Raw genomic sequence first — 144179 nt, 5'->3', positions numbered from 1 at the left:
GGTTTTGGAGAAATTTGGCTAGTTTGAGAAATTCATCAAAATGGTTTGACAGTTCCATGACAGCATGCTTGCAAATGTCCTGGGTAATGGTGAGTCTTCTGACCCATTTGCTGTCACTAATGGAGTCAAACAGTGTTGTGTGCTGGCACCAACTCTTTTCAGCATGTTTTTCTTCTTCATGCTCTTGGATGCCTCCCATGCTGGTGCTCCTGGCATCAAAATTGCATGGACGGGAAGCTGCTCAATCTGAGCTGACTGCAGGCAAAGACCAAGGTCTTCAAAGACATACTTTGTGATTTATTGTTTGCTAAAGATTGTACACAAGCTGCTAGTTCAGAGCTGGAGACGCAATGCAATATGGACTTGTTCTTCAATGCATGTAACAACTTTGGCCTTATGATCATAGGAACATAGAAACATAAAAGCAGGATTAGGCCATTCAACCCATCAAGCCTTCTCTGCCATTCAATCAGATCATGGCTGATCATCTACCTCAACATTACTTTCCTGTATTATCCCCTTATCCCTTGGTGTCATTAGTATCCAGAAATCTATCGATTTCTGTCTTGAACATGCTCGATGACTGGGTTTCCACAGCGCTCTGGGGTAGAGAATTCCAAAGATTCACCACCTTATGAGTGAATAAATCTCTCCTAACTTGTTCTGTGACTTTGTCCCCTGGTTCTAGACTCACTAACCAGGGGAAACATCTGATTCACATTTACCCTGTCACGTCCTGTAATAATTTTGTAAGTTTCAATGAGGTCACCTCTCATTCTTTGAAAGTCTAAAGAATACAGGCCCGGCTTCCTCAATGTCTCCTCATAAGACAATCCCACCATCCCAGGGATTAGTCTGGTAAACCTCTGTTGCACTCCCTCAATGGTAAGTATATCCTTCCTTAGCTAAGGAGATCAAAACTGTACACAATACTCCAGGTGAGGTCTCACCAAGGCTCTATACAATTGCAACAAGACATCTTTACTCATGTACTAGTGCTGAAGGTCAACACACCATTTGCCTTCCTAATTGCTTGCTACACCTGCATTCTAATGTTTAGTGACTCATGAACAAGGACACCCAAGTCCCTTTGGACATTAACATTTCCCAACACCCTATGATTTAAGAAATACTCTGCCTTTCTGTTTTTTCTACTGAAGTGGATAACTTCACACTTATTCAAATTGTATTCCATCAGCCATGTTCTTGCCCATTCACTTAGTCTGTCCAAATACCCCTGAAGCCTCGTCACATCCTCTTCACAACTTACATTCCTATCTGGTTTTGTGTCATTAGCAAATTTGAAAAAATTACTTTGGTCCCCACATCTAAATCATTGATATAGATTGTGAATGGTTGTGGTCCCAGCACTGATCCTTGCGATATCCCACTATCAACAGCCTGCCATCCTAAGAATGACCTATTTATTCCTACTCTCTCTTTTCTGTCTGTTAATCAATTCTCAATCCATAGCAGTATATTATCCCCAATCCCATGTGATCTAATTTTGTTTACTAACCTCCTGTGTGGGACATTTTCAAAAGCCTTCTGAAAATCTGAATACACCACATCCACTGGTTCTCCTTTATCTATGCTACAAGTGACAACCTCAAGAAACTCCAATATGTTTGTTAAACATTATTTCCCTTTCATAAATCCATGTTGGCTCTGCCTAATCATATCATTATTTTCCAAGTATCTAGTTATCACATCTTTTATAATCGATTCTAACATTCTTCCTACTGCTGACATAACTAACAGGTCTGCAGTTCTCCATTTTCTCTCTCCCTCTCTTCTTAAATAGTGGGGTTACATTTGTTATGTTCCTGTCTGCAGGAACCTTTCCAAAATCCATAGAATTTTGGAAGATAACCAACAATGCATCCATTATCTCTATAGCCACCTCTTTCAATATTCTAGGATGTACCTCTTCAGGTCCAGGGGATGCAATGCAATTAATTGTTTGAATGTTATCTCTTTATTAATACTAATTTATTTCAGTTCCTCATTTTCACAGACCCCTTGGTTCTCTAGTATTTCTAGGAGATTTCTGTATCTTCCACCGTGAAGACAGACACAAAGCAATTGTTTAGTTTCTATGACATTTCCCCATGCTCCATTATGTATTCTCCTGTCTCTACTTGTAATGGACCCACATTTGTCATTTCCTTTTCACATACTTAAAGAAGCTTTTACAGCTTTTATATTTCTTGCTAGCTTGCATTCATATTCTCTTTCCCTTTCTTTTTCAGTTTCTTGGTCCTCCTATGCTGGGTTCTAAATTGCTCCCAATCCTCAGGCATACCACTTTTTCTGGCAACCTTATAAGCCATTTACTTCAATCTAATGCAACCTTTAACTTATTTAATTAGCCACAGTTGATTCACCTTTCCTGTTGGGTTTTGTGTCTTAGAGGAATGTATATTTGTTGTAGACCATGTCATACTTCTTTAAATGCTAACCAATGTCTGTCTACTGTCAATTTTTTGTAGTGTATTTTCCCAATCCATCATAGCCAACTTTCCCCACATACCTTCATAATTTCCTTTGTTTAGATTTAAGATCCTAGTTTTATGATGACTATATCACTTTCAAATCATATCACTTCATCAGCAAGAGGCAAACTGAACCAGGAAAGCACCATCTTTAGCCCAAGGTTTCAGTCCATGACCAAAGCCTGCCGACAGTGAATAAGTTTATCTCAGCACCACAATCTCACGAGCTGTCTACATTGATGATAAGATGCATGCAATTATTGCCAAAGCAAGTGTAGCCTTTGGCAGATTTGAACATCAGTCTGGGAATGAACAGGAGGGGAAGTCTGCCCACCAAACTGAAAGTCTAGAGAATAATAGTCCTGCCCACTCTGCTCTACACATGTGACACTTGGACTGTGTACCAGCATCTTGCCAAGAAACTTAACCAATTTCACTTGAGCTGCCTTTGGAAGATTAGATGGGGAGACAATTTACCAGACATTGAGGTGCTCACCTGAGCTGGCATGCCAAACATCCACACCATACTGACACAGTCATAACTGTGTTGGGGTGGTCGTGTAGCCAGAATTCCTGACGCTTGCCAAAGTGAATCTTCTATGGAGAGCTTGAGTCTCGATTGCAGAGTCATGCGGACTCGAAACGTTAACTCTGTTTCTCTCTACACAGATGCTGCTAGACCTGTTGAGTTTTTCTAGCATTTTCTGTTTTTGTTTCAGATTTCCAGCATCCGCAGTATTTTGTTTTTATACAAGCAGAAGAAATCCGGATCCAGAATCTTGTCCAAAACTCAATCGCCTGCGATATTCTGTCCTATTTGCAGCAGAACCTTCTGGGCCTTAGTAGTCATCTACATACCCAGTGGAACCCTATCAAACACCCCAGATGATGAACATGGTCATCTTCACCTCAAAAGATGAACAAGAACACGTGTGAATAGGACTCAGTGTAAGTTAGCACACTAGACTGCAGAATTTTGGATGCGAATTTGAAGCCAGCCAAGAGAGTATTGTTGGAATAGTCCAGTTGTGAAAGGGCATGAATGAGAATTACAGCAGCAGATGAGCTGAGGTTGGGGAAGGGCCAAGTGATTTTATGGAGGTGGAAGTAGGGACTTGATACTTGAGAGGACGTGGGTTGGAAAGCTCAGCTCAGGGCCAAACAGGATGCCGAGGCTGTGAATGATCTAGTTCAGCCTCGGACAGTGGTTGGGTCTGCTAGGTACACGAGGTTTACAGCTTTCCTCAAAATGCCGCTATTGGAAATGATAAGAAAATGGAGTGGTCGCCCAGTATAACATTAGTGAATGAAGAGTCATCAGGCTGAAGTGTTAACTCGATCTCTCCCCACAGATGTTTCCTGACCTGCTGAGTGTTTCCAGCATTTTTTTTCTTTTAGATTTCCAGTAAATTGTTTTTGTTACAGATTCCCAACTCATTTCCTCTTACTATAGCTGCAACAAACTAGGTAGACACCTTTGCGCCAGCGTGAATAAATCGCCCATTTGCGAGTCATAATTGACATTAATTTAACAGCTTTGGGATTGATAATTTATGACATCTCATCTACATTATTGAAGCTTCACTTAAGACTGCAAAAAGTGCCCTTGTAAACATCAGCTGACTGGAGATTGCAGCGTGGCCAGTCACTTTGCATCAGATAAGCCTGATATGATCCGCACTCCACCCTCCTTGTTAGTCACACTTTATTTGCGTATATTTTACGTAGCAGAGCTGGTGTTTCCTCATAGGTTATTCTTATTGCGGGGCTCTAGAGACATGGCCGGGAAACAGTGAAATCTAACTGGGAATTGAGTGGCGAAGCGAGGCAGCCTTTGACTAGACAAACTATTCAGGTTCCCAGCATTGATGTCGTTCCCTGGAGCTGAGACATTGATGAATCGGACTCCGTGTTCATTGGACTTTGTGGCTTGGCTGGAGTCCCGCATCCTGTTATTTCTGGTCTGAACTGGTTGCTTCTTCCGTGTGTTTCCAGCTGGCTGAAACTCAGCCCAGTTAACGTGCTACACTGCACAGTCCAATGCAGAGGCGGCTGAGCATCAGCTGCTATAAAAGCCAGCTGCACTATAACCGATTCAGTTTGTCCGCTGCTGGTGTAAAGGGAACTTTCTGCTCAAAGACGGCGCTGCAGTCACTGCTCCAGTGACTCCTCTTCTGTGCGTGTCCCCCGACAAGTGTAAGCAGAAAACATTCTCATGTCAATCCTGAGCTTTGTTTGCTGACATCTCTTTGTTGGAGCTGCCAGCAGTAGTTTTACGTTATGTTTTAGTGGTTGTTTTTAAACGGTTTTATGTTTTGATTGATGTTTTCAGGATCAGACCACTCGAGTCGCTGGGTGAATCCTTCAGGCCCAGCTCTCATCCTTCTGTCGCCATGGCATCTGTTCCTTCAGCTGGCTGTTTGCTTGCAGCACGGAATCAGTATTATAGAAGTAAGTGTTTAGAACAGAAAGCACCTCAACTGGCACTCACTTTGCGAATGGGCATATGGAATTATCAAATCTGGCCATTGATTTAATTAAAATCATTTTTTTTCTGTAATTAATTTGCTTCTCATTGCCAGGTACTGTGCACCAAGTAGAGCTGAATGTTCGTTTTTCTTTTGGTATGAGAACTGTAACCAGGTTAGGTTTTAGATTTCTGAAAAAAAAAAAGGTGTCACCGAAAAGGAGTAAATACTTTTCTTTTTATACGACGTTTTCCTGATCGTTGAACGAGATTACTGTACTTACATTTTTAAAATGTATAAAACAGTGAACTTTCCACTGTATTTTATTATCCCGTTCAATTTTTTGAGAAAATCTAAATTGTAAATCGAACAAGTCATTTTTCCACTTCTGTGGAATTAATTACTTTGGATGCTGTTAGTGAAGCTCTTCTCAGCTTCCTATGATGATCTAGACAGATTGCAACAAACTTGAAATAAAAAAGAGACTTGCGTGTGAAGGAGGCACAAACAGCCAATTTATGCACAGCAAGCTCCCACAAACATCAATGTGATAATCAGATGATCTGTTTTTTGTGATGTTGATTGAGGGATAAATATTGGACAGGACACAGGTAACTCCCTTGCTCTTCAAAATAGTACCATGGGATCATTTATATCCACCCGAGCAGGCAGATGGAGCTTTAATTTAACATCTCTTCAGAAAGGCAGCTCATATTGTTTTGCTACAATTTTTCTTATTCTGTACCAGTAAAAGAGACTGCAGGCACAACATCTGCCAAGAGCTGTTTTGGGTTTGGCAAAAGATGGCAACTCTTACCAGACCAGAATATCAAAATGGTGTCCTTCAGTTCTGGGAGCTGAACATGACTCTCAGCTTCCAAAACTGGAGGTATGATGCCAGTGTAATAAATAAGTACATATTTTCAGCTTTTATTTTTCTGATAATCAAATTAAAGTATTAAATGTGGTTCCCATGTTTATCTTTATGCACCACAAAGTGGTGGTCCTTGAAACCTGGGAGTTAATTATCCAGATTGATGGTGTTGATTTGATGTATTCCAGTGCTCTTCCTGCCACTGCATTTGCTCGCCCTGTTACCTGTTAATTGATAGCTCTGGGGAGGCAGTGGCACAGTGGTATTGTCACTGTACTGGTAATCCAGAGACCCAGGGTAACACTCTGGAGACCCACCACGGCAGATGAATTTAATAAATATCTGGAATTAAAAGTCTAAAGGTGACCATGAGCAGGATTTTTAGATCAGCGTGCCCTGGAGCAGCCTGGTAACGTGGCCCCTGGCCGCGATTTGGCCAGCCAACATGAAGCATGCGCTGAAATGCTCAGCACGAGCGGGAGGAGGGTGGGTGCAGGCGAGCGCTGAATGAAAGCCCCCTGAAGGCAGAGAGCTGCCTCAGGGAGCTGAAGACTTTAAAACCAATAAATAAAGCTTTTCAAATCAGGAAAAAAATGTCCACGCATCACAATCAGTCACCTGAACATATACATGATATAAATTCTGTCTATATCTTATTTTTTTAATTTAATAATGGAAACCTCATCCTGCCCTTGGATGAGGTTTCATGAAAAATGCAAAATCCGCCTGGCCGGTTCACCCGTCCACCAAACGTGAGGTTGGACGGACCATGGAAAATTGGAGACAGTTACAATTTTAATTGCATTAGTTGGCCTCTTAATTTTTGGCGAGCCCGCTTCCAACTTTTGCGTACACTTGCCGACCGAAATATCGGGTGAATGCGGGATGACATTGAAACACACACCTGATGTCATTTGGCATCCGATCAGCTCGGGCGTGCGCCCACAGGCTGACCTAAGAATCCTGCCCCATGAAACCATTGTCGATTGTCATAAAAACCCATTTGGTTCACTAATGCCCTTTAGGGAAGGAAATCTGCTGTCCTCACCTGGTCTGGCCTACATGTAACTTCCAGATCTGCAGCAATATGGTTGACTCTTAAAATGCCCCTGAAATGGCCTAGCAAGCCATTCAGTTGTATCAAACCACTACAAAGTCTCCCCTAGCCCAGCTGTTCCAGTACAATACAAGACCCGCATCTACCCGGCTATGTGGAAAATTGCCCAGGCATGTCTTCTACACAAAAAACAGGACAAATCCAACCCAGCCAATTACCGGCCCATCAGTCTAGTCTCGATCATCAGTACAGTGATTGAAGGCATCATCAACAGTGCTATCAAGTGGCACTTACTTAGCAATAACCTGATCACTAATGCATAGTTTGGGCTCTGCCAGGGTGACTCAGCTTCTGACGTCATGACAGCCTTGGTTCAAACAGGACAAAAAAGCTGAACTCCAGAAGTGAGGTGAGAGTGACTGCCCTTGACATCAAGGCCACATTCGACCAAGTGTGGCATCAAGGGGTCCTAGCAAAACTGGAGTCAATGGGAATTGGGGGGAAAACTCTTCGCTGGTTGGAGTCATACCTAGCACAAAGGAAGATGGCTGTGGTTGTTGGAGGTCAATCATCTCAGTGTCAGGACATCACTGCAGGGGTTCCCCAGGGTAGTGTCCTAGCCCCAACCATCTTCAGCTGCTTCACTAATGACCTTCAATCATAAGGTTAGAAGTGGGGATGTTTGCTAAAGTTCAGCACCATTCACGACTCCTCAGATACTGAAACAGTCCATGTCCACAACCAGCAAGACTTCGACAATGAACTCTCATCAACAATCATGAACTCTCTCCTCCATCCCCACCCCCTTTCCGATCCCCCTTTTTTCCCAAAAGTTTATATATATTTTTCTTTTCCCACCTATTTCCATTATTTTTAAATGTATTTCCATGCATTGTTTTAACTCTACCTTTTAGCCTATTTCGATCCCTTCCCCCCACCCCACCCCCACTCGGGCTATCTACCTTGCTCGTCCTTTCTACCCTTTAATGTCACCTATTAGCACATTTCTTAGCTAATATCACCACTGTCAACACCTCTTTGTTCTTTTGTTTAATGACATCTTTTGGCAATCTCGACCTATCACTGGCCCTCTATCCAGCTCTACCTGTCCCACCCCCCCTTAAACCAGCTTATATTTCACCTCTCTTCTATTTTTCCTTAGTTCTGTTGAAGAGTCATACGGACTCAAAACATTAACTGTATTCCTCTCTGCAGATGCTGTCAGACCTGCTGAGTTTTTCCAGGTATTTTTATTTTTGTTTTTGTTTAAGACTTCGACAATATCCAGGCTTGGGCTGACAAGTGGCAATTAACATTCATGCAACACAAGTGCCAGGCAATGACCATCTCCAACAAGAGAGGATCCAACCATCGCCCCTTGAGAGTCAATGGCATTACAATTGCTGAATCCCTTATTATCAACATCCTGGGGGTTACTGTTGACAAGAAACTGAACTAGACTAGCCATATAAATACTGTGGCTACCAGAGCAGGTCAGGGGCTAGGAATCCTGTGGTGAGTAACTCATCTCCCGACTCTCCAAAGCCTGTCCACCATGTACAAGGCACAAAGTAGGAGTTTGATAGAATACTCCCCACTTGTCTGGATGAGTGCCGCCCCGACATCAAGAAGATCGACACCATCCAGGACAAAGCAGCACACTTGATTGGCACCACATCCACAAACATTCACTCCCTCCACCACCGATGCACTGTAGCAGCAGTGTGTACCATCTACAAGATGAACTGCAGGAATTCACCAAGGCTCCTTAGACAGCACCTTCCAAACCCACAACCACTACTATCTAGAAGGACAAGGGCAGCAGATAGATGGGAGCACCACCGCCTGGAAGTTCCCCTCCAAGTCACTCACCATCCTGACTTGGAAATATATCACTGTTCCTTCACTGTCACTGGGTCAACATTCTAGAACTCCCTCCCTAACAGCACAGTGGGTGTACCTCACAACAGGGCCTGTAGCAGTTCAAGAAGGCAGCTCACCACCACCTTCTCAAGGGCAATTAGGGATGGATAATAAAGGCTGGCCTAGCCAGTGATGCCCACATCCCATAAATGAATAATTAAGAAAAGTTATATAATGCTGTTCTTAAGTGGAGACAATGAGAATTTTTTTCTCTCAGGGGTCGTTAGACTGTGGCATTCTCTTCCCCTGAGAGCAGTGGAGGCTGGGTAATTGCACATAGATAGATTTTTGATTTGCAAGGGAGTCAAGGGTTATGAGAGGCAGGAAAGTAGAGTTGAGGCCACAGTCAGATCAGCCTTGATCTTATTGAATGGTAAAGCAGGCTCAAGTGTCCGAATGGCCTATTTCTACTCATTCTTGCGTCCATTGACCTAGTGGCCAGTGAATATTGGGATATATTGGCCCTCTGAAGAAGTAGTTTCAGAACATGGTAGAAACTGGGATAGCCCAAAGATGGCCAATAACATTCCTTCACCTAATATTTTAATCGTTGGTAGCATTGAAGTATATTTTGACATATGGGAGAAATTGGGAATGGGGGTTGTTTTGAGTAGGAGAAATCTGACAAATTTGGGTATAATGGATATAAGATTCTGTGAGTAAATATTGTTTCTAAAGTTGAAGTTTTATCTTGTAATATTCTTGTTTCTTTTCAGCCCGTCATAATCCCACGTCAGGTGTGGCCTCCAATGGTTCCTGCTGTTTGGAAAATGCCATGGAGCATGAAAAACCTCATCAAGGTAATAAAAAAAAGCCCTTTTAAAACGGAATTGTAAGCATTTCCTTCTGCTGTTTCCCAACTTATCATTGTTTTCCTTTCTATGCTCAGGATTTCTTCTTACGCTGGAGAAATGTTTGTGGTTAAAGAACTTTCTGAACTGTGAGACTGCTCATCACCCTGTTAACACTGAGCTATCTGCAGGAAGGTAAGGAGTCCTCCATAGATTATGAAGAAACTCTTGAGGGTATTTTTGATTTTGGGTGATGGTGTAAAAGGTTACAGATATACAATCACTCCTGATTTATTTATATGAGCTGATTGATATTGCCTAAAGTCATGCAGGTACAGATTTATCTCTTCAAAAGGTTTTTTTCAATACCTTTTCAAGAGAGCTAAGCCATCTGAGAATCTAAATAAATACAATATAACTAGATATAAACAAGGGGTATGAATTTTAATAGTGCAGGAACAGTTATAAGAACATTCACCCCCCTCTTAAATTCTTGCACCCTGAATATTTTCTCCCTGTTATTTTAGAATTATTCTGTCACCGATTTAGTGATCATTCATAAGGGGTTGAGATTGTATTATTGACCACAACAAAATGAACAAATTTTTGAAGTGAATTAACTGTTTCTTTTTTTTTTGACAGTGGTCATCGTTGAATAGAGATGTTTCTTGGACATTTGGTTTCATTGAATTAAATCTTAATCTACAATATTTGGTACTATGTTGCTATTGGCTCAGGGAATTGGCTGCAGTTTACAGGGAGCAATCTTGAACTGCAATGAAATAACCTACGCCCATCTCGAGAAGCAAATGATGTTTCCATCAACAGTGTTGCTATTTAATAATTCTTCAACTGACCAAGGTGATTTACTAAGGAGCACATCAATAATCTCAAAAAATGTGTTTAGATTTGGAGAAGGGGAAGACTAATTTCAAAAACTGAAGGTGGTGTTTTGGATTAAATGAAATATGTTTTCAAAAATTGGCTCAATTCAGGATAATTCCTGTGTAGTGTAGAAACAAATGTTGATATGATTCAGGTATTGGGTGATGCCTCCACATAGAAGTGTACTGGTAGTGTCTTTCACATTATTTGGATTTGATATTTATTCTTCTTTTATTTTCTGTATAGGAACTGTATACTGTTCCTATATTAAGCATTAACTTTGTTCTTGAGTTGCCTAGTAATTGGCATGCTGCTGAGTGAAGATGACCATGGCCCATCATGTTTTAGAAAACTCATATTTGTTTTACCATGCAGTGGAACCATAAAGCAGAGTGGAATTTGTTTGAAATAATGTAAATTAATAATTATTGCAATATTTTTATGCCACAAGTCAGAGGGAGATACAATTCTGTTAATTTTAGTGAAAAAGTTGGCATGAATGCAGTGAGAAATTTTGTTTTGTACATGTTTTTTTTCAATGTGAATAATTTCAACCCTAAGATGTTTACTTTCTTGGATATTGGTAGACTAGATTTCAAAATTCAGAATGTAAAAGTCTGAGCAAAGTTGTTCCTCTTTTTGTACATGCTTGAAGTTTAAATCTATGCACATCAATTATCCATTGGGGGTAACTTCCAACTTTAGTGGGGACAGAAAGCTAACGGTATTGGAATGGAGAATGGGGTGTATCATGGAGGGCTGATCTCGTACTGTTCGTGTTACACCCCCACTGAAATTGAATGTTACCCCATTGTCATTCTCAGAATGCAAGAACGACAGTCTGTGTTGGGGATATATCTATGGGGGGGGTAAAAAACTACAGCTTCAGGGCTCCCAGTGAGGAGCATCACTCCAATTAATGGAAGGAAAACCTGTAGAAGTCAGTGTTGCTGAATTCTTGATACATACCCCAGTGCAGCAACCTCTTCTTCAGGAGCATTAAATCATGAAATTTACCTGCTTATGTGATACTGTACTGAAATAATTGTGGAGCTATTTTTAATACTTTTTAATAATAAATTAGAATTTTTTTTTACCAACTTCTGTGACTCAAACATCTTATTGTTACCTAAATGGGACCAATGATAGATTTAGTTGAAGAGTCATAATTGATACAGGTGCAGTGGACTTATTGGTCTCCTTTCCTGTAATTTCAGTGATTCTATTTCAAAATCCTGGCATAGAATGCTACAACACAAACAGCCATTCAGCCCATCAAGTGGTATTTTCCTTAAGTCACTCCTCGTAACTTTCCAATATTCTTTTTCCACTAACTTTCCAATTTTCACTTAAAGACAATGGACTCTGCTTCAGTTTGTGTGTTCATATGTATAGCTTTGGTTCAGTAATTTTAGAATCATAGCCGTTTCTCCCTGTTTACTCTGTTACCTCTTTCAAATCTCCTCTCAACCTCCAAAGAAAACAGTCCCAACTTCTCTAATCTATCTATGTAACTGAAGTTTCTCATTCCTGGAACCATTCTCGTGAATCTTTTCTGCACTCTCTCTAATGCCTTCACATCTTTCCTAAAGTGTGATGCTCAGAACTTACGCAATATTCCAGTTATGACCAAACCAGTGTTTTATACAGGTTTAATATAACTTCCTTGCTTTTGTACTCTATGACGGTATTGATAAAGCTCAAGATCTTGGCATATTTTATTAACTGATCTCTCAACCTGTCCTGCCACCTTCAATGATTTATGCACATTTACACCCATGTCCCTCTGCTCCTGTACCCTCTTTAGAATTATACTCTGCATTATTTTGTCTCAAAAGAAAATGAATCACTTCACACTTCTCTGCATTAGATTTCATCTGCTACTTGCCTGTCCGTTCCACCAACCTCTTTTTAAGTTAACACTTTCCTGTTATGGCACTGAGGATGGTAAGTGCTGAGCTGCTCAAATCCCAGAGGGAAACTTGAAACAGCTGCCACAACTGTTTTGCAATATGTATTTTATTTTCAAGATGTGTGCCTTGAACTTGGTAGTAATAAGTCCACTGAATCTTAGAGGTTATTTTACAAAACTAAATTAAACATTTATTAATAGAAGAAAATATTTTAAGCGCATATATAAGCCTACAAATTACTACTATAATAACTCCTAAATCCCCTGATTAATCTGATACCTCCATTAAGGCAACAGTAAAACAAATAGAATTAAACAGACACAAGCAAAGCACACAATACTCTGGACAGTGATATTCAAAATGAGTTTTCTTAGCTTTGGTTCCTGTAGACAGAAACTTGATGCATAGAGACTGTGTAAGGGGAAAGCATTCTAAGATCTAACACATAACGTCATCTCCTTTATACATGTTTCTCCCTTTTTAATGTAAATTCCATTGTTCCAATATGTCTTTGCAACTTTTCTCATAATACAAATCTTTCATAGTACTCATGTTATTAGTAACCTTTGGGAAAAATAAACACGCTATTTGGCTCAGCTAGTGGAGGGTCTGGGTGAGCGCTGTGATGGGACTTCAGGGAGGGTGCCTCTAGATTCCTCTCCAGAGGCTTCACGGCTTGATTGGAGGCCCTGGGTCATGGACTCTGTCGGCTGTTTCGCAGATGTGCCTGTGAAAACAAGGGGAGATAATTAGTGCACGGCCGTGGCCTGTGAAACAGGACACATCACTCACGGCATGGTTGTCTGATGGATGTTGCACTGCTGACCTCATCATCATAACAGGACTGGTCCAGATTGTCACTGGCCAGCTAGGTGGCTCTGTGAGGACCTTGATTACAGGCATTCCTCCACCGGTCTGTGACCCCTCTTGTGTGCCAGCTTGCCCTGCATGGATAGAGATGGAGAGAGTGTAAGCAGGATGTGGGCCATGATAAGTATGCCTGGCCTGTGTGGGTGGTGAGTGGTCCCATGGACGGGATGAGGACAATGAGGGTTTTTGTGAGAGAGTGAATAGTAATGAACTGGTAGTGAGTGAAGGCCCTGTGGATATGTGATGGGTTTGTGAGTGTGTGAGCTGAGAATGATGAGAAGAATGACTTAGCCTGGTGGAACGGAGAAGGTTATTCATCCTTTTGTGGCACTGGGTGGCTGTCCTCTTTTGAAGGACGTTGGCACTGATCACTACTGCCACTGCCTCCCAAACCTCTTTGGTCACACCACTGCCCACCCCGCGGCCAGAGTGGGGGTAGAGGACACCAGTGGGCCTCAACGGCATCCAAAAGGCATTTCATTGACGCGTCGCTAAACCTGGGGGCTGCAGTTTTCTTGCCTTTCATGGACATCTTCCCTGCACTGAGATGTTTGTGTGCGGCTGGCAACCAACGTGATGAAGCGGTGTGTATCCTGGGAATGCATAAATATGTGGATAGGGCAGTTTGGGATGAAATGGCATGAAAACCTGCCATCATGGCTGGCAGGTAAAATGTCGTTTTACCCGCTTGCTACCGCACTTAGTGCAAATCTTGGACGATTCTGCCCATAGTTCAAAGAGATAGCTTTTAAGGAGCATCTTAAAGAAAGATGTTTGGTAAGGAACTTCCAAAACTTACGGCCAAGGCAGCTCCACAAATTGTGAAGTTATTCAAGATCAGGAATATGTGAGAGACCTGAATTGGAGGAGCACAGATTTATCAGATTTGTAGGGCTCGAAGAGGTTGCAGAGAGAGGGAGGGAAAATTGACATAATAAATGAGAGTACAATAGTTTATTCAAAAGAGTTTAAGGAAGATGTTAGGTCGATGGCAAGTGTACCACCATTAAAAGAATAATGTTGGTCAGCAGGCCAGGTCCCAATTGTAATAAGCTGCAGTGCTTTCATCAGACAGTTCTGGTCACTGAGTTATAAGCAAGTCCTTGAAGTGCTGGTAGCAGTGCAGGGGAAAGCCCTAAGGCTTATGGTTGGATAGGATTTTAGGTTGAACCAGGTGCATATGTCATTAAAATAACCTGAGTGACTTACTGACGAAAAGCTGCCCAGATCCTATTATTTCTAGTTTTAATGGATATTCCTGTACAGGCAGTTTAGCCGCCTGGCCAAAGCCCAATTCAAATGTGCCATCTTAGATTACACAAGATTATAAAACATAGTGAGCCACGTGGCTCCTCGAGCCTGCTCCACCGTTCAATAAGATCATGGCTGAACTCCTACATCAACTCCATTTTTCTGCCCTATCCACAAATCCTTTGAGGATGATACACAACTTGGAAGCGTTGTGAACTGTGAGGAGGACAGTGTAGCACTTCAAAAGGACATAGACAAGTTGGTGGAGTGGGCAGTCAGGTGGCAGGTGAGGGTCAATGCAGAGAAATGTAAAGTGATTCATTTTGGTTGGAATAACATGAAGAGACAATATAAAATAAAGGGCACAACTCTAAAGAGGGTGCTGCAGCAGGTGGACCTTGGTGTATATGTATGTAAATCATTGAAGGTGGCAGGACAGGCTGAAAGAGCAGTTAATAAAGCATACAGTATCTTAGGCTTTATCAATAGAGGCACAGAGTACAAGAGCTAAGAAGTTATGTTGAACTTGTATAAGACCCTAGTTCAGCCTCAGCTAAAATATTACTTCCAGTTCTGGGGTTCACACTTTGGGAACGATGGGAAGGCGTTGGAGAAAGTTCAGAAAAGATTCACGAGAATGGTTCCAGGAATGAAGAAGTTCAGTTATGAAGATAGAATGGAGAAGTTGGATGTGTTTTCTTTGAAGAAGAGAAGGTTGAGAGGAGACTTGATAGAGATATTCAAAATCTTGAGGGTTCTGGACAGAGTAGATAGGGGGAAACTGTTCCCACTCATGAAAGGATCGAGAGTGAGAAGCGATTCAAAATAATTGGCAAAAGAAGCAAAAGCGATATGAGAAAAACCTTTTTTACGTGGCGAGTGATGTGGGGGTGACCCTCCTGTCGGACAAAATGTGCACAATCAAGGACCTCACTGGCTAAAAGGGTCACCCCTGTAGGAAAATAACACAACCTTTAAACCAACACCCCTTTCCCCCTGGCCAAGGCATGCCTGACTAATCTCGACAAGGTCACCTACTAGCAATGTTCCGTATTGTTCCATCTCCCAGGTCTCCTGCAGTACCGGCAGTGGCCACCACTCTTGGTGGTGCTGCTAGTATTGGAGAGCTGCCAACCTTCAATTGGCTGGCAGCTCTTGATGGCAGGACATCATTCTGCAGGACCCAGGAACCCCAATGGCAACCAGCAGACTGTCTGATTGGGATTAAATCCCACTGAGGCTCCTGGGAATCACCATGATGTGATTGCCACCAGCTCGTCACCTGGTAGACAGTGCCACCGTCCTGGCTATTGAATCCAGCCGAACATTTCCAGCTGATGATCTTTCATCAGAACTTACTCTGGCACTCCAACCCCCTTGCAATAAAAGCTAAAATGCCATTTGCCTTCTTAATTGCTTGGTGCACCTGTATGTCAATGCTTTGTGATTTGTGCACAAGGACACACAAATCCTTCTGAATACCAATGTTCACTAGTATCTCACCTTTTAAAAATATTTTGCTTGTCCATTTTTCCTACCAGTGACAATTTCACAATTCCCCAAGACTCTGGAATCAAAATTGAACCCAAGGCCTTTTGACTCCGAGGTAAAAGTTTGAAGTGGGGCTTTCGAGTCGTACAGCAATTATGGGGTTAAAATGATTCTCGAACTTATTAGGTGGAAAATCAACAAAGCAACTTAATTGCAGACATGTGAGTCACACAGTTTGTTTCAGTAAACAATATCACAAATACATCCCCTGAGGACATCCTGCTGGATGATTGGTGCTTAGCACCCACTTTAATCCAGCAAATCTGTCCTGGACAGACCTGCTCAGAGCTGATGTTATGTCCACAACTGAAAACAATGGATCGCACCAAGATGAGTTGTCCCTGGCTCCAAAGTTGATCTTTATGTAAAAGATTTCTCTCCTTCCATGATAGGGGTGAATGGATGTTGTCTGAGGCCATTTGGTTGTGACAATGGCCTCCTCCATTTCTTAATTAGATTGCATAATGGTGGTTATCCTGTGTCATTGTTCTGATGTCCTAAATTCCAGTCCTTCTTAATGGTATCAGTTCTGTTGTAGGCAACACTGTGATTGTAACTCAATTAGAATAGTATATAAACTGCTTGAAACTCTGTATTGTTGGAGAAGTCTCCTGGTTTACCAGTAGAGATTGTCTCCTCACTGGTGTGTAAAAAATAAAGGCTGCTTGACGTTTGAATGGAAGATATTGTGTTGAGTGTTGGTTTAAAATACTCCACAACAAATCAGCGACGAGGGTGGGATCCCACTAAGGATGGAGAAAACGGATGAGTGACGGCCAAGTCACCGCATGGGCACCTTTTAAATTACTACGCATAGTTAGGGCAAAGCCAAAACCGCCCATGATCTGGTGCCCTGGGACCAAAAGAATTTAAAGGGTCTGAGTCAAACCTCAATCAGTCGATAAGGGTTTGGGTAAAACGTGTATAGTAAGATACTCGGTATTAGTTGCAAGTAACACGCTCACTTCCAGAGGAAGTAAAGAAGAGATGTACCACTGACAACAAATAATCCAAACCAACAATGGCCACGGAAATGAAGTTAGAACTCGAGTGGGGTCCAGAGGGATCGTTAACTAGAAATCTAGGAGAAAAGAATCAGGAACTCATGACAAAAATGAGGAAGAAGGGGTGGAATCCAGATGACCCGACTGGGAAACAGCAGGCATGGTGGAAAAAAGAAAAGAAACAAAAGGAAGAAAAGGCCTTGTTAATAGCCAGGGCATACTGGGATCTGAACAAAAGGTGCGGAAACACATCTGCCGTAGCTAATGTTTACCCAGTATTACCAACAGCCCCACAATACTGGACGAAAGGTCCAGTTGATTGGGATATAAACAGTGTAATTATGAAAAAGACAAAGAAGGAAAGTATCTGCCTCCGTCATATGATGGTGCCGTTGGACTGGCACCAATTAAAGTAGAAGTTGTGCCCGGACCCCCAGATGCCCAAGGCCAACTGTGACTGGTCCGATTAAAAACAACATACCCCGAGTGACAAAATCAAGTTATTGGAAATGTTGCCAAAGCTGACCCCCAGCCAGAGCTCTTTTGGGACAAATTGAGAGAAATGCGAATAACCCACCAATTACATAACATTACATAGCTGGTCTAGGATGAGCTAAAATGCTTGACAAAATGGCAGGAACTAGGCGATGACTTTAGGGATGGCACCTGGTGTGCGCTGTCACACAGACCGCCCAAAAGTCTCAGACAGCATTTGATAATTTTAAAACAGCAGTGACTACCGCACTGGAAATGGTGCTAGTGAATTGGAGTCTGATGATGAGAGTAACACAAAATAAAGGGGAATCAGCACACAACTATGGGGAGTGAAAGTGGACATCCTATATAGTACATTCAGGTGTAAGAGACCACGCAAGGAATGATGCAGCATTCTTAAAAATGTTTAAAGACGGACTGAGCAAAGCACATCAGGATGTAATAAGGACGGGACTAGTCACGATGCAGGATTACAATTCCTTAGTTAGTTGGGCTACGGACATAGACAATAAACAGAAGGTTAAACTAGCCTCAGCAGAGTCAGTGGCAGCTGCAGCAAAAACAGGAGGAAAAGGTGAGGTTTGCTATAATTGCAATCGTCCAGGATATAGGCGCAATGAGTGCCATATGCCAAAAAAGGACAATAGGAGAAAGTGTAGGAACTATAACAAGCCCGGCCATGAGGCCAAGGGCTGTTGGTTGGCTGGGGGAGGCAAAGCAGAACAGGGCCCCAAACAACAATCGGCCCCTCCAACTGGACAAACATCCAGTATGGAGGACATGAACAAAAATCAACTGATCGATATAATCAAAGCCGTGGGTCAGGAACAATAGGTGGCAGTGTCCCCTGGAGAGGACCAAGACTCCCAAATATATTTAGCGGCGCTGTTAGGGGACCGGCAGTGTGAGGTGCTAATAGATACCGGGTGTTCTTGGTGTTCATAACAAATTTGAAACTTCCTCTCACCAAACATTCGATATTAATACAGGGAGTTAGGGGAAAATAGGTTAGGGCTTATAAAAGTGAGATACAATTATTAGAGATAGGGGGTATAATCCTCCCAGTACAATTGTGGATATGTGAGAACCCTGAAGGGACAATCTTCAGAATAGATGTACTGAGTGAACTAAACTTATTAATATATGTTAAAGACAAGAGAGTAATATGTAGGGACCTAGGGGAAAAGACCCAAAGTCCACACACCCAATACATGGCACAAATATCCAGCGCAAAATGCCTAAACTGGGATTGGAGCAAGGATGGTAAGTGGGGACCACTGTGAGAGGCGATAGAAGGGGCTTGGACAGAATCTAAACAAGACCGCGGACTGGTAAGAACGGTACCGATTAATATACTGGGGCTGGAACACCGAGCCCATAGACAGTACCCAATAAAACCAGAGGCAAAGGAAGCTGTGCAGAATATAGTGGCAGATCTAGTAGAGCAAGAGGTGTTGAGAGAAACCACATCGACCACTATATGGCCCAAATATGGCCCGTAAAGAAACCGGACGGATCATATTGACTGACAGTCGACTATACTGCCCTTAATAAAGTAACCCCATGAGAACACCCCATTGTGGCGAGTCCCTCCATGATATTTAACGGTTTAAAACCCGAACACAGAGAGTTCACAGTCTTGGACATTGCAAACAGGTTCTGGTCCATACTGTTGGATGGCGAGTCACAAGAAAAATTTGCATGCATGGTGGAAGAGAAACAATGCACTTGGACCAGAGTCCCACAGGGATTCCATAACAGGCCTAATATATTCCACCGTGTCATGAGTCAAGCCCCGGAAGGACTGGATTGGCGAAGTACCAAAGTGCATGACTACAATATGTAGATGATATACTGACAGCCTCAGAGGATGAAAAGGGACACATGGGCGCTCTAATATGCACTTTGCAGGCCCTAAAGGAGGCAGGATTTAAAGTAAATCCGAAAAAGGCAAAAGTGGGATGACCACAGGTTAAATACCTGGGACATGAAATTAGCCAGGGTTGTAAGATACTCCCCCAAGAAAGAAAAACCACCATCAAAAACACGCCAAGAGCGATAACCATCTGAGAAGTGAGGAAGGTGTTAGGACTATTTAATTACTGCAGAAACTTTATACCAGACTTCGCAGCAACTGCGGAGCCAATACAGCAATTAGTAAAGGGAGGAAGGCCAGCAACAGGAAAGGTAGAGTGGGGACCAGGATAGGTTTTAGGCCTACGCAGAGTTGAAGGCCGCCCTGACATCAGTCCCACCCTTAGATTGCCCCATATATCCCGACCATTCCACATGCACTACAAAGTGGATAGAAACTTCTACAATGCAGTAGTGTTACGGAGTATGGTGGAGACATGAGGCCAGTAGCTTATTATTCCACCCAACAGTCCCCAGTAGCCCAGGGTATGGCAAGATGCGTAGCTGCATTAGAACATGCAGCATGGGCAGTGTGAGTCTGCAAGCCAATAACCATGTCAGGACAGATAATGTTACACATGCGACATACACTGGTAGACCTGCTGAACACAGGGAAATTGAAATCTGTCTCGGACAGCAGAAGAGCTGCATGGTAAACAGTCCTAATACCTAAAGACAGACCAGCTCAGATAGTGAGGGATACTAGAATAAACCTTGCTGAAGACATATTAGCGGAATGGGAGACACACGAGTGCCAGGCCACAATAGACGAAGAAACACAAGGGACAGTCTCAGACGAACCTCTGGAAAACCCCGACCACACCCTTTATGTGGACAGATCTCGATGGTATATATACGGAGAGCCGCATACAGGTTGGGCAGTGGTAACAGGAGATGGTTAAGTGGTAGCCATAGGGGGGCTGGAGGGGAGTGCTTCAGCCCAGGTGGCCGAGCTGACTGACCTTACAGAAGCCTTGTAACTGGCAAAAAGAAAAAGGGTTAACATCTATATAGATAGTCAATATGCTTTCGGGGCGGTACATGATTACATGATAGCTTGGAGTAGGTGAGGATACATCACCTCAGGAGGAGGACATATAAGTCACACAATGTGGTGAGAGGGTTAGTGGAGGCAGCACAAGGGCCGGCAGAGGAGGCCGTGATTAAAATAAGAGCCCACTGAAAGGTGGAAACCGAGGAACAGAGAGGGAGTATGCTAGCGGATGAGGCAGCCAGACAAGAGTCTGAGAAAGAAACACCAGTCCCAGTTGCCGCTGCAGCAATGGGACCACGTGAAATGAATATTACAAAGATACAGGATGAAGCTAGTGTGGGGGAGCAAGAACAATGGGCTAAGAAAGGAGCAGTTGGAGGAGAAGATGGGGCATGGAGGAAAGATTCATCGGCAATAGCCCCAGATTGAATCCAAACAAACCTACTAGAAATCTATCATGGCCCTGACCACAGTAGACAACAGGCAATGTATGATAGGCTAACAAATGATTGGTGGTGGAACGGAATGGGGAGAGATGTGTCCAAACACAGTCAGAGATGCATAACATGCGGACGGTACAAACCCAGAAAGCCAATCAAAGTTAAAATGGCCCACCAGCCAAGACCTAAAGGAACTTGTCCCCACCTCCCCAACAACAACCATATCGTCGACCATGACTACTCCAACAATTATATCAACGACGAGGATGGCACTGTTACAGTGACCAGAATTGACTCCAGGCCCACTAAACAAACTGATATTATTTACGGATAATGAGCAACTGTATGACAATGTAAAACATGAAATTGTACCGGTATTGTTGAACCTAACAATGTTACAGTGGCCTAGGTATTGTGGCGAATTTGACAGTATTAAGAAATTGTATTAAAGACTAATAAAGGATATAATCAATAAGGCAGCCAATGCCACAGGTTCAACTGCTTTTAGAGGGCATGCTGCATTCTACCGCAGGGCAAGGAGAGGTTTAATCAATGATGTTTTGACTGGAGTAAATACAGGAACATCATTTGTGAATGCGTTAGACATACAAACTGTTCAGTCTAATGTGGAACGGCTAATGGGGGGGTATGACACGGGTTAATGGAGAGAGGAAATCAAACCGCTCAGACGGGAGTACGGTCAGGCACCTGGACAGTTACAGACTTGTTAAATGGGAAAGGAAAATAGAAAGCCATGCTAAGATTATTAACCGACTGAATGAATCTGGAACAGGCTGAGGCGGGACAAAAGAGAGACCTATGTCATGCTATGGCCAGTGAGTAGTAGGACAACTAAGACACAACCTGGCTCAGATCCAACAAGGCGATGTGCCCAATTGGATCAACAATTCCTATCTCCATGACCTCGCACAGCAACCGGATTTGGTGAATGCCTGCATTTTCAAAGATATGACCAGGGTCTACCCGGTGGTCCAAGGCTGCATAGCAAGTACTACCCTGATGGTGGGGGTGGTACTCATTATCCCTGTGGTCGAATCAGATGCTCAACTATACCCTCTGTACCAAGTGGAAAATATTGACCTGATCTGAGGGGAAACCTATTTTAGGTTACCCAATGGACATCTATGCCATTAAGAAGAATGGTGCAATTAGAGGTGTATCCCTGAGCGGGTGTCACCGGAAAGGCGGCTCAACCATATGCCCACACCCTGTGGGCCAGGGCACAAAGGATGAGTGTGGCTATAACAGGACAGAGGGATGTATGCTGGAAGCATCCCACATCGGTCATGACTATACCCGCTCAGGGTACAGAGGCCAAGGTGGGTACTGCATCACTTCCACTGAAGTTGAATATCAATACGCAGACTTTATGTGTAATATCACGATGCCAAATTTCTGCTTTAAACCTTGGGTTCCTGTTACCATTGGACATACTAGACTGGTGTATATAAAATCGAGGGAGCTGGTTACTATAAATGTTACAGATCAGATAGGCGGGAACCTGGAACAATATGAAGACCCTGTAGGGGCGCCTAGTCCCCACTTACCTGGACACTTACAAGAAATTAAGGAAAATTTAGGCACAGTAGTGCAACAGTACCATGTTTTGAAACAGGGCCTAACGATTTTGAAGAAAGGTATAGAAAAGAATCTAAGGGCCAGAACTTGGTGGGAGCGACCGTGGAAATGGGGAGTAAGTGTTGAAACCCACCCTTGGATCCGAATTATCTCCCATGTCTTGGTAGCGTTACAGTGGCTGTTGGCTGTAGGTTGGGGAATTGAAGCATGTGCAGCATGTAGCAAGAAACGGGCAAAGGACAAAGCAAAGGCATTGCTTAAGGAACAGCGAAACTTGTTTGAGAACCAGTATCCAGGAGTATTATAAGATATAGGGTCCATCCCGAATCCCCCAAACTGTGTGCCTGATCACAGCAACCAAGTGTTGTGGGGCAGAGGACCCAGGACACCATAGGGTTAGATTGGTTTACTTGGGCAGGATAGCCAAGCACCAAAACCGGGGCCTGAAATGTGGCATTTGAGCCGTACAGCAATTATGGGGTTAAAATGATTCTTGAACGCTAAGCTTATTAGGTGGAAAAGCAACAAAGCAACTTAATTGTAGACGTGTGAGTCACGCAGTTTGTTTCAGTAAACAATATCACAAACACATCCCCTGAGGACATCCTGCTGGATGATTGGTGCTTAGCACCCACTTTAATCCAGCAAATCTGTCCTGGACAGACCTGCTCAGAGCTGATGTTATGTCCACAACTGAAAACAATGGATCGCACCAAGATGAGTTGTCCCTGGCTCCAAAGTTGATCTTTATGTAAAAGATTTCTCTCCTTCTATGATAGGGGTGAATGGATGTTATCTGAGGCCATTTGGTTGTGACAATGGCCTCCTCCATTTCTTAATTAGATTGCATAATGGTGGTTATCCTGTATCATTGTTGTGATGTCCTAAATCCCAGTCCTTCTTAATGGTATCAGTTCTGTTGTAGGCGACACTGTGATTGTAACTCAATTAGAATAGTATATAACAAAAACAAAAATACCTGGAAAAACTCAGCCTACCTAGAATAGTATATAAACTGCTTGAAACTCTGTATTGTTGGAGAAGTCTCCTGGTTCACCAGTACAGATTCGCTCCCTACCGGCGTAAAAAAAATAAAAAACAAAAACAGAAATACCTGGAAAAACTCAGCAGGTCTGGCAGCATCGGCAGAGAAGAGCAAAGTTGACGTTTCGAGTCCTCATGACCCTTCAACAGAACTAAGTAGAAATAGGAAAGCGGTGAAATATAAGCTGGTTTAAGAGGGGGTGGGGGAAAGAAGGGGTGGGGTTGTTGGGACAAGCAAGCAGTGATAGGAGCAGATAACCAAAAGATGTCACAGACAAAAGGGCTAAGAGGTGTTGAAGGTGGTGATATTATCTAAAAGAATGTGCTAATTAAGAATGGAGAGCAGGACAAGCAAGGTAGCTCTAGTGGGGGTGGGGTGAAATAAACCATGGGTGGAATACATTTAAAAATAATGGAAATAGGTGGGAAAAGAAAAATCTATATAAATTATTGGAAAAAACAAAAGGGAGGGGGAAGAAATGGAAAGGGGGTGGGGATGGAGGAGGGGGGTTCAAGATCTAAAGTTGTTGAATTCAATAGTCAGTCCGGAAGGCTGTAAAGTGCCTAGTCGGAAGATGAGGTGCTGTTCCTCCAGTTTGCTTTGAGCTTCACGGGAACAATGCAGCAAGCCAAGGACAGACATGTGGGCAAGAGAGCAGGGTGGAGTGTTAAAATGGCAAGCGACAGGGAGGTTTGGGTCATGCTTGCGGACAGACCGCAGGTGTTCTGCAAAGCGGTCACCCAGTCTGCGTTTGGTCTCTCCAATGTAGAGGAAGCCGCATTGGGAGCAACGAATGCAGTAGACTAAGTTGGGGGAAATGCAAGTGAAAGGCTGCTTCACTTGAAAGGAGTGTTTGGCCCCTTGGACGGTGAGGAGAGAGGAAGTGAAGGGGCGAGTGTTGCATATTTTGCGTTTGCATGGGGAGGTGCCGTAGGTGGGGGTTGAGGAGTAGGGGGTGATGGAGGAGTGGACCATGGTGTCACGGAGGGAATGATCCCTATGGAATGCTGCCAGGTGGGGTGAAGGGAAGATGTGTTTGGTGGTGGCATCATGCTGGAGTTGGCGGAAATGTCGGAGGATGATCCTTTGAATGCGGAGGCTGGTGGGGTGATAAGTGAGGACAAGGGGGACCCTATCATGTTTCTGGGAGGAAGGAGAAGGCGTGAGGGTGGATGTGCGGGAGATGGGCCGGACACGGTTGAGGGCCCTGTCAACTACCGTGGGTAGAAAACCTCGGTTAAGGAAGAAGGAGGACATGTCAGAGGAACTGTTTTTGAAGGTAGCATCATCAGAACAGATGCGACGGAGGCGAAGGAACTGAGAGAATGGGATGGAGTCCTTACAGGAAGCGGGGTGTGAGGAGCTGTAGTCGAGGTAGTTGTGGGAGTCGGTAGGCTTGTAATGGATATTGGTGGACAGTCTATCACCAGAAATTGAGACAGAGAGGTCAAGGAAGGGAAGGGAAGTGTCAGAGATGGACCATGTGAAAATGATGGAGGGGTGGAGATTGGAAGCAAAATTAATAAATTTTTCCAGGTCCCGACGAGAGCATGAAGCAGCACCGAAGTAATCATCGATGTACCAGAAAAAGAGTTGTGGGAGGGGGCCGGAGTAGGACTGGAACAAGGAATGTTCCACATACCCCATTAAGAGACAGGCATAGCTGGGGCCCATGTGGGTACCCAAAGCCACACCTTTTATTTGGAGGAAGTGAGAGGAGTTAAAGGAGAAATTGTTCAGAGTGAGAACAAGTTCAGCCAGACGGAGGAGAGTAGTGGTGGATGGGGATTGTTCGGGCCTCTGTTCGAGGAAGAAGCTGAGAGCCCTCAGACCATCCCGGTGTGGGATGGAGGTGTAGAGGGATTGGATGTCTATGGTGAAGAGGAGGTGGTTGGGGCCAGGGAACTGGAAATTGTTGATGTGACGTATGGTGTCAGAGGAATCACTGATGTAGGTGGGAAGGGACTGGACAAGGGGAGAGAGAATGGAGTTAAGATAGCGAGAAATGAGTTCCATGGGGCAGGAACAGGCTGACAAAAAATAAAGGCTGCTTGACGTTTGAACGGAAGGCCTTGTGTTGAGTGTTGGTTTTTTATACTCCACAACAGGTTCTACCACTGAGCCAAAAATGGCACCTAAAAATCCTTCTTAAATAGGACGCTATGGTTGTCAGGGAAACCTTTTCCTGGCTTCATTTTGTTGCTGCATAATTCTGAAGATGAGCCAGATGCCTGAATAACTATCCAAGGAATAGGGAAAGGTGACCACCTTTTTGGAGAGAGCATCAGTGCTGTTCAGGGTTGTAAAGGTGGGTTGCTTTTTTTTCACCATGTTAAAGGTGTTATATAAATGTAAATTGTTGCTGTTTTCACCCTGATGAATTGTAAACAGCAAACACACTGCTCCTCAGAAATATCCTTTTGTCTGTGGTGTGGATTTTGCCTACTTTGAAGGTGAAGATGCCCTCTCTACAACTTCTTTAAAATTAAAAAATGGTTCTTGCAGCCAGGCTGCCACTGCAGTGGGGGTGGGAGTGCTGGGGAGCCCCTGTACAGGGCATCCCTGACTGTTTTCCAGGCAGGCAGGCAAGGAGGGCCTCTACAGGCCTGCCTGGACTGGTGGCCACTCCCAGGGTGCTGTCAGGTGCCTGGCTCCTGGCATTGGATCTATCCCCTGCTGGCACAGTGACAAACTCTTACAAAATATAATAAAGGACACCAATGATGGGAGGGGGACGGGGTGGTGAGGGGTGTGGGTGGTGGATGAGGGTGCTGGTGACCATGAGGGCAAGAGTGCATAACTAATGTGCCGGATTTGCCAACAACCACAGAGCATGTGCTCACAAAAAAAACACAGGCAAAGGCAATAGGACCCCCAGGCTTAGGGCAGTTGGTCACCCTGTCCACTTCTAATTGCCAATAAGAGAGGTCATAATGAACCTAACTGGCCACCCACCGCCTGGTGAGTAGCCCTGCAGGTCCCGATAATGACTCTTCCCGATGTCAGGAACGGCATCGGGAAACTGGCACACAGGCCATCGCGAGCATTTTTGGGTCTGCAAACAAAATTGTGCGGTGTAATTAGTCCTAACCCACACATCGTTTTGTTCTGAATTCTGTCCACAGTATTCAGTTGGTACATTTCAGAGCACCAGAGGTCAATGTATTTGCCGATCTGCAGTCATATAAAATCATATTCTGGACTGCAAGTATGTCACAGTTGTAAACATGTTCATACATATTATTTGCAAATTAATTTTCAGGAGGGAAACTGGCCTATTTGAAAGAGAAATAAAAACAGAAAATGCTGGAAAAGCTCAGCAGGTCTGACAGCATCTATGGAGGGAGAAACAGAGGGTGGAATTGTCCCAGATTTGCACTAAGTGTGATTGCGGGTGGGAAAAATGAAGTTTTACCCGCCGGCTGCAATGACGGCTTTTCACGCCGTATCGTCCCAAACCCACCACAATCCCAGATACATTCCCAGATACACACTGTTTTGATGGTGGGCGGGCTCTGATTCGCCTGCCACACCGTCACTCCACCGCTTCATCATGCTAGGCAACACATTTAAAGTACAGCGACGTTCAGTGCTTCCAGCCCAGGACTGCAGCAAACATGACATGTTCCCGAAAGGCAAGAAGACTGCAGCCCTCGAGTGCCCTTTGGACGCCATGGAGGCCAACTGTGATGTCCTCTATTCCTGCTCTGGCTACAGGAGGGGCAGCAACATTACCACTCCGGCTTGGTAGGCGATGGCAGTGGTGATCAGTGCCAATGCTGCACAGGAGAGGTTGGCCATCCAGTGCAGATAGAGGATGAATGATCTCATCTGTGCAGCCAGGGTATGGCAGCCATCTCATCACTCTAAACTCACACACTCAAGCCCATCACACATTCACTGGCATCTCACTCATTGCCAGTTCAAGGGATATCACTGCCCATTTTCACACACGCCCATTTTCACACACGCCCTCACAGGTCCATCTGGCCTCATCTCCTCTGGAGACTGCCTCCTCAGTCCCCACCATCTTGGGGCCACTTGCACAGATCTACATGTGCCCCCACACACACCCTGGGATACCCTCCTACCCCAGTACAGAGATATATTTCCAAGTCAGGATGGTGAGTGACTTGGAGGGGAACCTTCAGGTGGTGGTGTTCCCGTCTATCTGCTGCCCTTGTCCTTCTAGATGGTAGTGGTCGCGGGTTTGGAAGGTGCTGTCGAAGAAACCTTGGTGAATTCCTGCAGTGCATCTTGTAGATGGTACACACTGCTGCTATTGTGCGTCAGTGGTGGAGGGAGTGAATATTTATGGATGTGGTGCCAATCAAGCAGGCTGCTTTGTCCTGGACAATGTCAAGCTTCTTGAGCATTGTGGGAGCTGCACTCATCCAGGCAAGTGGAGGGTATTCCATCATAGTCCTGGCTTGTACCTTGTAGATGGTGGACAGGCTTTGGGGAGTCAGGAGCTGAGTTACTCATTGCAGGATTCCTAGCCTCTGACCTGTTCTTGTAGCCACAGTATTTATATGGCTAGTCCAGTTCAATGGTAACCCCCAGGATGTTGATAGGGGGCATTCAGTGATGGTAATGCCCTTGAACATCAAAGGGAGATGGTTGGATTCTCTCTTGTTGGAGATGGTCATTGCCTGGCGCTTGTGTAGCGCGAATGTTACTTGCCATTTGTCAGCCCAAGCCTGTGTATTGTCCAGGTCTTGCTGCATTTGGACATGGACTGCTTCAGTATCTGAGGAGTTGCGAATGGTGTTGAACATTGTGCAATCATCTGCGAACATCCCCACTTCTGACCTTATGATGGAAGGGAGGTCATTGATGAAGCAGCTGAAGATGGCTGGGCCGAGGACACTACCCTGAGGAACTCCTACAGTGATGTCTGTGAAGCCTGTCACTGATGACTGCGGGTACTGACTGAAGCAAGGTAGGCAAACAAACCTTGAAGTCCCAAGTGAAGCACAGCCCACCAAGTGCACTCCTTATATATGTTTTTGTGAAACAAGTCGGCGTGTTTTCCCGCCAACATGGGCGGATGATCCAGCAGGTGGGGATGAGTCCGGTGGGCTGGCTTTATAATGATATGCTGATGTATTACAATGAGGTTCCTGACATCCGATGGTGGGGAATGTGGCCCACCATCAACCGGCCGGTCGGATGATCGGCAACTGGTTTCATGACATTGTGCAACCGATTTTTGGCCTTCTCGCCATATTGTCCGCTCATGCCACCAAACGCTCCCGGCACCAGCGGGCACAGAAAATCCCGGCCAGAGTTAATGTTTGGAGTCCGTATGACTCTTCTTCTTCGTATGTGTTCTCTTTGAAAGAGCAGACACTCTACGACACTGCAGCAAATTTCCAGCTCCCCATGTGAATTGTGCATTCTAGTTGTACAATAAATTATATGAGCACCCACTTCAAGCATATTAATGCTTTTGACTCCAGAGTTTCCGCTGACAATCCACTGTCATTATGGAAAAGAGAAAATTCAAAGCCTTTCAGTCAAAGTAAAGTCTAACATTGAGAGCAAAAACAAAAATACCTGGAAAAACTCGGCAGGTCTGACAGCATCTGAGGAGAGGAATACAGTTAACGTTTTGAGCCCGTATGACTCTGTGTTCCTATCCGCAGATGCTGTCAGACCTGCTGAGTTTTTCAAGGTATTTGTTTTTGTTTTGGATTTCCAGCATCTGCAGTTTTTTGCTTTTATCTAACATTGAGAGGTTAGTAGATCTTAAATTATAAATACATTTGCTGGAAGAGTTTGTTGAAAGGATATATACATCCTAATAAATAATAATTTTGTGGCCATTTGTTAAACTGTCATATAATTAAACTGAAACTTGTTTACAGTTAAATCAGAATCTATAGTCTTTCTACAAGGTTTAGCACACTGAAAAAGAAAACATACACAAGTTTACTCTGCAGACTATTTTTAACTCTATCTGCAGTAGATGGGCACTCTTGGATGTGAACTTTGCTCAAAATATGATCAGTTAACAACAAGCTCTTGGCTTCAAAAGAGGATTCATTATCTGACCTCAGTTTAAACATAGCAAGATACACAAAACAGGAGTACATTAGGATGAGTAAATAGTCCAGAAATAGTGGCTTAGTTGATCTAGTGCAAACTTAGATAAGTCCACAAAGCCCAAACCTGAACTCATCTGAATCTTGTTGCTCTGTATTCAATGCCAGCTGGCAGTCAACTTCTTGCTTAATTTGATAGCAGTAACAACATTTTACATTTTGATTTGCACCTAGCACCGAGAAGCTGGCAACAATTGGAATGTAAAGAAACAGTAGTCCAAAGGCTGCAGTACCAAGGACCCAGGACAACACATGGGGACAAAAAGGCCACTTACCTTTGTAGGCCTTTGCTGCTTGCTCACACGGCGAGGGAAGCTTTTCAGTGGCGAAACCCACCATCAGTGAGTGGATAATGAAGCAGGTATGGACAGGCTATAAAAGAGTTTCCTGGACAAACAGGGGGGCTTTTCACCATGGCCATTGCTTTCCTTCTAACTCTTGTCATTAACATAAGACTCACTGGGAGTACAAAGGTGTCATGGGTGCATTTAAAATTTAAATTTCACTTGTAAATATTTCACGTTACATTGGTTTCCCTTTATTCATATGTGCATCATTGTTATTTGTTGAGACAGCTTAATTAGAGAGCTAAATGTGCTGGCACACCACATGGTTGTCATGCAATGATGGTTACAGGGAAGTTAGGGACATTTTCTTTATTGTGGAAGAAACAATGCTGTGTTTTTGTGTTTTCTCTTTACTGAATGATCATGTTAGTGTCCAATGTTGTAATCACCGCTCTGTGGGATGTGACTGAGCTTGCAGGCTCAGCTGGCCCTCCTTTCTATACATTGTAAAGGACATTGTTTGAGATGACTTTCAGCAGGGATAATTGAAATGTTGTAGGTGAAATCACAGCCCTGTAAGAACTCTGCCATCCAAACCCCTGAGATGGACCTACATTGGGATAGTACCCTTTAGGCCCCTCCAATTTTTCTTACCTTGACTGACTGACCCACCACCCCCACAGCCAGAATGCAAGGCCCTCCCCTCATCTACTCCTCCATGTCCCCATTTCCACCCTCTACCCTTCCTTGGATTCCTCTCCTTTCTCCATGCCCCCGACCCCACTCCACATTTCCCTCAACCCTGACTCGCCCATGCCGGCTCCGAGTCTCCATGCAAACTGCCATTCTCCAGCTCCCTTGCCTTGTGTCGTGGAGTTCAACAAGGAAAACCACTGACCTCAGGCACAATGGCAGAGCCAACTGCATACTACTTTTAAATGAATGTGATGCGTGTGCTGTGAGATTTTTGAGCGTCATCTTGAAGATAATTACAAAAAGTTTTAATATAATGAGTATTCATCGTGTGCAAATGTATTACAAATGGGAACCCGCCATGGGATGGTATGAGGCCCATCTGCCACAAACATGCTGCTGACTTAATCTCTAAATTTGAACCTACTGAAGGGAGACTTATAGGCCATTTTTAGAATTATGAAAGATTTTAATCAAGTTAATAGATAAAATCTATATCTTGCATTTGGGAAGTCATTGACAAGGGGGTCATGAATTTAATATATTATTATGAGAGTAATGAGAGATGGTAGGATAAATTTCTTTATGCATACAGTTCTTCAATGCCTTGTGAAAAGGAATAGGTAGGGCAAAGACCATTGCATCTTTTGAAGGAAAAATGGATTAATATTTGGAGTAGAGAAAGATGCAGGGATTTAGAGAGAAAGTAGGACAGAGGGATTTATTTTGGGTTATTCTCGCAAGGAGTAATCACTGGCATAAACAGCTAAATGGTCTCCTGTTCTTGAAACCTCTATGCTTCTAAGTGTTACGCTTACAAACTAAGACTGTGCACAACTACAGAGAAAAGACAGGGAGGGAACTGGCCACATTTGAGAAGTTAACACAAGAAGAGTAAATTTTTTTTTTTTTACACAAGAAGAGTAAATGCCTCTGGACCTTCTAAATAGCAATGATAGAGGATTCTGTTGGAGGCTTGTGCAACCACCCACTAAGTACCCCCATCATGATTTGCACTAGACTTTGTTGCTCTTCATTGGTTTAGTTTCCAAGCAGCTACACGAATTACCATACAATCTCACCTTTCTTTGAAGGCATTGTAGGGGAGATTGCATTGCAAATGTTTCTTTTCACTGGCTACATGTTCTTCCATAGATAAGGTGCAGCAAATGGCTTAATGGATTCTGGAATTTTGTAGCATGTTATGTTAAGTACTTCGTATAAATGTATGCAAGATGGTCTCTACATTAAAATAGAAAATGCAGCTTTTATTTCAGATTTCCAGCACCTAGAATATTTTACTTTTAGTGTTCTATACATTTTTTGAGCCCGCAATTAGCAGGCTGCAGTAGCTGGTGGATAATGTGGAGCAAAGCATTTGATCTAACTGCAGTCCTGCAGGAAGAAATTACTGTACTGAAGAGCAGCATGGGGTGAGGGGCACCTTCAACTACAGGGGAGTTCTAAAGCACAATGGGAACAGGAAGAACAGCATTAACCTCTGCCCTGAAAAACCTGCTCTGGAATTTCTACCCTTTGCCCCTTTTTTGCATTAAACTTAACCTATATAAATGCTAAAGAAAATACATCGTTGAACCTGCACTTAACAGTCAATTAAAGAAATACAAACTGAAAATTTTAGAAAAATACAACAGACACATCCAGCATCTGTAAAGAGAAAAAAATAAACAGCTTTCAGGTCTTGATCCTTTGCCAGAAGTGGGATTTCAGTGATTTCCTATATATTGAGTTTCATCTGAAAGGAGAAAATAAAGCTCCAAGACCAATAATTTTCGCTCTGAAGAAGAGTCATATGGACTCAAAACGTTAACTCTGTTTCTCCCTCCACAGATGCTGTCAGACTTGCTGAGTTTTTCCAGCATTTTCTGTTTTTATTTCAGATTTCCAGCATCCGCAGTATTTTGCTTTTACCAATAATTTTTCAGGTGTATTTTTGAAATCATTCAACCAGTTTGATTTCAGTTTTACCAACAAATCAAACAGGCTAAAAACAGGTTTCATTGAGCTTTTGAGGTAATTTAATTCTAAAACTTCAAAATGAGTATTTTGGATATTACATTTTTATTTCTTAAATGTGGCGACAGTGATCGTTTCCTGTTTTTTTCTGCATGGTATTCTGGATAATTCACTGAATTTTGGATGATGAGAACATCCTGTCAATCTTGTGGAAAATCATGAGTACTTTTTGGAGCTTTATGTACTTTTCATATGCTTGTGATTGAAAAAGGCCCAAAGTTGCTGCAAAGCTAGTAATTGGTGGTTATATTTTATGTTTGTGGCACCTGTAGCTAGAGTTCAGTGTCAGGCCATTTACCTTTTTTGTAGATAATCTATAGTGAAAAGCAAGTGGTAGGAAGCAGCATACAGTCATATTTTTTTCAAATGTTATCAAAAACAAGCACAATCAAATTTGTAGTCCAATCCCTCTCTCCCCGGTCCCATTTATCCATGCACCTTTCAAAGTTTGAGACCACAGAACATGTATATAATAGATCCTGGAGAAAATCTCTTCAAAAACTCCCTGAGGGCTGAAGGTGTACATTTTTTATTTTATGTTGGGTCCTCATTGAGCCTTCTCTCCTCCATTAGAGTGGGTTGGTGCTGCTCCAATTTTTCTGCTGAAGGATGGCCCTTTCTAATGCCATGTGACTGCTGCCCATCCGCAAATGCCCATTGTCCCTGTAATTTGGTCTTGAGTCTGGACTTTTCACGAAGGCACACTCAGGTTCTATCACTCTTCCTCCAGCAGTGCAGTCCAACCAGAATTTCAGGGCAACAACTTATTCCTTTCTTGTATTGTTTACCAGCTGCAGAATCTAGTTAATTCATCCTGTCTTTTATAAAAGATTGCAACCCATTCATCTGATCACCATGAAAAGGGCTCTCCTTTGTTTTTTTTTTAACACTCCTCAAATGATTGTTGAAGTTTAGTAGATCTCTATAACTGGAAGTGGGAACAACAAACTTTGCAACGTGTGTCTGATATAGCTTGAGATAATGCAGCTGGCTTTATCTTTGATCTCACATATCTGTCCCTGCCTTTTAGATGAGGTACCTTAAAAAGGTATTGCTCTATGGGCAAGTGTTAGATGCAAGACTTTATTCTATAGATGGTGCAGTATCAACTTATACCGTTAGCCTATTGCCCCATAACCCATAAATACTGACCCCGGTGATGGAGAAGTAGACAGTATTTGTACTTTTTCAAACCTTGAACAGCAAGCAATATAAATGGAGTAGATTGTACTGAAATAGAAGCTGCACTGAAGCTGTAGAACTGTTCCCTGACAACAGAGTGTATTGAGGTGGGGAAGCAGTAAAATACATGTAGTAGATTTGTGAAAATGCAAAAAAAGAATCCCTTTAGCAGATGGTGGTAATCTGATGCATAATATACCTTTAAGAAGAATGTTATCATGGAAGGTCACATGATCTTAGCATCCAATAGAAGAGTATCGCAGGATACCTCAGTAGTCAGAGTCCATAGTTGGAGTCTGTAGTGTAAAGACAGGGTTTGAGTTGAAAACACACAAGTATAGCTGTTGAATACCTTTGTAAATAAACAGAATGCATTCCACCTAAGAAGTGTCTACTGACCTACTCTGTCTATTCTACCAACTCAACCATCCCAAAACAAGCCTGCAACCCGGATCCATAAATCCCAACAAACTGGTGACCAGGATCCAAGACAAGGAAGAGCAAACCTGAAGAAGAAACCTAGAAAAAAGTTGTTTTTCTGATTTGTTTTTTGTTTTGCTCAAGGCAAAGGATAACACTGGAAAACAGCCATCCCTGACAGCATGGGAGCACTTGGGAGCTGGGAGCACTCAAAATTTGCCCCTTTCTCATTATGGCCAGTCTGCTCCTGCTGGGGTAGAATTTACCATCAGCACACAGAAGGAGAAGCAGTGATAAAGCCATGTTCCCCATTCTTACTGCCTCACTGCCTCGAGTTACTTTTGGCTTAAACCTTACACACACAGCAATTTCTAGGTTCAAATGCTGTTGTGAAATATTTGCAATTCATTCATGTAAGCAAAAAAACAATTGTGTAGATAAAAGACAAGGACAACATTTCAGAACTTTGACCCAACTTAGTCAGAATTTGTAAGAAAGGCATTTTTGATCACTGATTCCAAAGTCTGTGAGCTGATGATATGGTTGAACTTTTCCTGAGCATATCCATTTGTAAAAACTAAGGACTCAAAATTCTAAGGTCCACTTGTGCTACAAGGGCAGCACTTCCATCTGCTGATCCACTCTGGTATTGACCCCACCATAAAATTATGGGTCACATCCTTTGCAACTGGTGTTGGCTGACCCTAACTCCTGTATAACAGGGGAGGTATTGTGCTGGGTGGGGAGGCTAGGAATTTTAGTTATAACCTCTAAATAACCAGGGATGGCTCAAGGTTTCAAAAGCAGAATGGTGGAGGAACAGATAAGTAACCGACTTTTTGCAAGACTTAGTTAATTGGTATGTAGTTGTAATCGATGGGTCATAGAATCATAGCGGGAATTGTCTCAGGCCAGTGGAAGTGGGTTTGGAAGTGGAAGTGGTAGGAAAATTGGGGAAAAAAAGCAGTCAGGCCAGTATCCTGATGTGTTCTTGCCTCTTTCCATCTTTCTCTGGAGTGGGTGGTGGAGAAGCTGGGAACTTCCATGGCTGAAGTCATTAAGAAAGTAATTATGAGGGATTTTCCACATGGATTTCCTCCTTCCCAATGAGGGAACAGTCCCACGCTGGTGAAAGCACAGTAGGAGGGACTGACTCGGTCAAACTGGCAAACTGTGAAGACTTTGATCAGTTATATTGAAGAGGTCCAGCCATGGCCAGGTGAGAGGCTGCTGTGCAAAGCATTCACTTCTGCCAGAAAGTGCTATCACTGCTTGACAGGTGATTTTCAACTGCTTAGAAGGCACTTCACCTGACCAGAAAGTCACACACACCTTCAGTTGCACCTCCCAGCTGCCAGCCTTCAGAGCAGCATGGGATAAGCTTATGTAGCTACACTGACCCCGTCTCCTGAGGGTTTAGGGCTGGACACTTTCCAGGTGGTCATGTATTGCCAGTGGCTGAAAAAGTCTCTATCATTGGAGGTCCATCCCCTGCCCCTGACGCCACCCCCCCCCCCCCCCCCCAAACAACCGCCAACCCCCACAATCTTGCATCTCTGATCCTCACCACATCTTGTGCTCTTTTCTGTAAGATGAGAGAGCAGGGAGCTGAGAGTTCTGAATGGCTGGTGTTCAGAGGAGTTAAGGTTAACATTTGTGTACAGCGACTGTGAGGCATGGGGGCGAGAGTGTAAATGTTGGCTGTTCAGATGGGGCTGGGAGGTGCCTCTAGAGAAAGGAATGAGTATAACTGCAAGGTGTGTTATCCTGTGCAGAAGAGTGCTGTGTAAGTCAGGGTGTGGAACGAAGTTGCTGTGCCACTCACCTGTTAAGCCCTCTGACATCCTGGATCCTCCTGGCACATGTTTTCCAGGTTGGAGGGGACACATTCCTGCTGCTCACTTCTTCTGCCATTTCCATTCATGCCTGATTGGTTGGAGAGGCTATCCTCTTCCTTAGGAGAACTCACCTTGTTGTAGCCCTAAATGCCATCCGGGTAAGAGTGGGAGACCACGGGGCTAGTCTTCCCAGGTCTCCTCATCATTCCTGTAGATGTTGCAGCCTAAAAAAAATCCCAGTCCTGGTGAGCTGCTCTGATAAGTTCTGTAATTCCTTTAAGTAGAAATCCTTCCTCTGACAAACTGTGTCATCCCGCCACCCTCCCTAATTGGTTGGCATCCCAGAAGAGGGTTTTTAATTAGTTTGCTCTGGTAAAGAGAAACTAGAAGCCCTGCCACTCCAGCAATTGTGTTCACGAGCTGAAAACGGTCCGAACTTCACAAAAAAATCTAAGGCGTTAAGATTCCACCCTACATAGAATCTTATAGCACAGAAGGAGACCATTTGGCCCATTGTATCGGTGCCAGCTTGCACCCCAGTTTTTTCCCAATAACCCTGCAACATTCAACAATCTACACCTCAAAGACAAGCAAATGACTTACGTGTATATCCTTTTAACTTTTATTGAACTCTAACTTGTGCTCCAGAACTTGCCATCTGTTCCAGTACAGCTACAACACTGGCATTTATCCGGCTATGTGGAAAATTGCCCAGGCATGTCCTGTACACAAAAAGCAGGGCAACTCCAACCCGGCCAATTACTACCCAAAGGTCTATTCTCCATCATCAGTAAAGTAATGGAAGGGGTCATCAACAGTGCTGTCAAGTGGCACTAGCATAGCAGTGATCTGCTCACTGATGCCCAGTTTGGGTTCTGTCAGGGCCGCTCAGCTCTTGACCTCATTACAGGTCAATGTAGATCCCAGTCTTCATTAAAACATGGACAAAAGGTCTGAACTCCCGAGGTGAGATGTGAGTGACTGCCCTTGACATCAAGGCAGAACTTGACTGAGTGTGGCACCAAGGAGCCCTAACAAAACTGGAGTCAATGAGAATCAGGGGGAAAACTCTCCGCTGGTTGGAGTCATACCTAGCACAAAGGAAGATGGTTGTGGTTGTTGGAGGTCAGTGACCTCAGCTCCAAGACATCACTACAGGATTTTCTCAGGGTAGAATCCTTGGCCCAACCATCTTCAGCTGCTTCATCAAAGACCTTCCTTCCATCTTAAGGTCAGAAGTGGGGATGTTCGCTGATGATTGCACAATGTTCAGCACCATCCGCGACTCCTCAGATAGTGAAGCGGTCCATGTCCAAATGCAGCAAGAACTGGACAATATCCAGGCTTGGGCTGACAAGTGGCAAGTAACATTCACGCCACACAAGTGTCAGGCAATGACTATCTCTAAGAAGAGAGGATCGAATCATCGCCCCTTGACATTCAATGGCATTACCATCACTGAATCCCCCATCAACACCCTGGGGATTACCATTGACCAGAAACTGAACTGGACTAGCCATATAAATACTGTTACTACAGCACTGTGGGTATATCTACACCACATGGACTGCAGCAGTTCAGATGGCAGCTCACCACTACCTTCTCAAGGGTAACTAGGGATGGGCAATAAATAAATGAATAAAAAACTTTCTTACTTCTGAGATCTTTGTGTGTGTCATCACTACTTTATTATTTTTTCTGGGGTTAAGTAACTAATAAAGTTACTCTTCCTTTGACACAAGGAAACCTGATTTGATTGGTTCCTTATTAACAAATAAATACATTTGGATTTAAAAAGGCATTTATAGGGAAAATAAATTTTTAAAACCTTTGTTGAGACCAACCAAGAGGCTGAATAGAGGGGAGCCAACTCAGTCCTCCTCACGCGGTTGTAACATGGTGCACACTGCAGCCACTGTCATTTGTTGGTGGAGGGAATGAATGCTTAAGGTGGTGGATAGGGTAATGATCAAGTGGGCTGCTTTGGTCAGGATGGTGTCTAGCTATGTATGTTGTTGGAACTGAAATCACCAAGGCAAATGGAGAGTATTCCATCACACTCCTGACTTGTGCCTTGTAGATGGTGGATTGGGGGTGTCAGGAGGGGAGTTACTCGCAACAGAACTCCCAACCGCTGAGCTGCTCTTGTGACTACAAGAGGATGTTGTCAGGGCCCTTAACCTTTGCTTATCCAGCATTCAGCTGTTTCTTGATATCATGTGGAGTGAACTGATTTGGCTGAAGACTGGGATCTACATTGTTGGGGGCCTCAGAAGGAAGCTGAGGTGGCACTGATGGTGAAGATGGTTGCAAATTTTTCATGCTTGCCTTTTTCACTGACATGCTGGGCTTCCTCATTATTTGAGGATAGGGCTGTTTGTGGAGTCTTGTTCCCCTCCAGTTATTTATTGTTCACTACCATTCATGACTGGATGTGGCAGGCTTACAGAGCTTTGACCTGATCCATAAGAAAATAAGCAATCGGAGCAGGAGGAAACCATATGGCTCCTCAAACTTGCTCCACCATCAGTACGATCACGGCTGATCTTCTGCCTCAACTCCTCCTTCCTGTCCACTCCCCATATTCCTTGATTCACTGAGAGAACAGAAACCTGTCTATCTCAGCCATGAATATGTTCAATAAGATAAAAGCAAAAAACTACGGATGCTGGAAATCCAAAACAAAAACAAAAATACCTGGAAAAACTCAGCAGGTCTGGCAGCATCTGCAGAGAGGAACACAGTTAACGTTTCGAGTCCAAATGACCCTTCAACAGAACTTACGTTCAATGTGGAGCTTCCAAAACCCTCCAGGTTCAGAATTGCAAAGAGTCACAACCTGTTGTGTGAAGAAATTTCTCCTCATCTCAGTTCTAAATGATTGACCTCCCATCTTGAGACCATGCAGCAGTGTTTCCCCAGCCAGTGGAAACAACCACTCAGTGTTTACCCTGTCAAGGCCCATCAGAAGCTTGTATGTTTTATTCTTCTAAATTCCTGAGAGTACAGGCCCAATTTACTCAGCCTTTCACCAAAGGAAAACCCCTCATCCTAGGAACCAATCTAGTGAACTTAGTTCTAGTGCCTTCCAGGCAAGTATATCCTTCTTTAGATATGGAGACCAGAACTCTTGTGCAGTACTCTAGATGTGGTCCTGGCAAAGCCCTGTACAACTGTAGCAAAACTTCCTTATTTTTGTACTCGAAACACCTTGCAATAAAGATCAACATGCCATTTACCTTCCTAATTACCTCTGCCGCTAAAGGTACCTGCTTGTTAGCCTGTTTGTCTGTAAAACAATAAATCTCAAGAACTAATGGAAGGATTTCAATGAAAAGTGTCATACAGATAGGTTATGGCTCAGGGAAGAACTGATTCGTTTTGGCAAAGATATGGGCCAGGATTTTACGGCCCCTCCCGCCCAGAGAGATATTATGGTCCTGCCAAACTGAATGGAGATTTAAATGGCTTGCTGCATCCGCCAGGGGGAGACACGCCGCAGTGAGGCTGTAAAATCCTGGTCATGGATATGGATCTTGGAATTTTTTATAGGATCCATTAACATTGGGAAAGAGGGAAAGTTGACTTTTTTTAAGAATGTATTGGGTTGTTTTATTTAGAACGTTTATTGTTTTAGAATGGTCTGGATTGTCTCAGCTACCATGGTGAAATTTGTTATAGCTGTCAAAATATGAGCAGATTTTTCAGAGCAGGTTGTTGAATATGGATTGGCTTGAATCGTCCTCAATAAGATGGCAGCTCTTAATAAAAAATATTTCCTTTACAGTTTTGAATTTATAGAGCATCAACCAGGTAGGGAAAAGCCTCAAGAAATAGCTACATAATTGTAATAATAAGTTGTCACAGCGTGGCGGAGTTATGCACTCCACTGAGTGCCCTCTTCACTTCTTGCTTGCTGTACCTGCATGCTAATGCTCTGTGCACCTTGTGCAACTATAAACAAGTCCCTCTGAACACCAACATTTCAAAGTTTCACACCTTTTAAAAATATTCTGGTTTTCTATTTTCACTATCAAAGTGAATGGCCTCACACTTCCCCACATTATACTCCATCTGCTACCTTATTGCCCACTCACTGAACTTGCCTATATCTCTTTGCAGCCACTTTGTGTCCTCACAGTTTACATTCATACCTAGCTTTGAATCTATTGGTTGTGAGATCACTTAGCTCTATGTATAGCATGCTGCTTTCAATGTTTAGCATGTATGTAGTCTTGTGCTGTAACTTCACCAGGTTGGCACCTCATTTTTGGTATGCCTGGTGCCACTCTTGCTATGCTGTCATACACACCTCTACCTCATTTAACCAGGGTTGATCTCCTGGATTGATGAATGGTAGAGTGAGGGATATGCCGAGCCATGAGGTACAGATGTGATTGAATACAATTCTGCTGCTGCTTATGGCCCACGGTGCCTCATGGAATGCCTAGGTCTGAGCTGCTAGATCTGTTCTGAATCTATAGCTTTTCATATGGTGTTAGCACCATACAGCATGGTAGAGGGTGTCCTCGGTGTTAAGATGGAACTTCATGTACACAAGGACACTGCGGTAGTCACTCCTACCAATACTGTTCTGGCTGCATCTGCGACAGGTAGGTTGGTGAGGACGAGGTCAAGTTGTTTTTCTTTCTTATTGGTTCTTTTAGCACATGTTGCCAGCCCAGTCTAGCAGATATGTAGATATGTCCTTCAGGACTCAGGCAATTTGGTCAATAATGGTGCTAAGCCACTCTTGATGATGGAAATTGAAGTCTTCCATCAGGCGAACATTCTGCACCTTGCTACCCTCAGCACTTCTTCCGGGTGGTGTTCAACATGGAGGAGTACTAATTCATCAGTTCAGAAAGGATGGTAGGTAGGAATCAGCAAGATTTCCATGCCCATATTTGACCTGATGCCATGGGACTTCATGGAATATGAGTCAGTGTCAATGCAACAGGTCATACACAGAGATGGTGATGGAGGTGTCTGGGACATTGGATGTAAGGAATGATTTTTTGTGCATGACTATATCAAGATGTTGCTTGAATAGCCTGCGGTACAACTCCCCAGGTGTTAGAGAGGAGGATTTTGCAGGGTCAGCTGGGCAGGGTGTGCCTTTGTCACATCCTGTGCTGAGATCGACACCAGATGGCTTTGATAGCTGCTAGCATAAATACTAAAATAATTGGACAGGTGGTACTGAGGCCAATCGGAGACCTGGTTGGAAGGTAAGACAGGAACAATCAGACTTGAGGTAGAATAAATTAAAATGAACTGATGTTCAATTCCAGTTATGGATAAATATATGATAAAAGCAAAATACTACAGATGCTGGAAATCTAGAACAAAAACAAAAATACCTGGAAAAACTCAGCAGGTCTGACAGCATCTGCGGAGAGGGATACAGTTGACGTTTAAATATATGTATTGTTTACCTCCACAACAAGATATTGAAAAAAATAAGCGGCTAAAAAAAGATATAATTTTCCTGAAGAAGTACTATCTGGAATATGGCTGGCTGTTGCCTTATGTATTTACTTTTTTCAATGAGCTAAGGAGAATATTCTCTAAAAATGTTCAATGTATTAATTCTTGTTATTGTTATTGTGGAATCAATGACCTTTGAATTTGAACTAGCTTAAAACGTTATGGCCGGGATATTCCATTCCGGGCCTAAATCCTGTGGTGGGAGCAGGAGCTGGGAATATTTCCCGCCGTGGAGCCCGGTGGGAATTTGTGCCAAATCACGTGAAGCTGGGCTAATTAATTATGCAGCTGGGGGTTTCCCAAAGTATTGCGGGGCAGGACAAGCTGGATGATGCACCCCCTGCCGTTATATCTGGGTGCCATATTTAAAACGCGCCCGGACATCAACTTCTTTGTCACAAACCCACCTTGGAAGGAGGAGATAGCCCGGCGATGCCAGGGAGCTCCAATTCCCAGATTTAGCAACACTTCCCTTGATGTGCTGCTCAATGCAGTGGAGGCCAGGATGGGCACCCTGTACGCCGACGATAGAAGGAGGAGGCCGAGCTTTCTGACCAACTCTGCACTGGAGGAAGTCGCCAGGGTGGTCAGTGCTCATGGCCCCCACTGGAGGACTGTCCTGCAGTACAGGAAATGGATGAATAATCTCATCCGCGCTGCCAGGGTAAGTGAACTCTCAGCTGTTCACTCACCTCACTGAATGGTAGGGGGACATGGGCCTCGGTGGCAAGAGCACTATCTGTGCAGCCCATGCATTAAAGAGCTACTCAGCGTGATATGGTGAGGCCTCACAGTCCATCTACTTTGCAGTTGGAGTGACCACTGTGGGCCTCTGGCCCTTCCACATGGAGCTCAGATGCTGTCTGGGGAGAAGAGGAGGAGGAAGGAGGTTAGCCATTCAGGGCACCAGCAAGCACCACTAGTGACATTACTCTGTGAGCCTTAACTTACAATCTGCATGGGCTCACCACTCTGGAGGGTGCCGCCCCAGAACCCTTGTGGACAACCTGCAGTGCATCAATCACATGGCACACAATCCAGTGGGTTATTTGTAAGACTGGAAGTATGAGAAAGATGCATGAAACCCAATTGCTCTCAACCCCATCTTCTTTCTTTTCACAGGAAAAGTTACGGCACAACAGAAGAGAGAGAGAAGGAGGGAGGGAACCAGCCTGACCTGAGGAATCTTATAGAGTTTGAGGAGTGGGCAGCCCAGCTGGCGAGGATGGAACCCAACCAAGCCTGTGCAGATGGAGAGGTTGGTAGGCAGCCTTCATCCAGTACAGATCCATGTATAATGTAGTTGCATAGAAACCTAAGGGTAATGTGTTACTGCATGTTGGAGGCAGCTGATGCAGTCACTCGCTCTCTCTTCTCTCACTTACAGATGCCAGCAGGAAGGGAAGGACAGAAGACGAAGCCCTGTCCAGCAGTTCCTCCAGTCCACAGAGACCGGGGACATTGGGGAGGAGGAAAATAGTGCACCTGCTGCGATGTCACAGCAGTCACCTGCGCCTCCCACTCGTCCAGAGACACACACCTCGGTGGGTGCTAGATGTAGTTCAGGAAGGGTCTCACATTCTGGTCATCACCGCATGGACATGTGTCTGCAGCAGGAGGAGGCAGTGTTAGCCAAGCTCACCGGCACTCGGATGACTGCTGGGGAGGAGGCATCTGCAATGTCTGAGTCCGATGACAAGCCTCTGGGATTGGCGCTGCATGACATGCTGGAGATGTAGCAAGAGGCAGGGGAATATCAGGCAGAGGACCTTAACAGAGTGTCATGTGAGATGGAGGAGTCTGTCCACCTGCTGCCTGATGAAGTGGCTCCAACCTGAGCAACCATGACGGTCTCCTTGGGGAGAATGGCGAATGCCATGGGGAACCTGGTCCAGCAAACACAAAGTTTCTGTCTGAGATACGCACAGACCTGCACTCCATCGTTACAGCCACGGGTGAAACCTTGCTGTGGCTATGCGTGAGGGGAATGGAGCACATTGACCTCCGTCCAGGTGCTTCCTCTCCTCAAGAAGTCAGGCAGAGGCTCTTGGGCACCCAAAGGGAGGAGGAGTGGCTGTTAGACACCCTAGGACCTCCGCTTAGGACTCTCTAAGAGTGTCTGGCCCTTCCGAACCCCCGTTATCTGTGTCCCCTTCAGCCTTGTCCTCTGTGACCACAGAGGGAGCAGCTGCCCCACAGTAGGGCAGTCAAAGAAATCTGGGGCCCTCCAGGCCTCGGGTCATTCAAGACAAGAGGGTAAACTGGTCAGCAGGCTGCCTCCACCCCTGCTGCAGGTGGCGGGGGAGTGCTTAGGAGAAGTGGTCGGGGACAAAAGATTAAGAAGTTTTGATTTCACATGTGGTTGCAAGGGTGCACTATAATTGTTAATGTTCTTACACTTTTGTAAATAGACCACAGTTGCACTTTAATGAGGTCTGGTGTGGTTTAATTTCAAATCATAGTCATTAATACTGTGCACACCTCCCAACATCTTCAGGGGGATGCCCAGGCTGGGTCTATGTCCCCTGGAATCATGCATGTGCAGGGAGGCAAGGCTCTTTGCCAGGGCCCTTGTGAGCCATGTGCAAGATGCCTCCTTCACACACTGAGCCTTTGCCCTTCATGTGTTCATCTGTTGAAATACCTCAGCATTGTCAATACTGCGTGCTGGGGTTCCCCTTCAATTGTCCAGGTGAGCTGACCTGCCACTCCGCCCGCCCCCGTTGACCCAACTCCCATGCAGCATCTCGAGATCTCTACCTTGAGGCTCTAGATAGTTGCAAGTGGTCAGCTTTGTGTGATTTTTCAGGTTGAGTCCAATACCTTTGAACCTCCCCCCATGACCCAGACCTCCCCCTACCATAACCATTGGCCCTCCTGGCATGACCTTTGACCTTCCCACAGTCACCCTACAACATTCCCCCATCACCCTCCATGCCATGCATGTGAATGTCCATATCCCCTACCTTCCTGAGAGGCCAATCCCTGTGACAATGGACATGGCTCCCCCTCATCCTGCCACCCCCCGAGAATCTGGTTTTACTTCGGAGTCTCCTCCAACAACCCTCAATCTCCCTTTACCCATCATTGCAGGACCCCCAAACCCCCACCCATTGGCTGACACTGCCCCTTTAACACTCACTTTCGATTCCTTTACCCTCAGTATGCCCCCAAGGACTCATCAGTTGATACCACAGAACGCTCCCTCAGAACAGCTTTCCCCTCTAACTCAAATGCCCGTTCCTACTGGCACATATCAAACTGCCTCCTTCCCACATTCCTGTTCCATAAACCAACTCACCCATTCCACATTGCCTGCAGCTTCTCTTTCCCCTCACACCCCCAACCTCCATTACCCAGCTCTAGGCATCCACACCCACTCCATCTCTTCATTCTTCTCGTCTCTGTCTAATCCCCACACCAGCACAGACCATTGACGATCAACAGCACTTCATCCAGCCAACCACCTGCAACATGAAGATCCATGTCCTAGGAGATGTTGCAGAGTGAAGATCCACATCCTAGAAGATCCTGCAGAGTTAAGATTCACATTCTGGAAGCCCCTGAAGTGTGAAGATCCACATCCTGCATCGTGAAGACCCATGTCCTAGAAGCTCCTGCAGTGTGAAGATCCACATCCTGGAAGCTCCTGATTGATGCTCCACCAACTCACTGCTGCATGTGGGGTTCCAGGGTCACTTGAGCCCTCAATCTTCCACCTTCCACAGGCTACCCCAGGCCTTCTCTCAGGTGAGTTTCAACATGTCCACACCATGTTGGTGCAGACGTGTTCTGGACCAACGTTAAATCTCGCTGGCTGCGCGGATAATTGGACAGGGGGGACAATTCTGGCTGGGGCTCGATCTGCATCTCATTAACAGGATGCAAAACGGCTTCATGCCAGCCTCAGGAATGGTGACCCGCTATGACAGGCGGGAATGCAAGTTCCTGATGTAATTTCATGCCGGTGGCAACCTATTTTTCAGCTCCCGTCACATTGTTCCCTGCCCCCTCTCCACTTCCTGTCATTATACCCACTGCTGGGGCTGGAAAATCCTAGCCTATGCTGTGACACACACAGAATTACAATAATTTCCAAAGTGCTAATAGATGTACCAAATCAGATATCAAATATCAAAGCACACTGCGGGGTTCTTCATCACTCATATCTCTCTTCACTAATTTCTAAATCAACACAGCTGCTGACTGTATTTTGCTGAACTGCAATAAGAGTGATAGAATGTAGGATATACCTGAAGCACGGGTTGCGCTGTCCCATGTAATGGTGCATTTTCGGTCCGACTACTTGTCTTCATATGTCATATGTTTATAATTAGAACAGCTAAAGTGCATGATAAAATAGGGCAAAGTCAGCATGGATTCATCAAGGGGAGGTCATGCCTGACAAATCTGCTAGAATTCTTTGAGGAGGTAACGAGCAGGTTAGACAAAGGAGAGCCAATGGATGTTATCTACTTGGACTTCCAGAAGGCCTTTGACAAGGTGCCGCACAGGAGGCTGCTCAGTAAGATAAGAGCCCATGGTGTTAGAGGCAAGGTACTAGCATGGATAGAAGATTGGCTGTCTGGCAGGAGGCAGAGTGGGGATAAGGGGGTCCTTCTCAGGATGGCAGCCGGTGACTAGTGGAGTTCCACAGGGGTCAGTGTTGGGACCACAACTTTTCACTTTATACATTAACGATCTAGATGAAGGAACTGAGGGCATCCTGGCTAAGTTTGCAGATGATACAAAGATAGGTGGAGGGACAGGTAGTATTGAGGAGGCAGGGAGGCTGCAGAAGGATTTGGACAGGTTAGAAGAATGGGCAAAGAAGTGGCAGATGGAATACAACGTGGGGAAGTGTGAGGTCATGCACTTTGGTAGGAAGGATAGAGGCATAGACTATTTTCTAAATGGGGAGAGAATTCAGAAGTCTGGAGTGCAAAGGGACTTGGGAGTCCTAGTCCAGGATTCTCTTAAGGTTAAATTGCAGGTTGAGTCGGTAGTTAGGAAGGCAAATGCAATGTTGGCATTTATTTCGAGAGGACTAGAATATAAAAGCAGGGATGTGCTGCTGAGGCTTTAGTAAGGCTCTGGTCAGGCCACATTTAAAATATTGTGAGCAATTTTGGGCCCCGTATCTCAGGAAGGATGTGCTGACCCTGGAGACGGTCCAGAGGAGGTTCACGAGAATGATCCCAGGAATGAAAGGCTTAACATATGAGGAACGTTTGAGGACTCTGGGTCTATACTCGATGGAGTTTAGAAGGATGAGGGGGGATCTGATTGAAACTTACAGAATACTGAAAGGCCTGGATAGAGTGGACGTGGGGAAGATGTTTCCATTAGTAGGAGAGACTAGGACCCGAGGGCACAGCCTCAGAGTAAAGGGAAGACCTTTCAGAACAGAGATGAGGAGAAACCTCTTTAGACAGAGAGTGGTGAATCTATGGAATTCATTGCCACAGAAGGCTGTGGAGGCCAGGTCATTGAGTGTATTTAAGACCGAGATAGATAGGTTCTTGGTTGGTAAGGGGATCAAAGGTTACGGGGAGAAGACGGGAGAATGGGGTTGAGAAACTTATCAGCCATGATTGAATGGCTGAGCAGACTCGATGGTCCGAATGGCCTAATTTCTGCTCCTATGTCTTATGGTCTTATGGCTATTCAATCAACAGCTTTTTGGGGTTGGTGTCAGCTTTTTTGGACCTTTTGTCATCTCTGTTTTTTCGATTGGCATGTATTAATACTACAGGGCCCCAGAGTTGGAGTGCTGCTGCACTGCAAGTGCATTTGAACACTTCTGTTTATTTCCTCATTTGAAAGCTGACTCAAATCTAATAATGAGAAATAAAGAAATAAGTACTCAAAACGAGAAACTATAAAGCCGCATCAAAGGAGAAGAATTGATAATGGTCCGGACTAAGCTATACATTTGCTATTATATGTAAGAATGAAGGCTTTGAAAAGTTTGCATTTATAATACCATAATTTTACAAATGCATCAAAAAGACAATTTTATTATTTTTTCTGGACATTGTACAGCAACTCACTATCGGGCTTACCTGCAAACATTTTGACTCTTTTAACCGTAGTATTAGCAACACAGCCAGCACTAAAACGATTAGTTTAATCCAAATATGTTGCACAGCTGTATTAACCTTGTTGCATTTATTTACTTATTTGTGGCATGTGGCAGAATTTTGGTTGTGACATCAAAGCAGCAGCATCTTAGTTTTGTCGAATATTTCTACAAAGTCTACGTGATCGTAGAGGACTTTCTCTGGGCTTGTTCGTACACTGCGGCTGGAATTTTACGCCCACCCCACCCACCTCCAGCCTGCTCAAGGCAGCGGGGAGCTCGAAATTGCATGGACGGTATTCCCTGTGGGTTCCAGCCCGCCCCGGCCTCGGAGCAACTTCACCCTGGAGAGGGCAGGGCCTTGGACAAGGAGCCTGCCCTCACCCCAATTAAGGTCCTTAACTGCCCACTTAAAGGCCGTTTCCCGCCCAGCCTCAATTTTTAGGCTGGCAGGCAGATGACAGCTCGGGGGCTGGGTGGTGGGGAAAGGCCAGAAATGAAGGCAGTTAGATCTCTGGTGGGATGGGGGCCGCCTCCATCAGAAGCCCCATTCTGACTGGGGGGATCCTCCTCTTAAAGCCCAGTGACCTGCAGACCATCCTCCCAACCACTGGCCTATCCCCCGACACCCCGATTGCCCCCTAGCGACCGCCCAGGCCTCCCCTCCCCACCTGGCCCGGCCCGAACCCCCGACACCCTTTTCTGTGGGACCCTGGACTTGGGCTCAGGAAGCTTCTTGCAGTCCCTCCTCCAACCACTGCAGCGCTTTTCCTGGAGGGACAGTAGAGCTGCTGGCCAATCAGATTAGGCGGCAGCTCTCCGAGGTGGGACTTCCTCCCAAGTAAGGGGCGGAAGTCCCACCGACTGCCAATGATGCTTGTTAGAGTGCAAAATGGCGGCGGGATTCTTGATGTTGGCGGGGATGTGGTCCCTGCCATCCGCTGCTGCCATCCTGAAAATCCTGGCCTGGAAATTCCTGTCAGCCAATGATCAAAACGCAGCGCACTCTCCAGGGAACCTGGACCCTATGTGTATCTCAGCAGACAATCACACTGAAGAATCATTAGTGAGCAACAGAGTCTGAACTGGGGTGTCCAAACATTAAATTCACGGCAAAATCAGTTACAGAAAGAGAAATAAAGAAAGGAAAAGAAGGATGGGATTAAGAGAGAGATAAAAGAGATAGACATCATTTAAAAAATACTTAAATAATTAAAACCTGAAGGAATGAGACTCTACACTTCTAAAAGTTCATTTTCGTTTTGGAATTTATTAAGACTTATCACACTATTCGACAGGTACTTAGCCGAAATGGACAAAGTCATAACTTTTTCTAGTGAGTTTAGTTTATAGAAAGCAGGTTAAGTACAGCAACTTCTCACTATTCAAACTATTTGAATGGTGAGTCTCTCGGTGAGATACTGTGCAGCTTTTGAAGGAATAGCGCACCTCAGACAGCAACTATAAAAACAAAAAACTGCGGATGCTGGAAATCCAAAACAAAAACAGAAATACCTGGAAAAACTCAGCAGGTCTGGCAGCATCGGTGGAGAAGAGCACAGTTGACGTTTCGAGTCCTCATGACCTTCATCTATAATTATCAGTGCCATTAGCCTTACTGTCAGTTCCACTGCAAAGTTTAGTCTGATATTCATTTTGAAGCCTTTTTTGTTTTGTTGGTAATTTTAAATAGAAGATTCAGTAATTTTAAAGACGGTTAATACAGAGTACTGAAATTGGTTATGATGAAGTTTTCCAGTTGTAGTTTCAATTTGCTGAATAATGGTCTTTGAGATGGAATTTCATTCCAGCATTCTCTCATAATGTCGTAAATGGGCTGTGGACAGCCTATAGGACATGGCATCCTGTAGCCTTGGAGCAGTTCGGATAAGACCATTCTATTTGGCATTCCTGCAATTTCAGAAAATTTCAATTTCAATGAAGTAAAAAATGTCAGCCAATAAAATGATGTATATATATATATATAATAAGTAAATAAATAAAATACACTTACCAGGATATGGAATCATCCCATATGTAGTGATCTCAAACAGAACAACACCAAAGGACCACACATCTGATTTCATCGAAATGTGATTCATAATTGCTACTTCTGGAGCAGTCCACTTAATGGGAAGCAGACAATTGGGTATCTTGGCAGCAGTGGCATCCTGTTGTGAGAAGGATGCAACTATAATACATTTCTGTTAATTTCATAATCAAACATTCATACTTTTTTAACCTAAGGTCATAAGATTAACTGAAAATGACTTTTGATCATGTCAGTGAATAGATGCTTACCACATCTGTGAGACGTCCACTATATTAATGTAGCTTCAATGCATTAATTTCAAATAGTTAGAGAGCTATATGCCTCATGCACTCAAAGTTCTAATATGCTTTGGCAAGAGGTGAGGGCTGAAGTGGAAGTGTGGAATTGGGTTTTCATCTTAGAAACTATCCTTTGACACCATTATAATTCAATTGCAGGTGTCATTCAGAGAGCACATAAAAATAAAAATATAGCAGCAGGAGTAGGCCTTATGGCCTCTTGAGCTTGCTCTGTCATTCAATAAGATTATGGCTAAATTTCTACCCCCACTTAATTTCCCAGCCTTAAACCCATGACCCTTGATTCCCTTAAAGACTAAAACTCGATTGATTTCAGTCTTGAATATCTCAATGATAGAACATTCACAGCCCTCTTGGGCAGAGAGTTTCAAACCCTTGAGTCATAAAGTTATACAGCACAGAAACAGGCTCTTTGGTCCCTCGTGTCCGTGCCAGCCATCAAGCACTTCTGAATGAAGGGATTTCTTCTCACCTGAGTGGCCAACCCCTTTTCCTGAGACTATGATTCCTAGTTCTAGGCTCTCCAGCTAAGGGGAACAGCCTCTCAACATAGAGATCATAATGGTGGCTGGTGTGAAGGGAAGAAAATCATGCAGGCACTTTTCAGAGTGCACTCCTGAGGGTGGGAGATATGGAACATTTTTACGACAATGTACAGCAGGCTTTACTTCGTCAATCATTGGCTATGCTGTAATCAAACTGGGGGCATTTTAGTGGGGTGGTGTTGGTAGGGGGCAAAGAAATGAAAAATGTTCCATTCTCTAACTTATGAGCACAAATATAAATTAAGGAAAGATAAACTATAAATCAGATATTGAAGCAAAAAAACCCTAATCTATAATCCACCCACCACCAATTGAAATAAATTGTAGTACTGAGTTATAATGTTCAAATGCAGTTTTAAATATGAGTTAAGTCATTCACAGGACAATATTAATGGAAACTGATAGCGAGTAAATGAGCTTAAAGCAGCATCAAGTTCTTCCTCACTCTTTTAGAAACAAATACGTTCTGTGCCTACCTTTAACAATTTAGTAAGTCCAAAGTCTGAAATTTTGCAAATCATATTGTCTCCAACAAGAATATTTCTTGCTGCTAAATCCAGATGAATGTAATGTTTGGATTCAAGGTATGACATTCCAGCAGCAATCTGAACTGCCATGTCTATTAATTGTGCAATTGTAAAACAGCCTTCTGATCCTGAAAAAAGATACATAAAACTGTTAACCCTACCACACCGAGGCTGGGATTTCTGTGCCTGCCAGCATTGGGCGTGTTCAATGGCGTGAGTGGACAATACGGTGAGAAGGCCAAAAGTCAGTTTCATAATGTTGCAAAATCGGTTTACGATCGTCTGCTCAACTCACTGATGACATGCTGCATTCCCCGCCATTGGACAGCGGGAACCTTATTGTAATACAGCAGCATATCATTATAAGGTTAGCTGCCGGACTCATCCCGCCCACTGGATTGTCTGCCCATGTTGATGGGAAAACACGCCAATGTGTTTCACAACAGCACATAAGCAACATGCACCTGGTGGACTGCGATTTGCTCGGAACTTCAAGGTTTGTTTGCCTACCTTGCTTCGGTCAGCACTTGCAATCATCAGCGCCAGGTTTCACAGACAGCATCACATCACTTTTATGGGGGGCTTACGGGCAGGTCTCTACCTACCAGATCAGCCATATGTGGGTGGCTTTTCAACTGCTTAACTGCTGCAGGGCTAGGGCTTGCTTGGGGAAGGGGGAGAAGTGGCCTCAGGCAAGGGAAGAGGCTACAGGATGAGTGCTGTACTGGGGAAGGAGGGTATCCCAGGGTGTGTGTGGGGGCACATGTTGATCTGTGCATGTGGCCTCAAGATGGTGAGGGCTGAGGAGGCAGTCTCCAGAGGAGATGAGGCCAGATGGAGATGTGATGGCATGTATGGAGAATGGGTGGTGATGTCCCTTGAGCTGGCAGTCAATGAGATGCCAGTGAATGTGTGTTGGGCTTGAGTGTGTGAGTTTAGAGTGATGAGATAGTTGCAATACCCTGGCTGCATGGATGAGATCATTCATCCTCTATCTGCATTGGATGGCCAACCTCTTCTGTGCAGCATTGGCACTGATCGCCACTGCCATTGCCTACCAAGCTGGAGTGGTAATGTAGCTGCCTCTCCTGCAGCCAGAGCAGGGTTAGAGGACATCACACAGTGTCCAAAAGGCACTTGAGGGCTGTAGTCTTCTTGCCTTTCAGGGTCATGTCTTCCTTGCTGCAGTCCTGGGCTGGAAACACTGAGCGTGGCTGTACTTTAAATGTGGTGTCTGGCGTGATGAAGTGGCGTGGTGATGGCGTGGCAGGTGAATTAGTTCTTGCCCACCATCGAAACGGCGTGTATCCGGGGATCCATAATTAATGTGGCGGGTTTTGGACGGGGCTTGAAAAGCCACCATTGCTGCCAACAGGTAAAACGTTGTTTTACCTGCCTGCTACCACACTTACTGCAAATCTGGGACAATTCCACCCCAAAATTTTGAATATATTCTCAGAACACGATAGTTCCTGGTCAGAATGATCTGAAAATCTGTTTATCTTTAAAGTATTCCAGGTACTCACTCCTTAAATATTTCAAGAGATCTCCATGGTTCATCAATTCAGTGACAATGAAGAAAGGATTTTTTTTGGTGCATACAGCGTACAGTGGAATCAGATTCTGGTGGTGGAAGTTCTTCATAATTTGTGCTTCTTTCAGAAAATTGCTGGAATCTGTAGTATCTGTAAATACATAAATTACAGTTTGATTCAGCAACAACATTTGCAAATACAGATGAAACACTGCAGCTCAAAGTGAGGACCCTTTGACCCAATTGAGTATCTTCCATAGAAAACTACAGGAGCACCCAGTTAGCATGGAAGAAAAACTGCTGACAACAGTGGGAGGGCCATCTCATGGCCCAGCGGAAAATGGGTGGGTATTGGGATTGGCAGCAGAATCCCAACAGATGTAAGAACATAAAATAAAAACATAAGAAATAAGAACAGGAGCACACCATTTGGCCCCTCGAGCTTGCTGTGCCATTCAATAAGATCATGGCTGATCCTCTTGTGTTTCCATTTCCACATTCCCATCCAACCCCAATAACCTTTGATTCCCTTGCCTAATCTATCTATCTCTAGCTTAAAAATATTCAATGACCCCACCTCCACCACCTTCAGAGGCAGAGAGTTCCAAAGTCGCACAACTCTCCGAGAGAAAAAATTTCTCCTCATCTCTGTCCTAAAAGGGTGACCCCTAATTTTAAAACAGTGTCCCCTAGTTCTGGACTCACCCACAAGAGGAAACATCCTTTTGATATGGTACAAAGTCCCCTTTGAGAAGCAGTAATGTGCCTCTATTCTTGCCTCTCTCACTGAGACAACACATGGAAAGAGCACCAAATTAGGGCAAAAATGACTGACTAACTACACTTTCATCAATATGAAGCAATGAGGAATGGCACAGAACTCAAGTAGGGGAATAAGCTAGTTCCTCTTCATTGATATGTATATTTATTGTCAGACAGGACTTATGAACACTGGGGGTGATGGGATACAAACTGTAGTGATAATACATCAGGGTAGGCTGGGAGTTCGAAATGCAGTGCCCCAGGGTTTAGTATTGACATTACTATTGTTTCTAATTGACACCAATGACGTGGAATCAGTAACCCAAAGGAAAGTGGTCAGATTTATAGATGGTACCAAACCGGCAGGGGCAATGAAATTGACAGAGGCGGTTTACAAATTATAAACTGTAAAATTTGGCTCCATAGCATTGGAATCTTCAGTGCTACAATTCTGTTTTACCTCCAAAATGGAGTTCACGGTGGTGTGCACACTTTTGGCACGAGCTGTACCCAACACTATTTTGGTGATGGCATTAGCGTGTGCACAGTGGATGTCTGCTAGAATTATGCAGCATCGGCAGATTATGAAGTCAGTCAGTGTATAACACTGATTTGACACCAGCAGAGCCAGTTTAAAACTTAATGGCCCAGCCAACTCCCTTTCACAGAATCACAGTGCAGAAGAGGCCCTTTGGCCCATCGAGTCTGCACCAATATGTGAGAAACACCTGACCTACCTACCTAATCCCATTTACCAGCACTTGGCCCATAGCCTTGAATGTTATGACGTGCCAAGTGCTCATCCAGGTACTTTTTAAAGGATGTGAGGCAACCCACCTCCACCACCCTCCCAGGCAGTGCATTCCAGACCGTTACCGTCCTCTGGGTAAAGAAGTTTTTTCTCACATTCCCCCTAAATCTCCTGCCCCTCACCTTGAACTTATGTCCCCTTGTGACTGACCCTTCAATTAAGGGGAACAGCTGCTCCCTATACACCCTGTCCATGTCCCTCATAATCTTGTACACCTCGATTAGGTCGCCCCTCAGTCTTCTCTGCTCCAACGAAAACAACCCAAGTCTATCCAACCTCTCTTCATAACTTAAATGTTTCATCCCAGGCAACATTCTGGTGAATCTCTTCTGCACCCCCTCCAGTGCAATCACATCCTTCCTATAATGTGGTGGCCAGAACTGCACACAGTACTCCAGCTGTGGCCTCACCAAGGTTCTATACAACTCCAACATGACCTCCCTACTTTTGTAATCTATGCCTCGACTGATAAAGGCAAGTGTCCCATATGCCTTTTTCACCACCCCACTAACATGCCCCTCTGCCTTCAGAGATCTATGGACACACACGCCAAGGTCCCTTTGTTCCTCAGAACTTCCTAATGCCATGCCGTTCATTGAATACTTGCTTGCCAAATTACTCCTTCCAAAGTGTATCACTTCACACTTTTCAGGGTTAAATTCCATCTGCCACTTATCTGCCCATTTAACCACCCCATCTATATCTTCCTGTAGCCCAAGACACTCAACCTCACTGTTAACCACCCGGCCAATCTTTGTGTCATCTGCAAATTTACTAATCCTACCCCCCACATAGTCATATATGTCATTTATATAAATGACAAATAATAAGGGACCGAGCACAGATCCCTGTGGTACGCCACTGGACACTGGCTTCCAGTCACTAAAGCATCCTTCTGTCATCACCCTCTGCCTCCTACAACTAAGCCAATTTTGAATCCACCTTATCAAATTACCCTGTATCCCACGTGCATTTGCCTTCTTTATAAGTCTCCCATGTGGGACCTTGTCAAATGCTTTGCTGAAATCCATATAAACTACATCAACCACACTACCCTCATCTACACACCTGGTCACCTCCTCAAAAAATTCAATCAAATTTGTTAGGCATGACCTCCCTCTGACAAAGCCATGCTGACTATCCCTGATCAAACCTTGCCTCTCCAAGTGGAGATAGATTCTCTCCTTCAGAAATTTCTCCAATAGTTTCCCTACCACTGACGTGAGACTCACTGGCCTGTAGTTCCCTGGCTTATCTCTACAACCCTGCTTAAATAGCGGAACCACATCAGCTGTTCTTCAGTCCTCTGGCACCTTCCCCGTGGCCAGAGAGGAATTAAAAATTTGGGTCAGAGCCCCTGCGATCTCCTCCCTTGCCTTCCTCAGCAGTCTGGGTCACAAATCACCCAGGCCTGGAGATTTGTCCACGTTTAAGCCTGCCAACACCTCCAATACCTTGTCACTCCCTATATCAATTTGCTTAAGAACCTCGCAGTCTCTCTCCCCGAGTTCGATACCTTCATCCTCTTTCTCCTGGGTGAAGACGGACATGAAGTATTCATTCAACACTCTAGCGATGTCCTCTGGCTCCACCCATAGATTGCCCCCTTGATCCCTTATGGGCCCCACTCTTTCTCTGGTTATCCTCTTCCCATTGATATACTTATAGAATATCTTGGGATTTTCCCTACTATTACCAGCCAGAGCTTTCTCATATCCCCTCTTTGCTCTCCTAATTGCTTTCTTAAGTTCCACCCTGCACTGTCTGTACTCCACTAATACCTCTGCTGATTTGCTTCCCTTGTACCTGCTAAAAGCCTCTCTTTTCCTTCTCATCGTAACCTGAATATCTCTGGTCATCCATGGTTCTCTGGGCTTGTTACCCTTTCCTATCACCCTAGAGGAAATATGTTAAGCCTGTACCCTCCCCATTTCCTTTTTGAACACCCCCCACTGTCCCTCTGTAGATTTCCCCACAATTAACTGTTCCCAGTCTACATTAGCCAGATCCTGCCTTATTTTATTAAAATCCACTCTCCCCCAATCCAAAACATTTTTTTGCAACTTGTCGATTTCTTTGTCCATAACAAACTTAAACTGTACCATGTTGTGGTCGCTATCACTAAAATGCTCGCCCACCACCACCTCAGCCACCTGTCCGGCTTCATTCCCCAGAATTAGGTCCAGCAATGCACCGTCCCTTGTTGGACCCTCTACATATTGACCTAAAAAGTTCTCCTGTACACATTTCAAGAAATCCACTTCATCCAAGCCCTTAACACTATGTCTATCCCAATTAATGTTGGGAAAGTTGAAATCACCTAATATAATTACCCTATTGTTATTGTTTTTACACACCTCCACAAATTGTGCACATATTTGCTCCTCAATTTCCCGCTGACTATCTGGGGGTCTATAATAAACACTTAATAATGTGGTTGCCCCTTTTTATTCCTAAGCTCTACCCACAAAGCTTCATTCGATGCCCTTTCTTAACCTTGAGCAGTTTAACATGCAGGAAGCACTCCCCACCAGTGCTGTTTAATCAACTACTTTCAGGTTAGTTACTGATTGGTTTTTACAGCTCTTGCTGCGATTATAGAAGCTTTTGGTGGTTTCTAGAATGTTTGAAGTTGCTTAAGTCTGCATGGAGTGATGTGCCACATGCTGTGGGACTTTATTCCGACTTTAAGATTTCTCTGCATATTTTCTCCTAAATATGGATGTGGTAGGGTGCATTGATCTTAACCTTTAGCATGACAGGGAGAATGAACAGAGGTGACACAGAGCGGAACAAGCTGCTTAAAGAGGGGAGAGGAAGGGAAGATTGACTCTCAGCAGGAGGCCATATCTGTCCAGGGTGTTCAAAAAGCAATTCTCTGACCTCAACCCAATTGAGAAAAAATTGTGTCAGATGTATCTGCTGCATTTACTGTGTCCTCATTGAAATCTGCCACCTTCTGCAGCCACAACTTCAGCCTCAGAGTAGGGCAAGGACAACGTTGTCATTGGTAGTGAAGACAATCATAGCGATAAACTTTTATTAGTCTGGCTTCTTCCAGGCTGGAGCTGGCAATATTTCCAACATCTCCTAGCTTGCCATCCACTGTTGCATAAGGCAGCAGTTCTCAACTATTTATGACCTACATCAATGACTTGGATGAAGGGACCGAGTGTATTGTAGACAAATTTGCTGACGATACAAAGATAGGTAGGAAAGCAAGTTGTGAGGAGGATACAATAAGTCTGCAAAGGCATATAGATATGTTAAGTGAGTGGGCAACAATTTGGAAGATGGAGTATAATATGGGAAAATGCGAGTTTCTCCACTTTGGCAGGAAGAAAAAAAAGCAAAGTATTATTTAAATGGAGAGAGACTGAAGAATGCTGTGGTCCAGAGAGACCTGTGTGTCCTTGTACATGAATCACAAAAAGTTAGCATGCAGGTACAGCAAGTGTTTAAGAAGGCAAACAGAATATTGGCCTTTATTGTAAGGGGAATGGAGCATAAAAGTTGGGAAGTCTTGCTACGACTGTACAAGGCATTCTTGAGACCGCACCTGGAGTACTGTGTACAGTGTTGGCCAATTTATTTAAGGAAGGACATAATTGCATTGGAGGCAGTTCAGAGAAGATTCGCTAGGCAGATTCTTGGGATGAAGGGGGACTTAAGAGGAAAAGTTGAGCAGATTGGGCCAATACTCAGTGGATTTTAGAAGAATGAGAGGCAATCTTATTGAAATGTATAAGATTCTGAGGGGCCTTGACAGGTTAGATGTTGCGAGGATGTTTCCCCTCATGGGGGAATCTAGAACTAGGAGAGGTACAGTTTCAAAATAAGGGGTCTCCTGTTTAAGACAGAGATGAGGAGAGATTTTTTTTCTCTCAGAGGGTCATTAACGTTTTGAATTCTCCCTCCCAGAGAGCAGTGGAGGCTTGGTCATTGAATATACTCAAGGCTGAGTTAGACAGATTTTGGATTGGCAAAGGAGTCAAGGGTGATGGGGACAGGCAGGAAAGTGGAGTTAAGGCCACACCAGAGTAGCCATGATCTTATTGAATGGTGGAGTAAGCTTGAGGGGCCGAATATCCTACTCCTGCTCTTATTTCTTATGTTCTTATGTTTCTCCTTATGGGAGGGAAGGGCAAGAGTTTAAAAACCACCACCCCCACTACCATCCTCCACACTTCCTAACTCCTGTAGACATTGTTTTCCTCTAGTATTGTGGATGCTTTTTCTAAGGGATTAAGATGAATATTGTGACAAAATTCACCAGCATCCTTTATGCACTTATAGCTTGTCAGCCATTCCACTGAGACCAAGAACACACACGTCCCCATGTGAAAGGCAGGCGCCACAGTATGGGTGAAATTTAACGCTCAAGGCAGTGGGCTCGTCCACAGGTTGGATAGCCAGTTGCCACACTGCCATGGCCATTCCTGGGAGCACATTAAGTCATGGGGGCGACCCACCCCTGCCCAGTTCAGTGCCTGAATGGCGCTTACTGTGGCAGGCCTTCTCAAAAAGAGCCGGCGGAGGGCTCTTGTCTGCTCTCCAGCAGGCATGTGAGACCCCCGTGACCTACATTAAATTCCACCCAACGTGTGGGAACAGTCTCTCTCTTACAAATTCATACTGCTCTGCATTAACATGCCAGTGATAGTGGGAGCAGGAACAGCTGTTGATTCTTACCTTGTCACTTTATCAAATCATTCAACTTCTTACAGGATTGTTGTGACAATGAGGAAGTTGAAAAGGTGGCACTAACAGCCCTCTACATTTCTGTTGTTACTATGTTAATTGCTCTGTCATCCTCCCTCCACACATGCTTTCCTTTCTACTCCTGTCCCCTGTCAATGACACTTCCAGCTTAGTCTCAGAGAATCTGGCAGACCATCTTTCCCCTTTATTTACTGGCTGAAAATTTTTGATTTCCACCACTAGATTACCTCTCTGTACCAATCCAAACTTTCACTCGGAGCTGTGAATAATTATGGTAGTGATTTAGCTCTGGAAATTTGTATGTTGGTTGCACACCATCAATTTGGCAAGATTTACACAAGTTCTTAAGCCCTTTGAACTCAAAACTGACCACTTTAAATTAATCATAAATTAAATCAAATAGAATAAATGTTCTTTTTTAAAATATGGTTACCTTCTTTTAACATTTTAATAGCAACAGGTACATTCTCATTCCAGATGGCTTTCCACACTTCTCCATAATTACCAGAACCTATGCACTTTACTAAAGTGAATTCTTCTTTTGGTCTTTCCCATTTGTCCACAGTGTTATATGATAAGTGACGAAGTGATGGCCTTTTCTGTTGATAAATAATGACTGATTTAGGAACAACATACAACATATAGGTAAATACTAGTCAGAATGGGATGTATGGACATACGAGCAGTGATAGATAAAGGGATAGGTAAAGACCCTCTGGTCTATCCAGCTTGTTCCACACAATTCCACACCTTGCGTATCACAATGTTTATACTCTGCGCCCATCCAAATCCAGGTAATCTCTTGAGGTGGGCAAAAAAACAGATGAAAATCCAGGTCAATTTGGGGAAACAGATCAAGGAAAATCCCCTCCTATCCATTTAGGTAATCAAAACTAATCTTCAAAACATAAAAACAGGAAAAGGTCATTCAGCCCCTCAAGCCTGTACCTTTCATTAAAAAAGATCATGGCTGATCTATGAACTACATAAAGCTGCCTTCACTCCATATTCCTTAACAATTTTGATTCACAAAAATCTATCAATCTCAGTTTTATAATTAACAATTGATCTAACTTTCATTGCCATTTGTAGAAGAAAGTTCCAAACTTCTCCCATCTTTTGTGCGAAGAAGTGTTTTCTAATTTCACTTCTGCAAGGTTTGGCTCTTAGTTTTAGACTCCCCAACCAACAGAAATAGTTTCTCCCAATCTACACTATCTGTTGAATATCTTTAAAACTTTGCTCAAATTACCTCTTAATCTTCTAAATGCCAGCTAACATAACCTTGGTTCATTTAATCTCTTCTTGCAGCTTGATCCTTGTACTCCAGGTATCATTCTACTAAATGTATGGCATTCTCTCCAAGGTCAATATATCCTTTCTAAGGTTCAATGCCCAGAACTGCGCACAGTAATCCAGGCATGGTCTAACCAGGGCACTGTATATCTGAAGCCTGACTTCTACCTCCTTCTATTCTATTCCTTGATATTTAAAGGCCAGTGTTCTATCAGCCTTCTTCATTATTTTCCGCATCTGTTCATGACGTTTTAATAATCTGTGTACCTGAACCCCAAAGTCTTTTTCGACCTCCACAATTTCTAGATTGTCACCATTTAGAGATTTCCATTCTATCCATTTTAGGTCCAAAATGATGACTTCATATTTGTCTATATTGAAATCCATTTTCCACAGTTTTGCCGATTCACTTAATATATTCATTTTGCTTCCATCTACACTGCTTACAATACCAACTATATTTATTCTATTGGCAAAGTTGGGCATGTGACTATCTATCTCATCATCTAAGTTATTAATGAATGCAATGAATAGTTGAAGGCCCAAAACAGATCCTTGCAGGATACCGCTAGTCACATCCTGCCAATTAGAATGCTTATGATCTTGGTGATCACACTGGCTCCAAATTCCATGAAGTGCCTATTTTTAGTAAGTGGTGATATCCTCCCTAGTCAGAAATAGTTCTAGCTCTCGCTTGAAGGAATTCAACAAATCGGAGTCAGCCACACGTGACAGGAGCCTATTCCAGATATCCATTATTCTCTGCAAAGATCACCACCTCCTGACATCAAATCAAGATCTCACCTTCTATAACTTAAAATTGTGACCCCAGGATCTCCCTGCACTGTCAACTAGAATATTATATATTCCCTTTATGATCTTATAAATTTCAGTCAGATCAACCCCTAGTCAATGTGTCTCTGAAGTGTAGAGTCCCAACTCTTTTAGCTGACCTTGATAACTAAGATGCTTCACGCTGAGAATTAGTCTAATGACCGTCCTCAAAGCCTCAAAATCGACCACCATGTAAGGAGACTAAAGCTGGACACTGTATTCCAAGTGAGGCCTGACCAAGGTCTTGTACAAGGACAAAAATGGTGTGCCTTGTCTAATAATCAATTGTCCTATGAATGCAGCCCAACACCCTATTTGCTTTAGCTATGGATTCATGGCATTGCTCATGCACCTTTAGAGATGTATATAATAGAAAGAACACTCTTTCCATCTCCCCCTTCTTTAATGTTTTTGCTTGAAGGCTGTCTGGAGGTTGCATGTTCATCCTACTTACATGCATAACACTAGATTTATCCTAGTTATACATCAAATGCAAGCCATGAGCACTATCTCACAACACATTAAGATCTGCCTGAAGGAGATGAGCATGGTCTACGTTCCTAATATTCATAGAATCACTGAATAATTACAGCACAGAAGGAGGCAATTTGATCATAAGATCATAAAAATTAGGAGCAGGAGTAGGCCATTCAGCTCCTCAGACCTGCTCTGCCATTCAATAAGATCAGGTAACTAATCGTACAGAACTTGAATATTGCTGAAAAAGGAGAAATGTTGCCGAAGCTTTCCATCTCGCTCTCATCAGGGAAAAATACAAGAATGTCAAATTTCAAACAACCAGAACAATTTATACTGCTGGAGAAAAGGGTGCTGATTGATTGGCAAGTTGACTCTGATTGATCAAGGTGTTGCCACGGAGTAAGCAATGGGTAACTATAGATTCCCCAAGCTCCCGGGTAATACAAAAAAGGCACAAGGCTTGAACATATTCCTTTTATTTTCAGACAATGGTCCCTGCGTCTGAAAGTATGCCTCTTCCAGCAAGTGTAAATGAGCCACGATATGAGTTCAACTGATTATGTTAAATTGGTTGTTATTGTCACTATTAACACACTCGGGATCGTTCAGCTAGTGTTTCTCAATCATGGAATCACATCTAATGGTTGACATTTTGCTTTTGGTTTTCCAATTGTTGGCTGGTTGAATACGATCTGCACTCTGCCTATTACGAACAACTTTATGAGCATGCTGTTTGATTCGATCAGCCAATCATTGGGACGTATGGCCTACATACCTGGCATTGCACCAGCACTAAAATTCATGCATGACATTGATCAATTGTCTGGCAGGCAGAATGTCTTTTTGGACTTTGGTGGGGGGTGGGGGGGCGGGGGGCATGCTACTGCATAATAGCAGTGTGAAACAGCTTGCTTAACCTGTTGTTCAAATTTTTGAGATATCTTGCCTTTCCAGGGTAATTTGAGGTAGACTGGACACTTTTCAGGTCTGAAAGTGGCAGCCTTTGGCCATTTACGAGTTTGCGTGATACACCATGAACAATGACCTGATCAGTATAGTCATTGTCTGACAGGATATCTTTGATGTGCTCTATTTCTACATCCAGCTTGCAAGGTGAGCAAATAGCTAGGGCCCTATTTACAAGATTGCTAATAAAGCCAATCTTATAGCACATAGAGCCATATGAATCCCAATGTGTATATTGACCGGTGAAGGTAGGCTTGTGGTTGACAGTAGTGGAAAACCCATTAGCGGATTTCTTAACTAGCATGTTGAGGAAAAGGATCGTATTAGACTGGGTGAATTTGAGTGCAGGATGGAGCATTTTAAGCTATGTAGGGAAATCCTTAAATGCAGCTGCTGCTTCAAAGATCGCAAACACATCAGCTGTAAATCAGAAATATGCAAAATCCAAAACAAAACATCTACTGTTAGATGTGATTCAGCACTTTCTGAACAATCCCGGGTGTGCTAATAGCTACACTAACAACCAATTTAAGATGATCAGTTGAACTCATAACATGGCTCATTTACACTTGCTAGAAGTAATATATACTCATACAGAGGGACCCGTTCTCTGCAAACAAAGGAATATTTCAAGTTGTGCATCTCTTTTTGAATTACCCAGGAGCTTTGGATGTTGCGTTTTTCTTTTTCTTGTGCTTAATTTATAGGTAACCATCAAGGCACCGATTATGCATAAGGGATTGGTTAGCACAAAACATGTGGGCTTATTTATTAAGAATTTGAGAAGTTGGTAGCAGTATTACATAGTTGGAGAACTTGTGCATATGTCTGAGTTGGTAGCTTCCTCAGGACAAACTGAGACTAAGGCTCACCGCTGTGGCAAAAATCCCAGAAATGGCTGAAACTTCTAAGTCCTGCCGCCAAACCCAGCGTTTCCCATCTTCACAGGGGTGGGACTGGAGTCAGGCCGGGGTTCACGCAAGCGTGATTTGTGGAGGCAGTTAACCAATTAAATCACCAGCTGCCTCCACTGAAGTGGGGTTTTGGATGAACTGGAGTGTGGAACCCGAAGCGTGCGGAATAGGGCAGGTAAGAGAAGTTCTGAACTTGGTAGATATGTTTGGATAACCAGAGGTAGGGTAACCCGATGGATAGGGTCCCAGGACACCTTTGGGAGAGGTACTGCACCCTTTGGGATTGTTAAAAGTGAACATGATTATGCATTTTTTGTGCTCGATATCATTGGAACTGTCAAGCTATCAAAGTGTTGTCCAGCTGTCAATGAAATGTTAAAGAGATGTGCAGCTGTCAAGGATTTGTCCAGCTGTCAAGGCACTGCCAGGGAACTGTCCAGTGGTCAAGGAACTATCTAGCTGTCAAGGAGCTATTAAAGAGCTGTCCAGCTGTCAAAGCTATCTAGGTAGTGTCAAAGCTGTCAAATCTGCCAAAGCTATCCAGAAGCTGTCAAAGTTATCAAAGCTGTCCAGGAAGTGCTAAAGCTGTCAAGGAACTGTCCAAGGATACCAGTTGAGTTGGCATGGAGGGGTTAAGGGCAAAGGATGTTGGGTGAGGGGCATGGGTTGGCATGAGTTAGCACTAAGTTGGCATAGAGGAATGGGGGCTATGGGGTGTGGGTATAGGTTGGCAGAGGTTGGCATGGATGGGGCATAAGGGGTGTGTGGGGGGTTGGGGGGATGAGGAGTGATGGCTGGAGGAATGTTTTTTGTTTTATTATTATTTTCTATTCATTTAAACCTAGTGCTTGGGCATAAAGGCAAGCTGTGTGCCCAGCCTGCCTCCACACCTGACAACCAGTGGATTTGTTCTGGGATCCTGTTTCAGCACCCCCGCTGTCCCCACAACAAACTGAAAATGCGACCTGCGGGCAGACATTTTTAAAGATTGGATTCACTGAGCTGGGAAATCTACTGATTTGGTGAACTCAACTTGGGGGTGAAAACCTGGGCCTAAGTTTGAATCACATGATACATTGTATCATTTCCTCTCTAGTAATTTATACAGAAAAAATAATCACACCCACTTTAAGATCTACCATGACATGCCTCTAGTTCCATGTTATTTTCTGTATGGCAACACCTTAGTCAATAAGATTTAACTTGCTAACCAATCAGCACCCTTTTCTCCTGTGGTATAAATTGTTGTGATCATTGGAAATTTGGTATTCTTGCACTTGTCCTGATGAGTGCGAGATGAAAGGTTTCAGTAACAAGTCTTTCTTTTCAGAAATATTTATATCAGAAATATCTTGGCTGATCTGATTGTGGCCATAACTCCACTTCCCTGCCTGCACCGTCATAACCCTTGACTCCCTTGTAGATCAAAAATCTGTCTAACTAAACCTTGAATATATTCACTGCTCTCTGGGGAAGAGAAGTCTAAAGATTACTGACCCTCTGAGAGAAGACATTCCTCCTCATCTGTCTTAAATGAGAAACCCCCTAAGTTTAAACAGTGCTCCCTAGTTCTAGGTTCCCCTCACATCCTGTCAAGCCCCCTCAGAATATTACATGTTTCAATAAAATGACTTCCCATTCCTCTAAACTTCAATGAATATAGATCCAACTTGCTCAACACTTCCTCATAAGACAACCCCTTCATACCAGGAATCAGCCTAATAAAATTTCTCTGAACTGGTTCAATGAAAGTATATCCTTCCTTAAGTAAAGAGGCCAAAAGGATACACATTATTCTAGGTGTGATCTGACCAATGCCCTATAGTAGCAAGACTTCCTTACTTCTATACTCCACCCCATTGCAATAATATTCCATTTGCCTTTCTAATTACTTGCTGTACCTGCTCATTAACTTTTTGCTCAAGGACACCCAGACCTCTCTGTATTGCAGCATTCTGCAGTCTCTTTCCATTTAAATAATGGACAACTTCACATTTTCCCACATTATACGCCATCTGCCAAATTTTCACCCACTCATTAACCTATCTATGTCGCTTTGCAGTCTCTTTGCCCTGGATTTTCACTAAGTCGAGTTGATTTGGGAGCCCTTTAAAGGTGGCAGGCAGATGCCAATTCTAGGATTCCCAACCCTATTCCCGGGCTGTGGGAATTTTTGGGAGTACCTTTAAAGGTTGCGGGCTGGTTCCTGTCAAAAGCCTGCATTCAACACTCCTGACCTGGCCGGTTCCATTGTGGAGATGGGCATCTCCTACTCCTCCACAATGTTCATGGAGTCGGGCCAGGTTTTTAAAAAATCGTGGTTCGTGGCCCCTCAGAGGAGTCATGAACCTGAATGTTCATGAGGGGACCTTTTAAATGTTAAGTTCCCCCATTGGCCCCAATGCCAAGTTATGCTCCTCCCACCCACCTCTATTTCCTTTTATGCCCCCATGCCAAGCTCTGCCCTTCCACCCACCCCCCAGGCCCCTCAGCCCCTATGTCTGTCTACGCATCCTTTATGGCCAGCCCCTCATGCCCCCTATGCCAAGCCAAGGCACTTCCGTAACCACTGTACAGGAAAAGAGTACATTTTTCCCATTGCTCCTGTGCTAGTGCTGGCTATTCAAGTCTAAATATCTATCCTAATCTTATTTCTCTATACCTTTTCTGTATTTTCCCTTTGCAAATATTTATGTAATTTCCTTTTAAGTGATGACTCATTTTAACTCTTACTTTTGCATACCCATCCTAACATATATTAGATTGGATATTTGTCATACTATCTAACCAATGCTTGCAAACCATTTATTTCCTAGGTGTAAAAAATAAAAGATCCCATTATATTAGATCACTGCACTCCTGGTTATCTTACACTGCCACTATATTTGCAGATTTATTTTCATGCATAAATCCATATGATTTGACACTGACTTCATTCCCTAGTATTGCCAAACAATAACTAAATTGGTATCACTTAAATGGGCCTGTATTTTTTATTCATTCATGGGATGTGGGTGTCGCTGGTTAGGCCAGCATTCATTGCCTATCCCTAATTGCTCTTGCTCAGAGGGCAATTTTTTTAGGAGTCAACCACATTGCTGTGGGTCTGGAATCACATGTACACCAGAGCAGGTAAGGATGACAGATTTCCTTCCCTAAAGGACATTAGTGAACCAGATGGATTTTTACAACAATCAGCAATGGTCTCATGGTCATTATTAGACTTTTAATTCCAGGTTTTTATTGAATTCAAATTTCACCCTCTGCTGTGGTGGGATTCAAACCTGGGCCCCCAGAGCATTACCCTGGGTCTCTGGAATACTAGTCCAATACCACTATGTCACTGCCTCCCCTCTGTGGCCTGGATACTCATGCCCATGTCCAGCAGGGCATAAACTGTATACTCCAGTGGGATCATTATTGGAAGGCATGATCTCACTGGGATTATGGTCTGAGAATTTCTGGGGTCAAGCTATTTAACATCCTATTACTTTCTTATTACTTCATGATCCTGAGAGAAGTAAAGAATAGCATTTTAAGATTCTATACAAATTATTTGAATATATTTTATTCTTGAACTTACCTTTTTGCTTGGCCTATTTAATTTAATACCACAGTGGATTGCATTATGCTTATAATGTTCAACCAGTTCTTGAATAGTGTCAAAATCTGGATGTTCTGTTGTGTGAAATCGACCATTTTCTTTTTGTAAAATCACAACATGAATGATCGAACCGCCAACTTTAGCTGAAAAAAACCTATTAATAATCAATCACCGCACTTCATATTTATATCGGTTACTGTGAATTTTACATTTATTATGAAGAATAATAAATTTATTCCAGTGCCAATTTTCACTTCTATTGCCTGGCAATAATGACGCAGTAATAGCATCAAAATAGCAGACTTACCACCCAACTAACACCAACAAAGAGGCCTGCACCATTTTGAAAATGTGTGGTTGAACATTCAAAAGTTAAAATCACCCCTAGTTTCATACATTTTCCACTTAATGCCGACATAGATTCCTCCAATGGTTGAAATGCAAAGTAAAGCTCCTTTCCCAATATTGACCAGAAATTTTCTTGAAGTTGCTCCTTCCAAACCATTGTAACATCATTGGAAGTGTGGTGGAAATCCCAACTATCTATTGGCCTAGATATTGGATCATGCTTTGCCCACTTTACAGGCATAAAAACAGGCACCTAAGGGTCCACATGGCAGCCAGTGTGTTTGCCACCTGCCATTTTGGTAAAGACTCCTCTGTAGGTGTTCAGGGCACACACCTGAAATAGACATTTGTCCCTTTGCTGATTCACTAATGTTTTTATGAGGCCCCTTTACAAAACCACTGATGACAACAATTTAGGTTGGAACAAAAATAAAAATAGCTGGAAAAACTCAGAAGGTCTGACAGCATCTGCGGAGAGGAATACAGTTAACGAGTCCGTATGACTCTTCTTCAGAACTAAGGAAAAATAGAAATGAGGTGAAATATAAGCTGGTTGAGGGGAGTGGGACAGGTAGAGCTGGATAGAGGGCCAGTGAGAGGTGGAGGCAAAGAAGAGATTGCCAAAGGTGTCATAGACAAAAGGCCAAAGAGGTGTTGACGGTGGTGATATTACCTAAGGAATGTGCTAATGGTGACATTAAGGGTAGAAAGCAGGATGAGCAAGTGACAGATGGCCCCAGTGGGGATAGGGTGGGGGGAAGGGATCAAAATAGGCTAAAAGGTGGAGATGAAACAATGGATGGAAATACATTTAAAAATAATGGAAATAGGTTGAAAAAGAAAAATCTATTTTAAAAAATTATAAATTATTGGAAAAAGGGGGATCGGAAAGGGGGTGGGGATGGAGGAGAGAGTTCATGATCTGAAGTTGTTGAACTCAATGTTAAGTCCGGAAGGCTGTAAAGTGCCTAATCGGAAGATGAGGTGCTATTCCTCCAGTTTGCGTTGAGCTTCACTGGAACATTGCAGCAGGCTAAGGACAGACATGTGGGCATGAGAGCACGGTGGTGTGTTGAAATGACAAGCAACAGGGAGATCTGGGTCATGCTTATGGACAGACTGAAGGTGTTCTGCAAAGCGGTCACCCAGTCTGTGTTTGGTCTCTCCAATGTAGAGGGGACCGCATTGGGAGCAGCGGATGCAGTAGACTCAATTGAGGGAAGTGCAAGTGAGGTGCTGCTTCACTTGAAAGAAGTGTTTGGGTCCTTGGTCGGTGAGGAGGGGGGAAGGAAAGGGGCAGGTGTTGCACCTTCTGCGGTTGCATGGGAAGGTGCTGTGGGAGGGGGTTGAGATGTAGGGGGTGATGGAGGAGTGGACCAGGGTGTCCCAGAGGGAATGATCCCTGTGGAATGCTGCTGGGGGGGTGAAGGGAAGATGTGTTTGGTGGTGGCATCATGCTGGAGTTGGCGGAAATGGCGGAGGATGAACCTTTGAATGCGGAGGCTGGTGGGGTGATAAGTGAGGTCAAGGGGGACCCTATCATGTTTCTGGGAGGGAGAGGAAGGTGTGAGGGCGGATGCACGGGAGATGGGCTGGACACGGTTGAGGGCCATGTAAACCACCGTGGGTGGAAAACCTCGGTTAAGGAAGAAGAAAGACATGTCAGAGGAACTGTTTTGGAAAGTGGCATCATCAGAACAGATGCAACAGAGGTGAAGGAACTGAGAGAATGGGATGGAGTCCTTACAGGAAGCGGGATGTGAGGAGCTATAGTCGAGGTAGCTGTGGGAGTCGGTAGGCTTGTAATGAATATTGGTGGACAGTCTATCACCAGAAATTGAGACAGAGAGGCCAAAGAACGGAAGGGAAGTGTCAGTGATGGACCATGTGTAAATGATGGAGGGGTGGAAATTGGAAGCAAAATTAATAAATTTTTCCAGGTCCCGATGAGAGCATGAAGCAGCACCGAAGCAGTCATCGATGTACTGGAGAAAGAGTTGTGGGAGGGGGCCAGAGTAGGACTGGAACAAGGAATGTTCCACATACCCCATAAAGAGACAGGCATAACTGGGGCGCATGAGGGTACCCATAGCCACACCTTTTAATTGGAGGAAGTGAGAGGAGTTAAAGGAGAAATTGTTCAGTGAGAGAACACTACTTTCTACCCTTAATGTCACCATTAGCACATTCCTTAGTTAATATCACCACTGTCTACACCCCTTTGTCCTTTTGTCTATGACATCTTTGGCAATCTCTTCTTTGCCTACACCTATCACTGGCCCTCTATCCAGCTCTACCTGTCCCACCCCCCTCAACCAGCTTATATTTCACTTCATTTCTATATTTCCTCAGTTCTGATGGAGAGTCATATGGACTCGAAATGTTAACTGTGTTCCTTTCCACAGATGCTGTCAGACCTGCTGAGTTTTTCCAGCTATTTTTATTTTTATTTTTGTTTCAGATTTCCAGCATCCGCAGTATTTTGCTCTTAATTTAGGTTGGAGACTAGTTGGCCAGATGGCAAGGCTATGGTTCAGAATGATGCCAACAGTTTGGGTTTGATCCCTGTTCAGGCTGAGGCAGAGTTTGGACCTGCCTCCTACCTCTGCCCCTGAGAGTAGAAGCTAATAGCAAACCACCATTATCAAAAACTGTGAAGAAAACAGCTCAGGATAAAACATCAGCAGACAATGAACCAAAGGCCTGCCTTCAGGCAGAGCACACATACCATACCATACAATTTGTATATTTCAAAATATATAAAATGTAAGTATATTTCAAAATTAGGAATAAACAATCAGAGATAAACAAACTTCAAATATGGACCATTAAAAATAGATGTGATATATAAAAGCTACTATATACACAGAAGAAAAATTATCACAAACAATACCATCTTGGTAATGAACTTAAGGCAGTAATGCAATCAAGAGATTCAAATGATGGGGTTTGTTTTTACACCTTATGATGCTATATTAAACTCACTGATTAGATTACTGTCTTTTAATTCACTGATAGAAGTCCAGTGTCTCTATCTGGTGGATCCTGTTTTAATGATACATAGCTTATTTTTACTCCATTTTATACTTTGTTGTAAATTTCTTACCTGATAATACATACGAACCCTGTAATGTTTCACTCTTTCGGACAAGAAACAAGCCAACATTTTGACTGGAAGAAAGGAGATGGTTTTCTGTCTCAAATCGGGTCATTTTTCCGCAATACCAACTATAATTGAAATGAGTGCGACATTAGATAAGCTGCACAAGAGATGACTTGTTATTTTGCAATGCAATGGTTTACCATGTACAAATGGATTATTCATTGATATTTTTGCCCTTTGCATAATTTGCAAGTTTTCAGTGCACTGATGAAACCTACAATAAATTACACCTTGCAAAGTTACATGAGAGATGTCCAGAAGATGTGATGCTTTTTCAATTTTATTGATAAAGATATTTAAGTTCATAGGCGGGCAGAATAATATTCTTAATCTCATTATGTGAACACATAATTTTTACAGTCTGCTGAGGTCAGGAAAATGTTAACATTATTAAAAAGAAAGATCTTACTGTGGCTTCCTAGCCGTGAGGTCTACAAGAAAGAGCAAGATCATGAGGTATTACATCAGTTCCTGTGATGATGTAGACCTGAGTCCCATTGGCAGGTCACACAGTTAGAATTAACGCCTGAAACTACATCTTCACCAAGGCCAGAATTTTCATGTTGATCCGCGGGGATGGGCCCCGCACACTGACGCGTAAAATGACGTGTGGTGACGTCGGGCGTGTGTCCCGACGTCACCATGCGCCATCGTGATATTTCATTGAGTGGGCACGCGATGATCTCCGATGCGCGCCCGCCATTAATTAACGGGCCACTTAAGGCCCTTGACCCAGTAACTGACGCCGATTTTTCGGGACCCGTGCAATCTTCAGGTCATCACATGGGCGCATTGGGCAGGTGGGTAGGCCACATTTTTATAAACCTCATCCACGGGCGGGATAAGAGGGGTGAGTGGAGTCGCGAGTGTTGTTTGTCAGACATTTAATGCTTAAAGTTACTGCTACTTGCCTGTGTGAGCAGGAATGCTTCAAAACTCTTCACAGCTGCTTGGACAGGAGTAACAGACTTCAGGTCAGGACTCTGGGGTAAACATCATTTCTGGGGCCTTGCTGGTTTCAGGAAGCCTTCCCTTAGCCTGGGAGTGGGAGTTGTGCTCTCCACTGGAGGCATCTCCTCTGAAGAGGAAGGGAGGGCCAGAAGGGGGAGGAGGCCAGGAGTCTACATTCAGCCTCCAGGGGAGCCACCTTTTGGAGGAGAGGCACAGGCACAAGGGGCGCAGGGCCAACAGGAAGGTCAAGGCGGAAGGGGCCGCAGAAGACGCCACTATCCTGCTGCCAGGGATTACAGACGGCGAAGCAGCTACCTCAATATGTCTGAGGTGCAGTGCTGAAGAAGGCTCCGTCTCTCAAGGGAGACAGTGGCCTCCATTTGTCAGATGATCGGCCCTGAGACCTGTGCCAACTATGTGGGTGGGCACCCCATGCCAGTGTCTCTGAAGGTCATGGCTGCCCACAACTTCTATGCCTCCGGCTCTTTCCAGGGGTCGGTGGGTGACCTTTGCGGAGTCTCCCAATCAGCTGTCCACACTTGTATCAAGCAGGTTACAGACGGTCTGGTCAGGCATGTGTTGACTTTCACCCACGACCGCTGGGAAGAGGCCAGCTAGACAGAGTGAGCCAGAGGCTTCGCGGCCACTGCTGGCTTCCCCGGCGTCCAGGGTGCTATAGACTGCACACATGTGGCCATCAAGGCGCCAACAGGTGAGCCCGGTGTCTTCATCAACAGGAAGGGCTTCCACTCCATGAACGTGCAGATAGTGTGTGATCACAGGATGCTGATTCTACAAGTCTGTGCAAGGCACCCAGGCAGCTCCCATGAAGCCTACATCCTCAGACACTCACAGGTGCTGAGGCTCTTCAGTGCTCCAGCCCGGCTGGATGGTTGGCTGCTGGGTGACAAGGGCTATCCCCTCAAAAGGTGACACATGATGCCTCTCTGCCATCCAAGAACAGAGGGTGAGCAGCGGTACAATAGGAGCCACGCTTCCACAAGGGCTGTGGTGGAGAGAACCATCGGTCTTCTCAAGATGCACTTCCGATGCCTGGGCCGTTGCCAGGGGGCGAAATCTAATACCCCCCAGATCGTGTGTCACTGATAGTGGTTGCATGCTGCGCTCTCCACAATCTGGCGCTGGAAAGGGGGGATGCAGTGGAGGAAGAAGATATAGATGCAGTTGCTCCGGCTGCGCATGATGAGTCCAGTAGTGAGTCTGAGGGTGAACATGTACAGGAGAACACTGAGGGGGTAGACACTGACCCGGGCTACCTACAGGGAGGCAGGGACACCCATGCGTCTTTAATCCAATGAACTTTCAGCTAGCACACCACAGATGGACCTTCAACACATGCCAGAGCTGCAGGCTCCACACTCGATACCTGAGAGTAACATCTGCCTGGTTAGGAACATGAACTATGTGCCTTGTCAATAAAGCTCAATGACAAACAAGTCACTCATAACATCATGGGTTCCCGTCCACCTGCAGAAGTAAGGAATCATCCTGAGCCATGCTCACATATAAACATTTAATGAATTAACAAAATGAAGCACAAAATAAAATGAATGCAAAGATGTTATGCATCACATCAACTTGTCATCAACTCATACCGGGCAACATAAAACCACCAGTGAGAAGCCCATGGTGTGCCTGAAGTGCCTTAAGTTTACGTTTCCGGGTGCTACGTCTAGGTGCTCCCCCCTCGCTGGCACTGGCATCTGAGACAGCCTGCTCACTCTGCTGTCCTGTTGGCCTCAATGACATTGGCGGACGTCCTCTGACCCATGGAGCCTTTGATGGCCCCACCTGGCAGGGAGCAGCCAGTTCCATAGCTGGCACCTCCCCAGCTGCTGCAGCCTCATCGGATCCCACAGTCACTGGCAGACGGGCAGAGGAGCTGCTCCCCTCATCTGGAGCACCCTGAGAAGAGCCCGCAGAGATGACAGGCAGCTCTAGCGCCAATGTGAGGTCACTTCGGACCTCCCTGCTCACCATTGATGGATGGGCACCAAGCTGGGATACTTGTTTCCCAATCCATCTCCCACACTGGCACTGACCAGGTGAGGTCAATGCCGCTGTGAGGGCTTACAGGTCCGAGCGCAATCCCAAGCGTCCCTGATTGTTCTCCTGGAGGACTCTCTCCATGAGCGTCACCATTCTCTTTATGGAGGAAGCATGGCGTTTGGCCATGAGGCTCATTACATCGGTGATGCTCCATGTAGACTCCTCCAGCACGGACACCATGCCACGCGTTGTCTCATGTGTCCCCGCCAGATCCTCCTGCATACCCTGCTGGACTTCCAACGTCTGCTACCTCACAGATGACTCCAGAGGCACATCATCACCGACCAACCATGTGCCTGGTCCCCAGCAATCCTCCGATTGTCGGCACCATGGGCACTCTCTGTCTCCACCCGCACCTCAAGCGAGTGTGAACTGCCCTCACCGCTGTGCCCCAGGACACTAGCTGATGATCTAATTCCTACCAAGGTGCTAGTATCTGCACTGGTGCCTGCCTGGAAGAGATGGTGTGACGCAGGTGATTCCATTTGTTCAGAGCCCTCAGGTGTGAGAGGTGGCCCCTCTGCCTCCTCCTCCCAGCCCTGTTCCAGTGATGCTGAAAGGAAGAACAAGGACATTTGATTAGTTACAGTGCAGACAATGTCAATGTGCATGCCTGGCCCCCCGATCAGTATGCACTCATCCTTCCATAATCAATGGTCAACCCATGTTGGAAGTTTCAATCATTGAACATTCAACAGTGGGATGGCTGCTGGGACACACATGGTGACCTCAGTGCATGGCAATCTTACCTCCCCGTGGGCACCCCAGCCTCACCGCCACCTTTGGACCTGGGCGCATGTCATCTCTTCAGCTCCATCGCCTCCTGCTCGTATCTGGTTATAATCGCCAACTGGGCCTGGCCTCCGCCCGTTTGCATCCGCTCGGCGGTGTTGTGTGCTGTCTTCTCCTGAAAAGGAGAGAGGAGCATTGATTAGTCCACCCTGTACCTGGATTCTCAACGCATCCCTGCCACCCCCACCTGAGTGGGACATTGCAGGGCTTCAGTGAATTGTCACCCTGCATCTGCTGCGCACTCAAAACAAGAAGCCAGGACTGAACCCCCCCTTGCCCACATGCTGCCTCGATCACATTTGTCACCAAATGGTCTAACCTTGCAAAGCAAGGAGGCACAAACATGTGGAACGCTAAAGGCAGCAGATGGATTGGTGCCCCGCCACTTGGAAGCTCCCCTCCCAGCATGTCAGCAGCCTGACTTTGACATGTTTTGCAGTTCCAGCACTGCACCTAGGTGCAGACCGTTGAGATTGCTCCCAAAACAGTTCTCTGGGTGTCAGTCTAACGCATGCTGTGGGTGCAGAACCCATCTCAGCACTACCGTCTCAGGGTGAACTAGGCATGGGCAATATCTGCTGGCCCACCCAGCTAGGGACACATGTCATGAATCATTCAATGCAGTAACTGCACTCAGAGTTGGTGGGGGGGGTGGTGGTGGTGGCGGCTGAGGGAAAGCCTACCAGCTGTGTTAAGTGACCTATGCCAACACGGTACTCACCCTTCCCGAGGGCAAGAGGTTGTTGAAGCGCTTGCGGCACTGGACCCACGTGCATCGCACCACGTCATGGGAGCTGACTATGTCTGCCACCCTCCTCCCAGACACGTTTGGTCATGTGGAGGGGCCTCCTCCTCCCGTCCCTCGGAACGAGGACCTCCTGCTGTGCTGCCACCTCCTCCAGGAGGACAGTTAGGCACTCGTCAGAAAAGCGAGGGGCACAGTGCCCGGCTGCCCTACCCTCCTGCCTGGCCTGCTCTCCAGCAGCGCTCTGGGGAGCCCTTCTGCTGGCTATATTGAATAGCCTTTGCAAGGCTACCTGCACGCTATTTGAACAGGCCGCCAGGTCACTGTTGGACCCGGCAGTCATTGCACTTCCGCCATTGCCCGCCCACTCCTGCTATCCTTGGGAGCCGTGCTTCATGCTGGGCGGGCCTTAATTGGCCCGCCCACGTAAAATGGTGGTGCGGAGCCGATTGCGGGTGGTGATTGGCTCCCCGCTGGCTCCCAAATGTCCCGTCCGGTGGGGAGAAAATTCTCCCCCAAGTCTCTGATTCTCCCCATTATACTACATCCCCCTAAGTCTCTGACTTCCATTTCTTTTTATCGGAATAACCTCTGCGGTGGTCTACCCAAATGGATGCTCAGCTCCTTTAGAGGAGATTGGGAATTTGAGTTCTGAGAACTCTCAGTCTCTGCTGGCAGAAGGAGAATTTTTAGATGGCTCAGGTTCACCAATATGGTTGTCAGCTGGATGTCTCAATGAATGCAGCATCTCTGGTCTGTTTGATTGAGTAGATGACTGCTGCGCCCGTGTAGAGGGTTGCTTCTGTGCGGCAAATAGTGCATCTCTGCTCTGTCTCACCATACCATTATCTGTTTGGATAAGGTAGGATCATGGATTTAGTGTATGTTCAACACTTGTCCAGAGAGACCTTAGGCTCGGATCCAAACTGGCTCTCCTGGTTGGAGGTCTGGCAGGTTGCATGCTTTGTGATGTTTGTCAAAGTTCCACATCTGGCTGGAATAATACTCATTTTCTTTATCTCTCTCCTTGTTTAAGTCATCAGCTTGTACTTGCAGCGAGAATGTGAAGGAGAGCAGGGAGTTGGGTTCTTATTTTTCTTCCCATGAGGAGTTTGCATGGTCCTAAACCGTTTTGGAGTGGAGTTGAATGAAAGTTCAGAAGTACAAGCTGGTATATCATCGTTCTTCTTCAGCAATGCTTTCACTGTACTCAGTTGGCAGAAATAACAATCTGGCAAACACATTTTTAAAATCCAGCTACATCTTCCAATCATAGCAGTGTCATGTCTCATCTTCCTGAACACAGACACAACTCACACCACAGCATTTAATGATGAACTGTAAAGGAGGAAAAACCATTTTACTTATCTTTTAAACACTTGCCAACTCCACTCCATGGTTCATGCCTCCATGCAACTGGGATAAAACTTGACAGCTGCTAAAGTCTGGCTGCCTCCATGAAAATTACAGTTCCAGCTTCCTCCCATTCTTGTGAAAATGGCCAAAGACAGGAATAGAGGCGGGTCCTCTGGCCATTCTGCTTGTCAGCCAGTTTTTTTCTATGCCCGCCTCTGTTTAATCCCGATCGGGTTCATGAAAATCGGGCCCAATATATCCATTGAGCTCGACAAATACCTCCACAATTTATCCTTAGCGCTAACTCACAGGCCTGAATTTTTTGGATGGTGGGGTCTTGCTTCCCATCCTCCGAAGAGTCTGCGGGAAACACATTCCGCTGACTCCGAGTGCCCCGTGTGCATTTCACGCTCGAATGAGCATTAAGTGGCTACAGGTGGGAATTCTGCCCCTCACTGAGGAGGAAGTCCTGTCTTAGAGAGTTGCCAGCCAATCAGGTTGGCTGGCAGTTCTCTAGTCCCTGCAGCGACAGTGTTGTGATGGACAGAGCAGGAAGTTCAGGAGGACGTTGGAGCCTAGGTCCCGGGAGTGGAGACCCAGGTAAATTCATGGGATCCTGGGGTGGGGAGGGTAGGGAAGGGCTGGGGGGGATGCAAAGGGGTTGAATGGGGTCTCCAGGGAGAGGCTGGGGGTGGGGGGAGGATGTCTCGATGCCACTGGATCTTGGTGGGGGGGAGCACCACCAGTCAGAAGGGGGCTTCTGATGGAAGTGCCCCACATCCCCCTTCCCGCTCACTATTGATTTTTGGGCTTCCCCCATGCCAGCTCAATCTTCCCACCAGCCTAAAAATTGAAGCTGGTGGGAAACAGCCCTTAAGTGGGCTTCCTGTCTGAGGCTTTGTCCACCCCAGCGTAAAATTGTTGTGTGGTCAGGGTAGGAAGGAACCAGGAGGGAATCCCATCCCTTCAATTTCACGCTTCCCCTGCGCCCCCCATAAAAACCCGCCAGTGGGGGCCAGTAAAATTCTGGCCATGAAGTCATATGAAGACTACAGATTAGAAAGACCATTCCATTGATATTTAACTCACTCATTCAGAACAACCTTACAATCTCTCCTTTATCTGAGCACATTGGGAATGTGTGAAAGCAAGTGACAGTCCGTTTCACATCATCCTTAATTTTGATTTCCATTGAGGGCAATGGCTCTGCCCCTGCTTCAGTTGATCTGCTGCTGAAACCCTTATTCATGCCTTAGTTACCTCAAGGCTTGACTATTCCAATGCACTGCTAGCCGGCCTCACAAGTTCTACCAAAACTTTACTGCTTGTGACTTTAGTCTCGCCAAGTGTTGTTTACCTATAAGCCCTGTCTCGATTGAACTACATTGACCCCCTGTTAAGCAATGCAGTGATTTGAAAATTCTCATCCTTGTTTTCAAATCCCTCAATGAGCTCCCTCCTCCCTACCCCTGTAATCTCTTCCTGTCCCACACCCTGTAAGATATCTGTACTCCTCTAATTCTGGCCTCTGAGCATCACCGATATAAATTGTTCTATCGTCAGTGGCAGTAATTCATTTGCAAAGCTCTAGAATTCCCTCACTAAACTTCTTCACCTCTATACCCCTCTTTCCTCCTTTAAGGCATACCTTAAACACTACCTCTTTGACCAATCTATCGACCATCTTCCCTAATATCAGCTTACGTGTCTTCGAGCTGAATTCTATGGCCTCCTGGGGGTGGGATCACATGTGGGGGGGTTGTAAAATCGGGTGCCATGTCAGCAGCAACATCCTGCCGCCAACCCACCTGCCCCCACTGCAATTTTCCCAGTTGCAGGGGAGGCATCCTGCTGCTTACCCACCTGCCCCCACTGCAATTTTCCCAGTTGCAATAGAGACCAATTTAATGGCTTCTGAAGTGCCTCCTCCTGGTGCCACTGGGATTTTACCCAGTGCCAGGATCAGATAGAGAGAGAGAGGGGGAAAAGAAAGAGATGGCTAAATCTCGATAGCTCACCAAGCAGGAATACAGGTGGGAGCTGGTGCTCAATTAAAAAGATCACTTTCATGAGGTTTTAAAATGAGGCTGGAAGGTTCACCTAACTTTAACTAGAGGGAGACTCTCCAGGAAAACTCTCACCATGACAGACAGCTCTGGGGTTCAAAGTTACCAGTTTGGGAAAGGAAAAGAATGGAATTAAACCCTAAGGAGCTAAGAATCATTGGCTCTACTTGTCCCACCCCCAACCCCCACCCCTCCCCTCCCCCTTAAACCAGCTTATATTTCACCTCTCTTCTATTTTTACTTAGTTCTGTTGAAGGGTCATTTGGACTTGAAACATTAACTGCGTTCCTCTCCGCAGATGCTGCCAGACTTGCTGAGTTTTTCCAGGTATTTTTGTTTTTGTTAAGAATCACTTTGGACTGGTTCCAGGAGAATTGAATGCCTACTTAAGGGACATTGTAAAGTATAACCAGGGATTTTTGGTCATTTTAAATGTTAAAAGGGGAATGTTCTATCCTGTAGTTTAAAGTATAAATTGCCTATGAAAATGGTGTTTAGTCAAGGTTGCCTTTAGTTTATTTGTTGCTGCAAAAGTTACAAAACATGAAATCTTGTCATTTGAACCTTGAAGTTGATGACTGGGAATTCAAATTTATTTTTATAAGTTATCGGTCTCTATGGAGCTTGTAACAAATTGGGGGCTTTTGTAGGATTTTAAATCCACAGACTGTGATGAGTACATTGGGATTTGCTAAAGTTTAAATGAATAAGATTTCACAGTGACCTTTGCTGCATTCATTGAAATGTTAAAATGGCTGTCTACTGCTGAACCATTCCTTGAAATGGAGGAAAAAGAAAAAGAAAGGGAAATGTGAAGACTTGAATTAGAATTTCAAAGAGAGACGGAAGCCAGAAAATTTGAATTGGATAGAGAAAAGCTTTGATTATGTGAACAGGGAGCAGCAGGCAAACTTGACAATGGGGCTGATTTAACTACTGGTTTTGATTTGGCAAGGAAAATTTGCCTAGTGCCAATATACAGTGATGAAGGAGTTGAAATGTATTTTGTAGTGTTTGAGAAAATTTCCACCAAGTTGGAATGGCAGAGAAAAAAATTGACAATTTTATTACAAAGTGTTTTGATAGGGGAAGCATTGGAGGTTTATTCAACGCTTTCAGATGAATAGTCTGCAGTTTATGATACAGTTAAGACTTGTGTGCTTCATAAGTACAAGTTAGTTCTGAAAGCTTACAGGCAAAAGTTTATTGAGGTAGGGACAGAATCAGATTTTTGTGGAATTTGCTAGAGAAAAAGAAATGGTGTTTTATAGATGGTAAAAGGTGATGGAACTTGATCAAGATTTTGAAAACTTTGGAGAGGTGTTGCTAATTAAAGAATTTAGAAACAGCATTCCTTTAGGAACCATGTACTAACCATAAAACCGTAACATTTCTTAAATAAACGAGGCGGCTTAAATGGTAATTAGTGTCATGTTCAGTATCACACCTCTTATCTCTCCAAATTCTCTGTGAGTTTGCAAATAAAGATTTGCTGCCACCTTTAAATTTGTGGGATAGTTTGTAACAATAAGCCTCATTGGGATGCTGAAGATGAGGTTCTGGTGCCTGGACCGCTCTGGTGGAGCCCTGCAATACAGTCCGCAGAGGGTGTCATGCACCGTTGTCGTCTGCTGCGCCCTTTACAACCTGGCACTCCAATGGGGAGACCAGCTGGCTGAGGATGAGATGGAGGAGCTGGAAGTCTCCTGCGATGAGGAGGACGCTGACGGGGATGAGGGTGAGGAGGGCCTTGAAGGTGACAATGATGGGGATGAGGCCCTTGTAACTGGCCAGATGAGGCAGCCATGCTTGGGCTGATAGATTTATGGAGGATAATGAGGACATGCAATGAGGACACTCTATAGATCTTCACATAGCCTCTGAGAACGTCTGACTCCTGTCTGGCCGAGGGCAGCTCGCTTGCACTCTGTGATCAGGGTCATATCATAGAGACACAGCCAGGAAACTTTAGAAGCATCTGATCCTTTGTCAGCCTTCAGCACCTGAGCCATTCAGGAGCACAGCGTCACTGGTCACAGATGCTGAAGAGATGGGGGGCCAGCCCCACCTTAAAGGTGCTGAGAGCACACAGAGAGAATGATGGTACTCTGTGGTGCCTACCCACGGCCTTCTGGTAGCAATGACAAGCACCACCAAGGTGCAGGCATCAGTAATGTTTCCAGGGAGTGTGAGGCTGGACCATCACTTTGGTCTGAAGGCTGCACAGAGCACAGGGAAGAGGCCCTGGACTGAGGCATCTAAACCTTATCACGTGCAGAAAGGTTTCACACTTGAGTGACAAGAACACTGCTCATCAGAACAAGGAGCCATAGGCAGGGAGACATTCTTGGGAGTTTATTGAAAATAGTGAACAGTATGTACAAGTGATTAACACCCATGCCCAGGTTCTGCAACTAATTTTTCTTAACTTTCCTAACCCTACCGCTACATCTTGTTGCCCCCCCAGAAACATTCACAGCAGAGGTGGAGGCAGCCTAGTGACTGTAACCTTGTGATGACCTTGGCGGGTGTCCTCTGGCGGGCTGAGCCTTGGAGGGCCCCGGCTGGCCTTTGGGGTCCTGCTGTCTGGTGGTGTCACTCTCCTCGGCCTGTGGAACTGGAGCTGCTGAGGTCACAGGTTAAGGGGAATCGGATGGGCCGGATACTCCCGGAGTCACCTGAATTGATGGCCCTGGGATTTTCACCTGCTGATCCTCCTCCCTATGGGTGCCTGGGGGACCCAGGCCGACACCTTGAGGAGAAGGGGTAGCTGGAGTATGATCGGGCTACCCTGTACCCCTCTCGCGTACACACCGTTGGAAGCCAACCATGGCATCAGCGATGGAGTGGAGCTTGCGCAGCCATGCAGCACCAATGTCCTGGACTAAGGTCTCCATGGCAGCCGCCATCCTACCAGTGTTGACCTTGGTGCGTAGGCTTGCTGCCGCTATCACCTCAGAGTGAAGGTGGACAGACTCCTCAATCGTGCCTTGCAACCTGAAGAGTACAGTGAACATCCCTTCCTGATGTTCCTGAACTTGCCTTTGCAGCTCCAGCACCTGTGACATGACTGAGTCCAGAGGTTCATCATATTTTTTTAAATTCATTCACAGGATGTGGGCTTCACTAGCTGGGTCAGCATTTATTGCCCATCCCTAATTGCCCTTGAGAAGGAGATGGTAAGCTGCCTTTTTGAACTGCTGCAGTCCATGTGTAGGTACACAGCACTGTTAGGAAGGGAGTTCCAGGATTTTGACCCAGCGACAGCGAAGGAACGTTGATATATTTCCAAGTCAAGGTGGTGAGTGATTTGGAGGGGAACTTCCAGGTGATGATGTTCCCATCTATCTGCTGCCCTTGTCCTTCTAGGTGGTAGTGGCCGTGGGTTTGGAAGGTGCTGTCGAAGGAGCATCGGTGAATTCCTGCAGTGCATCTTGTAGATGGTACATACTGCTGCTACTGTGCGATGGTGGTAGAGGGAGTGAATGTTTGTGGAAGGGGTGCCAATCAAGTGGGCTGCTTTGTCCTGGATGGTGTCAAGCTTCTTGAGTATTGTGGGAGCTGCACTCTTCCAGGCAAGTGGAGAGTTTTCCATCACACTCCTGACTTGTGCCTTGTAGCTGGTGTACAGGCGCTGGGGAGTCAGGAGGTGAGTTACTCATCACATGATTCTTAGCCTCTGGCCTGGTCTTGTAGCCACAGTATTTATATGGCTAACCCAGTTCAGTTTCTAGTCAATGGTAACCCCCGGGATGTTGATAGTGGGGGATTCAGTGATGGTAATGCCATTGAACATCAAGGAGTGATGGTTGGATTCTCTCTTGTTGGAGATGGTCATTGCCTGGCACTTGTGTGGCATGAATGTTATTTGCCATTTGTCAGCCCAAGCCTGGATATTGTCCAGATTTTGCTGCATTTGGACATGGACTGCTTCAGTATCTGAGGAGTCGTGAATGGTGCTGAACATTATGCAATCATCAGCAAACGTCCCTGCTTCTGATCTTATAATGGAAGGAAGTTCATTGATGAAGTAGCTGAAGATGGTTGGGCCTAGGACATTACCCTGAGGAACTCCTGCAGTGATGCCACGGAGCTGAGATGTCTGACCTCCAACAACCACAACCATCTTCCTTGGTGCTAGGTATTACTCCAGCCAGTGGAGGTTTTCCCCCCTGATTTCCATTGACTCCAGTTTTGCTAAGGCTCCTTGATGCCACACTCGGTCAAATGCAGCCTTGATGTCAAGGGCAGTCACTCTTTTGTCCATGTTTGAACCAAAGATGTAATGAGATCAGGAGCTGAGTGGCCCTGGCAGAACCCAAACTGGGCGTCAGTGAGCAGGTTATTGCTAAGCAAGTGATGCTTGATAGCACTGTTGATGACCCTTTCCATTACTTTACTGATGATGGAGAATAGACTGATGGGACGGTAATTGGCTGGGTTGGACTTGTCCTGCTTTTTATGTACAGGACATACCTGGGCAATTTTCCACATAGCCAGGTAGATGCCAGTGCTGTAGCTGTATTGTAGCTGGGCTAGGACTGCGACAAGTTCTGGAGCACAAGTCTGCAGTACTATTGCCGGAATATTGTCAGAGCCCATAGCCTTTGCAGTATCCAGTGCCTTCAGCCATTTCTTGATATCATGTGGAGTGCATTGAATTGGGTGAAGACTGGCATCTGTGATACTGGGGACCTCTGGAGGAGGCTGATATGGATCATCCACTCAGCACTTCTGGATGAAGATTGTAGCAAATGCTTCAGCCTTATCTTTTGCACTGATGTGCTGGGCTCCTCCATCATTGAGGATGGGGATATTTGTGGAGCCTCCTCCTCCAGTGAGTTGTTTAATTGTCCACCACCATTCACGACAGGATGTGGCAGGACTGCAGGGCTTATATCTGATCCATTGGTTGTGGGATCGCTTAGCTCTGTCTATCACTTGCTGCTTATGCTGTTTGGCATGCAAGTAGTCCTGTGTTGTAGCTTCCCCAGGTTGACACCTCATTTTTAGGTATGCCTGGTGCTGCTCCTGGCATGCTCTCCTGCACTTCAATGGACCAGGGTTGATCCCCTGGCTTAATGGTAATGGTAGTGTGGGGGATATGCTGGGCCATGAGGTTACAGATTGTGTTCGAGTAAAATTCTGCTGCTGCTGATGGCCCACAGTGCCTCATGGATGCCCAGTCTTGAGTTGCAATTTCTGCCACACAGCACGATGGAGGGTATCCTCAATGTGAAGCCGGGACTTCGTCTCCACAACGACTGTGCGGTGTTCACTTTTACCAATACTGTCATGGGTAGATGCATCTGCAGCAGGCAGGTTGGCGAGGATAAGGTGAGTATGTTTTTCCCTCTTGTTGCTTCCCTCACCACCTGCTGCAGACCCAGTCTAGCAGCTATGTCTTTTACGACTCAGCCATCTCGGTCAGTAGTGGTGCTACCGAGCCACTCTTGGTGGTGGACATCGAAGTCCCCCACCCAGAGTACATTCTGTGCCCTTTCCACCCTCAATGCTTCCTCCAAGTGGTGTTGAACATGGAGGAGCACTGATTTATCAGCTGAGGGAGGGCGGTACGTGATAGTTAGCAGGAGGCTTCCTTGCCCATGTTTGACCTGATGCCTTTAGACTTCATGGGTCTGGAGTCAATGTTGAGGACTCCAGGGCAACTCCCTCCCGACTGTATACCACTGTGCCTCCACCTCTGCTGGGTTTGTCAGCTGGTGGGACAGGACATACCCAGGGATGGTGATGGTGGAGTTTGCGACATTATCCGTAAGTATGACTATGTCAGGCTGTTGCTTGACTAGTCTATGAGACAGCTCTCCCAATTTTGGCACTAGCCCCCATTTGTTAGTAAGGAGGACTTTGCAGGGTGGACAGTGCTGAGCTTGCCGTTGTCGCTTCTGGTGCCTAGGATGATCCCAGGTGGTTTCCCCCTGTTTCATCCTTTTTTTGTGACTTTGTAGTGGTTTGATACAATTGAGTGGCTTCCTAGGCTACTTCAGAGGGCATTTTAAGAGTCAACCACATTGCTGTGGGTCTGGAGTCATGTGTAGGCCAGACCAGGTAAGGACGACAGATTTATTTCCCTAAAGGACATTCGTGAACCAAATGGGTCTTTACAACAATTGACAATAGTTTCATGGTCATCATTAGGCTTTTAATTACAGATTTTTATTGAATTCAAATTGCACCATCTGCCATGGTGGGATTCGAACTCAGGTCCCCAGAGCATTACCCTTGGTCCCTGGATTACTAGTCTAGCGACAATACCACTACAATTCCACAACACCACTATGCCATCGCCTCCCCATACTGACTCGGACTCAGCAAATTTCTAGCCTCTGGCAGTCCTCCGAGTGCCAGACACCAGGGAAATCCCTCCTGCCTCCTGCTGTGGGTCAGACAGTGCGATGTACTCACCAGATTGTGATTCCAAGGCTGTTATAAAGCTGGGTCCCACCAATGTGTGTGTCTCTGTGCTGGTGGAGGGTGTGGGTGAGCACTGTGACGGGACTTCAAAGAGGGTGCCTGCAGATTCCTCTCCAGAGGTTTCTTCGGGGCTTGATTGGAGGCCCTGGGTAATGGACTCCCTTGGCTGTTTCCCAGACGTGCCTGCAGAAGCAAGGGGAGTTAAGTAGTGCATGACAGTGACTTGTGAAACAGAACACATTACACAAAGAATGGTTGTCTGATGGATGTTGCACTGCTGGATCCTCACATAGTAGAGCACCGCTGATCACACCGTCAGCACAGGACCAGCCCAGATCCTCGCTGGCCAGCTGAATGGCTCTGTTTTCAAAGTCTGCGAGGGCCTTGATTTCAGGCATTCTTCCACCAGTCTGTGACCTCTCCCTCTTGTTGTGTGCCAGCTTGTACTGCATGAATAGAGATGGAGAGAGTGTAAGCAGGACGCTGGTAGGCCAGATGATAAGTATGCCTGTCATGCGTGGGTGGTGAGTGGTCCCATGGATGGGATGAGGACAATGACGGTGAGTGTGAGAGAGTGTATGGTGATGTCCCTTGAACTGGCAGCGAGTGAGTGCCCTGTGGATGTGTGATGGGTTTGTGAGTGTGTGATTTGAGAGTGATGAGAGGAGTGACTTACCCTGCAGAACGGAGGAGATCATTTATCATCTTGTGGGTCTGGGTGGCTGTCCTCTTTTGAAGGTTTTTGGCGCTGACCACTGCTGCCACTGCCTCCCAAGCTTGATCATGCTGCTTCCCATCCTGCGGCCAGAGCAGGGGTAGAAGAGACCCCGATGGGACTCCGCGGCATCCAAAAGCATTCCAGTGACACGTTGCTGAACTTTGGGGCTGCAGTATTTTTGCCTTTCATGGACATTTTCCCTGCAGCAGTCGTGGGCTGGAAGCACTGAGATGTGTGCACGCGGCTGGACTTTAAATATGACACCCAGCGTGATGAAGCGGCGAGGTGATAGTGGGCAGGTAAATGAGAGCCCACTCACCATGGAAACAGCGTGTTTCCTGGGAATGCATAAATAATGTGGCGGGTTTAGGACGAAAAGGCGTGAAAACCCTCCATCGCGGCCGATGGGTAAACCGTCATTTTACCCACCCGCTACCACAATTAGTGCAAAGCTGGGACGATTCTGACCCATGTTGAAGATAAGTATGATTCGAGGGGACCAATATGTTACTCTTGTTATAAGACTGGGCATGTAAAAGCAGATCGATGGAAATTAAAAGCTAAGATTGTGACGTTTGTAGGTGTGACTAGTGCAGGTTTGTCCAGCGGGCCGGATGTGGCCTGCGAAGCCTCCCAATGTGGACCCTGGAGGTAGTTTTCAAAATGGCGGTAAGTGGATTCGAAGATTCTGAAAAAAACTGCTCCTCCTCTCACAGGCCACTCCTCTCCTACGTTTGCTGCTGATGGGCTCACCTATGAGGAGGAGTATGTGGAAAAGAAGCAGTCTGTGTTTGGGGGAGGAATAACACTGGTGTCAGTGAGTGTGCTCCGGGCGAGAGAGAGAGAGACGGGGAGAGAGAGGCTGCCACACCGGGCCAGGCTGGGTGGGGAAGGAGGCTGGCTGCCAGGCCGGAAGACGGTAGATGCAATGGTGTGGGCGGGCAGGAGGGTGCGTGGTGAGGGTGAAGGGACTTGCCAACCTGAGCTTTGGGAGAGAGAGAGAGAGTGCGGGAGAGACAGAGAGTGTGTGAATGTTAGAGAGAGAGAGTGTAAGTGTGGGAGAGGGAGAGGAGAGAGACTGGGAGAGGGAGAGGGTGTGGAGAGAGAGGCTGGGATGGGGAGATGGTGTGAAGGGAGAGACTGGGACCAGGGGAGGGAGAGGGTGTGAAGAGAGAGACTGAGACTGGGAGAGGGAGAGGATGTGGAGAGAGAGGCTGGGATGGGGAGATGATGTGAAGAGAGAGACTGGGACTGGGAGAGGGAGAGGGTGTGGAGAGAGAGACTGAGACTGGGAGAGGGAGAGGGTGTGGAGAGAGAGGCTGGGATGGGGAGATGGTGTGAAGGGAGAGACTGGGACCAGGGGAGGGAGAGGGTGAAGAGAGAGAATGAGACTGGGAGAGGGAGAGGGTGAAGAGAGAGACTGAGACTGGGAGAGGGAGAGGGTCTGGAGAGAGAGACTGAGACTAGGAGAGGGAGAGGGTGTGAAGAGAGAGTGATTGAGTGGGTGAATGTGGCAGTGTGTGTGTGTGTGTGTCTGGCTCACTTGCAGTCTCAGGATTCCCACTCACACTCATCCCCACACCAACACACAATCACACCTACTTACACAGTGGATGAGGGTGAATGAGTGAGCATCAAGAGTTTGGGAGTGAGCTCGACAAATGGACTCTGTCCTTCTCACACTCTAATGGTTATGTTTATTAATTCCACTTTTTAATTGTCAATTTATTGCTTTGACATTGCTTTATTTTTGCTCAGCAAGTTGTCTTTTCTTCACACCTCAACTTTATTTTGAAATTCATGTGTAATGTTGTGCCAAGCCTTAAGTTTCCAACATTTGCTCATCAGCCCCTTGAGGGAGAAAAAAATGGAAACATGGCCCCCAAGCGTAAAGATTGGATAAGCCTGGCGTAGTGTTTCTCCAGAAAATGCTGCACTAGTTACTGAAGCTTGTGATAAAACTGATACCACCTAAGATAATTACAGTGGGTATAAATTGGAACATAAAAAGATCATGAGAACTTTACGTTGAGGGTGAAGTAACTCCAATTTTGTCTGATAAAGGGATCAAGAGATTGTTATTCTTAAAGATACGGGGTCAGCTCAAACCCTAATGTTAGCGAAAGACGTGAATTTCTCTTTAGAAAATTAGTTAATAAAAGTATATTATTGAAGTCAGAGCATTGCTGGAAATTGTTTAGCTGTTCCATTGTGTAGTGAATTTTAACTGTGCTTTAGTAACAGGTTGTGTTATTGTGGGAGTGGTTTCCACATTGCCTAATAATAACATTGACCTTATCTTGGGAAAATATCTAGTGGGAGACCATCTGCTACCTGCAAACATTTCCACAAAATCATGTGAAATTATTAAAGATAAGGATGTATCAGCAAGATCAATGGATTTGGGAAAACATATGCCTGTCTCTGAATCTGTTGTCAAGAACAATAGTTTGACTCAAGGGATGTCAAAGAGTTAAAAGCTCAGACTTCTGAGATTAATAAGACATTGAAGCCTCAGACTGACAATGTAGCGTCAAAGACAGCGGAACATGGATTGCAGCTGTCTGAATTAAACCTACTTGCAGAACTTCAGCCACAGGTGGTAAACCAAAATACAGCAACATTCCAGGATAATGGAAAAACAAAGAAAGGCAGTGCTTTCAAACAAAATGGCTTTGCTGCAACTAATGTTGATACTGTAGAATTACAAGGACACATTGGCCTGTAACTTCAGGTGGAATGGCAATTGAGTCGGATTGCCACTCCACTCGTGGGTACTTACCTTGAAATCCAGCCGCTTCTTTCTCACCCAACTTTCTGACTCAGGCCAGGTGAGATCTGTATAGTGCAGCAGATTCCTGAGGCCTACAGTCGAGGGCAGCTCAGTCAAAGGTAAGTAAGCCACGTCCTCTTTTTTGCGGCACTAGCTGCTGTGAAGCAGGTAGGTTTAAAGGTCCAGCCACTTTGATAAACCAGGGAGAAGGTAAGTGTATAAGGTGAATGGGGGAGTGGGAGGTCGGGTCAAGCCTGTGGTGGGGGTGGCGTGTGGTGTCATGTCAGGCCTGGAGTGGGGGAGTCAGGTTGGGTTGAGTTGGGTCAGGTCAGGCCTGAGGGGGCATTGGTGTGGTGGAGTCGAGTCATATCAAGCCTGGTGGGGTGCTCAGGGGTTGGGTCAGGTTGGGCTTGGGAGTATCTTGTTGGTGGGCAAGGGTTGGGGAGTTCGGACTGGTGGGTTGGGGTTGGGTCTGGCCTGGTTTGGGGTGTTGGGTCAGGCCGGGGCAGGAGGGTAGTCGGGGGGGGCGGGTGTGGGTGTCCCGCAGGGGTTCTGAAGGAGTAGTGGATTAGGGGGGGGAAGTCCTGTGGGGGGGGGGGGGGGTCAGGGGAGGTCAGTACAATAGGTACCCAAAAACTAGAAGTGGTTTTAAATCTTATAACTTTTTCTGGGTAACTATTACTGTAAGACAGTTGGAACAATCCGAAGTTTGCGATTTAAATTGCATTTTTGGATGGTTCCCAGTGCAGGACAATTGCCCAAAGGAAGTTTAAAATTCGTTGGCAATTGCCGTGCAATCCTTACTTGGGAACTTCTGGGGTGGGGGTTGTTCCACAGTGTATCATTGGGTTACCCCTCCCCCCACTCCCCTCCCAATACACTGCCTCAGAGCACAGAAGTTACGGCCCATTAAAGTTTTGGAGCATGAATTAAAAGTTTGGAAGGATGACACCATTGCGCTTGTGAGAGAACAGTTGAGCAAAATTGGTGCTAACTGAGGAAAAGAATTTAAAGATATCTGGGAACTGGCTACAAAACAGTATCAGGATTTTTTGCCTGATCATCGACGTGACCATAACAAGACTCTTAAAGCAGCGAAAGCAAACTGTAATCTGTCATTTAAACAGGAGAAAGACAAATCCATTGTTTGGCTGGCTGAGATTTTTTTTGATCTGGACAATAAAAACAACCTACAGTTGGAATGGAGATCCGGAATTAAAGTTTGCACCACGTGGTTCACATTACTTCTAAAGAAAAGCAAAAGGACGTGTTGAAGCCACATTAAACAAAGAGTTGTGAGGGAGGATTTCATCTCAATTTACACCTAATGGAATTCGAAAGTCACAGGGATTGTCTGCAAGTAACAGTCCAGACAAAGCTACTCAGGTGGAATCGGTTGTGCCAACTTTTAACCTAGGGCATGAAAATGTTGTGAAGTTTACTCATGAGAGAGGAGATTTACGACAATTTATAGCGAGTAATGAACTAGCAGCGAAATAAATTCTCCTTTATATGAGGGAAAGAACTTAAAAAATCTATGTAAAGTGGACTTGGGCTCAACTGTGGCATGCACTTGGTTAATACAGGTTAAACTGTGATACTGTCAAGATGGACCGTTTAATAGCAAAATGTGACAGCACAGGGGGAGAATATTACTTGCATTGTATCACATAAGTTAGTTGTTAAAATGTGTAGAATATTATAAGTTGTTATATTTTGTATAATGGTTTTGAACACTCATCACTGCAGTGATGACTTTTCATTTTTCAGGGGGAGGTGTTACAAATGTGAAGCTTTATAAAATTGTTATGCCTTTGGACTGTGTTGTAATTTATGGTAAAATTGAGGAATGAAGGTGTAATGTGCCCTGTTGTAAATTCTGCTGATGGCACACCTGGGAGATTTGATTTTTAAAAATTAAAGGAGGGCCCAGGTTATTTTACTGGGAAGCAGATTCAACACCTGGCAACAATAGCAGAATCACCTGTGCTGAAAGTGGGTAGACTGTTAGTCTCCAAAGCCCAGGAAGATGTTAAGAATGTCAGGTTTTGAAACCAATTAAACTTTTAAATGTCCATTTAATTCTAAGGTAGAATAGAGTTGGTGCCGAAAGGATAGCTAAACAGTATTTCTACCTGGGTACAAGTTCCATGTGATTCACATTGCCATGGAGATGGGTTTTGAGAGGGTAAGGGTGGATGGGAAGCCAAGAGAGGATTGAATTACAAGATTCTCTGAAAAGATATCCTTGAATTTCACTGACAGTCAGTCAATATGGCAAGAAGGCAAAAAGTTGGTTTCACGCCATCGTCAAACCAATTTGTGATCATCTGCTTTATTCCACCAGCAATGGTGGGCTGCATTTCCCGCCGTCAAACATTATCCCTATGCGTCAAATTTACCACCCATGTCGGCGTGACTTCAGAATGGCGTTATTCATGACTGCCTTTAAAAAGCATGTACCTAGCGAGCTGAATGTCAAGGGAAACTCGGAGTTGAGTGCAGACAACCTTGTGCAGCGCTCGTGAGCATCGCCCGTAGCACATCAATGAGGGGCCACAGGCAAGTCATTTTTACCTGGCTGGCTTTCAGTGCGATGCTGGGGCTAGGGCTCCAGTGCTAGTGAAGTTGGAAGGGGGTGGGGAGGTGGTGGTGGGGGGGCAAGGAAGCACAGGCTGAAGGGGGTACACAAGAACATACCCCGGTGGGTGGGGTGAGGGGTGGGGGTGTGAGGGAAGTGGCCATGCACTTGGAAAAGTTTGTCAAAAGTGAGCATCCTTCCTCAGCTGAGACCGTTCAGCAGCAGTTCTATTGACATGCTTGGAGTCGGGCCTCTGAAGCTTTTTTGCCCACTCAAGCAACACAATAATATGAAAATGCCACCAAATGCTCCAGAACTTTTCATGCCTTGAGTGCAGACTGCCAATTAATATGCGCTTTAGGGGGCAACAGAACGATTGGCCAACTGGGCAACTTGTAGAATCCCCTTGCGCAAGGTGATCATGGCGCAGTCACTGATGGAGGTGCTCAGAGTCTATTGCAATGTCATTATTAAGGTTTGGACCTGTATCCCCCATGAATCAAGCTAACAGCGCAACGTTGCAGTGCAGGTTAGGAAAACGCCTGTGCCTGAGCTGAGAGCACAGCATACAGTCCAATGGCCGAAGCTGCCTCCATTGGTCAGATGGAGTGGGGCGGAAGTGGGTGGGGTTTCGGGCAGCCAATGAGTGCCAATCCAAGTGGTGGCCAACACTGTCCAGAATGCGTGAAGGGGCCTTCAGACTTAACCAAGAGAGGTTCTTACGACACAAATGCTAACCCATGTTTCCCTCTCTTTGATCCTGCAGGAGGAGAATGTCATGATCATGGAGCCTGGTGATTTAAAAGTATGCCTCATGGCTTACAGGGAGCAGAGGACAAGAAGAAGAGTGCGGTGGAGGTGCCTGGCTTGGCAAAGGGAGGAGAACCTCCCTCAAGATGAAGGGGCGGCAGGGCCTGCTGCACTAGCAGCTGAAGATCCACAAAGAGCCATCACTCGTAGGCGCCTCACTAGACCCAGGATCTATAAATGGTGCCTGTCATCTGCAGGAATGACTGAGAACCAGTGTTGTCGAAGACTGTGCATTTCAAGGGAACTGGTCAGTCATATCTGCCACCTGCTGCAAGATTTGGCGCCATGGGGACATAGAGGGCATCCACTGCCAGTGGCCGTAAAAGTGACTGCGGTGTTCAATTCTTACGCCAGTGAACTGTGCGGTGTCTCACAAGCCTCCACACACACATGTACCCAGGAGGCCACAGACGCCATCTTTGCGAAGGCACAGAACTTTGTGCTTTTTGCCCAGGAAGCAAGAAAGCTGGGAGTTGCGCAGATCTCAGGATTTCCATAGGTGCAGGGTGTCATTGATTGTACCCACATGGCGCTCAGATCGCCATAGCAACAAGCAGTCAACTACATCAGCCGCAAGGGCTTCCATTTGCTGAATGTTCAGCTGGTCTGCAAATACCACAAATGCACCCTAAAGATCTGCACATGATTCCCAGGGAGCACCCATGACTTCTAGATCCTTAGCAGGTCTCAGATCCCTGACATCTTCCAGAGTCCACAGAGGCTGCAGATTTGGCTGCACAGGGATAAGGGATAGCCACAGAGGATGTGACTGATGACTCCTGTGTGGCGGCCTCAGACTGCAACAGAGTGAAGGTACTATGAGGCTCATGCCACAACCCAGACTTTGGTGGAGCAAACGATAGGCATCTTTAAAATGAGGTTCCGGTGCCTCGACAGGTCTGGTGGAGCACTGCAGTACAGTCCCCAGAGGGTGTTGCGTATCATCGTAGCTTGCTGTGTGCTACATAATCTGGCGCTGCAACAGGGAGAAGACCTGACTGAGGAGGAGATGGAAGGGCTGCACATCTCCTCCAATGAGGAGGATGTTGAAGGGGATGATAGTGATGAGGTCCTCAAAGGCAAGGATACTGGCGATGAGGTCATCACACTGGCCAGACGAGACAGGCGTGCCCGGGAGTCCCTCATAGCCGCAAAATTCGTGAATGATGATGATGAGATGCAGTGAGGACAGTCCTGACCTCCTGACCTTGCATCTGTGAATGTTTGACTTCAGTCTGGCTGATGGCAGCGCGCATACCCTCAGTGCTCAGGCTCATGTCATGGAGACACAGTGGAGGCCCTAATAGTTGCTCGATTCCAGTAGGATGATAATGACATGCAGTGAGGACACTCTATAGACCACCACATTGCCTCTGTGAATGTTTGACTCCTGTCTGGCTGAGGGCAGCTCGCTTGCGCTCTGTGAGCAGGGTCATATCTTGGAGATGAACTGTGAAACTTTAAATGCACCTAAACCTTTATCAGCCTTCAGCACCTGTCCCCTTCAGGACCACACTGTCACCGGACAGATGCTGAAGAGATTGGGGGGGGTGGGGCAGCCCCAACTCAAAGGTGCTGAGAGCACACAGAGAGAATGACAACACTCTCTGACACCTGCCCATGACATTCTGGCAGCAATGACAAGCACCATCGAGGTGCAGGCATCACTAATGTGTCCAGTGAGTGTGAAGCTGAACTTTCACTTTGCTCTGAAAGTTACACACTGCACAGGGAAGGGGCCCTGGACTGAGACACTTGCCTTTACCTTGTGAAGATGACACAAACACCGGTCATCATAACAAGCAGCCACAGGCAAGGAGATGTCCTTGGGAGTTTCTTAACAAAGTGAGTATTATGTACAAGCAATTAAAACCCATGGCCAGGCTATGCAACAACAACCTTCCTAGCCCTGCCATTACGTCTTGGTGCTCTTCCGACATCCACAGCGGAGGTGGAGGAGGCCTGCTGACTATGATGACTTCGGCATGTGTCCTCTGGAGGGCCGAGACCTGGAGGGCCCCGGCCTGCTTTGGCTGTCCTGATGTGGGCCAGCTGCACCCTCCTCAGCCTGTGGAGCTGGTGCTGTGATGGTCACAGGAAGAGGGGATTTGGATCAGCCAGACATTCCCGGAGTCATCTGGGTGGTTGGTTCCGGGGTGTCAAGTTGCTGGTCCTCCTCCCTATGGGTGCCCGATGGCCCCTGAGGAGAAGAAAAAGCTGGAGGGAGATCATGCTGCCCTGCACCCCTCTTGATTTGACACTGTTGGAGGCCAACTATGGGTCAGTGCTGGAGTTCAGTCCGCACAGCAGTGCAGGACCAATGTCTTGGACCAAGATCTCCATGGCGGCCACCATCCTGCCAGTGTTGACCTCATTGCATTGGCATGCCAGTGCTATCACCTCGGAATGAAGGTGGACAGACTCCTCCGTCATCCTTTGCAACCTGAGGAGTGCACCAGACACCTCTTCCTGATGTTCCAGTGATTGTCTTTGCATCTCCAGCAACTGACTGAGTCCAGAGTTTCATCATCTGATTCAGACTCAGCAGATTCCTGGCCTCCAGCAGTCCTCCGAATGCCGGAGACCAAGGGTGTCCCTGCCTCCACCTGCTGCGGAACAGATTGTGTGCTGTGCTCACCAGATTGTGATTCCAAGGCTGCTCAACATCTAGGCCCCACTGAGGTGTGTGACGCTGCACTGGTGGAGGGCGTGGGTGAGCGCTGTGACACACTGTTATAATCTCCATAGAGAAAGGTCATTTTTAAAAAGAAATTTGAATTCCCAGTGTCTAGCCGAAAGTATCACATGAATAGATTTCTCCTTTTACAACTTTTACCGCAACAAACAAACTAAAGGCAACATTGACTAAACACCATTTTCATAGCCAACTTATACCTTCAACTACAGAACGTTCCCCTTTTAACATTTAAAATGACTGAAAATCTCCCACTCCATGGTTAGGCTTTACACTGTCTGTTAAGTAGATATTCAATTCTTCCAGAACCAGTCCAAAGTGATTCTTAGCTCCTTAGGGTTTAATTCCATTCTTTTCCTTTCCCATTCTGGAAACTTTTGACCCTAGAACTGTCTTTTACGGTGAGGGTTTTCCTGGAGATTCTCCCTTTAGTTCAAGCGAGGTGAATCTTCCAGTCTCATTTTAAATCCTCACGAACTTTGGGTGGAATCATCCCAGATCTGCACCAAGTGCAGTAAGGGGAGTGAAAAATTACATTTTACCCACTGGCCGCAATGGCGGGTTTACACGCCTTATCATCCCACTCCCGCCTCAAATTATGCAGCCACAGGAAACATGCCATATTGCTGGCAGCTGGACTCTGATTTGTCCAACACACCATCACCTTGCTGCTTCTTCATGCCGGGAGCCATATTTAAACTCCAGCCGTGTACACAGTTCTCAATGTTTGCAGCCCAAGGCTGCTCCATTGAAAACATGGCCCCAAAAGCCAAGAAGACTGGGCCCCCAGCAATGAATGGAGCCTAGGGGCAATGACTGGGGCATTGTCAGAATAACCCTAATCTCAAGAGCAAACTTTTATAAATTCAGCAAACCGCAAGGCCCACAATGACCATGAGATGAAAGAACACTTTGTAATAGATTTTCCACAGGGATTTTCCTGATGATCTACCATAACTTTGGCAGAAATCCTAGGAAAAGGTGTAAAGGGCTAACAATGCTAGATCAAACCTTTTATTCTTGTACCTAATTATTCCCAATTCATAGTTGAAATCCAGCAGATGAGATATCAGTTGGGATTTAATGTGGGCAATGGAGGTCTTGCAATTAAGTCCCCTGTTGATTGGAAATCCTGCCCCTGAGAGTTGCTGACCAATCAGAAGCTAGTATCTCTGTAGTACCAGCAGCACCTCCATGAGTGGTGGTCACTGCTGGTACTACAGTGGAGCCTTCAGGGGGATTGGCGATGGATTCCTAGATATGGGTGAGTGTAAGTGGGCCTGGGGGTCATGCAGAAGGAGTCACCAGCAAGGGGGTGGGAATCAAGGGTGGGGGGCAGGTGGCTTCCTGTGGGGCCCTCTTCCCATGCCAGGCCCCTTGATCAGGCACAAAGTGCCCATAAATGAAGGATAGTAGGCCACTGGCAAACCTGGCAGGGCCTGCTAAGTGGATGTAAGTCCTTTGCCCGCTGCTGGTTGAATACCAGTGGTGGTAGGCTAAGGGCCTTATATGGCCTTTAAGGGTTGCAATTGGCATCTGGGCGGGAAGGCCACCCAAACGTCTTCCTACCCCGGATGTAATTGGAAGGAGGTAGGAAGAAAGCGAGATCTCCATCTGCATCCTTCCTCCTGATCACACGACCACCACCCCCCTCACAACTCTAAACTCCACCCATCCTTTTTCATGCAGTTAATACTCACGGTTCTCCCTCCAAGCTCTTCTCTTTTGCTAGTATTTCGACAGGCACAAAGCCAGAGCAGCATTTTTCGTGTTTGAATGATCCTTCCCAAAATTTCTGAGCAAGCCACCAATCCCCTTCTTTGCTGAGGATTTCCAGATGCTCTCCTTTTCTCACGCTCAGCTCCTCATGAGTCCTGGCCATGTAATCAAACTCTACTATGTAGATCTCTGAGGAATGTGGAACTTCACTCTCGCACATTCCTTTGTCTCCCCTGTCGATGTCTGGCTTTGCAGAAATGCAATGTGTGTTCTGTGTACTCTGTTCAACAGTATCCCTTGCTGGGACATGTAGTGGCCTAGCTTCGTGAGTGGACACTGCAATTCCAGAGCATTTCGTTGTGGCCTGGCTTGTCAACCCTTCCGGTTTTACGCTTCTCTCATCCTCCACAGTGGAATTAGAATTTTCAGGATAGCTGAAACAACAACAGCATAGGACTGCCATAGTGTAGATGTGAATGAGTCAATACAATTGCCGACTTTTGAGAACTGTTCTTACACCAATATAAATAGTTGCATTTTAACCAATGAAAGTTAAAGTTGGGCTAAGGAAGTGCTTTTTACTTGAATGGGGAACTCCTTTGTGGGTTTTCCATCATTTAGGATGTTGTAATTTTCTACGAAAAAGATTTTGTGTGCACATGGAGTAAAAAAAATGTTAAAAATAAAGTAGAAACCTTAGCATGCATTTGACATTGCAGCCTAAAAAGGTGGTAAGTAGATAAAACTGTAATAAAGGATATATGGAGGTGATTTTCATCTGCATCCTGCTCTGTTCATGTTAAAAACTGGACCGATAGGCAAAGGAGATTTTATTAAACAATGCTACTGCCCATTGCCTAATTGACTCAATTTTCATGCTGGCCTTGAAATTGGCAGCCAGTTTTCCCACCTGAACAGACAGGAGCCTGATTTATATATTTAAAATTTGAGTTGAATGATGGCTGTCAGATCCTGAAGCAAATTTCAGGTGCCAATGGGTGAAAGGTGTGTTGAATAAGTTTACACCAATGGTATTGGATATAGAATGACATAACTAGCAGTTCTTAAAGGGACAACTGCAGGTTTCCCACAAATTCTTCCAAAAAACCTGAGGCTCTAATTTTTGTGGAGCTAAGAGCAAGAATACTCCTCATTACCCCATAAAAAGTTTACTGCCTGTTGGCAGCTCTCAGTGGGTCCTGTCGTGGCAGTTGCCTACATGCCTGGCATTCGTATGCATGATTTCTGGTTGGCTTCACAGGGTTTTTGTATGTTAGTGGCTATTCTGCTGGTACCTTCAAGGCTTCATGTGTAACACGTGTGTTACTCTGCACCTGGGAATCCAGGAATGTGGTAGAGCTCCCTGGTTCCCTCCCCCTGTAACCCGAGTGTGATGCCAATGTTAACAAAGTCTGGATGCTCTGTTGAAGACCATGTCTGCAACCTACCAAAGGAAGCCCTTACTGCTCTCAGGCTGATGTTGCACAGGTCGCCTGTAGCTGCTTGAGAAGATCCAGTGCTAGAACTATTCAGGGCAGTGATCACAGGCAAAGCAATTCTGCGAGAGTGGAGAACTTTTGTGAAGATGGTCACAAAGATGTATGGTGGCAGCCTTGGACAATCAAACCATCTGAGTTCCTCTGAGAGGTCCTCAAAGGACCTGTGCTGCCTATAAACGTGCTATGGAGGGCAGTGCCTGCTGAACCAGTATATCCTGCCACACTGCCTTATTCAATTCCTTTCCATGCTCAGCTATTGCTGATCTTCCTCCATGATGACATTGAGAGATAAACCTATAGTAATGGCATACTGTCCCCAAAGTTGATCTGAGCATGCAAAAGGTCAGGAGGATCAGGGTGAGACTGTGCCCAGGATTTTCCGGCCCCATCATGACGGGACCTGCCGCTGGAGACTCGGCGGCTCAGCCAAAAGTCAAAATTGACTTTCAGCAGGACTGGACGTTTCCGGCCATGGGCGGGGCTGGAAAATCCCGTCCTGTCGTACTGTTGTGGGGAATGACTAACTCCAAGTCTCAGTAAGAAAATCTGTAAAGAAAGAACGGGTAAAATAGACCTGTCAGTAAAGCCAAAAAGCAGCAAATCTAAGTTTGTGTATTCTTCAATAGACAAAGGGGCGGGGGGAGGGAGGGTGGTATTTTGAACAACAGATGAAAACAGGCAGTAAGTGAGTAATCTGCTGATAAGACAGCCTGCTTGAAAGTTCCGATTTAGCTCGCAATTTTGGCCCGAAATGCTGATTATCATGATTTCAACTTGCCTGGAGGTGATAACCGAAAACTTATGGATATAGCACTCCTGTGCAATTTGATGAAGCAGCATATGTGGACTCCTAGCACCCACTTCCACTGAAGTCATGAATTGCTCTGTATGGCACATTGTGGCAAGTTTCAGGATGGCTCAGGGACTGAAAGAGATGGTGTACAGTTTCTTGGATGTGACACCGTATGTTTTTGGTGAAGGTGGTCCAGAGAAGGAGGAATGCTCTATATCCGCAGGGTATATGGATATAACTCACACTTCTATCCCACCTGGCCCTCTCTCCCGCAGCAGCTTGTGCTCTCTGCCTGGCCTCATTTTGTGTTCCTATTCCTTGTCCAAACCAAGTGGGACCCAAAGCAAGTTGTTCATTATCAAGCAATCCTTTTCTCCTGTTGACTCCGACAAGATAGAGTAACGCAGCACTCATGCTTTTATGGTAAGAACCCAGAGAATTTGTGGAATAAATATTGCTTAAGTGTCAGTGAAGTCTTGACAAAGTGCTTGAGAAAATTTCCCAATATATTTCAGGAGACCTGTTCACCACACTAGCAGCAATGACCATGAAATGGTGGGTATCCCTTATAATATGTAACTCTTTAGCTGCAACTTGAAATCAACACCAGCGCTGTATTTAATCCAAAATAGCTGCAAGGAAAGGGGATAGTTGAAGCAGTAGTCCACAAAATGCTAAATCATTGATGAGCACCAGCAGGCATTTTATGTGGGAATCAGCTATTTAGCAAGACTCTGGGCGGCTATTTCTGGCGTCAGCTTTATCTTATTCACCAAGGTGCTGGCTTGCACAAAGCATGGACTAAACCGAAGTTTCAACTGAAGACTCCATCTTGGCCACTTCTTTACTTCTTTAGCACTCAACATTCAGCAAAAATTGCCTCTAAGTTTTTGTATATTTAAAATGGTGATAGATAAGAGAGGTTTCAGAAACACAGCCCTCAGCAACACCAAATAGCCAGACATTGCACTTAGGACATTAAAGCCAACTACATCCAGAATTTCCATCCTGAATGTTTGCAGAAACAGTTCTAATATTAAATTTTGATAAAAAAGCAAAACTGTAACTTTTGATATCAGGATTATTTCCAATAATGGCTTGGAATTTTCTTGAGCAGACCTACTTGTGCCCGCTTGTCAGGTTTATTCCTTTACCTTTCTGTACAGAATCCTTTTGCACCCACAAATTGCTGGAATTACGATAATGCGATGGAGAGGTCAACACAGCATCTGGGATTTTGGTGGATGATATTACTAATAGTCAATCTCCTTAACCAATTGCACTTAAAGACAGAGAAAGAAGAGGAACAGGAAAATTACATAATTTATCTTTTCTTCTTAGAGTGTGTGCTATTATGATCTGTTGTAATTAATTAGTGTTATTTGAATTAAATTGGGAGTATTATGGTTAACTAACTTGTTAAGATGTGGAGACTAGAATTTCATTGGTGGCCACACTGACATTCTAGTTATGTAAAGATATGGAGGAAACTTTAATTTCAGATATAGGATTCGTTCATATAATATGGGCAGTTTTGAATGTTAAACCTTGTGAATTGGAATATGGTTACTTGAGTTGATTCTGGTTGTTTAATTACTCCCACTCAGTTTTCCAGAACTGCTTCACCCAATTCAGGGTAGCAGGGAGTCGGAGCCTATCCCAACAGGAAATGGGCACTAGGCAGGGCACACCAGGATGGGATGCCAGTCCATCACTGGGCACACACTAGGGGACGATTTACCGTAGCCAATCCACCTAGCCAGCACATGTTTGGATGGTGGGAGGAAACCTGAGTACCCAGTAAAAAACTCACACAGACATAGGGAGAACGTGTAAACTCCACACAGAGAGACACCCAAGGTCAGGATCAAACACAGGTTCCTGGAGCTGTGACACAGCTGCGCTAACCACTGTGCCACCATGCCATCCTTTAATTATCCTGTTTGTGCCAAAAGAATAACCTTGAAATACCTTACATAAAAAAGCTGTTTTTTTCATACATTCGTGGGGTGTGGATGTTGATGGCTAGACCAATATTTATTGCCCATCCCTAATTGCCCTTGAGAAGGTGGTGGTGAGCTGATTTCTTGAACCGCTGCAGTCCATGTGGTGTAGGTACACCCCCAGTGCTGTTAGGGAGGGAGTTCCAGGATTTTGACCCAGCGACAGTGAAGGAATGGCAATATATTTCCAAGTCAGGATGGTGAGTGGCTTGGAGGGTTCCTTCCAGGTGGTGGTCTTCCCATATGTCTGCTGCCCTTGTCCTTCTAGATGGTACTGGTCATGGGTTTGGAAGGTGCTGCCTAAGGAGCCTTGGTGAATTCCTGCAGTGCATTTTAGATGGTACACACTGCTGCCACTGTGCGTTGGTGGTGGAGGGAATGAATGTTTGTGAATGTGGTGCCAATCAAGCAGACTGATTTGTCCTGGATGGTGTCAAGCTTCTTGAGTGTCGATGGAGCTACACTCATCCAGGCAAGTGGAGAGTATTTCATCACACTCCTGACTTGTGCCTTGTAGATGATGGACAGGCTTTGGGGAGTCAGGAGATGAGTTACTCACTGCAGGATTCCTAACCTGTGTCCGGCTCTTGTAGCCACAGTATTTATATGGCTAGTCCAGTTAAGTTCCTGGCCAATGGTAACCCCTAGGATGTTGATAGCGGGGGATTCGGTGATGGTAATGCCATTGAATGTCAAGGGGTGACAGTCAGATCCTCTCTTGTTGGAGATGCTCATTGCCTGGCACTTGTGTGGCGTGAATATTACTTGCCACTTGTCAGCCCAAGCCTGGATATGGTCCGGGTCTTGCTACATTTGGACATGGACTGCTTCAGTATCTGAGGAGTCGCGAATGGTACTGAACATTGTGCAATCATCAACGAACATCCCCACTTCTGACCTTATGATGGAAGGAAGGTCATTGATGAAGCAGCCGAAAATGGTTGGGCCGAGGACAGTACCCCGAGGAACTCCTGCAATGACGTCCTGGAGCTGAGGTGACTGACCTCCAACAACCACAACCATCTTCCTTTGTGCTAGGTATGACTCCAACCAGTGGAGAGTTTTCCCATGATTACCATTGACTGCAGTTTTACTAGGGCTCCTTGATGCCACACGCAGTCAAATGTGGCCTTGTTGCGGGGGAGGGGGAGCATTTATCTCAGCTAGCGGGTGGTCCAGAATAACAACAACAGTGCAGGGTTCAATCACATTTCTGGCTGAGATAGACTTGGGGCCTGCCTCCTCACCCTGCCCCATAGTAAAATCACAGTATAAGCAGTGGTTTGGCGACCCTGAAATTGTCAAGGATTCTACCTGGGGAAGAATAATCTTAAATGCTGTCTTACCTGATAAGAATATTTTCCTTTGAAATGAGAATATTACTAATGATAAAAACAAAAAACTGCGGATGCTGGAAATCCAAAACAAAAACAGAATTACCTGGAAAAACTCAGCAGGTCTGGCAGCATCGGCGGAGAAGAAAACAGTTGACATTTCAAGTCCTCATGACCCTTCAACAGAACTGAGTAATATTAGGAGAGGGGTGAAATATAAGCTGGTTTAAGGTGGGGAAGGCGGGGGGGGTGGGGGGAGAGAAGGTGTTGGGGGGGTGGCGGTGTGGTTGTAGGGACTAGCAAGCAGTGATAGGAGCAGATAATCGAAAGATATCACAGACAAAAGTGCAAAGAGGTGTTGAAGGTGGTGATATTATCTAAACAAATGTGCTAATTAAGAATGGATGGCAGGACACACAAGGTACAGCTCTAGTGGGGGTGGGGTGGAAAGACTAACAGGGCATAAAAGGTATAGATTTAAAAATAATGGAAATAGGTGAGAAAAGAAAAATCTATATAAATTATTGGAAAAAACAAAAGGAAGGCGGAAGAGACGGAAAGGGGGTGGGGATGGAGGAGGGGGTTCAAGATCTAAAGTTGTTGAATTCAATATTCAGTCCAGAAGGCTGTAAAGTGCCTAGTCGGAAGATGAGGTGCTGTTCCTCCAGTTTACGTTGGGCTTCACTGGAACAATGCAGCATGCCATGAACAGACATGTGGGCAAGAGAGCAGGGTGGAGTGTTAAAATGGCAAGCGACAGGAAGGTTTGGGTCTTTCTTGCGGACAGGCCGCAGGTGTTCTGCAAGGCAGTCACCCAGTTTGCGTTTGGTCTCTCCAATGTAGAGGAGACCGCATTGGGAGCAACGAATGCAGTAGACTAAGTTGGGGGAAATGCAAGTGAAAGGCTGCTTCACTTGAAAGGAGTGTTTGGGCCCTTGGACGGTGAGGAGAGAGGAAGTGAAGGGGCAGGTGTTGCATCTTTTGCGTTTGCATGGGGAGGTGCCGTAGATGGGGGTTGAGGAGTAGGGGGTGATGGAGGAGTGGACCAGGGTGTCCCGGAGGGAACGATCCCTACGGAATGCCGCCAGGGGGGTGAAGGGAAGATGTGTTTGGTGGTGGCATCATGCTGGAGTTGGCGGAAATGGAGGGTGATCCTTTGAATGCGGAGGCTGGTGGGGTGATAAGTGAGGGCAAGGGGGACCCTATCATGTTTCTGGGAGGGAGGAGAAGGCGTGAGGGCGGATGCGCGGGAGATGGGCCGGACACGGTTGAGGGCCCTGTCAACAACCGTGGGTGGAAAACCTCGGTTAAGGAAGAAGGAGGACATGTCAGAGGAACTGTTTTTGAAGGTAGCATCATCAGAACAGATGCGACGGAGGCGAAGGAACTGAGAGAATGGGATGGAGTCCTTACAGGAAGCGGGGTGTGAGGAGCTGTAGTCGAGGTAGCTGTGGGAGTCGGTAGGCTTGTAATGGATATTGGTGGACAGTCTATCACCAGAAATTGAGACAGAGAGGTCAAGGAAGGGAAGGGAAGTATCAGAGATGGACCATATGAAAATGATGGAGGAGTGGAGATTGGAAGCAAAATTAATACATTTTTCCAGGTCCCGACAAGAGCATGAAGCAGCACCGAAGTAATCATCGATGTACTGGAGAAAGAGTTGTGGGAGGGGGCCGGAGTAGGACTGGAACAAGGAATGTTCCACATACCCCATAAAGAGACAGGCATAGCTGGGGCCCATGCGGGTATCCATAGCCACACCTTTTATTTGGAGGAAGTGAGAGGAGTTAAAGGAGAAATTGTTCAGTGTGAGAACAAGTTCCGCCAGACGGAGGAGAGTAGTGGTGGATGGGGATTGTTCGGGCCTCTGTTCAAGGAAGAAGCTAAGGGCCCTCAGACCATCCTGGTGGGGGATGGAGGTGTAGAGGGATTGGACGTCCATGGTGAAGAGGAGGTGGTTGAAGCCAGGGAACTGGAAATTGTTGATGTGATGTAAGGTGTCAGAGGAATCACAGATGTAGGTGGGAAGGGACTGGACAAGGGGAGAGAGAAGGGAGTCAAGATAACGAGAAATGAGTTCCGTGGGGCAGGAACAGGCTGACACGATTGGTCTGCCGGGACAGTCCTGTTTGTGGATTTCGGGTAGGAGGTAGAAGCGGGCCGTCCGAGGTTGGGCAACTATCAGGTTGGAAGCTGTGGGAGGAAGATCTCCAGAGGAGATGAGGTCAGTGACAGTCCTGGAAATAATGGCTTGATGTTCAGTGGTGGGGTCACGGTCCAGGGAGAGGTAGGAGGAAGTGTCTGCGAGTTGACGCTCAGCCTCCGCAAGGTAGAGGTCAGTGCGCCAGACAACAACAGCACCACCCTTGTCAGTGGGTTTGATGACAATGTTGGGGTTGGACCTGAGAGAACGGAGTGCAGTAAGTTCAGAAAGAGACAGATTAGAATGGGTGAGAGGAGTAGAGAAATTGAGACGACTAATGTCACGCCGACAGTTCTCAATGAAAAGATCAAGAGAAGGTAAGAATCCAGAGGGAGGGGTCCAGGTGGAGGGAGAATATTGGAGGTGGGTAAAAGGATCCGTTGAACGGGGAGAGGACTCCTGCCCAAAGAAGTGAGTACGGAGACGAAGACGGCAGAAGAAGAGTTCAGCATCGTGCCGAGCCTGAAATTCATTGAGATGAGGGCGTAAGGGTATGAAAATAAGTCCTTTGCTGAGCACTGAACGTTCAGCGTCGGAGAGGGGAAGGTCAGGGGGTATAGTGAATACACAGCTGGGGCTGGGATTGGAAGATGGGGTGGGGACGGAGGGACAGGCAGGGGTGGAGGGTCCTCACATGTCCTCACATCTTCCCTTCACCCCCCCTGGCGGCATTCCGTAGGGATTGTTCCCTCCGGGACACCCTGGTCCACTCCTCTATCACCCCCTACTCCTCAACTCCCACCTACGGCTCCTCCCCATGCAAACGCAAAAGATGCAACACCTGCCCCTTCACTTCCTCTCTCCTCACCGTCCAAGGGCCCAAACACTCCTTTCAAGTGAAGCAGCATTTCACTTGCATTTCCCCCAACTTAGTCTATTGCATTCGTTGCTCCCAATGTGGTCTCCTCTACATTGGAGAGACCAAATGCAAACTGGGCGACCGCTTTGCAGAACACCTGCGGTCTGTCCGCAAGAAAGACCCAAACCTCCCTGTCGCTTGCCATTTTAACACTCCACCCTGCTCTTTTGCCCACATGTCTGTCCTTGGCATGCTGCATTGTTCCAGTGAAGCCCAACGCAAACTGGAGGTACAGCACCTCATCTTCCGACTAGGCACTTTACAGCCTTCTGGACTGAATATTGAATTCAACAACTTTAGATCTTGAACCCCCTCCTCCATCCCCACCCCCTTTCTGTCTCTTCCCCCTTCCTTTTGTTTTTTCCAATAATTTATATAGATTTTTCTTTTCTCACCTATTTCCATTATTTTTAAATCTATACCTTTTATGCCCTGTTAGTCTTTCCACCCCACCTCCCCTAGAGCTGTACCTTGAGTGTCCTGCCATCCATTCTTAATTAGCACATTTATTTAGATAATATCACCACCTTCAACACCTCTTTGCACTTTTGTCTGTGACATCTTTTGATTATCTGCTCCTATCACTGCTTGCTTGTCCCTACAACCACACCCCCCCCACCAACCACTTCTCTCCCCCTACTCCCCCACCCCCCTTAAACCAGCTTATATTTCACCCCTCTCCTAATATTACTCAGTTCTGTTGAAGGGTCATGACGACTCGAAACGTCAACTTTTTTCTTCTCCGCCGATGCTGCCAGACCTGCTGAGTTTTTCCAGGTAATTCTGTTTTTATATTACTAATGATATTTGTTGTTTCCAACTCATAGGATTAAAAGAAAAACTTACGCAAATTTAAAAAGGGCTCCAATACTTGTAAAAACTTAAAAATTGTGTTTGATTTATTTTTGATTCCAAAAAAGTTATGTAAAGTGACATAGTAGTGTGGATCTGAGAATGTTTTGCTCCACCCCCTTGAGAATAAGCAGAGAAGTTAACCCTTTCTGCTGATGGTTTTTTTCATTTAATTCACCAGACAACTTTTGTATTGCTGATTGTAAATTTATGTAATTGGTATTATAAATTTTAAGCTTCTAAATTAACAGATGTGGAGATGAAGAAGCCAATATTCCTGAGGATGCACTGTCATTTGCCTCATCATCAACTTCTGCTAGTGCAGTTACACCCATACGGTCTGTGGAGGGTTCCTGTGGAGATTCAGGAGTGCAATTTGGCGAGCATACCAAAGGCACGTCTCAACAGCTGAGAAAGGAGATGACAGCCGGTCCCCAGACAGTCTGATGACTGCGGGGATCAGGTCCCTGCTGAGCCCCACACTAATGACGGGCCTCTGGTCATGGCCACAAGAAGCATGCTGGACATGCAGCCGAGGCTAGGAGAAAGTATGACAGAGATGCCAGGGATTATGCGCAAATTTGTGTGGGATATGGAGGAGTCCATGCTAGCCATGAGTACTGCCACGTCTCAGGCAATTGAACACATGGCTTCACCCATGGATAGGATGACAACTGCCAAGGAGAGCCAGGCTGAGCATTTGATCCATATGCGCTCTGACCTGCATTCCATCACTCCAGCCATGGGCTCAGTGCAGGAGTGGCTAGGCGAGAGGGGGGTGGGGAGAAGACAGCAAGGTAGATTGTACACCTAGCTGGAGGGGGAGCATGTGCCAACCGTTCTCGGACCTTCGTCTTAGGACAGTCACAGAGTTATCCCCTCCACCATTGACCCCAATAGCTCCAGCAGATGGGGCCGAAGGTGACATCTCTGTAGTAAGTGTGGGAAACCCCCATTAGGTTGGAGCCCTCAAGGCCCCATGCCTCCGGAGTACACCTGACGCAACCATCCAAGACAATGGAGCTTCACATGGAGCAGACTGTCTCCCCCGCAGCTGCTGATGTTGGGGGTTGCACCATGAAGCAGTGGTAGGCAAATAAAAGCTAGAAAATTATGGTCACAAAGGTGGGACATGTGATTTACCCATGGCCAGAAATTTACCTGTGTTGGGTGGGCTGGGAGGGAACGGGTGGGGGCAGGCGCAGAGCCAATCGCCGCCCGCTGCATGCCACCATTTAATGTGGGTGGGCCAATTAAGTAGTGCTGCTACTTGTGCGGGTTGGGGGAGGAGGGAGAGTCGGGGTCTGCGCTTTTTCGTGTGCATGCATGCGGAGCTGCCTCAGGGAGATTAAGTTGCTTAAAAATTTTAGTTATAAATAAAGTACAAAATTGTTTAAACATGTCCCCTCATGTGACAGTGCCACATGATCTGGGACATGTTTTTATATTTAGGAAAATTTTATCACTTAATTAATAAAAGCTTTAGGAAACCTCATCCCGCTCGTGGACGAGGTTTCCTAAAAAATGCAAAGGCTGCTTGGGCTCTTCAACTACCCGCCAACCTTAAGGTTGGATAGGCAGTGTTGCAAACAACTTTAATTAGATTTTTAATGGCCTTAATAGGCCGTTGACAGTTTGGCGGGCACGCAGCCGCCTCCGGCGCACGTCCACCAAACGGAAGATCTAAATGACGCGTGATGATGTTGGGACGCATGCCTGACATCTTCTCGTGTCATTTTGCATGTTAGATTGTCGGGCCCACTCCCGCACACCGACGGCAATATTCAGGCCCATGTGTTTATAACTTGTAAATATACACACAATATCATGTCATTTATATAATTGTTCATGGTTATAGAGAAGTGTTGGGACCTGCCATTGTTTCAGCTTGTAATGATTATGGCAAGCCTCATGCTTGTTGCAATTTGATGGCTAGAGAGGAGATAAGCACACAGGCATTATTCGTGAATGAGATATGTTGGGTTTTCATGCATTCTTTATTGAATGTTCATGTGAATTGTTACTCCCGTGATTCTCATTCTCTGTAGCATGGCTTGAAATGCAGCCACAGCTAACCACCCCCAGCCCCCACACTTCTCTGCACTCTTGAGGACATTGGCCCACTTTATTCTCAGTGGTTATTAATGAGACAGTCACAGTTGAAATTAAAGCACTTTAAAGGTGATGCTTGATCAGAATAATTGTCAAGGCAGACTGTACATTTATGTCCAAGTACCCCTAAGATGTCCTTGGTACCAGCACCCACTAATAAGTGTGTGTGGAAAATGCTCTGCACTGCATTCTATACTAGGTGGTAGAAGATGCAGGTTTAGTGTTACCTCGGCAAGGGAGGATGGGAGGGTGAGTCCACCCCAGGAAGGCAATGGAGGTCTGGTGATGGAGTGATGGTCCTGCAGATGTGTTATTGTTGTGCGAAATTTGCATAGATCAGGTTGTTACTGGCATCCCTTGCATTTCTCTCCAAGGCCCTGGCACCTGTGAAATGCTGATTTGGATTCATGGCCTCCTTGTGCTCTGACAAATATTCATCATCTGAGGAGGGTTGATATTCCTCATGCTCTTCCCCTTGCAATATTTGTCCATGCTGCAGCACCAGGTTGTGCAGTGCACAGCAGATCACTGCTATTCATGACACCCTCTGGGGTGTGTATTACAGAGCCCCTCTAGGCCGGTCAAGGTAGTGGAAGCGTATTTTAAGAAGCCCAATAGTGTGCTTGATGATGGCCCTGGTGGGCATATGAGCTTGATTGTAGCACTCCTCTGCATCACCCTGGGGATGCCTCACTGGTGGCATCAGACATGTACACAGAGGATAGCCCTTGTCACTGAGGGTCCATCCAGTAACCTGGGCTGAAGCCTCAAAAAGCTCTGGAAGCCTTGAGTTGTGCAAGATGTATGTGTTATGGCAGCTCCCTGGGAAATGAGCACAGATCTGCATTATTCTACTCCTGTGGTTGCACTAGTTGTATGTTCATGGAGTGAAACCCTTTATGACTTATAAATGCAGCTGACTGTTCCCAGGGAACTTTTATGGCCACATGAGTGCTATTGATGACACCGAAAGTGGCTGAGCTTGTCGCCAGGCTGTCTTCATCAGTAGTGAAGTGGATAAAATCATTGGCATGACGGAATAAGGCATCGGCCACTTCCTTTATGCACTGATGTGTGCCATCCTTTAAGATGCCACATATGTCGCCTGTCACATCCTTGAAGCCAGTGCCAGTGTATAAATTGAGCACTGCTGAACCTGAGGGCCTCTGGCATGGGTTTCCCACCGGACCCACATGATTGCACGTCTTGATGAACAATCCAACATATCTCAGTGACCATTTACAGGGACATTCTCAGATATCTTTGGCGTCACCTCTCTGACATCTGTTGGTAGTTTGTTCTTGTCCTCTGAATGCATTGATGCACCAGTGCTCGTCTTCGCCGATGCCTTCCCTGGATGTCTGCGTCCGCACCAGCCTCCCCCTGTGGTATTGCCTGCTGTTGGCCTTGAGGCTTTATTGTTGGACACCACAAGCTCTCCTTCTCTGCCTTCTCTCCTCCTGCCCTTGAGGTTGTAGCAATATCGGGTGAATGAGATCCATGGTTATTGCAGTAATTGTACTTTGTGAAGAGGGCAGATATACATGTGAAAGCATGATTGTCCATGGTTGTCATCCATACAACTAATTATCTGAGAGGCCCTTTAATCAGCAAATTGTGTGCAACATGAACTCCACCCACCCAAAACAATTCTCCTTCCACTTCAATCGAGATAATGTTAAGAGAAGCTGCAATTTTCACAAGACACCAACAATGATGCGTGTGACCTTTGAAACTTGATTTTGTGTTTCCACCCTCCTCCTGTCACCCTCATCCTTTCCCCCATTACCCTTATCCCACCAAGCATAACCTTTCATCTCCCCTCTGTGACCCTTGAACCTCCCTTGTTACCTTGGGCTCTATTACTATTTCCCTGAACATCCCATCACTACCCCTGTGCACATAGCCATAATCATCCTAATGCCCACTCTGACTCAGAACCTTCCTGTTATCCTCCTCAATCAGCTTGTCTGCTCCTGTGACCCATCCCATGGCACCTTGCCAAACCCTGTCACTGGACCTGCCCCCATACATAGTCCAAATCCCCCATCTGACTGTGACTGTTCCTTCCTCTATCCAGTACCCTCAATTTGACCCACAGGACCCCAATATTGGCAGCAACAACCCTGCCCTTTTGGCCCATCATCCATCTTGCCATCCCTGCCTAGAACACCAACCCCGCCCCCTTACAGGACCACTGCCCCCAGGACACTAGACCCTTCCCTCCTCCACACTTCCCAGCAGCTGAACACATTTTACCACACCTACCCCATTTGTGCCACCTTCACCTTGTGCCACCTCGTCACCTTAGAAACAACTGCACAAAGCCAATTGGTGCATGCCACCTTTGGTGGACCTGTGAACCTGGTGCCATAAGATTCTTGTGCGTCCCTAACTTTATCCCCAGGGTAAGACTTTATTAAAACCTAGTTCACATTAATGAGTATTCATGGCATACAAATATATTGAAAATAGAAACCCACCACAGGCCGCAGCTGCTGGGGAATTGAAATTTCGGATCCCACCTAATGAAGTCATGTTTAAGGAACGCCACGTTTTCTTCTCTTGCAGGCTCCATGAAATTCCCCCCCTACTCTCCCCATAGTGTGCACTAGACACAGAGGAGGCCTCAGCAGAACTACAGATGTTATGTATTGTATTAATGACCCATAAGGTATACCAGTTTATGACGAGTAGTTTTATCAGAGTATTTGGGAATTTTCTACATTTCCAGTAGGTTTATAATCAAACTAATACCTTTCTCTGCTGCAAACCTATGCCTTTATTGTGAACTTTGCCAAGCTGTGCTTATGGTGTGAGGACAGAATATTGAATCAGCCAGTTAAACTCAACAATTCACTATTACAACAGTTCAGGCTATTATTACAATGTCAAATAGTTCCACAAAAAATATCCTATCATTTTTACTAGATTAACACTAGTGCAAGTTTGTTTTCTCCTTTGTACCTATTGTGCCTTAGTAGTAAAGTGTAATTCCTTTGGTAAAACCCCATTTCTCTTCCTGTAATACTACGAAGAGGTTGGAGAATACCACTTATTTTAATAAGAATCTTTCAGTTCTCATTTCACCAATTTCACTTTTTCTGCGCATTTTCAGCTCAAAGGACAAATTGAAAATAAAATCAGGAAGTTCCGCAGAACTGTTCCGTTTCACCGTATTACTTTGCCAGAAGTATCACGACATCACTTTTGAGGATATTACCCTGTTCCATGATACAGATTAAAAGTAGAGTTGTACAAACAGGATTTCCTGAGGTACCAAGGCATTAATGTTGTTACAAGATAACAAAAACTCTTGTACTGTGACCAAATGAAGCCAATTTTGTCTTTATTATATCTGATAAGCACCGATTAAACTTAATGGAGTAATAAAATAGGTGCAAAATTAATCCTGCTTGATTTCAGCAAATTTTCAAGCCCATTGAAGTTCCCTTCAGACCTGGAATGGCTGGTAGAAACTCTTATCAGAGGCAGGAGGGAGATTCATCAGATTATGTAAAAAGGGAACATGTTGCCTTTACAATTTCTTAGGCCAAGTCCAACACAGGTAACTTGGCATTTAGGGCTTCTGAGGTAGATTTTTAAGCAGGAGTCTATTTAAAATGCCCAGCAAAGCAAAAGAAAGTGTTCTTATGCCATTCTGAGGTTATGCTTGTTAGCTGATTTGCTTTATTTCCTGTCAAGTCTCCTTCTTTGAACAGTCACAATCAGCAGGAACTCACCACGTTCATTCTTTCAGTCTGGGGAGCTGGCCAATTTTGTGGGTGGAGTTTCAGCACAATGTTTGTTAAACATGTGTATAGTTTGTGGAAATTCAATTTAAGCTTGGCACAGCTTGCACTTAAAATTCTGTGCAAGTCAGAGAACATGTGAAAGATCTTGGGCAAATTTGCCCTTGTTGGGTGGGCGTGGTGGGTGGGTTCGTGAGCGGTCGTGAAGCCGACCACTGCCCGTGTTCGGGCCCCAACATCGATTTCATGCTGGCTGACCAATTAATGGTCAGCCAGCTTGAAATGTGTGCTGCAGCGCTCAGCGCTGCCAGGGTGGGCGCGGCAGGAGCGTGATGATCAAAAGTGACTAAATGTATAATTACATCAGTTACAACTCTAATTGCTGATTTCAATTAAGTTTACCAAAATGGAAATCTATAATCTCACCAGGAACTATTAAGGTAGCTGTCAATTGCAGTCATAACAAACTAAAGAAGGTGCCTGTCAACGCAGCCAGAGCTGGTACCAACTTTAAACTCAGAGTGTGAGAGAGTAAATGAAAATCTATTCATGTTGGAACTCTGAAATAAAAAATGGAAAATGCTGGAAACCTTAGGGCAGAACAAAGCAGAAGGGTGGATAAATATTTCTTGTGCATAGGTGTTCCTTAGTATTACTTCCTGCTATAGTTAGCTACAATGTTTAAAATTTGTTTTCACATTACTTTTCTTAAATTGGCTCAGTTGCTTCCTCCTGCAACCTCCTGTTAGGAAGGCAAGAAAATGTGGGCCAAGGACTTTCTCAAGGCTGCTGCCATCCCATTAAATTATTAGTAAGAGGAAGTTACTATATTTGTTTTTGCATACATGAGTGTTTCTACTATTTTTCCCTCTGAGATACCTTCAATTTCTGTCTAGAACTTGTAATGACCAATGTTTGTCCTGTCAAATCAAATCCACATGATTGATGGTCAAAGCTGGAATGACAGCGATTGTATCTTTGCGATTTCAAACGCACTGACATTGGAGTTACCATAACGCAAATCAATCTTTTAGAAGCTGTTACCTTCATGTAGTATTGTACAGAACAGCAATTAATGCTGAAAAAAGTAAAGGTGGAATTTTTGTCTATTTTATTGTTTGACCTCAAGGTGACTGGGCTTGGATAAAGGGTGGAGACATGGTAAAAAATAGAACGTAAAATTGGGTGGAATGTAAATCAGACATCTGACCGACAAGGCGGCTAGGCTAAAAGCTCAGCTAGTACCTTTGTTCCAAAAATACTGAAAACAACTTTCCACGCGAGGTGATGGCACCTAGCTAAATACTGCTGGCCATTTAGAAATCAAATTTAAATGATGTCCTCCCACCAAGGGCTAGATTACCCTCTCGCTGGCAGTGCCGACCTAACACTGCTGAAAATCAATATAATTTTCCTGGAGGGAGCCTCATCCAATATGCAGGGCAGGGTTTCATCTCCTGACTACTTCTTCATCACTGGAATGGACAGACAATCAACCTAGCTTCAGCATTTGTGGTTGGAACTGATTAATGGGCTAGAAGTACTTCAGGAAGCTGAAATAGGCTTACAATGTCAGAAGGACTAGCAGAGCAGGGGTCTCCGCAGTGATAAGATCCCCAGATCTTCAGACAATATTGTGGAGGTGTAAATGGCAGTGAAAAGGGAAAGGGGAGATCAACTCTCTGGCACTCCTAATTGGGAACTTCATAAGTATAAGCAATATGGGGGGAAATAGTGCAGCCAGCCAATTATGCTAACTCACCCATCCAATAAACGCAATGCCAGAATCACAAATTTGAACCAAGTAAGTAAGTAAAAACCCATAAAGATTAACTAAAAAACCAAACAGCCATGCAACAAACTGCACTGCAAAAGCCAACAGCAGAATGGACTGTAAATCCAATTATGGTACCAATCATCAACAGTTAATGATGATCATCAGCTTTATTTTTTATTCATTCACGGGATGTGGGCATCACTAGCTAGGCCAGCATTTATTGCATTGCCCATCCACAATTGCCCTTGAGAAGGTGGTGATGAGCCACCTTCTTGAACCACTGAAGTCCATGTGATGTAGGTACACCCACAGTGCTGTTAGGAAGGGGGTCCCAGGGTTTACATCCAGTGATAGTGAAGGGATGGTGATATATTTCCAAGTCAGGATGATGAGTGGTTTGGAGGGGAACTTCCAGGCGGTGGTGTTCTCATGTGTCAACTGCTCTTGTCCCTCTAGGTGGTAGTGGTCATGAGTTTGGAAGGTGCTGCCTAAGGAGCCTTGGTGAGTTCCTGCAGTGCATTTAGTAGATGGTACACACTACTGCTCCTGTGCATTGGTGGTGGAGGGAGTGAATGTTTGTGGATGTGGTTTTAATCAAGTGGGCTGCTTTGTCCTGGTTGGTGTCAAGCTTCTTGAGTGTTGTTGGACCTGCACTCATCCAGGCCAGTGGGGATTATTCCATCACACTTAACTTATATCTTGTAGATGGTGGACAGGCTTTGGGGAGTTAGGATGTGAGTTACATCCCACAGGATTCCTAGCCTCTCACATGCTCTTGTAGCCATAGTGCTTGTATGGCTAGTCCAGTTCAGTTTCTGGTTAAGGGTAACCCCCAGGATGTTGATAGCGGGGGATTCAGTGATGGTAATGCCACTGAATATCAAGGGGTGATGGTTAGATTCTCTCTTGTTGGAGATGGTCATTGCCTGGCACTTGAATAGTGCAAATGTTACTTGCCACTTGTCAGTCCAAGCCTGGATATTGTTCAGGTCTTGCTGCATTTGGACATAGGCTGCTTCAGTATCTGAGGAGTTACGAATGGTGCTGAATATTGTGCAATCATCAACGAACATCTCTACTTCTGACCTTATGATGGAAGGAAGGTCATTGATGAAGCAGCCGAAGATGGTTGGGCCAAGGGCAATATCCTGAGGGACTCCTACAGTGATGTCCTGGAACTGAGATGATTGACCTCCAACCACCACAACTATCTTCCTTTGTGTTAGGCATGGCTCCAATCAGAGGAGAGTTTACCCCTGATTCCCATTGACTCCAGTTTTGCTCGGGCTCCTTGATGCCACACTTGGTCAAATGCTGCCTCGGTGTCAAGGGCAGCCACTCTTACCTCTGCTGATGAAAATCTAGTCAACCCAGAATGTTCGGAGAGTTATTTTGAGAGTACCACAGAGTTTCACTGGCATGAAGACCTGAGTACTGGTGCATAAGGGCCATCGGTTTTGTACACATGCTAAGAGTGCCAATCACTTGTGCACAATGGATGTGAGTCCCATACTGATTTGACCCTGAATTTCGCAAGAGGTAGGAGTAACTTCCATGTTTAGGTTGTGCTTTGATGGGCTAAATGGGAAAAAAATAAATAACCTGCAGCAAAGCTCTCATTCGCCCGCCCGCCATCACTTCGCCGCTTCATCACGCTGGGTGTCATGTTTAAAGTCCAGCCGCGCGCACACATCTCAGTGCTTCTAGCCCACGACTGCTGCAGGGAAGATATCCACAAAAAGCAAAAGGATTGCAGCCCCCTGGTTCAGTGACATGTCACTGGAATGCTTTTTGGATGCTGTGGAATTCCACCGGGATGTTCTCTACCCCCGCTCTGGCTGCAGGATGGGCAGCGGCGTGACTAACCAGGCTTGGGAGGCAATGACAGCAGTCGTCAGCGCCAACGCCCTTCAAAAGAGAACAGCCACCCAGTGCCACAAGAGGATTAATGATCTCCTCTGTTCTACCAGGGTAAGTCATTCTTCTCATCACTCTCAACTCACACTCACAAACCCATCACGCATCTACAGACCCTCACTCACTGCCGCTTAAAGGGACATCACCATTCACTCTCTTACACATACCTTCATTGTCCTCATGCCACCCATGGAACCACTCACCACCCAATCATGCCAGTCATACTTATCATCTGGCCTGGCAGGCGTCCTGCTTATACCTTCTTCATCTCTATTCATGCAGGACAAGCTGGCACACAACAAGAGGGAGAGGTCACAGACCGGTGGAGGAATGCCTGAAATCAAGTTCGTCATGGACTTTGAAAAAAGAGCCATCCAGCTGGGATGATCTGGACCAGTCCTGTGCTGACGGTGAGGTCGCCAGTGCTCTACCAAGTGAGGGTCCAGCAGTGCAACATTATCAGACAACCATGTTGTGAGTGATATGTTCTGTTTCACAGGCCACTGCCATGCACTAATTATCTCTCCTTGCTTTCACAGGCACATCTGTGATGGAGTCCATGACCCAGGGCCTCCAATCAAGTCGCAAAGAAACCTCTGGAGAGGAATCTGAAGGCATCCTCCCTGATGTCCAGTCACAGCCTCACCCACACCCTCCACCAGCACGAGACACACCTTGGTGGGACCTAGTTTTAGAATAGCCTTGGGAGCACAATCTGGTGAGCACATCGCACTGTCTGATCCACAGCAGGTAGCGGCAAGGAATTCCCTGGTGTCTGGCACTTGGAGGGCTGCTGGAGGCCAGAAATTTGCTGGGTCTGAGTCAGATGATGAGCCCCTGAACTGGGTTATACTTCAGCTGCTGGAGCTGCAAAGGCAAGCTCAGGAACATCAGGAAGGGATGTCCGCTGCACTCCTCAGATTGCAAGGCACGATGGAGGATTCCATCCGCTTTCACTTTGAGGTGATAGTGTCGACATGCCAATGCACCGAGGTCAACACTGGGAGGAAAGTGGCTGCCATGGAGACCTTGGTCCAGAGCATTGGTCCTGCACTGCTGCGTGGGCTCAACTCCATCGTTGATACCATAGTTGGCCTGCAACAGTGTGTAAACAAGAGGGGTTCCAGGCAGCTCAATCTCGCTGCAATTAACCCTTCTCTTCAAGGAGTCAGCCTGGGGCCCTCAGGCACCCATAGGAAGGAGGATCAGCAGGTGCACAATCCAGGGTCATCCACCCAGGTGACTCCGGGAGTGTCCGGCCTATCCGTTTCCCCTCTTCCTGTGACCTCAGCAGCTCCAGCTCATGGAGGGTGCTGTGGTCCTGAAGGGCTCAGGTGCTGAAGGTGGACAGAGGATCAGATGCCTCTAAAGTTTCATGACTGCGTCTCTATGATATGACCCGGATCACAGAGGCTATGTGAAGATCTATGGAGTGACATGACTGCATGTCATCATCATCCTCCTGCAATCGAGCGGCTATTAGGGCCTCCACTGCATCTTCATGACAGGAGCATTCTCACAGAGGGTATGTGCGCTGCCATAAGCCAGACTGGAGTCAAACTTCACAGATGTAATGTGAGGATCTATGGGGTCATCTCACTGCATGTCATCATCATCCTCCACAAGTCTAGCAGCTATGATGGCCTTCCGAGCGTGCTTGCCTTGACTAGCCTGTGCGAGGGCCCTCATCCCCATCATCGTCGCCTTCGAGGACCTCCTCATCCGAGGAGACCTCCAGCTCCTCCACCTCATCCTCAGCTAACTTGTCTCCCCATTGCAGCACTAGATTGTAAAGGGTGCAGCAGACGACAATGACGTGTGACACCCTCTGCGGACTGTATTGCAGGGCTGCACCCGCCCAGATCAGGCACCGGAACCTCGCCTTCAGCATCCGGATGGTCTGCTCCACCAAGTTGCGAGCTGCAACATGAGCCTCGTTATACCATTGCTCTGCTGCAGCCTGAGGCCAACGCACCGTTGTCATCAGCCAACCCTCTGCGGGCAGCCCTTGTCCCCAAGGAGCCATTGCTTCAGCTTCTGTGGACCCTGGAAATCTTCTGGGATCTATGATGACTGAGGATGTAGGAGTCGTGCACACTCCCTGGAAACTGTGTGCACACCTGCAGGATGCACTTCTGGTGGTCGTACACCAGCTGCACATTCAGTGAATGGAATCTCTTGTGGTTGATGTAGTCCACCGTGTGTTGTGATGGAGATCTGACTGCCACGAGAGTGCAGTCGATCACACCCTGCACCTGTGGGAAACCTGAGATCTGGGCGAATCCAATCGCTCTTGCATCCTGGCTGTCCTGGACCAGGGCGAAATGCACAAAGTTGTGTGCGTTCGCAAAGATGGCATCCATGACCTCAAGGATGGATTTCTGGGTGGAGGCTTGTGATATCCCACAGAAGTTACCTGTGGAGCCCTGAAAGGAGCCACTGGCATAGAAATTGAGCACCGTTGTCACTTTCAGCACCACTGGCAGTGGATGCCCTCCATGTTCCTGTGGCATCAAATGCTGCAGTAACTGGCAGATGTGACTGAACAGTTCCCTAGACTTGCGCAGTTTTCAGCGACACTGGTCCGCAGTCATCTGCAGGAATGAAAGGCGGCATCTACAGACCCTGGGTGTCGCTAGGTGCTGACCAGCAACGGCTCACTGTGGCTCTTGGGTGGCGTGTGCGGGAGCCCCTGCTGCCCCTTCTTCCTGAGATGCTGCTCCTGCCTCAGCACAGCCAGGAGCCTCAGTCGCTCTCTCCTCCATCTTCTTCGCACTCTCTAGGCCATCAGGCATACAGCTAGTTCACCAGGCTCCATGATCCTGATGTACTCCTCCTGCAGGATGAAAGAGAGAGACACGTGGTTAGCATGGGTGTTCTAAGAACCTGCCTTGCTTAAGTCTGAAGGCCCCTTAATGCATCCTGGAGCATGCTGGCCACCACTTGGATGGTCAGAGATTAGTGCAGTGCCTGGCTGCCCAAAACTCCTCCCACCTCTGCCCCACACTACCCAACCAATTGGTGGCAGCTTTGCCCATTGGACTGCATGCTGTGCTCTCAGCTCAGGCGCAGGCATTCTCCTAACCCGCATGCAAAGCTGCCCTGTTCGCTTGAACCATGGGGGACACTGATCCAAACTGGAATGAAGACATTGCAAGGACTGTGAGAACCTCCACCAGTGACTGCTCCACACCAGCTTTAGCAAAGTACAAAGTGCCCAGTTATTCAACTGCTCTGCAGTCTACTAAAATGTTTTTGACTTTGCAGTCTGTGCTCAAGGGATGAAAAGCTCTGGAGCACTTGGTGGCACTTTGATGCATCTTCATTGCTTGAGTGGGCAGATAAGCTGGAAGCCCAACTCCAATCATATCAATGTGGCTGTGCTTGAACTGTCTCAGCTGCAGAGGATTGGTCACTTTATATAGGTTTTCCTAATGCATGGCCACTTCCCTCGCCCACCCTAGCCCCCACCCTGAATGCTTGTGCGCTATATTCAATGGCAGGGCTGCCCTTGACCCTCCCCCAACACAAGCCGCCTAAATGACAGGACTGCCCTTATCCTTGCCCCCCCTGCCCACAATCGCCTCAACTGCAAGGCAGCTCTTGCCCCCCACCAATGGTCCGAAAGCTTGAGTTTCAACAGGCGACCCTGATGAGCACTGCACAAAGTTACTATGCACTCACCTCTGAGTTCCCCTCAAAGTGCAGCCCACCAAATGCGTTTATGTGCTGTTGTGAAAGCGTGTTAGCCTGCCGACGTGGATGGATGATCCGGGCGGGGTGCAGGGGGAATGATTCCAGTGGGCTGGCCTTACAATGATATGCAGATGTATTACAATTAGGTTACTGATGTCCGATGGTGGGAAACGCGGCCCGCTGTTGGCAGGCTGAGCAGACAATGGCGAACTGGTTTCCCGCCATCGTAAAACTGATCGCACCATATTGTCTGCTCACCCCACCGATCACGCATGACACCGGCGAACACAGAAAGTCCTGGCCTAGCTGTGTTGCTCTCACAAAAAGGACGCAATGTTGTAACTATTCTATGATTCCATGTAAAACAAGCAAACCCAGGTCAGGGTTTCCTCAGGTTCTAAATTTTATTTATCTGAATTTTTTATTTTTTTGAAGCATTCAGCAGCACATTTGGTTTCTTTGCACACCCATGGAAGCACCCTTTAGTTTAGAACTCCAACTAAATTCTGATTTTCTCATTTATTGTGTGATGATAATCTATCAGGGCTACCACGCTGTCAAGGCTGTCACTGAGCAGCTGCAGGGCACTCTGAGGGGAGGGAATGAACAGCCAACAGTCAGTACTGGTGCCAGTATTGACACCAATGACATTGGCAGAAAGAGGGATGAGGGTCTGTAGGCTGCTTTTAGGCAGCAAGGTTCGAACTAGCAAGTAGAACCTCTACGGTAGTAATGTCCACATTACTTCCTGTGCCACACTTCAATGAATACGGAAATAGGAGGATAGAGGAGATTAAGGTTTGATTGGGAACATGGTGCAAGAAGGAGTGCTTTAGATTCCTGGGGCATTGCAACCAGTTTTTCAGGAGATTGGACCTGTACAGAACAGACGGGTTGCACCTGAACAGAGCCAGGGCCAATGTCCTTGTGAGTCATGTTGCCAGTACTACTGGGGAGAGTTTAAATGAACTTAGAAGGGGATGGGAACCTGGAGGGAACATGAAAGGAGAACTGCAGACACTTCTTAAGTGGAAACATTAAGCTTAATTACAATATGCTCAGCAGCAACTACATGTGTGCTTTCATCTCTGATTCTGTGTCTCCTGAGGTAGCCCGCACTACTCTCCTATTGGTTACTACAGATCATGTGATCTTTCCAAACAATTATTATTCTTAAATGTACATTACATACAAAATAAAACCATAATTACTACATTTCTCCACCTTTAACTCAACTATATATATTATATTTACAAGTACATATTTTTTCAAGACAACATATTTACACTGGGTAAGGAATTTACAAGTTTAGTCTTTCAGGTGGTTTCCTGGTACATGTGGAATGTCACAGCTCCACAACTTCAGATTCTTTGTCAGGAACCTCCTTTTCCGGAGTTGACTGAACATCAGATGTTTCAGTAGGCAGTTGCAGTTCTGTATCCTCAACTCTTACAGGAACATCAGACATTTCAGTCCTGGGTTGAGTATCCTCAACAGGAAATGCAGACCCAGTTGTGGTCACTGGTGGAACCAAATCTTGATGATTTGACTCTCTCTTCCTTAAATGGTCCACATGTTGACAGATGATCCAGCCTTCCACCTCCATGTGGTAAGATAGAAGTTCAGTCACCCCACTTATTTTACCCAGTAAACATTTGGTCCTTCCCTGAAGCTTTTCACGTATGCCGGCTCTTCCACAGTAAATTTCCTCTCAGGCTATGCCAGTCATGTCTAGTTTTCTGGCTTCCCTGACTCCTTTCCATCCTCCCCTCTAAATTCAGCATTATTAAGCTCAATCTCATCCTGAGACAGTATTTCAACAATAACTCTGCAGGTGTGACACCTGTTGTTGTGTGAGGGGTAGTCCTGTAAAATGAAAAGAAAGTGTACTAGCTTGGTTGCCAAGTAGTCACCAGTTAGCTTTATCATGCCTGTCTTGAATGTTTGAACAGGCCTTTTGGCCAGTCCATTTGATAAAGGGTGGTACGGTGCAGTTTTTACATGAGTGATAATGTTGAGGCTGACTAACCATTGAAAACACTCATAAATACTGTGCTGCTATCGGAAACGACTACTTCTGGTAGGCCGTGAATGGCAAAACTCTTACATAGTTTCTCAATTGTAGCACCCGACATTGGTAACATCACCCCGTATACATCCAACTGTTTTGAATGAGCATCGACAGTGAGTAGAAACATTGTTCCCAGGAAAGGTCCAACGTAGTCAATGTGTAACCGTGCCCAGGGGCCACCTGGCCACTCCCGTGGGTGTAATGAAGCTGTCAATGGCAACTTTTGCAGTTGCTGACATTGCACACGGTGCTTTACTAAACTCTCAATTTTGCCGTCCATCCCGGGCCATCATAGATAGCTGCGTGCAATGGTCTTCATTCGGGAAATTCCTGGAAGGGTGCTATGTAGTTCAACTAGAAGTGTCTTCCTTCCTTTTGGAGGAACTATCACCCGTGCTTCCCACAATAAGATGCCATCCTGACTGGTTATTTCATGTCTTCTGTTGAAGTACGGTTTCATTTAATCAGATACGAGCTCCTGTGACCAACCATATAGCACTTGTTCTCGTACTTGAGATAGGATTGGGCCCCGTCTTGTCCAGTCTCTGATCTGTCGAGCACATACTGGTGAGGAATCTAAGAAATTTAACAGCAAAACAAGTTCCTGTGGAGCTGGGACGTGTTCATCATTTTCTTGTAATGGCAAATGACTAAGGCATCGGCGTTTGCAATTTGATTGCCAGACCTATGTACGAAAATATATGCGTATGCTTCCAGAATTAAAGCCCTATTAGTATTTCTGTATCTTCTTTCTATGTGCTACCTTCTTTCTAGCACAGACTTTAACCTCGGCCTTCTTTTTGACTTCACTATTGGCCAGACTTCTATCAGATGCCATCTCAACTTGTCTGAGCTCAGTGGCTGAGTCTCCCAAAATTTCATTCTCTATCTGCTTCTTGGAAAATTCTGTGACTTTTGCTTCCAAAGCCTCTTTGGATTCATTTAGCTGATTCTTCAGCTCTTCCCTCTCTTTTTTTATTTGTTTGCTGCCTCCTGGAAAATTGAACATTGTTTTGTCTTCTCTGCCAACTCATTCTTCAGTTTATTCAGAGAAGTGCTGAATTCTTTTTGTTTCTCTTCATACTTTTCCAGAGATACAAACTTTGACCTGAGGGAATCTTGCAGCGTGTGAAGGTCTTTCAACAGGTTTTCTTTTTCCCTGTGAAGGTTGCTCACCTCATCTCGAACTCTGTTATCAAGCAGGGCCTCTTCGAGTTTCTTCTGCTGTTCTTCCAGGTTTTGGTTTAAGACAGCCTGCATTTCTTCAGGTTGTTGAGTCCTTACACACTCCTTTTTCAAAACAGGAACACTACCAGCTTCCTTATGGAATCTCAGTGGCCAATCAAGGTTGATTTCCCTTCACCAATTTCCTCCTAGATGGTCCTCTTGGTCCTCTGCCTCTCAATTCCAACACTGGTAGCTTTGCTAATTAGCTCCCATAATGGACATTTACTCTGCTTATGCCTTTTACTTGAATGTCTTCACCTGTATATGTCTTTAGCCTGACATTAAACTTAATTGATGTTCACCATAATTCAAATATCTGTAAGTATGTTCCCCAATTAGAGTAGTGAAAGCTCTAGTGTCCACTTTCATTCTAATAGGTTTGCCATTTACTTTCACTGTGTCAAATATTGGTTCTGTCTTTCTAACTTTCAGATTAAACCACAAGTAAATGTCTGAATTTGTTGTTTCAGGCTCTTCTACACTATAGATTTTATTGGGCTTCTTTTGTTTACAAGCCTGATTGAATATTTCCTTGCACTGCCTCATCATATGTCCATTTCTGTGACAATATTCAATTTTTTAAAACTGCCAATCGCTGAAAGATGGCTCGTTTCCAATTCTATTGAAATTATTCTTTGATTTCACGAAGTTATTTTTCTTTATTCTTCGGCTAGCGGGATCTGTTTCCCGCTTCTCAGCGGATTCTCGCTTTTTTGCCCCACTTTCAGCTGGTGTTTCCTGCCCAATTTGGAAGATGGCGCCATTTTGTGCACCCTCTATTGCTTGGGAATCTCTTACAGCACTTTCCATGGCCAATGCTATCTCTCACGCCTTCTTGAAATCCAGATGCACTTCGGGCCATAATCTGTTCTCTTTCACATCACACATTAAACAATCTCTGAGCATGTCGTTCAGAGTCGTACGGAACTCCCAATGTTCCGTGAGCTGCTTCAAATTTTCCACATAGTATGCAATTGTCTCACCTGGGGCTCTATTTTGCAAATTAAACCTGAACCTCTGCATCATAACTGAGGGCTTGGGTTGAAAGTGGCCCTTCACAAGGTCCACCATTTCAGCGAAATTCTTCAAATCTGTGGCACTGGGTGCTGTAAAACTTCGAATCAAACTGTAGGTTTTGCTCCCACAAGTACTCAAGAGGATCACTCGCCTCTTCTCTTCCCCTGCAATCTTGTACGCTTAAAAAAAGAATGTGAGGCTTTCTATGCATTGAGACCAATTGTCAGGGGCTGGTTCAAAAGGATAAATTTTCCCAAATTGTGGCCTTTTGAGAGAGGATAACTTCTTCAATTGTAACAGAGCTTGCTACTTACTATCACTGGGTGAGGTACAGTGTCGATTTCTTTTTAACTTGATTTCTTCTGTTCAATTTGATCCCATCCTCGTTGCCAGTTTGTTGTAGGGTGGCTGAGTTGTATTATTAGTAATAGAGTTGAACTGCAGACACTTCTTAAGTGAAAGCATTAAGTTTATTTACAATATACTCAGTAGCAACTACACATGTGTTTTCAACTTCCACTCTATCTCTACACTGTGTACTGAGGTAGCCCACACTACTCTTCTATTGGTTACTACAGATCATGTGATCTTTCCTAACAAGCTTGATTCTTAAAGATATATCACATATTAAATAAAACCATAATTACTACAGCACTAGGTAAGAAATAGTAAGGTACTGTGGGTCCAGAATAAGAGTGAATGTAATAAAGTCTAAATTGGGTTTACTGGACACATATATGAATTCTTGGAGTGTGGTAGATAATGTTGGTGAACTACAAATGTAGTAGAAATGGGAATATGATGTTATCATGATAATGGAAACCTGGCTCAAAAAAAGGCAGGGCTGGGTTTAAATATTCCTGGATATAAGGGGAGGAATTTAATACAAGTGATGCAGGTCCCAGCAGCGGTGGACCCAGAAGTGGGTGGCATTGCTGCTTGGGGCAGAAGCGGCCAGCTGAACACAATGCATAGCAACTGGCCAATTAATAAGGTGGAGGTGAATCTGAGCCCATCCAATCAAGCGATGGGAGCAGGAAGGAAGATGGAAATCCGGGTGTCAGCTAGTGGCAGCACAGGTACTGGCACCATTTTTAAACACCAGCCTGGCCTGTCTGCAGCATTGCCAAGGTCTCTGACTGTTTTACCAACTGCAGCTGACAGAAGTCACCACGCAGATCAACACACCGGCATTCAACTCCAAGCCAGAAAAAGTTGTGAGGGAGGATCTTGATACGCCAGTGTCCAATACACCAACCTGCATCCTCAATGTGTGCAGCCTTCAGTGAAGAAAGAGAGGAAAGAGTCTGATCGCGGGGGAATGGCACAGAACAGATAAGGAATGGCCCCACAGGCTTCCCTGTGGGTTCTCTTCTGTTGAAAGAATTTGTTCAGTAGGCCTCACTAAGAGGTTCAGAGGCTTGTAAGGTTGAACAGTAGTGTTTATTGGTAACACATAACTATTTACATATGTACAAGATATAGTTCAGACTATGAGCCAGTTCTATGGTTACTTCTACACAGGTCTCTGCACACTCTTAAACAGACCCAGGTCCCTTGTCATGTGACCCTTTACTTAACACTGTGGGTGGTACTGTTCTCCAGTCCCACATTAACCCCTGCTATGTCAAACACCCTTATACTACATCCTCCAGATGACCCGGAAATGACAGGAGGTCTTGTTCCTAACTGACAGAAAGAAGATACCCTCCTGCCTGACTAAGAAAGCCAAGATGGATGTAGCAGCAGAGGCTAGTGGCCATGGGACTCCAGCAGCACAAACTAGGTCCTATGCAGGAAGCAGGTCAATGACCTCCTCCCCAACACTCGGGTGAGTCTCAGGGAATGATGTGCTTGTTGTGGCTGCCAGGTGGGCTGCATGCAATGGGTGTCAAACTGGGGGAGGGATTGGCTTGGCGGGTGAAAGAATAGTATGCCCCAGCCACAGCTGCATCATGAGGAATGGCTCGATGTGGGTGACTGTAGCATAAAGGGTTAATAGTTATGGTAATGAGTTAATGATGTGTATCATGATGTAACAGTGACATTAGCAGTCATGTGTTAGAGCCTCAGTCGAGCAGATCAAACAGTCTGTACTCAAAAGAGATGTACCGCCCTTCACCTATCTGGTATGTAATGTTTATAATAAAGAAGTTTTGAAGTAACCTGGAGTTACTCAGGTGTCAAAAGAAAACTTCCCAATATAGATTAGGCCATGAGACCAACCCACAAAACTTTGTAGCAGCAATGGTGACATCAATCTAACAATGATTTGATGCCAGCGACAGAACACCCATGGTGAGAAAGTGGAAGAAGACCTGTTAGTAGCAAGAATCAGCAGACTTACCTTAGTGAGAAGTACAATGAGAATCGTAGCAATGTCAGCATCAATCAAGCAGTCACTGCCTCTTCTGTGGCCATTTGAAAACCTCAAAGTTCCACAGAGAATCCAGCATTGGGAGTTGTGGAAGAAACAGTTCCTAAAGTATCAAGCAGTGTTGGGGTTTGCATCCCAAATAGCTGAAGCACCAGGTTAGTTCATTCCTCCATGCCGTAGGCCCTGTCACTGACAATGTCCTCTTGAGACAGGGGAAAAAGGGTCTCCGCATACTTCAAAACTGTCCTAAAAGTGTTTGACATATATTTTAGTCTGGAACAAAATTTCATAATTGAGCGAGCATGATTTAGTCGGAGATCCCAAAGACCAGAGGAATGCATCGAATTGTTTCTTACCGACCTATATCGCCTCGCCAATTCTTGCAGTTATGGCACATTGAAAGATGAATTTATTCGCAACTGCATTGTCAGAGCCCGTAGTGAAAAGTTGTTAGATTTTTTACAGAGGAAAGGTAACTTAACGCTTGATCAAATGGTTCAATATGCTAAGCAGGCCAAACTCAGAGAGCTAAATCGGGCTATAATCCATCAAGCTACCCAGGCTTTGGATAACTCCATTAGGGTAGGCCCAAGAGCGGCAATCACACCCACTTAAAAGCTTGCTAAAATGGGAGAAAGGACTGGAAACTCTACAGCAGCCATCTTGAGGTGCCTAAGCTGCACCGCAAAGAAGCAGCACAGACGGCAAGATTGCCCAGCAGAGTGTTTCCAGTGTGGGAAGCCTTTCATGGAAGAATTTCCAAAGTCATGTGCAGAACTGATGGATTTTAATCCAACAGCAACTGATGAGGTTTCTCCATTGAGCGGAGGTTCACTCTCCATCACAGAGACACCATATACGAGACCCCGGGCAGAGATCGAGAAGGTGGGCCTCTCAGTTCTTTTTGAAGCTAGGCTGGAGGATGCAGACACAGAAGGCACAGCAGTAAACAGTGACCATGCACAAGAGGACCTTCTGGACCTAGGTTGGCTCTTTCCTGAAGAAGGTTGTGGTAATCTGAGGTTCAATAAAACTTAAGAGAATGTGAACAGATCGTTGTGTAGCGCGGGCTACAATGCTAATCAGTAGTTAAGAATAGGGCCTGGTTTGAGACGCACACATGTTAGTGTTTGGTGACTTGTGTTAATAAACAGCATGTGTTTCACCCTATATTGATCTCTGCGTCTGCAGTATATTGTTTACCGACCCTCTCACTGGTAGATAGGCATGTAATAGTGTTCATGAGCAAAGCGACCCGACAGAAGGAACGTAACAACTGGTGGCAAGGCAAAACATGACCAGTTGATGACACCAAAGAAAGCCGCGGAAATTAAACAGAAGTAAATCAGCCATACCTTGCACGGTGCTTGTGACTATAGCCTTCATCATAGCCGTTGAAGTTATCTCCATCTAGTATGCCACAGTTTGGCTGTATCGAACCATTTGATCAGACCACCAATGACTGGTCACATTACCTTGAATGCCTCACGTTCTTTTTGGCCAATGACATATTGAGGGAGGAGAAGAGGCGAGTGATCCTCTTATTGACATGTGGCAGTAAAACAGTCTAATTCGTGGTTTAACGACACCCAACACCCAGATTCCAAGACCTTTGATGCGTTGGTAAATCTTGTGAAAAACCACTTTCAGCCAAAACTCTTGTTAACAACGCAGCATTTTAAATTTAATTTGAGGTGTGACACCTCTGGAGAGACAGTCGCTTGCTATGTAGCAGCCTTAAAACAACTAACAGAGCACTGTGAGTTCAGGACATTGATTAACGACATGTTAAGAGACCGATTAGTGTGTGGGGTAACGAGGACTTCATTCAAAAAAGATTGTTGTGAGAAACAAATTTAGCCCTCAGCAAGGCTCTGCAGTTGGTGTTCACAATGGAGAGTGCTGTCAGGGATTAAGAAGCAATCAAGAGAGCACAAAATGGCACCGTCCTTCAGATCGGAGGGAAGCAACGGGTAGAAATGGTGAAAGTATAGGGCTCAAGGGAAAGGCAGGAAATAGCCGCCATTAACAGACCAGAAAAAAGCAATGGTTTAACAGAGAAAACCCACATTAATAATAGTAGAAATGGAACCAGGCAGCCTGCAAGCGAACAACAATTTGAAAGAATCGCGTGTTTCTAGGGCCATTGTAATGGGCATATTATGCCATATTGTAAAGACAGATTGAGGCAAAACTTCAAACAGAAAGGTATAAACTGTGAAATCCACATAATAGATGAACAAGAAGAAACACAGTCAGATATTTACTCACTACTTAAGAGTGTGTAAAACAGAACGAATCTACTTGACAGTGAAAGTCAATGAGATACACATCCGAATGGAGGTGGATACAGGGGCATCCACGACAGTTATAGGGGAACATGCGTTCAAATATCTGACTGGAGGAGACCACTCATTAAATCTGGAAAATTCAGATACCAAATTAAGGATGTATACTGGTGAAGACATAGGGGTAAAAGGTATGTGTAAGTTTCCAGTACAGAATGGAAATCAGTCTGTTAATCTACCCCTAATAGTGGTAGCAGGCAGAGGACCGAGTCTCCTCGGAAGGAACTGGTTAAGAGAGATTAATCTTGAGATACTATTGAGATCTCAATTAGAAGCAGGAAATGTTACTGTTTGGCAAAAGGAGTTTGTAAAGACTCAACAAAAGGAACTCGTAGAAGTGATGCTTCAGGACAGAGTTCAAGTTGAAGTCAGTAACCTCCAAAAAGAAAAAGGAAACCTGCTGAAGGACTTTTGCATATTTCAAGATTCCCTCAGATTCCAATTTGTACCGCAAAAAGGTTTGAGGAAGAACAGAAAGAATTCAGTATATCTCTGGCCGTGATGAATAAATTAGCCGAGAAAACACAACAATGCCTAATTCTCCAGGAAACAAATAACAAATATAAAAAAGGAATGGAAGAGCTGAAGAATCAGCTACGTGGAAACCAAGAAGCTTTAAAAATAGAGACCCCTGAGTTTTCAAAGGAGCTGACAGATGAGGAAATACTGGAAGACTCAACCATTGATAAAAACAAAAAGCTAAAAGCTACTGCGGATGCTGGAAATCCAAAACAAAAACAGAATTACCTGGAAAAACTCAGCAGGTCTGGCAGCATCGGTGGAGAAGAAATCAGTTGACGTTGCGAGTCCTCACGACCCTTCGGCAGACCCTCAACCATTGAGTTCACTCAAATTGAGCTTGTATTTGAGCCTAGTCTGGCCAATAGGGAAATTGAAAAGAAGGCCAAGATTAAAGTTAGTGCCACCAAGAAGAAAACCCACCAAAAGAAGACATGTAGGAAGAAGAAGCGGAATTACTAACAAGGCCGCAAAATTTTGTTTTACACAACAGGAAGCTGATCATACCATGTGGAATTTCACCCTGCTCAACATCCTGATTTTGAGAACTTTGCTGACAGTTGTCCTTCATATTGTTGAATTTGGAGGGAGGGGCAGCAGGAATGCATACGATTGGGCCCAAAAGAAGGTGAAAGCATTCCCATTTGAGTCTACACCACGTGTGGAAGGATCTCCACTTGGTTTGGAAGTATCTGTAGGATCAGTTGAGCCTGAGAGAGACGAAGAAACAAACTTACTGGTTCCTATTGGAGAACCTAGTGGACAGATAACTCCTGAGAGGGAGGCTTCAGATAGACCATCTGAAGTCATAGAACTACAACAGTTGACTCGTTTGAAGAAGCCCCCAGAGAGACTGAATTTGTAAATAGTTTATTTATTTAAATAGTTGATATATTGTAGAGGTTGTAAATTGTACTTTGGAGTAAAAAGGGAGGGATGTAGTAATCTGAGGTGCAATGCATCTTTAAGAGAATGTGAGCAGATTGACCACGTGACTGTATTACCCAATTGGTGTGTAGTGCAGGCTACAATGCTAATCTGTAGTTTAGAATAGGGTCGGTTTGAGAAGCACACATATGTTAGTGCTCTGTTACTTGTGTTAATAAACAGCATGTGCTTCAATTTATATAGGTCTCTGCATTTGCAGTATATTGTTTACCAACTCACTCACAGGTAGATAGATGTGCAACTGTGTTCTCTGAGCAAAGTGACCCGACAGAAGAAACATGACAAACGTTATGAGAAAGAAGCTGTTGTAGCAATGAGTGATCCATTAGAAGATGAGGTCCTAGCATTTGGTACACTATTTGAATCTACTGCCGAAGCACACAAAGTCTCTGTGCCTGTTTTGAGGAGTCAGCTGTGTTTGCTGTGGAAGAGCAGAATTCGTATCTTTGTCCCACTGAACCCAATTGCGTATCACTGCCTGGCCATAGGGAATTGTCCAGGGAGAACAAAATGTTTGATTTTATATTGGATCACACTGCCAGAACGTGGGTAGAGCCTATTAGCTTGGGTGCAAGTAGGGTGATGCCCACATTTCAATCTCACCAGAAAATCTCTTTTCCACTGAAGTTGCCCTTCAGCCTAGAAGCAGAGGCCAAATCTAGAGATCTACAGAGCTTCTAGAGCTGAAGAGTCATAAACATAAAGTTTAGTCATCCAACAGAGAGCGCTGGTGAGAAGTGACTGAAGCATTCTGAAGTCATCGCAGCCACCGTGACTCAGGAGGGAATCGAGGAGGACCCACTGTCAAAGAAAGGAATAGCCCCAAACATTACATTGCTGTAGTGTTTCCATCCCTCCCACCTCCTCAAATCTAAAAAAAAGAGAGAGAGGAAGAGGCAGTGCCTTCAGGAGTGCACCAGACCTGCGAGGGACACTCTTCTGAAAGTGGATTTTAAAGAAAAAGCAGCTGATTGGTGAGTAAATCCTGGGAGCAGACTCAGAGGGAGGAGCACCGGAGCGATGAGAATAAATCTAGCTTACCTCGGGGATTCGCGGCCTTGTCTCCAGGGAGCAGACTCGGAGGGAGGAGCACCGGAGCGGTGAGTATAAGTCTAGCTTACCTTGGGGATTCGTGGCCTTGTCTCTAGAAAGCAGACTCGGAGGGAGGAGCACTGGAGCAGTAACCTCGGGGCACAGAGTAACTGAAGCCAAAACTGAAAAAGTGATGTCACAGGAAAGCTGTGATCTGATTGGTTGGTAGGAAATCTGCATCAAATTTGAAAAAGAAACACTGCAAAGCTAATTAATAAATTAATTAACTAAGTAGAGATGGCTGGGCAGGTGATGTGCTGTAGCTATATGATGTGGGAGCTGGCAGATCCCATTGCGAGCCACAGTGACCACATCTGCAGCAAGTGTTGGTTGCTGGAGTAACTCCGGCTCAGAATTGATGAGCTGGAGTCCGAGCTCCAGACGCTGTGGCACATCAGGGAGGGGGAGAGTTACCTGGATGCTTTGTATCAGGAGGCGGTCACACCCGGTAGATTAAGTACCGCAAGTCCGGTCAGTGGTCAAGGTCAGCAGGGTGTGACTGTAAGTGAGGCAGGTAGAGGGATCCTGTGCTCAGGAACAGAGGAGCCTCAGCTCTTGACCTTATCCAACAGGTACGAGGTACTTGCTCCCTGTGTGGATGAGGAAGAGGGCTGTAGGGAGGATGAGCCAGCTGACCACGGCACCGTGGCACAGGAGGTCATTCAAGAGGGGGGAGCAAAAAGACAAGTGGTAGTTGTAGGGGATTCTATAATTAGGGGAATTGATAGCTTCCTTTGTAAGCAGGATCAAGAGTCCCGCATGGTATGTTGCCTGCCCGGTGCCAGGGTGAGGGGCACCTCTGACCGGCTTGAAAGGATATTGGAGAGGGAGGGGGAAGATCCAGTTGTTGTGGTCCATGTCGGGACAAATAACATAGGTAAGACTAGGAAAGAGGACCTGTTTGGGGATTATCAGGAACTAGGAACAAAATTAAAGAACAGGTCCTCAAGGGTTATAATCTCTGGATTACTACCCGAGCCACGTGCAAATTGGCATAGGGACACGAGAATAAGGGAAGTAAAGATGTGGCTAAAGGAGTGGTGCGGGAAAGAGGGGTTCCATTTCGTGGGGCACTGGCATCAGTATTGGAACAGGAGGGATCTGTACCGTTGGGACGGTCTCCACCTGAACCGATCTGGGACCAATGTTCTAGCAAAAAGAGTAAATAGGGTGGTCAACAGGACTTTAAACTAGAAAGTGGGGGTGGGGAGGGAAGGGTAAAACTCCTGTATGACCAATGGGAAACAAAGCAGCAGGTTAGCGTGTGGGGGGGTGGATTCAACTTCAAAATTATGAAAAAACTGAAAAGAAAGGAGAGCCCAGGAGAGGCTATTAAAGTCTCCAGAACACAAAATAGGGCAGAGTGTTTGGAAAGGGCTAGGAATCTAACTTCAAGCACATCAAATAAAGGGACGACAATGAGAAAGGGGACGGGAAATACAGGACTGAAGGTGTTGTTTCTGAATGCACACAGTATACGAAATAAGGTAAATGAGCTTGTGGCGCAGATTGTAATTGGCAGGTATGATGTGGTGGGCATCACAGAGACATGGCTGCAAGGGGATCAGGATTGGGAGCTAAATATCCAAGGATATATATCCTATCGAAAAGATAGGCAGGTTGGCAGAGGGGGTGGGGTTGCTTTGTTAGTAAGAAATGAAATTAAATCGATAGCAAGAAATGATGTAGGGTCAGATGATGTAGAATCTGTGTGGGTAGAGTTGAGGAACTACAAAGGTAAAAAGACCATAATGGGAGTTATGTACAGGCCTCCGATCAGTAGTCAGGATGTGGGGCAGAAGATACACCAGGAGATAGAAAAGGTGTGTAAGAAAGGCAAGGTTACAATGATCTGGGGGGATTTCAATATGCAGGTAAACTGGGAAAATCAGGTTGGTAGTGGATCCCAAGAAAAGGAATTTGTGGAATGTCTGCAAGATGGCTTTTTGGAGCAGCTTGTGGTGGAGCCCACTAGGTTAACAGGCAATTCTAAATTTAGTGATGTGTAATAAGGCAGATTAGATAAGGGAGTTTAAGGTGAAGGAACCCTTAGGAGGAAGTGACCATAATATGATCGCATCTACCCTGCAATTTGAGAGGAAAAAGCTGGAATCAGATGTAACGGTATTACAGTTGAATAAAGGCAACTACAGAGGCATGAGGGAGGAGCTGGCCAGAATTGACTGGGAGATGAGCCTAGCAGGAAAGACAGTAGAACAGCAATGGCAGGAGTTTCTGGGAGTAATTTGGGAGACACAGCAAAAATTCATCCCTAGGAAGAAGAAGCATACTAAAGGGAGGACGAGGCAACCATGGCTGACAAGGGAAGTCAGGGACAGCATAAAAGCTAAAGAGAAAGCATACAATGCGGCGAAGAGCAGTGGGAAACCAGGGGATTGGGAAGCCTACAAAGACCAACAGAGGATAACTAAAAAAGAAATAAGGAGGGAGAAGATTAAATATGAGGGTAAACTAGCCAGTAATATAAAAGAAGATTGCAAGAGTTTTTTTAGATATATAAAGGGTAAGAGAGAAGCAAAAGTGGACATTGGGCCGCTGGAAAATGACGCTGGAGATGTAGTAGTGGGGAACAAAGAAATGGCGGAGGAACTGAATAGGTACTTTGCATCTGTCTTTACAGTGGAAGACACGAGTGACATCCCCAAAGTTCAAGAGAGTCAGGGGGCAGAGGTGAGTATGGTGGCCACTACCAAGGAGAAGATGCTAGGAAAACTGAAAGGTCTGAAGGTGGATAAATCACCTGGACCAGATGGATTACACCCCAGAGTTCTGAAGGAGATAGCTGAAGAGATAGTGGAGGCGTTAGTGGTGATCTTTCAGGAATCACTGGAGTCAGGGAGGGTCCCAGATGACTGGAAAATCGCTAATGTAACCCCCCTGTTTAAGAAGGGAGTGAGGCAAAATACGGGAAATTACAGGCCGATTAGCCTGACCTCGGTCGTTGGTAAAATTTTAGATCCCATTATTAAGGATGAGATTTCAGAATACTTGGAAGTGCATGGTAAAATAAGGCAAAGTCAGCTTGGTTTCATCAAGGGGAGGACATGCCTGACAAATCTGTTAGAATTCTTTGAGGAGGTAACGAGTAGGTTAGACAAAGGAGAGCCAATGGATGTTATCTACTTGGACTTCCAGAAGGCCTTTGACAAGGTGCCACACAGGAGGCTGCTTAGTAAGATAAGAGCCCATTATGTTAGAGGCAAGGTACTAGCATGGATAGAAGATTGGCTGTCTGGCAGGAGGCAGATAGTGGGGATAAGGGGGTCCTTCTCAGGATGGCGGCTGGTGACTAGTGGAGTTCCGCAGGGGTCAGTGTTGGGACCACAACTTTTCACTTTATACATTAATGATCTGGATGAAGGAACTGAGGGCATCCTGGCTAAGTTTGCAGATGATACAAAGATAGGTGGAGGGACAGGTAGTATTGAGGAAGCGGGGAGGCTGCAGAAGGATTTGGACAGGTTAGGAGAATGGGCAAAGACGTGGCAGATGGAATACAACATGGGGAAGTGTGAGGTCATGCACTTTGGTAGGAAGAATAGAGGCATAGACTATTTTCTAAATGGGGAGAGAATTTAGAAATCTGGAGTGCAAAGAGACTTGGAATCCTTTGGAATCTCAGGTATTGCATACCTTTTCCGTTTTCAATGCAGCAGTGGATGATACAGCTGTGCAATTCTACGTCGGAGTTGAAGATATTTCATCTTCTCAGGTCTTTCCGATTGTGCCAAGAGGGAGCAGGTTGAGTTGGTAGTTAGGAAGGCAAATGCAATGTTGGCATTTATTTTGAGAGGACTAGAATATAAAAGCAGGGATGTGCTGCTGAGGCTTTATAAGGCTCTGGTTTGGCCACATTTAGAATATTGTGAGCAATTTTGGGCCCCGTATGTCAGGAAGGATGTGCTGGCCCTGAAGAGGGTCCAGAGGAGGTTCACAAGAACGATCCCAGGAATGAAAGGCTTAACATATGAGGAACATTTGAGGACTCTGGGTCTATACTCGATGGAGTTTAGAAGGATGAGGGGGGATCTGATTGAAACTTACAGAATACTGAAAGGCCTGGATAGAATGGACATGGGGAAGATATTTCCATTAGTAGGAGAGACAAGGACCCGAGGGTACAGCCTCAGAGTAAAGGGAAGACCTTTTAGAACAGAGATGAGGAGAAACTTCTTTAGCCAGAGAGTGGTGAATCTATGGAATTCATTGCCACAGAACGCTGTGGAGGCCAGGTCATTGCGTGTATTTAAGACCGAGATAGATAGGTTCTTGTTTGGTAAGGGGATCAAAGGTTACGGGGAGAAGACGGGAGAATGGGGTTGAGAAACTTATCAGCCATGATTGAATGGCGGAGCAGACTCGATAAGCTGAATGGCCTAATTTCTGCTTCTATGTCTTATGGTCTTAGTCTCAGTGTTGTTAAGGGGGTTCATTCCATTGCCGAAGATGGTTTTGTCTTTTCTCCTTACGCTGACACAGTCACCCTGTTGCCCACAGCAGAGCTGCCTCGCACTCAGGCAGTGTTACCACGGCCTACAGAAAGTGAAAGTACTCTCCGAAATGTTGTTGGGAAATTATATTTTCTTCATTTCTTGCAATGTCTGGAGGAATTTTGTCATTCTTCTCGTCGACCAAATCCTTTGGAATCTCAGGTATTGCATACCTTTTCCGTTTTCAATGCAGCAGTGGATGATACAGCCGTGCAATTCTACGTCGGAGTTGAAGATATTTCATCTTCTCAGGTCTTTCCGATTGTGCCAAGAGGGAGCAGACGATCCCTGAGTGAATACTATTCTATCTTCTTCCTGTTTGAGAGAGTGCAGTGTTGATGTCTTTCAGTCTTCTCTCTTGGATCAGCCTTTCTTTGAAAAGGTTCCACGGTCTTTACAGTTCACCTGTGGTGGAGACCACACTCAGGTTACCAGCAGTCCTGGAAAGCTGCTGTCCCACTTCACCAATGTTGTTGCTTTCCAGGGAAAAGACAAACACCCACATGTATCCACGACATCCTCCCAGAGAGGCGAGAACACTGTGGGAGATTGAATCCTTTATAACAGTGACTAATGTAAATAGTTTAGGAAATGGCCTCAAATTATTATTAAAGAAGTTGACATTGCACTTGGTGGGGAGGTGTAGTTTAATGGGTTAGTAGCTGTGGTAATGAGTATGTGCTAGGGACTCAGTAGAGCAGATCAGACAGCCTGTAGTCACGAGAGATGTACCTACCTTGCTGCCTATCTTGTATATAGTGTTAATAAAGTAATTTTGAAGTGACCTGCCTGAGTCAGACTAGAGTTACTCATGTGTAGAGGGAAACCTTCCCAGTATAGATTAGGCCACGGGACCAACCCACAAAACAGTGATAGGCAACAGTAACAACAAAGACCTCAGTGCTTGTGTCCTCCAAGCCCATTGAGAGTGAATGTGTAAGAGAAACTTCTGGGAGGACGCATTGTGGGCTGGAGGGATGCCAGGCGAGGAGGGGGCCAATCGATCAGCACCTGGAGACTCAATATTCCCTTCTATTTGCGGTTTAATAGGGCCCACCAGGCCAGGGAAAGGGTGAAGATGGGTGGAGGTGCGCCAAGTCTGAGAATCTTGACAGCAGCTGAGGTGGAAGTGTTCAAACTGGCAAGAGAGCAGGGCGGACAAGCTGATGGTGAGAATGGAGTGATGGGTGATGAGAATGAGGAGGACTAGAACTTGGGCAGAAAGGAAGCATGTGCCAGGTGTTGCTAGCTGGAGGGAACGGGAAAGATGAGGAGCTAATTGCTTGTGTGCTCCTATGCACATTTCCATACTCAGGAGGGACAGCTTGGTGCCTTGACAAAGACCCTGCAGTCCACCTCTGGGGAAGAGGGTCTCCAAGCCTCAGAGGATGCAGCGACATATCCTTCCCCCACATCCTCCACCAGCGCAGATACATTCACCTTGGTGGCTATTTGAAAATTGCCTCAGGGTCACATGCTGGTGAGTACCTCACAGAAACACAGGAGCAGCTGATGGAGGCTGTAGCCAAGGTCCCCGACAATGGGAGGACTGTGGGAGGCCAGGCCCATGCTGAGCCCTAGGCTGATGACGTGCCTCTGGTGGCAGTCAAACTGAATCTGCTGGAGTTGCAACAGCAGACAGGGGATCATCTGGTGGAGCTTCAAGAGGCTATGTACAGCCAAGCATGGATGATGGAGTCCATCCTGGCCAGGAGTTCTGCCAGGTTTCAGGTGTGTGAATGCATGGCTTCCTCCATGGAAAGATTGGTGACCATCAAGAAGAGCTAGATCCAGCAGATGACTCAGTGGCTGCTGTGTATGAGCTTAGACGTGCATAACATCACTTTGGCCATGAGCACTTGGTTGCAGTGGCCAGGTGAGAAGGGTAGAGGCCCTTGGAGTCTCCTGCAAGTGCCTCTTCATTTCTAGTATACAGGGAGGTGCCAACGCACACTGAGAGAGAGGAGGTTGGGGCTACTCTCAAGGTTCTCTGAGGGTGGACGGGCACTTCTCAGACCCTCTGCCGGTGAACAGCCCACTCCAGCAGAATTGGCCACAGAGGAGGCTTCTGCACTGGTGCAAGAGTCTCGCAGCATGCCAGGACCCCCCAGGTCTGGGCACCCACAGGGCTGCCATCAAGGTTGTAGGAACTGCAAGTTAAACCTTTCATACTGTTATGGGGATCATGTGATTGTATAGCTGAATCAGCCCTAAGCATGGGCAATCTTAGAGGCGGAGCTATCTAGCCTTGGCCTTGGAACAAGCATGTAGCTTCATCAAGAGCTTTATAAATAAAGTTTACTGTTTCTTACAAGAAACCTGCCCGGTACTCCAAGTTTATTACAATTGGAGATGAGAATAAATAGTGCTAATGCAGCACCTCGCCTCGTGACAGAGAGTATTTTGATTTTTAAGGGAAGAAACAAAAGTATACTCACTAGCAATGCCATCCTTTGGCAGAATTGACCCATATGACTCATCCATCGAGGACTGGAGTCAGTACATAAACTGCCTAGGTTTCTACTTTGTGGCAAATGAAATAATAGTGGAGGAGAAAGAAAGCAATTCTTCTAAGTGTCTGCGGGAGCAAAACATATAACCTAAGCCATAGTTTGACGGCTCCGAAAGCGCCAAATTTCAGATCCTTCACTGAGCTAGTCGACCTGATGAAGGGACATTTCCAGTCTAAAACTTCATTGATCATGCAAAGATTTAAGTTTAACTCTAGAATAAGGGCCCCCGGTGAGTCGCGAAGTTAAAACAGTTAATGGAGCACCATGACTTCGGTGATAGTCTAAACGATATGTTGCGAGATTGTTTGGTTTACAGCGTAAAAGGTTATGCCATTCAGCACCGTTTACTTGTAGAAGTTAATATTAATCTGAAGTGCACCATGGAAATAGATTTAGCAATGGAGAGTGCTGAGAGGGACTCGCAGGCTTTGCAGAGTGTGCAACATGGTGCCATCCTACAGTTAGGGTGGGATCCTGCCGCTGGGTGTGGCATGAAGGCCAGAGAGGCAACCGTGAGGTGGGACATTGTCCCTACCGCTAGAAAAACAAAAAGAAATACTGGAAGCTGCTCACCAGTAATTCCAAAACTAAAGTGTTACCAACATTGGGGTAATCATGTACCGGATTTAAAGAGGCAGAATGCTACTACTGTCACAAAAAAGGGCATGTTGTAAAACAGTGCAGGGCGAGATCAAGACAGCCAATCAGACAGCAGGTCAAGTTGAATGAAGTGCACAATATAGATGAACCAGAAACTGCTGACCCTGATATCTATTCCCTACACAATCTGAAGGCCAGGAAAACTGAACCAATCACTGTCACACTTCAAGTAAACGGAAAGCATCTAGCCATGGAGGTTGACACAGGAGCATCAACGACAGTGGTGAGAGAACACATCTTTAAATACCTCAGTGAAAGCACCCAGCCATTGAGTTTGAAGCAAAACATGGCTCAGCTAAAACCGTGTATTGTAGAGGCAATACAGGTGAAAGGCATCACCTCTGTACCTATATCATACAGGCAACAGACAGCTCAGCTAACAGTAATTGTTGTAACAGGTGAAGGACCTAGCCTTCTGGGTCGTGATTGATTGAAAGGAATTAAACTAAATTGGTCAGAAATTTTTCAAGTCAGAACAGGAGGAATTACTGAGTTGTTAAAAAAAAATGACAACTATTTCAAGACCAGTTGGGAAAAATATAAGTCCTACAAGCAAATATATACGTGGATTCTGAAGCAACACCCTGGTTTTTTAAGGAAAGACCTTTGCCTTACACCCTAAAGGAGAAGGTGGATGGGAATTTGCTGTTTGAAGAAGTTAGGAATAATTCAGTCAGTCCAATTTTCAGAATGGGCAGCACCCATAGTCCCTGTAATGAAACCAGGTCAAACCATTTACATCTGTGGAGATTATAAATTAACTGTGAACAAGGCTGTGAAATTAGACAAATATCCAATCCCAAGAATTGAAGATCTGTGTGCTAAACTTGCAGGAGGAAGATCCTACACTAATCTGGACATAAGTGATGCATACCAACAGCTAGAGCTAGACAACACTTCAAGGGGTATGTCGCCATCAACACACACAAGGGCCTGTACCAATATTCACACCTACCCTTTGGTGTGTCATCTACCTGTGTGATTTTCCAAAGAACCATGGAAAGCCTACCTCAACGACTTCCCTGAGTTATAGTGCCCTGGATGATGTCCTGTGTTAGGGGGAAGAAAGTAAGTAAGAATTTATGATAAGGGACAATTTATTGAAAAGGAATGAATTACTTAAAATCTCCAGGCAACCAGGGCTACCTAGCACATTGGCAGTTAAAGGTTACCAGATGAACCTTGCAAAGCCTTAGGGCCTGCAAACAACAGAAAAGCCTTGGGAGCTGGACTGCAGTCAGAGCATTGGCAATAACAACTAAGATTAAGTGTGCTCTTCAACAGATAGTGGAAGAACAGATGGTCCTTGTTTAGGTAGGAGGGAAGGTCTCTGCCTGGGTGAAAAATAGGGACGTACGATGCATGTTACCAGAGATGTCTGTTTAATGTAAACCTATATGTTGACAAGATCGGAATCTAGAAACTATTCTTGTACGTGACCAATAATGTATAAATATGCTGAACACTTGTAATTTAGCAGAGTGCTATCTCAAGCTGTATTGAGATGGTGTTCTCCTTGCAATTGCTCGAATAAATGATCGTGGCCTGTACCTGAGACTCCAGTGGTCCATTTGTCAAAGTGACCACAACTTCCTGATTACAGAATCAACAGAAACAACATTTGGCCAGCCTAGAAGAGGTTCTGAAGAGATTTTTGGAGACTGACGTACATTTGAAAAAAGGGAAGTGCACTTTCCAAGCAACTGAAGTCAAGTATTTGGGTCATCAAGTGGATGTCTAAGGGTTGCATCCATTAGAGGAGAAAGGCAGGGCAATTAAGGAAGTGCCCTCTCCTACCAATGTCACTGAGCTCAAGCCTTTTTTGGGCATGGTAAACTATTACGGTCAATTCCTGCCTAATATATCTACACTTATCATTGAAGAAGAACCACAGATGGTCCTGGAAGGCACAGCAAGAGGGAGCCTTCATTAAAGTCAAGAAGCTTTTACATTCGTTGTTTCTGCTACTGCACTATGACCCATCTAAGGAATTGATATTCACTTGTAACGCATCTCCCTACGGAGTGGGAGCAGTATTGTCACACAAAATGGAGGATGGATCTGAAAGGCCAATAGGATATGTTTCCAGAACCCCCTCTGCAACCGAGAAAGGTTACTCACAAATTGAAAAAGGCGGCTTATCTGTCATATTTGGAATAAAGCAGTTCTATCATTATTTGTATGGTCGACACTTCACCATAGTGTCAGACCACAAGCCACTGTTGGGTTTGTTTGGTGAACATAAAGCAATCCCACAAACAGCTTCTGCTAGAATTCAAAGATGTGCTTTAATTCTGTTGGCAGATGAGTACACTTTTGTGCACCATCCGGGTATGTATATAACAAATGCAGATGCCCCCAGTCACCTTCCTTTGCCCAATAGCATTACACATGCTCCAGTACCTCAAGAGGTTGTACTTATGTTGAATTTCCTGGACTCCTCACAAGTCTGTGTGAAACAGATAAAGAACTGGACAAACCGGGATCCAATTTTATCAAGTGTCCGAGAACAAGTATTGCAAGGAAAGTCAAATGCAGAAGTCTCTGCAGAATTAAAACCATTCTATGCTCGTAAATCTGAACTGAGTTGTCAAGATGGTATCTTGTTATGGGAAGCAAGAGCTATCATCCCTTTGCAAGGAAGACAACCACTATTGACAGAGTTTCATTGTGCGCATCCAGGTATTTTCAAAAATGAAGATATTCGCACAAAGTCATATCTGGTGGCCAGGTACAGACAGCAATAGAGAAAAAATGATTAAACATTGTCTCCAGTGTCAGCAACAGCAGGCGTTGCCCGTTTCAGCTCCACAGCGTCCGTGGGAGTGGCCTGGTCAACCCTGGGTTAGACTGCATATAGACTATGTCGGTCCATTTTTAGGTGCCATGTTTTTAATAATCATCGATGCACATTCAAAGTGGTTGGATGTGTATGAAGTGAGATCACTTACATTGTGTGCAACTATTGAAAAGCTGTGCCAATGTTTCAGTGTACATGGCCTATCAAAAGTTATTCAGTCAGATAATGGTATTGCTTTCACTAGTTTGGAATTTCAGAGATTCATGATCCTAAATGGGATTAAACATGTCAGAACATCACCGTATCATTCCTTGTCCAATGGGTTAGCAGAAAGGGCAGTGCAAACCTTTAGAACAGGCATGAAGAAATTATCTGAGGGAATGTTAGAAACATGCATTTCAAGATTTCTGTTCAACTATCGCACAATTGCTCACACAACCACAGGTTCAACACCTTCTGAATTGCTAATGAAATGCCAGCTTCGTACAAGATTGAGCCTAGTATTCCCTAATTTAGAGGGGAAGGTGGAAAAGAACCAGAGTAGTTAGAAAGTTAATCATGATGTTCACAGTAAAAGTCGAGAATTTACTGCGGGAGAGACGGTTTTTGGGCAAAACTTTGCAACTGGACCGAGATGGATCCCTGGTACAATCATCTCTGAAACAGGACCTTTGTCATATCAAGTGGAAGTGGAAAACAGGATTGTTAGGAAACACATGGATCATCTCAGAAGTTGAGACACACTCCAACAACCAGTTAATCCACCAGAAATTGAAGTCGAACCTTTGATCCCTGAGGTGCCTGATCGACAAAGAATAGACATACCCAATGTCTCTGTCTGAACTGCCATTGCCTAAGGATGTCCCTGATGCTGCAGCCCCTGATCAATTCAATCCAATGGAAGAATCTCAAGTTGTAGTGTTGCGTAGTTCTACCCAAATTGGAAAACCACCTCAAAGACTGTCTATAATTGCATGAACTGTCAAGATAATTTTGTAAATAAGAGAGGTAAAACAAAATTAAAGGGGGAGGAATGTAGCAATTGTAAGTTAAACCTATCATACTGTTATGGGGATCATGTGACTGTTCAGACTAACCAGCCCTAAGCACAGGTATTCTTAGGGGCGGAGCTTCCTAGCCTTGGTCTCAGAACAAGCATGTTGCTTCATCAGGAGCTCTGTAAATAAAATTTACTGTTTCTTACAAGAAACCTGCCCTGCATTCTAAGTTTATTACAAAGGTTGTGTCAGGCCACATGGCATTGTGTCCAGCAGCCTACCTCCACCTCAACTGCAGATGACAGGACCACACCTCCTCGAAGCACTCAAAAGCACATTAGAAAGAGTGCTTAGATGCACTAAGGTGACAAGGGTGTTTAAACCTTTGATGTTGAATATTTGTCTTTGATTAAAGTTTGTTTATAAGTTGGTACTTTTATTCATGGGTCCTTCATTCTGTGAGTGATGCCTTACGAATAGCTAAGGGCTGAGGGCAAAATCTGGCTCTCTTCATGGATTGGGAATATGTCACATGGCATTTAGGGGGGACGAGGTAAGTTGGAAATACAGCTGCCTACTCTTATGAGTGATGCCTACTGGAATTGGCTGGGAATGAGGCTCCCTCGCACGTATTTCCATGCCTCTCTGTTGCAGTTGGCTGATGTAGCACTCCTGCCTCCTCTAGCACCTTTTCCATATCCTCCTTGTCCAAAGAGGGTTGTATCTCCTCCACATCCTCAGAGTGCCGAGTCTCACTCCTCTGCTGTGCTAGGTTGTGAACGGCCCAGCAGACAATGATAATTCATGAAATCCTCACTGGGTCATTGTGCAGAGCCCTACCGGAAAGGTCCAGGCAACAGAATGTCATCTTGAGCAGTCCTATTGGCTGTGTTGATCCGTGGCTGGCGTTGTACCTTCCTTGGCCTCACAATGAGGGTTTCTGACTGGTGTTTCATTCTTCCATTTATTGAAAACGGATCGATCATACAACAAGGGTTGGTAAAACAATAATGTGGGTTCATTATTTGAAGATAAGACTATATACAGATATTGGTATCTGGGAAGCTATGTAGACATGTCTGACCTCTGTGACTGCTGCTGTATTCTGTGTACAGAGTCATGGAACTAACATATCACATCATGTCTTGAGGTGGGTAGTGATTGACAGCACTCTAAGATACACCCCCTTAAATCCACATGTACATCACATCACAACATTCCCCTTTTTCTAAATTATAGGTTTTATCCTTGACAAATTAAAAACTACTTATTTGAGAGCAAAAGAAAATCACAGAATCTTTCACAGAATCATAGAATCTATACAGTGCAGAAGGAGGCCATTTGGCCCATCGAGTCTGCACTGGCTAACTGAAAGAGCAATCCACCTAATCCCACTCACCTGCCTTATCCCTGTAACCTTACACATTCTTTCATTTCAGATAGCAATCCAATTCCCTTTTGAATACTTCAATCGAACCTGCCTCTACCACCCTTTCAGGAAGTTCGTTCCAGACTCCAACCACCCTCTGGGTGAAAAAAATTTTCCTCATATCACTTCTACTCCTTTTGCCCATTATTTTGAATCTGTGCCCTCTAGTTTTTGATGTACTCTTGAGAGGGGACAGTTTGTCACAATTTACCCTGTCCATACCCCTCCGGATCTTGAACACCTCTATCAAGTCTCCTTTCAGCCCTCTTTTCTCCAAGGAAAACAGTCCCAACCTCTCCAATCTATCCTCATAGCTACAGTTCTTTATCCCTGGAATCATTCTTGTGAATCTTCTCTGTACTCTCTCCACTTGTATTTGAATATACCATTATATAAAGCTTTACATTTATAAGTTTCTGAAACATATTGGCAGTTTACTTTTATGTAAGTGCAGCTACAACGCTGGCATTTACCCGGCAATATGAAAAATTTCCCAGGTATGTCCTGTCCTCAAAAAGGACAAACCCAACCTGATCAATTACTGCACCATCAGTCCACACTTGATCATCAGCAAAGTGATGGAAGGTGTCATCGA

The 144179-nt window shown here is 45.4% G+C and overlaps 2 protein-coding genes across 2 annotated transcripts; one reads left to right on the top strand and one right to left on the bottom strand.

Annotated features, from left to right (window-relative positions):
* Window positions 1-4229: 4229 nt before the first annotated feature.
* Window positions 4230-11587, top strand: LOC144679783 (pancreatic progenitor cell differentiation and proliferation factor-like protein). The gene is made up of 5 exons (XM_078540535.1): window positions 4230-4691; window positions 4828-4946; window positions 9534-9617; window positions 9707-9803; window positions 10251-11587. The coding sequence occupies exons 2-5, from the start codon at window positions 4889-4891 to the stop codon at window positions 10261-10263; spliced, it is 252 nt and encodes an 83-aa protein (XP_078396661.1). The 5' UTR covers window positions 4230-4691; window positions 4828-4888; the 3' UTR covers window positions 10264-11587.
* Window positions 11588-48955: 37368 nt separating this feature from the next.
* Window positions 48956-96737, bottom strand: LOC144679340 (tyrosine-protein kinase Src42A-like). Its single transcript, XM_078539717.1, has 8 exons — window positions 96256-96737; window positions 70507-70628; window positions 67032-67195; window positions 59392-59557; window positions 52656-52814; window positions 51079-51257; window positions 49720-49876; window positions 48956-49616 (listed from the first exon to the last, which is right to left on the bottom strand). Exons 1-8 carry the CDS (start codon window positions 96735-96737, stop codon window positions 49423-49425), a joined length of 1623 nt encoding a protein of 540 aa, XP_078395843.1. The 3' UTR covers window positions 48956-49422.
* Between the last annotated feature and the right edge of the window lie 47442 nt (window positions 96738-144179).

This window comes from Cetorhinus maximus, chromosome 4 (genome assembly GCF_964194155.1).
Source record: "Cetorhinus maximus chromosome 4, sCetMax3.hap1.1, whole genome shotgun sequence".
Taxonomy (NCBI): Eukaryota; Metazoa; Chordata; class Chondrichthyes; order Lamniformes; family Cetorhinidae; genus Cetorhinus; species Cetorhinus maximus.
The sequence above is the reverse complement of the archived record's forward strand: the minus strand, read 5'-3'. Positions and strand labels throughout refer to the sequence as shown.

Excerpts from the sequence above, each read along its gene's own strand:
- LOC144679783 (XM_078540535.1), top strand. The coding sequence starts at position 4,889 with ATGGCATCTGTTCCTTCAGCTGGCTGTTTGCTTGCAGCACGGAATCAG. Across the intron at positions 4,947-9,533 it reads ACGGAATCAGTATTATAGAA|CCCGTCATAATCCCACGTCA; the intron begins GTAAGTGTTTAG and ends GTTTCTTTTCAG. Across the intron at positions 9,618-9,706 it reads GCATGAAAAACCTCATCAAG|GATTTCTTCTTACGCTGGAG; the intron begins GTAATAAAAAAA and ends TTCTATGCTCAG.
- LOC144679340 (XM_078539717.1), bottom strand. The coding sequence starts at position 96,737 with ATGGCAGTCCTATGCTGTTGTTGTTTCAGCTATCCTGAAAATTCTAAT. Across the intron at positions 49,877-51,078 it reads GACTTACTAAATTGTTAAAG|GATGCCACTGCTGCCAAGAT; the intron begins GTAGGCACAGAA and ends TTCTCACAACAG. Across the intron at positions 49,617-49,719 it reads TGGGATGATTCCATATCCTG|GAATGCCAAATAGAATGGTC; the intron begins GTAAGTGTATTT and ends CTGAAATTGCAG.